General features: G+C 37.4%; 1 long non-coding RNA gene, 1 other non-coding gene and 3 pseudogenes across 4 annotated transcripts; 1 reads left to right on the top strand and 4 right to left on the bottom strand.

Moving 5' to 3' along the window:
* Positions 1-45,796: 45,796 nt before the first annotated feature.
* LOC146915824 (small nucleolar RNA R71) lies at positions 45,797-45,903 on the bottom strand. The gene has a single exon (XR_015017213.1). It is a non-coding gene; the product is annotated as a small nucleolar RNA R71 (small nucleolar RNA).
* Positions 45,904-64,013: 18,110 nt separating this feature from the next.
* LOC146915823 (uncharacterized) lies at positions 64,014-125,457 on the top strand (annotated as a pseudogene).
* An 825-nt stretch (positions 125,458-126,282) lies between these two features.
* Positions 126,283-132,408, bottom strand: LOC146915821 (uncharacterized; annotated as a pseudogene).
* LOC146915822 (uncharacterized) lies at positions 128,143-131,147 on the bottom strand. Of its 3 annotated transcripts, none has more exons than XR_015014767.1 (7): positions 130,892-131,147; positions 129,477-129,555; positions 129,335-129,394; positions 129,138-129,250; positions 128,975-129,059; positions 128,718-128,825; positions 128,143-128,645 (listed from the first exon to the last, which is right to left on the bottom strand). It is a non-coding gene; the product is annotated as an uncharacterized LOC146915822 (long non-coding RNA). The 3 variants fall into 3 exon arrangements; XR_015014768.1 differs by having other exon boundaries at positions 128,718-128,812; XR_015014766.1 differs by having other exon boundaries at positions 128,718-129,059.
* Positions 132,409-140,254: 7,846 nt separating the features above from the next.
* Positions 140,255-141,951, bottom strand: LOC146915820 (uncharacterized; annotated as a pseudogene).
* Positions 141,952-144,179: the final 2,228 nt, after the last annotated feature.

Raw genomic sequence — 144,179 nt, 5'->3', positions numbered from 1 at the left:
TGCTTGGTTTGAATGTAGACCTCTTTGACTTGTCCTTTGACTTTTCTCTTTGAAGATCAGGGCATTCAGCAATGAAATGTCCAGGCTTCTTACAGTTGAAGCATCCCTTCTGATCTTCTTTCCTTGAGCTTCTGGAGTTACTCCTCTTGGTTAAAAACTTTATGTTCTTCTTAGCCAGATATTGAAGTTTGTTTGAGAGCATGGCCATTTCAGCAGCATCTGGTTCAGAATCTGAACTTGATTGATCTTCCTCTTCAGATTCAACCACTTTGAGAGCTTTCGATGACTTGCCTTTGGATGGAAGAGCTATTGATTTACTCTTCTTAGTAGACTCATGTTCATTAAGACTTAACTCATGAACTTTGAGAGAACTAACAAGATCTTCGACACTTAAAGTGTTTAAATCTTTAGCTTCCTCAATGTCAGTCACCTTTGGTCTCCATCTTACAGGTAAGCTTCTGAGTATCTTGCTCACATGGTCAGAAGCAACATAGCTCTTCTTTTGAATTTGTAGCCCAGAGACTAAGGTTTGAAACCTTGAGTACATCTCCTCAATAGTTTCATCATCCTTCATCTTGATAACTCGTACTGATGTACAAGCATGAGAGCTTTAGCTTCTTTGACCTTCTTGCTGCCTTCGTAGTTTGAACAAAGTGAAGCAAACATTGCTTTAGCAGTGGATTTGTCACTCATCTTCATGTACTCTGCTTTGGGTATAGCAGTGACAAGAGCTCCTCTGATAATATGATGCTTCTTGTAGAGTTTCTTCAACTCAGGAGTATGTTTCTTTCTATCCACAACAGCTCCTTCTTCATCAAGGACTAAATTACCAACACCATCTTCCAGAATATCCCATAATTCTTCATCTAGGCTCATGATATAACTGTAAAAGTTGGTCTTCCACCAAGAAAATTCTTCAGCATCTCCATTGAATTTTGGAATCTTTCCAACACTGGATTTCTTACTATCACTATAATCATGTGAGATATGTTTATAGCTAGTATCATCAGAACCAGTAGGAGGAGGAGTAGACATGTTTTTCTCAGATCTTTGACTATTGCACGGTTAAGTGTTACACAACAGACCAAGGCTCTAGATACGAATTGAAGGTGAGAAAAACACAAGAAGGGGGGTTGAATTGTGTTTTTAAAAATTCTTCGTTTCTCCTAAAACTGAACACACTTGATCAGAAGCTAAGTGGGACAGCTTCTGAAGTGATTATCAGAATCTAAATGCAGCGGAATAAAACAGAGAGAGAAGAAGAACGACACAAAGCAATTATACTGGTTCCTTCCACAATCCAGAAGTAGTCCAGTCCCCCTTGCACTTCCAAGGATATTTCACTAAGAGTAATATCTGATTACAATTGCTCAAACACACATGCAAGAGACTTCCTTTGCTCAAGCACACAAGCAAGAGACTTCCTTTGCTCAAGAACACAATCAAGAGACTTCCTGCTCAAGCACAACTGCAAGAGACTTCTAACTAAACAATTACACAGAAAATTGTTTAAGGTTGAACACTTGATATACAATCAGAGGTGCTCACAATACAAATCAGATACAGACTCAATGACTTAAGAATTTCTAAGATAAGACTTTTAGACACATAAATTCTAACTGAATGCAGAACAATTTCAGCAGAGGTTTGGCACTTGTATGAGAGTCTTTCGTTTAGCGTTCTTGCATTACCAATCCTCTAAGTCTTCACTCCTTTAGCGTTGTGAAATATTTCTTGATCTTTCAAAGAGTCGTTGTTGAAGCTTGATCTTTCACCAACGATCTTTTGCCTGATTTGGTTGTTGTCCTATGAAGAACCAATTTGAAATCCATTCCTTATCCAAAGGAACATCTATGCAGGCGAAGCCATATTCTGGAGCTGTTTTCTTGTCTTGTAGTGTGGACACAAAACAGAGTAGTGGAGAAGGTGGTTGTACAGTTCGTACAATAGTACAATGTCAACGCTTTCGTCCAAATTGCAAGCACATGCCTTCAAACATCTTTGAAATGACATTTGCAAAATTCCACTAATCTTTTGTTGTGTTTTCGAATCCAATAGACAGCTTTTGCAGTGATGATTTTTCAATCCTTGAATCTTTTGCAAATCCAGTTGATCTTCAGCTTCTGGTGAAATGACTTCTGATGAGGCAGCTTCTGATAACATAGCTTCTGATGATGCAGCTTCTGAATGATACAGCTTCTGATAACGCAGCTTCTGATGATGTGGCTTCTGGACCTCTTGTCTTCAGGAGCACTATTCTTCAGGAGCGCTTTACTAACTTCAGGAGCACTTTTCTCTTCAGGAGCGAGTTGCCTTCAGAAGCATTAAGCTTCAATTATTGTTGATTCCTTTAGCTCTTCATTTGCTCATTCAGAACCAATAAATGATGTAACTTTTTAATTAAGGTCCTGTACACTTGAACAAATATTAGCTAGTCCAATTTACAATTTTTAATACCTTATTATCATCAAAACTCTTTAAGGTTTATTGTTAAACACATTTTGTTCCAACAGAGAGAATAGAATAAATTGCGAGAAAGAAATAAAGAAAGTGAAAGACTTTATTGAAATAATTCACTAAAATATTCTAAGCAAAGGTGAATGTTTATGGTGGAGAGCTACTCTATTTATAGCTTTACAATTGACTTAAAAACTAAGCAACTAGAAGGGTAAATCAGTAAAGCTGCAACAGGGTAACTTGGGCTTGAAGAAAAGCAGTAAAAGTGGCTCTGGAGGGTGGCACGGCCGTGCCACATGTTGGTACTGGCTGTGCCAAGCTTCTGACTTGGTAGAGACATATTTTTGTCTCGTATCTTCGTATTTTTGTACTGTATTTGCTCCAGTCCTCTTTCATTTGGTCCAAGACACCTTCCACCATATATTCGTTCCTAAAATAAAATAAAAAGCAATTTAAAGTAAAATATTCAAAAAGGAAATAAATATGCAATAAAATAAAATCAAATCTAATTAAAACTAATCTAAATAATGCAATAAAATAGACTAATTAATGACTCATCACTCTTCTAGAAGACAAGAATAACAGCTATGCCTGCAACGATGTTCCTTCAGACTTGGAATGGATTTGAAATTGATCCTTCATAGGACAATAACCATATCAGGAAAAAGATCATTGGTGATTGATCAAAGCTTCAAACGACTCTTGTTGATGCATTGGCAATTCACAACGTCTCTTTCACACCTCTATATAAAGGAGTGAAAACTTAGAAAATGGCAAGACTCATACATTAATTTACAAGTGCCAAAACTCTGCTAAAATTGTTCTGCATCAAAAAGTTCACTTAGAAGTTCTTATCAAAGTTCATATCTTAGAACTTCTAGAGTCTTAAGAGTCTGTATCTGATTTGTATTGTGAACACCACTGATTGTATATCAAGTGTTCAATCTCAAACATTTTTCTTTGTTATTCTGTTTGAATAGAAGTCTCTTGCAGTTGCGCTTGAGCATAGGAAGTCTCTTGATTGTGTTTAGGAGCATAGGAAATCTCTTGCAGTTGTGCTTGAGTAGTTTGAAGTCTCTTGCTAGTTCTAGCAGTGAGCAGTTGTAATTAGATATTACATTTTAGTGAACTCTTCTTGGAAGTGCAAGGGGGACATGACTACTTCTGGTTTGTGGAAGGAACCTGTATAATTGCGTTGTGTCTTTCTTCTCTCTCTCTCTCTCTCCCCGTTTTTATCTGCTGCATTTAGAATATGAACATCACTTCAGAAGCTGAACTCTATCTGCTTCTGGCCATTGATTTCAATAGGAGAAAACGAAGAAAAAGCTAACACAATTCAACCCCCCTTCTTGTGTTTTTCTCACCTTCACTGAAATTTCATCAGGCATAACTACATATGATAAATATTTGTTCCCTTGATGACAAGTGATTAACAAAAAAAATGCAAATGTAGCAGTTGACAAAGTTCATGTATTTGCTGTATCTCCTAGTTTGTGTCATTAATTACTCAGTCGGAACATTGTTTTTATTTGTGAATCTTCATTAAGAGCAAATAAAGGACGAATAATAAATAAATGCTAAATGCTAAATTGTGCCTTAAGGCACAAATTAACAAATCCAATATAGACATTAGTTGTTGGAATGTGTGCATTGAATTTAATTTTTGAATTTGTAATAAATAGAATGCATAAAACTTGAGGAAATATTTCTACTTTTGAGTTTCTTAACATGTGCCCTAAAGGCGAAAAATGTAAATCATCAATGTCATGTGGAATAATTAAATGAACCGATACCAACCTTTGACCAAATATTATTAAAATATAGAGATTTGGTGTCAAAATTATTTTGATGCTATCTATAAATGATATAATATCAAATGACACCAAGGTGTCAAATTAAACTTTGACATCAAATCTTATCCTTTTATTTAATTTGATTTAAAGGTTTATGACAAGTCTGAAGGTGAGAAAAACACAAGAAGGGGGGTTGAATTGTGTTTTTGAAAAATTCTTCGTTTCTCCTAAAAACTGAACACACTGATCAGAAGCTAAGTGAGACAGCTTCTGAAGTGATGGTTAGAATCTAAATGCAGCGGAATAAAACAGAGAGAGGGAAGAAGAACGACACAAAGCAATTATACTGGTTCCTTCCACAATCCGGAAGTAGTCCAGTCCCCCTTGCACTTCCAAGGAGATTTCACTAAGAGTAATATCTGATTACAATTGCTCAAGCACACAAGCAAGAGACTTCCTTTGCTCAAGCACACAAGCTAGAGACTTCTTTTGCTCAAGAACACAATCAAGAGACTTCCTGCTCAAGCACAACTGCAAGAGACTTCCTAACTAAACAAATTTACACAGAAAATTGTTTAAGGTTGAACACTTGATATACAATCAGAGGTGCTCACAATATAAATCAGATACAGACTCAATGGACTTAAGAATTTCTAAGATATGACTTTGAGACACAGAAATTCTAAGTGAATGCAGAACAATTTCAGCAGAGGTTTGGCACTTGTAAAAATGTTGTGAGTCTTTCGTTCAACGTTCTTGCATTACCAAATCTCTAGGTCTTTACTCCTTTATATAGAGATGTGAAAGAGACGTTGTGAAATTGCCAGCACACCAAAGAGTCGTTGTTGAAGCTTGATCTTTCACCAATGATCTTTTGCCTGATTTGGTTGTTGTCCTATGAAGAACCAATTTGAAATCCATTCCTTATCCAAAGGAACATATATGCAGGCGAGACCGTATTCTGGAGCTGTTTTCTTGTCTTGTAGCGTGGACACAAAACAGAGTAGTGGAGAACGTGGTTGTACAATGTCTTCAAACACCTTTCGTCTAAGCTATCGTCCAAATTGCAAGCACATGCCTTCAAACACCTTTGAAATGACCGTTGCAATGTTCCACTAATTTTCTGCTGTGTTTTCGAATCCAATAGACAACTTTTGCAATGTAGATTCTTCAATTCTTTGAATCTTCTGCAAATCCAGTTAATCTTCAGCTTCTGGTGAAATGACTTCTGATGAGGCAGCTTCTGATGATACAGCTTCTGATGAAGCAACTTCTGCAGCTTCTGATGGTGCAGCTTCTTCTGCTTCTAATGATGCAGCTTCTGATAATGTGGCTTCTGGACTTCTTGTCTTCAGGAGCACTATTCTTCAGGAGCGCGTTTTACTCTCTTCAGGAGCAGCTTGACTTCAGGAGCGCTTTCCACTTTCAGGAGCGTATTGCCTTCAGAATCGTCTAAGCTTCATTTCCATATGCTCTTTATTTTCTCATTCAGAACCAATTAATGATGTATCTTTAACTATGGTCCTGTACACTTGAACAAATATTAGCTAGTCCAATTTACAATTTTTAATACCTTGTTATCATCAAAACTCTTTGAGGTTCATTGTTAAACACATTTTGTTCCAACAATCTCCCCCTTTTTGATGATGACTAACAATAGTATTTAAAAATTGATCAATTGTTGTTAATCTAATTAACAAGTTGACCTTGGGGTTCTGAGGTTTGTAAGCTCAGAGTCTGAGGTTTGTAAGCTCTAACTCCCCCTGAGTCTGATAGTCTTTAAGGTGAGGTTTGTAAGCTCCCCTAAGTTCTATCCAGGTTAATTAAATTCATTTTTCGCACAATAATATCAGAGCTAAAGAAAATGAAAGAATTGACTTATAGATAAGAAGAATGGTTCAATTAATTGTTATTTGAAATTTGATACTCCCCCTTTTTGATACACCGATAAAAAGGATAGAAATTTTCAAAATTTTCAAACATTAATTAATGGGGCTCAGAGCCTTTAAATACTATCACATATACTCCCCCTTTTGTCATTAGCAAAAAGACATAAACAAAAAGAAGAGATGAGAAAAACATAAGATTAAAGGTTCAGAGCATAATTCAAATAATTTTAAAGCATATTAACCATCTTCAAGGATTAAATAAACAAGCATAGCAAGCATTATTATCAAAGCAAATAATAACATACAAGGTATAAACAGTTAAAGATTTTCAGAAGCAGGAAGAATTCAGAAGCTTATAATATCAGAAGCAAAAGGAACTAATTCAGAAGCAGAAATGAACAAAGAATATCAAAAGCCTAAAAAGACAGAAAAATAAGCTAAAAGTGTGCAACTATGGGTTTGGCTTATTTCTCTAGAATCTTCTTCAGAAGCTCTTGAACATCAGCATACTTCTTGTCCATAACTTTTCTGTAGTTGTCGCCTCTGATCTTGGCTTCTTGCATATCAGCTTCCAATTTTGATATCTTCAGCTTCTGCTCTAGTAGCTCTGTTTCAAGCCTGTCATTTTCTTCTTTGAGCACCTTGTTCTCCTGAGCTAGAGCCAGGTTAGGTGCATCAATTTTCTCCAGGATCTCAGAAGGAATAATCAGATGCAGCTCCTTAGGCAGGAATTCATCAGGTTCTTTGCCTCTGATACTGAGTGGATTCTTCACCCAAGTACCAAGAACTTCAACATCTCCAGTATTCTCTTCTATTCCATTCAGCCAATCTTCCAGCTTCTGCTTGGCTTGCTCTTGAGCCTCAATGCAGGAATCATGCAGTGCTGAAATAAGGTTGACGACCCTTTCTTTGATCCTTCTCCATTGCTTCTGATAGCTTATTGTATGACCCAGATCATTTCTACTTGCTATCAGTCTGAGAACTTCAGAAGCAATATCTTCCCACACATCTTTTAGTACTTGAGAATCCAGGTAAATAGTGGGAGGTGAAGGTTGTTTAGAGGGTTTTGGAGGGGCTAGGGGAACAATTGGTAGGTTTGGTGATGATTGGTCATTTGTAGTGAAGGATTGGCTAGTTGATGGTTGGTCAGGAGTGGGGTCAACTACCATATCAGAGGCATGATCATATTGATCATCCTCAGAGTCTGTGTCCATATCACATACACCAGTAAGGTGGATGATCTTGATGAGTTGAACTGGTGAAGAAGATATGGAAGCAGAGGTTAGCTCAGGAACAATGTGTTCAGGAGCGGCAGTTTCAGGTTCAGGTTCAGGAGTGGGTTTAGTAACTGGTTGTTCAGGAACAGAATGTTCAGGAACGGTCTTTTGAGGAGTGACTTGTTCAGGAACAGATAGTTCAGGAACAATTGGGGGCGATGAAGTTGTAGGGGGTGAAAAGGCTTTTTCTGGTGAGGGTTTTTGTTGAGGGGAGTCTTCTGAAACAACTTTATCAGAAGCAGCTGCTTCTGGAGTTGTCTCAGAGGCTTTCTCTGAGGTTGACTCAACATTTTCTGGTACAATCATGTTGAGGGGTTGAATGTTAAGAGGTTGAGGGTTAAGACGAAAGATATTATTAATGACTCTATCTCTCTGCACAGCCAATTCAGTCAACTTCTCATTGATTATATGACCAACTGGTTCATAAATGCTTGACTGAGATGGCTTTGTGTTGGTATAGGTTGATGTTGACTGGCGTTTTACTGGTTCTGAGTGTGTGAAGATATTACCTGTTGTAGAAGGTTCTGAACAATCAGCTGACTTCATTTGATCGTCTTCAGCAATGTCAGAAATTTTAAGAAGTTGTGATGCTTCTGTCATTACCCTCTCTTGAAGTTCAGAAGCGATCTCCATAGCTTTTCCAATAGCTTCTGACACATTAGTAGGAGCTTCACCCTTCTCAGACACATGAGGAAAGTCCTTGGTTCTCCTTACTGCTGGCTTCCTCTTCTTCTTTGGTACTACAGGTTGATTACCAGAAATGCCAACATCCATGATCAACCTCGAATCCATGCCTTCAATAGCTTCTTCAATTGATGGTACAGATGAACCACCAATCTTGAGCTTGTCAGCAGCAACTCTTGCCTTCTTAACGGTCTTTTCAACCTCTAGATAATCTTCTGCAGTCATTTTCCTTTTAGATCTTCTGCCTTTTGCTAGAGGCACTGCACCACCAAACATTTCTTCATGAACTTCATCCAATCTGATGATCTTGTTGGTTGTCTCATAGTGATCCTTGATGTACCTCATCTGCACTTCAATAGGATCCCGTTTGCAAATGGGTGGAAAATCTCTCATAAGATCAGACAACACATGGGATTCACTTAAATCAGTTTGAAGTTGGGTGACTTTACTGATTAGCTTCATATTTAAGAGAGTATGAGCATTAATGAACTTTCCAGTCTTAGTGTCAAGTAGCTGATCTGTGTAACCTTGAGATCTACTGAGACTGTCCAAGACACCTCCTTGATAGAATATCTCCGATAAGAGTCTTCCATAAGGAACCCAGGGTTTATCCAGTAGCTGACTCTGTTTCAGACACTCTATGAGGTACTTGAACATATATTTGGGCACGTTCACTTTTTCCTTTTTGATGAAGTGCTGGAGAAGGACCTTCTGAGCTAAATTTGGTTTCACACTGTCACCACATGGAAACAGGTTCTCATTCTGAATCTTCAGAAGCATCTTAGTTTCCATGCTTAGTTCAGCATATTTCTTCTCCTTCTCAGAATTGTATATTACCAAATTAGCTTGCTTTTTCCAAATGCGTTTTTCAGCAGCATCTGAAAGATCAATTCCAGAATAGTATCCAGACGCTTCAACCTTAAGAACAGCTTCTATCTGCCATTGAGTAATTCTTACTGGAATACCGCAGATACTTGATCTGATTTCGTCTTCAACAAACGGCGCAAGACCCATTTCTTCTCTTGTCTTCCCTTCTAATTCAGGATACATTAACACCATCTGACTTTCCTCAGCTAGGGATGCCGCTCTGTTGTAAAATTTTGCTCTTACCCAGAAGTGTCTAACCAGAGCTTCATATGTTGGTCGATTCAACATTTTGAAGTAATGCATGAGTCCTTGCTTTTCATAGTAGCTTCTGATCCAACACTTATGAAAGGCCAGAGAATCAAAATCCACTGGATTCTCTATCTGAACTTGTAAATCCCATTCTTCCAATTTCATGCTTCTTCCTCTGTAGTCATATTCAGGGACCATTCGTGAAGTAGATACTGAACCTTCTCGTTGCGAACTTGATGATGCCATTTTGATGATGATTGAAGAAGATTTAGAGAATATAGGGTTCTAAGGTTTTTGCGCTTACTTCGCAAGAGGTTTGAGAGCAAAATGTGTTTGTTGTGAGTGAGTAGTGTGTGAATTGAAAAAGTGTTTAAGAGTAAAAACGTTTGCAATTCAAAAGAGACAAACAAACATAACATTAATGACAAATTGGGGGCGCGTGAAAAGTACTTTCAAAGCTATTAAATCATCATTGCCCTTTTTGTTATACACCAACACATACAGGCCACGTAAGAAGTTCACAGAGTAACTACCAAGTTAGTGGGCCAGAAGTTACTTTTAAAAAGTAACTCCCAACGTTTCCACTAATTCAACTATTTGAAAGCAATAAATCCAGCTTCTGGACTTCAGATGCTGACGTCATCAGTATCAGAAGCGAGTTTTCCTTAGAACCTCAATAAAGAGCTTCTGATGGACTACTGCTTCTGAACTAACTTCAGAACCAAAAATCCTATTCAGGAGCAAGCAAACTTTAATCAGACACGTAGTGCATGTTCAAATTTTTCTTTATAAAATCAAATCTTTCAACAGTTAAAGGCTTAGTAAATATATCAGCCCATTGATTTTCAGTATCAATGAATTGTATATCTAAAATTCCTTTTTGAACATAATCTCTGATAAAATGGTGTTTGATTTCAATGTGCTTAGCTCTTGAATGCAAAATTGGATTTTTAGACAAACAAATAGCAGCAGTATTATCACAATAAATGGGAATACTGTTAGCAATTATCTGATAGTCTTCCAACTGATGTTTCATCCAAAGTAGTTGTGTACAACAACTTGCAGCTGAAATGTATTCTGCTTCTGCTGTAGACATAGCAATAGTTGTTTGTCTTTTGCTAGCCCAGGATATAAGATTATCACCCAGAAATTGACAATTGCCACTGGTTGACTTTCTTTCAATCCTATCACCAGCATAATCAGCATCACAGAATCCAATTAGCTTATAATCTAAGGATTTCCTATAAAGGAGTCCAAGATTAGTTGTTCCTTTCAAATACCTGAAGATTCTCTTGACAGCAGTCATATGAGATTCTCTAGGATCTGATTGGAATCTTGCACACAAGCATACACTGAATAAAATATCTGGCCTAGATGCAGTAAGGTATAACAAAGAACCAATCATACCTCTATACAGCTTCTGATCTACTTTAGCTCTTTCATCTTCTTTGCTTAAGGTGCACGTAGGGTGCATTGGAGTGTTCATCACTTTACAATCTTCAAGTTTGAACTTCTTCAGAAGCTCCTTTGTGTACTTTGATTGATGAACATAGACTCCATCTTTGCATTGATTGATTTGAATGCCAAGGAAGAACTTCAACTCTCCCATCATGCTCATTTCAAATTCATCTTGCATTAACTCAGAAAATTCCTTGCAAAGAGATGCATTAGTAGAACCAAATATTATATCATCAACATATATTTGCACAACAAGAATATCTTTCCCAAGGGTCCTTCTGAAGAGTGTAGTATCAACCTGTCCTCTTTTAAAATCATTCTTGATTAAGAAATTACTTAGTCTATCATACCAAGCTCTGGGAGCTTGTTTCAAGCCATATAGTGATTTCTTCAGTTTAAAAACATGGTCAGGATATTTAATATCTTCAAATCCAGGAGGTTGCTTGACATACACTTCTTCTTCTATGACACCATTTAGAAATGCACTCTTGACATCCATTTGATATAATATTATGCCATGATTAACTGCATAGGAAAGAAGTAACCTGATTGCTTCCAATCTTGCAACTGGAGCAAACGTTTCAGTGTAATCAATGCCTTCTTGTTGACTATACCCTTGTGCAACAAGCCTGGCTTTGTTTCTTGTTACTTCACCTTGCTCATTCAGCTTGTTTCTGAATACCCATTTTGTTCCAATAATGTTCTTGTGCTGAGGTTTGGGTATCAGATCCCACACATCATTTCTTTGAAATTGATTCAACTCTTCTTGCATAGCTTGGATCCATCCATCATCTGAAAGTGCTTCATCAACTGTTGTAGGTTCAATCATTGAGATTAGTCCAATCATTGACTCTACTTGTCTGAAATGTGATCTTGTTCTTCTTGGACTATCTTTGTTTCCAATGATGAGCTCCTCAGGATGTGAAGACTTGTGTTTGAATGTGTTTCTGGGAGGATCTTCTTGATGTGAGCCATCTTGTGCTTCATCAGAAGCAGCTTCATCCTGCGCTTCTGATGTGGGTTCAGCTTCTGGACTATCTTCAGATTCAGCTATCTGATCAGGTTCTGGAGTAACTTCAGGAACCTGTATCTCTGCAAAACTTTCATCTTGCTTTGAAGTTTTATCTTCAAGCTCCTTGTCAACAAATTTAACGTGCATAGATTCTTCAACACAGAGTGTTTCTGAATTATACACTCTGTATGCCTTTGACCTTTCAGAGTAACCTAAGAAGATTTCTCTTTGGGCCTTGGCATCAAATTTCTTTAGGTAGAGCTTGTTGTTCAGAATGTAACATGTACATCCAAATTGATGAAAGTAAGAGATATTGGGTTTTCTTCCTTTAAAGAGTTCATATGCTGTTTTCTCCAAAATAGGTCTGATATAGATCCTGTTTTGAACATAGCATGCCGTATTCACTGCTTCTGCCCAAAAATGTTTTGGTAAATTATTTTCATGAATCATGGTTCTGGCCATTTCTTGTAAAGTTCTATTCTTTCTCTCTACAACCCCATTTTGTTGTGGTGTTCTAGGAGAAGAGAATTCATGGAAAATTCCATGTTTTTCACAAAAAGCTTCAAATGGCTCATTTTCAAATTCTCCACCATGATCACTTCTGACTTTCAACAATTTTGATTCTTTTTCAGATTGAATTTGAGTGCAGAAGCTACTGAATACATCACACGCAACATCTTTACTCTTTATGAATTTTACCCAAGTCCATCTGCTGTAATCATCAACAATGACTAATCCATATTTACTTCCATATAAGGATGCAGTACTCACTGGTCCAAATAAATCAATATGGAGTAATTCTAAAGGTCTTGAGGTTGAAACAATGTCTTTGGTTTTAAAAGATGATTTCACAATTTTCCCTCTCTGACATGCACCACAGAGTGCATCTGAATGATAGTCAATGTATGGTAGCCCTTTCACAAGTTGTAACTTACTAAGCTTAGATATTAACCTCCAGTTAGCATGTCCCAACCTTCTGTGCCACATCCATTTCTTATCATTCACTGATAGTAGGCAAATCACCTTCTGATCAGCCAGTTCAGAAAAATTGATTTTATAGACATTGTCAACTCTCTTTCCTCTGAACACAATGGATTTGTCTTCCTTGTTGATTACTGTACAGTTGGGTTTTTCAAAAAGCACATCATAACCATTATCACAAAATTGACTAATGCTCAAAAGGTTATGTTCAAGACCATCTACCAACCATACATTATTAATTGAGGTAGAGGAATTACCAATAGTTCCTGTACCTATGATCTTGCCTGACTGGTTGCCTCCAAATTTCACATTTCCTCCCTCTTTCATTGTTAGGCTGAGGAACATGGACTTGTGTCCTGTCATGTGTCTTGAGGAACCGCTGTCTAGGTACCATGATCTTTGCTTTGACACTGCTCTTAGACATACCTGCATCATTGACATTTTTAGATTTAGGTACCCATTGTTCTATGGGTCCTGGAAGGTTAGTACTTATGGCTTTACTCTTCACTTCTTGTACCTTGTGCTGTAAGTTGGGTTGCTTCTGATTAACCATCACCTTAGGTTTTGGTACTTCAGAAGCAGTAACTGTCTTCTTCTGAAACTTAGACTTCAGAACCCCAGATTTTGGTTTCACCAGACTCTGAGGAATAGGTTCTGATCTTTTCAGGATCCTAACCTTTGAAGTCTTGGAATCAGATTTGATCATAGCCTTTGACTTAGAGTTCTTTGGCTTTGAAGTGATCTTAGCCTTAGAACTAGAAGCTTCAGGTTATGATTGAACAACAGTTTCCAACTCAGCCCCTTCTGGTACAAAAAAGGTTTTCAGACCTTCCTTGATGCATTCACAACAAGATTTTAGATTGGTTTTCTCAAGTCTCACTTCTGGAAAACCAATTCCTCTGCCATTGTTCTTGTAAATGCTATAAATCATAGAAGCTACTCTGCTTCTGTCAATGCCAGATATAATAAAATCTTCAAGAGCAATTTCATGGTTACTTAAAGGTTTTTCATTACACTTTTCTTGTAGCTTCTGACATAAGAACCTGAGCTGATCTTCATATGTTTTACACATGAAGTCAAAGCCCCTAAGTCCTTGTTCAGAAGCTTTCAGATCCAATAGAGTTGATTTTTGCTGTTGTACCAACTCAGCATATTTTTCTTTTAAATCCTTCAACTCATTGGTTCTTACTTCAAAATGTGTAAGAAGTTCTTTAAGTGACTCAACAAGTTCATCTCTGGGAATTTTGGAATATACCTCGTTTTCATCTTTTGAGTCTGAATCTGATTCAGCTTTTGAAGTTGCTGTTGCTACCAACCCAACAGCTACCTTTGCATCTTCATCAGCTTCCTCTTTATCAGATCCAGATTCACTACCCAAATCATCCCAGGTTGCCATTAAACTCTGCTTAATCTGCTTCTTGAATTTGCTTGGTTTGAATGTAGACCTCTTTGACTTGTCCTTTGACTTTTCTCTTTGAAGATCAGGGCATTCAACAATGAAGTGTCCCGGCTTCTTGCAGTTGAAGCATCCCCTCTGATCTTCTTTCTTTGAGCTTCTGGAGTTACCCCTTCTGGAAAGAAACTTTCTGTTCTTCTTGGCCAGATATTGAAGTCTGTTTGAGAGCATGGCCATTTCAGCAGCATCTGGTTCAGAATCTGAACTTGACTGTTCTTCCTCTTCAGATTCAACCACTTTGAGAGCTTTTGATGACTTGCCTTTGGATGGAAGAGCTATTGATTTACTCTTCTTAGTAGACTCATGTTCATTAAGACTTAACTCATGAACTTTGAGAGAACTAACAAGATCTTCGACACTTAAAGTGTTTAAATCTTTAGCTTCCTCAATGGCAGTCACCTTTGGTCTCCATCTGGCAGGTAAGCTTCTGAGTATCTTGCTTACATGATCAGAAGCAACATAGCTTTTCTTTAGAATCTGTAGCCCAGAAACTAAGGTTTGAAACCTTGAGTACATCTCCTCAATAGTTTCATCATCCTTCATCTTGAATAACTCGTACTGATGTACAAGCAGGAGAGCCTTTGCTTCTTTGACCTTCTTGCTCCCTTCATAATTTGAACAGAGAGAAGCAAACATAGCTTTAGCAGTGGATTTGTCACTCATCTTCATGTATTCTGCTTTGGGTATGGCAGTGACAAGGGCTCCTCTGATAATATGATGCTTCTTGTAGAGTTTCCTCAGTTCTGGAGTATGTTTCTTTCTATCCACAGCAGCTCCTTCTTCATCAAGGACTAAATCACCAACACCATCTTCCAGAATATCCCATAATTCTTCATCTAGGCTCATGATGTAACTGTAAAAGTTGGTCTTCCACCAAGAGAACTCTTCAGCATCTCCATTGAACTTTGGAACTTTTCCAACACTGGATTTCTTACTATCACTATAATCATGTGAGACATGTTTATAGCTAGTATCACCAGAACCAGCAGGAGGAGGAGTAGACATGTTTTTCTCAGATCTTTGACTGTTGCACGGTTAAGTGTTACACAACAGACCAAGACTCTAGATACCAATTGAAGGTGAGAAAAACACAAGAAGGGGGGTTGAATTGTGTTTTGAAAAATTCTTCGTTTCTCCTAAAAATTGAACACACTGATCAGAAGCTAAGTGAGACAGCTTCTGAAGTGATGGTCAGAATCTAAATGCAGCGGAATAAAGCAGAGAGAGGGAAGAAGAACGACACAAAGCAATTATACTGGTTCCTTCCACAATCCGGAAGTAGTCCAGTCCCCCTTGCACTTCCAAGGAGATTTCACTAAGAGTAATATCTGATTACAATTGCTCAAGCACACAAGCAAGAGACTTCCTTTGCTCAAGCACACAAGCTAGAGACTTCCTTTGCTCAAGAACACAATCAAGAGACTTCCTGCTCAAGCACAACTGCAAGAGACTTCCTAACTAAACAAATTTACACAGAAAATTGTTTAAGGTTGAACACTTGATATACAATCAGAGGTGCTCAAAATATAAATCAGATACAGACTCAATGGACTTAAGAATTTCTAAGATATGACTTTGAGACACAGAAATTCTAAGTGAATGCAGAACAATTTCAGCAGAGGTTTGGCACTTGTAAAAATGTTGCGAGTCTTTCGTTCAACGTTCTTGCATTACCAAATCACTAGGTCTTTACTCCTTTATATAGAGATGTGAAAGAGACGTTGTTAAATTACCAGCACACCAAAGAGTCGTTGTTGAAGCTTGATCTTTCACCAATGATCTTTTGCCTGATTTGGTTGTTGTCCTATGAAGAACCAATTTGAAATCCATTCCTTATCCAAAGGAACATATATGCAAGTGAGACCGTATTCTGGAGCTGTTTTCTTGTCTTGTAGCGTGGACACAAAACAGAGTAGTGGAGAACGTGGTTGTACAATTCGTACAAAGTACAATGTCAACGCTTTCGTCCAAATTGCAAGCACATGCCTTCAAACACCTTTGAAATGACCGTTGCAATGTTCCACTAATTTTCTGCTGTGTTTTCGAATCCAATAGACAGCTTTTGCAATGTAGATTCTTCAATTCTTTGAATCTTCTGCAAATCCAGTTGATCTTCAGCTTCTGGTGAAATGACTTCTGATGAGGTAGCTTCTGATGATGCAGCTTCTGATGAAGCAACTTCTGCAGCTTCTGATGGTGCAGCTTCTTCTGCTTCTAATGATGCAGCTTCTGATAATGTGGCTTCTGGACTTCTTGTCTTCAGGAGCACTATTCTTCAGGAGCGCGTTTTACTCTCTTCAGGAGCAGCTTGACTTCAGGAGCGCTTTCCACTTTCAGGAGCGTATTGCCTTCAGAATCGTCTAAGCTTCATTTCCATTTGCTCTTTATTTGCTCATTCAGAACCAATTAATGATGTATCTTTAACTATGGTCCTGTACACTTGAACAAATATTAGCTAGTCCAATTTACAATTTTTAATACCTTGTTATCATCAAAACTCTTTGAGGTTCATTGTTAAACACATTTTGTTCCAACAAAGTCTCTTAATCTTCATGTGACATGAAAATCTAAGCTTTGTATCCTATGAAGTAAAAAGCTCAACTTGTCAAATTTATCCTCCAATCTCTCTCAGTCTCATTGAAATATTTTATTATTTAATTATATTTCAATATCTGTATGTGGGGAAATTTTGTATAATAATTATATTAACCATTTATGAATTTGGAAACTTGATTGCTCGGTGATCAAAATTAGGTACTAAGGTTCATATGACTTCTATTTAGATAATAAATTAATTAATTGATATGTACTTAATACGAGTGGATATCTCAATTAACGGAATAATGGAAAACCTTCATATGACATGAAAATCTAAGCTTGCCTACTATAAAAAGAAAAAACTCAACTTGCTTAACTTGCCTAACTTGCCAAATGTATCCCTTAATATATCTATCTCTCCTAATCAAGAAAAGACAGTTGTTAAAAATACAGTAAACCACTGTCTCCTCATAAATTAGAGGATACATTGCAAGTTCATGATCCAATGAGAGATACAAGTTTTTAATGGCTAACAATAAAAAAAAAAATCTAAGTATTGTGGATTCAAACTCACGCACCAACACTCATGTTCCAAAAATGTTGTTAAATATTAAAAATTCAAATTATTTACAATGTCATTTGTTTCATCATTTTCAATTTGAAAAAAAGTAAATACTGATGGGGAACATCAATTGACATGACTTAGCATATAATTAACTTCGTATAGACACGGTGTTCATGTCAGGATATACCCATAATTCATAGGTTAGCAAAACTCTAGTTTTCATAGGACAGATGTTCTACACAATGTTAGAGACAATGTGTACGACAATTGCAACACCCCAAAATTTCTATATATTTTATATATGTAGTTATCTTAATAATTATTAATTAAGAGTGCTATTTTATTCATTACTACTAATATAAAAAGTAAATTTACGTTTTATTATATAAATTATTTATAATATACTCAAGTACAAGTTTTATTTGGTGTCAATATGAATAGTAGCTAACTAAAATGTTGATCGTATAAATTAAAAATAAAAAAATACGTGTCTACTCTTAATACTACTATTTGGGCTTTGAGTTTTTGTTCGCTAATCCATTTTTCCGTATACCCACGTAATTTTCATTCTTCTAGTATTTGTTTTAGGTCAAAGTCATTGTCTTCTCTCTGGGGTGCCGTTTTATTTAATATAGCAGAAACAAATTGCCCATATTTGCATCGATTGATCTTTCAAACACCCATCCATGCTCTCAATGTCCAATCATAGAACTACACCATTTCACTTGTCATTCTCTATTTGAATTTGTTGATTCCTGCATGAGAGACTATCTTAATATATACGGCAAGTTCATCACCTTGTATGTTGTCACACCTTACCATTAGACTCTGCCAAATTACCTTTCTGTTTCTTTTCCTACCGTAATGTAATTTTAGGAAAAGTTATGTTTCCAGGCCTATCTTGTCAGTTCGTTGACCTTGATGCTTGATGGATAGAAGATGCGGACCGAGTAAGCCGTTCGTGTTGGTTGCTGCCATCGAGTTTCTTATCTATTGTGAAAGCTTCGATCAGGTACGGGGTGAGAGAGAAGAGTTCGAGATCATGAGTGTAATTTAAATGGGATGAACGGGAAAATTGTATTTCCCACAAGTTCATTCAGGGCTCACTGCGACGGTTGTAGCCCTTGAGACAAGAATAAACTAATGTGCAAATATAGAAGTGTGAGATTAAAAGAGAAATTAGAAAGTTTATTAAGATGTTATTTGATTTAAATTATGTTGAATTTGTGGTAATTGATGTATTTGATAGTTTGTGTTCTGCTTACTTGCATATTTTCTGCAGATATTTGAATTGATTAATTATTCAATTATTAATATAATTGTGATGTTATATGATGTTGATCTTGTTGATATGAATCGTTTCTATGCAAAATATATATGGGACCCCGAAGGGGTGTCCTAGGCCAACGAGGGGAGAAACTAGTTGTTAAAGGTTTAAAAGTGAAAATCATTTTGGCATAAGTGTCTTGGATTGAGGAGACGGTCTATGAGGTCAAACTTCACTAGCCTTATCAATAATGATAAGACCACCACGATTTCCCCCGGCTTATCAAGATTGATAAGACCACCATGATATTCCCCCGACTTATCAGTAAGATAAGACCGCCATGATATTCCCCCTTCCCGGCTTATCGATGATAAGACCACCGTGATATTCCTCCTCCTCGGCTTATCAATAAAGATAAGACCACCATGATATCCCCCTCCCGGCTTATCAATAAAGATAAGACCAACATGATATGGTGAATTGTCCATCCATCCACGTGATGGCGTAGTACTACCAATCTCCTAACCAAGTACGTTAAAATATAATGGTACCAAAGAAAATGAAGAGTCTATAGTTTGAGAGCATGCATGTTAAAGTTTGAATTGTGGCTGAACTGATTGAGTTAGATTGTTGTTTTAAATATCTTTATGATTTGTGTTAAAGTTGATTGATGTAACATTGTTCGTATTAGGTGATTTGATATGGTGACGTTTATACTTGATGATTGGATTGTGTTGATATTTGATGATTTCTTCTAAATGTGCTCTGGTTTGATAAGGTATTTAAACTTGATTTCTTGCGCGTTCTTTTCATTTATTTTATGCTATTACATGTTCTCGAAAGTCACCCATCCATTGTTTGTGTTTGCTGGCTTGGCCCTGCGGTTGCGAAATCGTAGTGTAAATACAGGTTCATGAGTCTTAAAGTTCAAGTGTCGAGAAAGCTCAGCTCTGATAGTGACAGTAGGAAGGTGATTTGCTTACTTATTTAGTTTTGTACTAGAAAGTAATTTTCTATGATGTAAAAGAAAGTATTTTCAGAACCACAGGATTCGATGTTAATATTATTATAATTTTCAAGTAAGTGAAATGTGAATTATGTTTGTTATGAGTCAATGTGGTATCCTAAATCTTGTGGAAGAACTCTTATTTTAATATAAAAGTTTTATTTGACAATTTTCGATGCGAATCAAACTCGGATTTCTAATGAATAATAGTAATAATTATTTTGGGATTTAGGGTGTCACAACAATTACATCACAATACCAAACAAAAAATAATAATAAAGTAAAGTGTGATAAAGAACACGAGATTTGGTACACAGTTCCGTGCAACGTTACCTACATCTGGGGAGGCATCCATCCAAGAAAGAAAATCCATTCTTAATAGTATCAGTTCTAAGTCTTATGCGAACAAACCTTGTTCACTACCTCTTCACCTAATACTATCCCAGTATTTCTATCTAGGACTCTCTCTAAATATAAGAAACCCCTCCCACGTTCTCTCAATCACTATCTCCAGTGATTGACTCGATCACATTTACAATAAAATAGGAGAACACCTCCAAAAATAACGTTTTTACCTTACTGAAATTCTAGCGCACTTGTTTTAAATGTTCTGTCAGATGTTTTAACGTTTGAAATGTTCCGGTTAAAGTTTCAACATCAAGCGATAAAACAGAAATAAAAACAAGAAAGTAAAGGACATAAAAGTAAAGAACACAGTGAGTTTGTTGACCTAGTTCAGCACAACACGCTTACATCTGGGGGCTACCAATTGCCAGGAAGGAAATCCACTAGTGTAGTACTTATTCAATAGCTCTCAGCAAACTCCTCATTTACAATATATGACCTAGGACCTACCCATATAGACTTCAACCTAGGAACTCCTAGATCTGAGATCACATCTCACTATCCTAATGATCAGTCACTGCCCCAGTGACCTATCAGACCTCAAACACAACAAGATAGAAGTTACCTTCCAACGCAAACAACCAAACCTTGTTTCACAACTTCGGTTTGATGCACAAGAGTATCAATACTCACAAACTTAGTCCTAAACAAGTATCAAAACTGACATAAGAAAGGCACACAATAAATATTTTAGACTTGCATCACAAACGACACAAGAACAGAATACATGAAGACTCAAACCCTAAAAATCTAACTTTTAGAATGACGGCTTGAATGAGCAATTAGGTCTGGAAGTCTTCCTTTTATACTGAAGCAGCTTGGGCTAAATAATTCATTGGGCTTCAGTAAACTTGTAGATCGGTTCAGCAAACCTGCAAAACAGAATCAGAAACAATTCTGGAAAGTCCTAATATGTCGGAACCTATTTAGAGACATTCCAAATCATAACAAATATTTCCTAAAATAAAATATCTATTTTAGTAATATTCCACCTCTGTTTCTTATAAGATATGTGCGTTACTTGGTCAGTAAGTAAAGGAAATATGGTTTCCTTAAACGATAAACTACGCGCGTACAGATAAGGGAGAAACCCAGGCACACTGAACCGTGCCAGGAGGTTGGAAAATTGTATCCAACATCTTACAGAGTCGCCTAACCACATGCTGGAACATAAGTTCCAACTTACAGATCAAGGATATTTGTTTTAGCAACAATGCAGCCAACACAAATACCCATTCATGACTGTCACCTGCTTAGTAAAAATGTTATCAGTATTTCTGTCAAGTACACCTTCATCCAACCAAGTGCCATTAAAGCTTTTCTTTTGTTTCTTGAGAAAAGTAGCACATTCTGTCAAAGTGTGTCCATATCCTTTACATTCATGACACTGATCCCCTCTGGAGAGATTTATCTTGTCAGTCGTTCCTGCTTTGTTCATATCATCTTGTTGTTCTCTGATGTTGTATCTGATGTTCTGACCATTTACTCTAGGTCTCAAACTGGCTTGTTCCAGAACCTTGTTGAATTATTTTCCAAAAAGTACAATTGCTTCAATGAGTCCTTCATCTGATACATACTCTTCCTGGGAATCATTCATGTCACAGTTAGATGAAAAGGCTATGTTTTTCTCTTTCTTCCCTTCTTTGTGATTTATCATAATTTCAAAGTTCAGAAGGGATCCAATTAATTCATCAATCCTCATGCTAGAGACATCCTAAGCCTCTTCTATGGCAATGACTTTCATGTCAAATCTCCTGGGTAGAGATCTAAGAATCTCTCTCACAAGTTTTTCATCAGAGATTTTTTCTCCAAGAGACTCAAAGGAATTTGCAACATCTAGAATGTTCAGGTGGTAGTCCTGAATGCTCTCATCTTCTAACATTTTCAAATTCTTAAATTTAGTAGTGAGAGGTTGGATTTTAGCACTTTTTACTTTCGTTCTGCCTTCATGTGCAGTTTTGAGAATCTCCCAAGCATTTTTAGCCACAGTGCATTGCTTGATCAGCCTGAACATATTCTTGTCTACACCTTGAACAAAGCATTCAATGCCTTTGAGTTTCCAAGAGCCGAATCATCTTCATCAACACTCCATTCATCTTCTGGTTTGAACACTACACTCCTGTTGCCATCAGTATCTAGTTGTACAGGATGTTCCCAACCTCTCAGAACTGCCTTCCATGTTTTGCTGTCAATAGATTTGAGGAAGGCACTCATGCGTGATTTCCAGTAATCATAGTTGGACACATCGAACAGAGGGGGCAAGTTTACAAAACCACGTTCCTTATCCATAGTGCGAAAATAGAACTCCCTGGCGCTCACCCTAAAATAGGCAGGGTGCCTGCTCTGATGCCAATTGAAATTCTAGCGCATTTGTTTTAAATGTTCTGTCAGATGTTTTAACGTTTGCAATGTTCCGGTTAAAGTTTCAACATCAAGCGATAAAACAGAAATAAAAACAAGAAAGTAAAGGACAGAAAAGTAAAGAACACAGTGAGTTTGTTGACCCAGTTCAGCACAACACGCTTACATCTGGGGGGCTAGCAAGCTAGGAAGGAAATCGACTAGTGTAGTCCTTATTCAATAGCTCTCAGCAAACTCCTCGTTTACACTATATGACCTAGGACCTACCCGTATAGACGTCAACCTAGGAACTCCTAGATCTGAGATCCCATCTCACTATCCTAATGGTCAGTCACTGCCCAAGTGACCTATCAGACCTCAAACACAACAAGATAGAAGTTACCTTCCAACACAAACAACCAAACCTTGTTCCACAACTTTGGTTTGATGCACAATAGTATTAATACTCACAAACTCAGTCCTAAACAAGTATCTAAACTGACACAAGAAAGGCACACAATAAACATTCTAGACTTGCATCACAAACGACACAAGAACAGAATACATGAAGACTCAAACCCTAAAAATCTAACTTTTAGAATGACGGCTTAAATGAGCAATTAGGTCTTGAAGTCTTCCTTTTATACTGAAGCAGCTTGGGCTAAATAATTCATTGGGCTTCAGTAAACTTGCAGATCGGTTCAACAATCCTGCAAAACAGAATCAGAAACAATTCTGGAAAGTCCTAATATGTCGGGACCTATCTAGAAACATTCCAAATTGTAACAAATATTTCCTAAAATAAAATATCTATTTTAGTAATATTCCACATCTGATTCTTATAAGATATGCGCGTTACTTGGTCAGTAAGTAAAGGAAATATGGTTTCCTTAAACGATAAATTACGCGTGTACAGATAAGGCAGAAACCCAGGCACACTGAACCATGCCAGGATGTTGGAACATTGTATCCAACATCTTACAGAGTTGCCTAACCACATGCTGGAACATAAGTTCCAACTTACAGAACAAGGATATTTGTTTTTGCAACAATGCAGCCAACAAAAATACCCAACACTTACTTTTGGAAAAACTATTCAAGACTTTGTCTTTATACTATCTTATCACAATAGGAATACAAAACATAATTAAAATGTCATTACAAATAGAGAAGAAGCATTTGATTAAAATAAAAATAATTGTGATTCTTAATCAGAGCTTTTGGTTGCAACCCCAATTTCAAAACCTTGCAATCAAAGGCAATGTATATTCTAAAATAAATAGGAAGTGAAATTTCATCAAGCATAACTACATATGATATATATTTTGTTCCCTTGATGACAAGTGAATAACAAAAAAAATGCAAATGTAGCGGTTGACAAAGTTCATGTATTTTGCTGTATCTCCTAGTTTGTGTCATTAATTACTCAGTCGGAACATAGTTTTTATTTGTGAAGCTTCATTAAGAGCAAATAAACGATGAAAAATAAATAAATGGGAAATGCTAAATTTTGCCTCAAGGAACAAGTTAACAAATAGAATATAGAAATCTGTTGTTTGAATGTGTGCATTGAATTTAATTTCTGAATTTGTAATAAATAGAATGCATAAAACTTGAGGAAATATTTCTACTTTTGAGTTTATTAACATGTGCCCTAAAGGCACAAAATGTAAATCATCAATGTTGTAATATCCCGCTCATTCATGTTACGACATAATATCTGATAACGATAAAAATGAGCGCGGCTAAGGCTAAGGGTATATTTGGAATTGCACGCTGAGGGAGTATTTAAGGACTTTGAGTCCAAATTTCTTCATAAGTTTTTCTCCTTTCTCTCTCTAGGGTTTGGAACCAATTTTTGCTCTCCCTTCTCTCCAGAAATCGTTCCCTCTCTCCCTCGTTACACTTAATCCTCACTCAATCTTTCATCAAGACTAGAATCTAAGCATGGTTTGATACTAAGAGTGTTGGCTAGAAGTTCTTCAAGCAAGCTACAACAACTTGATCTCTTCTCTTTAGAAATTGTTTCACTAGGGTTTGGTGCTAAGCTTATATGTTTTTGAGCTCAACTGTAGATTCTATAAGTTGAGTTCTTAGTTAGATTCCACCCATGGGATTGTGTGTATACTCTTGTAGAAAATCATGAAATTTTAGGGTTTATTCATAGAGTTTTGTTACCCCCTTTTCATGCCATGCTTGCTTAACTTGTGAATACTTGCTAAGTTAATGTTTTATAGGTTTCCTATGATCCTTAGAGTCATATTACAATTTGGTATCAGAGCAGGTCGTTTCAGATCGTGCCTTGGGTCATTAAGAATACAATCCAAGTAGTTGTTCCTTTGAGTTTAGGATTTTATTCTCGTTATTATATTTGGTTGAAATTGATCACTTTGACTTGAATATGACGGTTAGAGTAAAATGTCTGGAGCACAAAGCGGACGAGGCCGGCCAAGAGGTAATCGGAATGTCAAGGACAATGTTAATCCTGATGCTAATATGAGGGCACAGATCATGCAGCAGAACCAACAAATGATGCAGTTGATGCAACAACAGATCCAGCAAAATGCTCCGTCTCAACAACAATGGGATGCAGCTATGCAACAAGGAGTTCATCAACATCATCCATCACCTCCAGTTGTTGGGAATCTGGCTTTCTGAGAGTACAATCAGTATCATCCCCCGGAATTCAATGGTCGTGGTGAACCACAATAGGCTAAGAGGTGGATTAAGGACATGGAGAAGATTTTTCGTATGGATGATTGTACTGAAGAAGAGAAAGTAATCTTTGCAACCAATCAATTCCATGGTGCAACGGAAGACTGGTGGGAGACTGCACAACGCCGTATGAGAACCAGTGGCATGGAGATGAACTGGAATAATTTCAAGCAAGTGATGTTAGAGAAGTATCTCTCTGGGACATACAAGGTTAGGAAGGAGCAAGAATTCCTTCAACTGAAATAGGGCAATATGTCAGTGACGGAGTTCACCAGGAAGTTCGAAGAGTTGTCTCATTACTCTACTCACAACGAGTATGCAGCTAATGAAATGTGGAAGGCTAATCAGTATAAGCATGCTTTGAGGGGTGAAATTTACGCAGTGGTTAGCCAGTAGAGGTTGACAAAATTTGATGAAATGGTGCACAACAGTCTAGAAGCTGAAAGAGGTTTTGACAAAGTAGTTAGAGAGGGTTACACAGCTTTTGATAGAAAGAGAGGCAACTTTGTCGATAGACATCATGAAAAGTTAAAGCCAAAGGATTCTCCTCAGAAAGGGAAGCAGACCGGTTCGTTCAAACCTTTTCCAACTTGCAAGAAATGTGGAAGAGCTCATTCTGGGGCATGCATGATGGGTAACGACTCTTGTTATATGGCAAATTTTCGTAACAGAGGGAACAGAGACAAAGGCGATGAGAAAGGGCAGAGTGTATTCACTGAATGGGAAGAAAGCTCAAGCTAATGAGGACTTGATTGGCGGTATGTGTTTTCTCGGTCAGAATCCTATTAGAGTTTTGTTTGATTGTGGTACAACAAGTTCTTTCAATTCTTTCCAATGTGTTGAAGCTCTTCAATTAACCGTTTCATTACTAAATCCCCCTATGTTGGTGACTACGGCCACCGATGGAGGAATTGTAGCGAACTATGTTTGTGAAAACTGTCCTATCACCGTATCAAGCCAGACGTATTATATAGTTTTAGTATGTCTACCTATGAAGCAACTTGATGTGATATTAGGCATGGACTGGCTTTCAACAAATCATGTGTATATAGGGTGTGCGGAGAAGAGTATTTACATGCCAACTAGTTACACGGTTGAAGGAGTGGCTTTGTCTGAATTGCTTAAGCATACCTATCAGATGGTTCAATTTATTTGTGCTCAGGATAAGGGTTTTTATGTCATGCTCACTGTGACTTAGAGTCAGATGTAATTCCCAATGATATTGCCATTGTTAGTGAATATCCGGATGTTTTTCTGGCTGATATCACGAGTTTACCTCCAGAAAGAGAAATTGAGTTTTCAATTGATTTGATTCCGGGAGCGGAACCAGTGTCTATAGCACCTTACAGAATGTCACCTTTGGAACTCAAAGAACTGAAATCCCGACTGGAAGAACTTATCCAGAAACATTTCATCAGGCCTAGTGTGTTTCCTTGGGGTGCACCAGTATTGTTGGTTAAGAATAAAGATGACAGTATGAGGTTGTGCATTGATTATCGCCAACTGAATAAAGTAACAATTAAGAATAAGTATCCTCTGTCGAGAATTGATGACCTATTGGACCAACTTAAAGGAGCTTCAGTGTTTTCAAAAATTGATCTCAGATAAGGTTATCATCAGATTCATATCAAATCTTCAGATGTGTCTAAGACGGCTTTCAGAACGCGATACGGACACTATGAATTCTTAGTTATGCCTTTCGGTGTGACTAATGCTCCAGTAGTTTTCATGGACTATATGAACCGGATCTTTCAGCCATATCTAGATCAATTTGTCATTATCTTTATTGACGATATTTTGGTTTATTCCAAGAGCCCGCTGGAACATGAAGAACATTTGAGGATAGTGTTGGATATTCTTCGGGAGAAACAGTTGTATGCAAAATTCAGCAAGTGTGAATTTTGGTTGACAGAAGTTAAGTTTCTGGGACATGTTATTTCACCGGGAGGTGTAGAAGTCGATCAATTGAAGGTAAAGGTTGTCTAGAATTGGACTAGACCAGAGAATGTCTCAGAAGTTCGAAGCTTTTTGGGATTAGCTGGTTATTACTGCCGATTTATTATGAAGTTTTCCCATATCGCTTTACCTTTAACCTGACTCACCAGAAAAGATGTACCTTTCGTGTGGGATGAAGAATGTGAGAAGAGTTTCAGGACTCTGAAGAAGAAGTTAACACAAGCACCAGTCTCAACTATTCTAGACCCGGAGAAGAAATATATCGTGTTTTGTGATGCATCGTCTAAAGGACTCGGTGGAGTACTTATGCAAGATAACAATGTGATAGCTTATGCATCTAGACAGCTCAAGATGCATGAACAAAACTATCCCACTCATGATCTAGAATTGGCGGCCATAGTTTTTGTTTTGAAGATATGGAGACATCACTTGTATGGAGCGCATTTGAATTATTCAGTCATCACAAAAGTTTGAAATACTTGTTCGATCATAGAGATCTGAATATGAGGCAAAGACGTTGGATGGAGTATTTAAAGGATTTTGATTTTAATTTGAAATATCATCCGGAAAGGCTAATGTTGTAGCAAATGCTTTGAGTCGTAAGAGTTTAGTTCAATCTGAAGTCATGATGCATACTTGTAAATTGTATGAGAAAGTCCGAGATCTTAACCTTGAAGCGTCGGAGGATGACGACGATATTTGGTTACACAAACTAGAAGTCTCCTGTGATTTGCGATCAAGAATTGTACAAGCACAGGAAGCGGATGATGAACTGCGGAAAAGAATTGGTCATCCAGAATTTTCCATGGCTTCGGATGGAGCGATTTTGTTTGAAGGAAGGATTTGTGTTCCGAATGATTCAGAACTTAAAAGGTTGATTTTAGAGGAAGCACACAAGAATAGTTTCTCAACCCATCTGGTGCTACCAAAATGTATCAGGACCTAAAGAAAGATTATTGGTGGCCTGGTATGAAAACGGATATTGTGGAGTTTGTAGTAAGATGCATTGTATGTCAACAAGTCAAGATTGAACATCAAAGACCAGCGGATTAGCTTCAACCGTTAGAGATTCCACAATGGAAGTGGGAACAGATATCTGTGGACTTTGTAGGAGGCTTACCCCATACTCGGAAAGGGCATGACTCAATTTGGGTTATTGTGGATAGATTAACCAAGTCAGCTCATTTCCTACCGGTTAAATCTACCTACAAGATATCACAATATGCAGATTTGTTCATTTCAGAAATTGTCAAGCTACACGGTGTTCCAGTGGGTATTGTGTCGGATAGAGATCCAATTTTCACTTCACACTTTTGGAAGGCTTTCCAAAGATCTTTAGGGACTCGTTTGAAGCTGATCACGTCTCATCATCCACAGATCGATGGTCAGTGAGAAAGGACCATTCAAACTTTAGAAGATATGTTGCGTGCTTGTATTCTAGAAAATGGTGGGAGTTGGAATAATCATTTGCCTTTGATAGAATTTTCCTACAACAATAGCTATCACTCGAGTATTGGAATGGCACCTTATGAAGCATTGTATGGTAGGAAGTGTAGAACTCCCTTATGTTGGGCCGAAGTTGGAGACAAGAGTATTATTGGACCAGAAATCATTCAAGAAACGTGTCATGTAAAAGTTAGTATTAGGCCTTGATGCACTAGCGTATCTCGGTTTAGCAATCTTAGTTCCCTTCGATCGCTTTGACACGTAAGATGTAAGCTAAACCTTTGCTTTATACGAAGTAACTATGATCGCTTTATTGTGCCCACAAATAAATAGATTTTATAGTGGGCTTGACCCCAAATAATTCTTTTCACTTGGGGTATAGAAAGCAATTATGTTGGGTGTAGAAAGCAATTATGCACGGTGCATAAGGATCTCCTTATGCACCATAACCACACCCGTTTCAGAAGCACTATTTCAGAAGCGCTACTGTTCATACAGCACGCCTCTTCTGTGTTCTTGCATCTTTTTCTCACATTTTTGTTTTGATTTGGCTTTCGATGTAAACATGAAAGTTGTAGAGAATTTTGTTAGCTTTCCAAAGGCTTTGGTTTGACTTGAAAATGATTTTTGGTTTGTGAGTTATGAGGAAAATACTTCAAGGAGGTCTTAGGGAAATTTTACGAAAATTCCACATAACTATTTCTAAGTCAACCCAAACTCCGTGGAATGTGTCTTAACTTCAAACTTATGTTCTATAAGTTCATTTAAGGTGTAACATCCCAGACTGCTTACAGGATTGCCAACTAACCCCACAAACCAACACGAGTCTTTTCAGCATGCTTTGTCCTCACTCACATGCTTACCGGGAAACTTCCCGGTAGGTCACCCATCCTAGTACTACTCCAAGCCAAGCACGGTTAACTGTGGAGTTCCTATGGATTGAGCTCCCGAAAAGAAGATGCATCTTGTTGATATGGGTAGTACCTAACAATTCTTATAAGCCTTCCTTCAACCATGTAGTCCCATACCTACACGGCCTCCGGATCCCTCTCATTCCGATGTGTTTCGGTTCCTACTATTGTCGTGGGGGTCCCTTGCGGCTTAAACCGTTCCCCTTAGGTCGGGAACCTTTCGTATCCACCTAGAGGGATATCGAAAGCCACGACGTGGGTGTTACATGCCCACCAGCTTCCGCCTGGTTCGTCCCCGAACCACACCGTACTGGGAGAGGTCTGCTCTGATACCAAGTGTAACATCCCAGACTGCTTACAGGATTGCCGACTAACCCCACAAACCAACACGAGTCTTTTCAGCATGCTTTGTCCTCACTCACATGCTTACCGGGAAACTTCCCGGTAGGTCACCCATCCTACTACTACTCCAAGCCAAGCACGCTTAACTGTGGAGTTCCTATGGATTGAGCTCCCAAAAAGAAGATGCATCTTGTTGATATGGGTAGTACCTAACAATTCTTATAATCCTTCCTTCAACCATGTAGTCCCATACCTACACAGCCTCCGGATCCCTCTCATTCCGATGTGTTTCGGTTCCTACTATTGTCGTGGGGGTCCCTTGCGGCTTAAACTGTTCCCCTTAGGTCGGGAACCTTTTGTATCCACCTAGCGGGATATCGAAAGCCACGACGTGGGTGTTACATAAGGTGTTTAATGGTATTTAAACTATGGTGTGATGGATTCAACTTGTTTTGATTTGAAAATGAAAATTTCTTGAAAAGTGATAAAGTGAGACGAACTTCGTGATTTTCATGATTTCGTCGCATTTGGCCGGTGAAACGAAATTGTATCCTCTATTGTACTTATAAGTGGCCTGGAGGTATACTTAGTTGAGGCATTGAATCTTGTTTACTTGGTTTTGGTTTAATTGCTTCAATTCTTTTAAAATGGTGAAACTAGAGACGAACTTGTCGAAAATAATCTTGAAGTCCAATTACTTGGCAAACCTTTTGTGGATAGTTCTATATGGTTAATTGAGGGTATGTGGAAGATGGTTGATGACTAGATATGATGTCTATCAAGAAATGATGTGTTGTGCCATTTTACTTGGTTCATGAAAAGTATATGGAATTGTTGTGATATTTGGTAAGTTGATGTGTGTGATGATGACTCTTATGTGAATTGTGATTGTTGAATGTGTGGACATGTATACTTGATAATGCAATTGTTGTTGAGATAATCAATGTAATTGGAGGTGTACTTTTACATTGGTGATTTGTAAGAGAGGAGGTGTACTCTTACATTTGTTATGTTGAATTTATGCATTGTCGGGTCCTTGTTGTATGTCAATGCATCATGATCATATTGAGTCATATGTGAAATGTAAGAGAGGAGGTGTTCTCTTACATAGGTGATTGGTAAGAGAGGAGGTGTTCTCTTACTTAGATGTTCAGTTGGCATTTATTGTTGTTGTTATGGTACCACATGCATATATGTATCGAGTATAGGCGCATTGCATATTGAATTGTTATCTTGTTGTGGCATTTGATTAGTTGATGAGTCGTGTCATATTTGAATATGTGACTTGGTGAAATTGTGCATTGGTGGAATTTGGTGAATGTTGTGATTGCGTGGATTAATGTATATGTACATTGATGAATTTTGTTGATAGTTGTGAATAAATGATCTATGCTCTAATTGCATGTCTTTCCTATTTGTGCTTATACACTTGGTGAATCAATTGAAGATAATTATTTTGATAATAATGATGATGTGAGATTTGTATATGTATTTACGCATATGATGTGGTGATTTTTTTGATGATGATGATTACTTGCTTATAACTTTGAAATGATGAACTGTACTTGTTGAGTTAAGTATGCTAAGTGAAGAATGAGGTGAGTAATCCTTTCATTGATTGTTATTGATGAATGATGAGCTTGTGTCGATGTCTTGATTAGAGATTGAATATGTTTGTTATGCTATGATAGCTTAAGGTGCAAGTAATGGGGGATATTAATCATGTGATGCTAGTATTCTAGGAGGGATTGTTAATGTATATGTGATATGTATGAATCCTTGAATGCTATGTTTTTATTTATTGATTATGATTAATGTAATGCTTACCCCCGGTGGTTTTTGCCGCCTACCTGTCTGTATGGATGGGTAGACGTTGTGCAGGAGTAGTTGCTTGAGGTGAGTGCTTGGATAGCGGGAGCTTTCTCCGTTATCGTCTGGTGTCGTAGCTTAGGGCTCTGATTAGGTTGTCGAGTCTTGCTATGTCTTGTTGGTTTTATTTTATCTTGTTGAGATTTATCCACGTGTCGGACTTGGAGTTTTTTTGTATGATGTTGTATTTGGACCATGGTGTATATATATTTGGGAGATGTATGAATTATATTCCGCTGTGACTGTTGAGATATTTTATATATATATATACATGTATGTTTGGATTTTGAATTTTGTGTTAGACGTCGTCTATTTCTTGAATATTCGTCATATTCGCGTGTTTTATCGCTTTAATAGAAATAGGGCGTTACAAGTTGGTATCAGAGTCGTGGTCGGTCTTGTCCAGACCAAAAATCGTTGAATTTCCTGTTTGTATGGGACATGTACGGAAGTACTGTCGGTACTTGTTGTGTTGTTCCGTTCTTTCAGGTGGGTTTGAGCGTAGTGGGGGAGTAGCAGGTTGCTTCAGGTTGTTGGGTCTGGCAAGGCAAGGTATTTTTGGCTGCAGAGGATCAGTTGGTTAGTGCGGAAGTGTTCACCAAGATTGATTTGAGATCAGGATATCATCAGATTTGAGTCAAGGCGGAAGATGTATCCAAAACTGCGTTCTGAACGAGGTATGGACACTATGAGTATTATGTGATGCCAATTGGAGTGTATAATGCGCCAGGTGTCTTCATGGAATATATGAACAAAATATTTCATCCTTTTCTGGACCGTTTTGTGGTGGTGTTTATCGATGATATTTTGGTGTATTCGAAGTCTGAAGAAGAGCATGTCGTGCATTTGAAGATTGTGTTAGGTGTCTTGAAGGAGAAGAAGTTGTTTGCTAAGTTGTCGAAGTGTGAGTTTTGGTTGCGGGAAGTGAGTTTCCTTGGTCATGTCATTTCTAAAGGTGGTAATGCGGTGGATCCGTCGAAAGTTGATGCAGTGTTGCAATGGGAATCACCTAAGTCTGTTTTTGAAGTGAGAAGTTTTCTTGGTTTGGCAGGTTACTATCGGAGGTTCGTTGAGGGATTCTCTAAGTTGGCGTTGCCATTGACGCAGTTAACTCGGAAAGGACAAGCTTATGTTTGGGATGCTAAGTGTGAGAAGAGTTTCCAAGAGTTGAAGAAGAGGTTGACTTCAGCTCCAGTGTTGATTTTGCCGAATCCGAAGGAATCGTTTGTTGTGTATTGTGATGCTTCTAAGATGGGTCTTGGTGGTGTGCTTATGCAGAATCATCAGGTTGTGGCTTATGCTTCAAGGCAGTTGAAAGTGCATGAGAAGAATTATCCGACTCACGATTTGGAATTAGCTGCCGTTGTGTATGTGTTGAAGATTTGGAGGCATTATCTGTATGGTTCTAAGTTTGAGGTGTTTAGTGACCATAAGAGTTTGAAGTACTTGTTTGACCAGAAGGAGTTGAATATGAGGCAGAGAAGATGGTTGGAGTACCTTAAGGATTTCGATTTCTAGTTGAGTTACCATCCTGGAAAGGCGAATGTTGTTGCTGATGATTTGAGTAGGAAGTCGTTGCATATGTCTGCTTTGATGGTTAAAGAGTTGGAATTGATTGAGCAGTTTCGAGATTTGAGTTTGGTTAGTGAGTTGACACCGGAGGGTGTGAGACTAGGGATGTTGAAGCTGATGATAGGGCCAAACCGCAAGTGCACGACCTATCGAAGTAATAGTAGTAAGAAAGAGTATCGTTCTACTAGGGAGTTGTTCAACTTAATTAACCTTTAAAGAATGATTAGAGGAGAAGAAAGTTTAGTAAAAAGGAGGTTTGATTGCTGAAGGTAAATAACAATAATAATAAAAAGCCTTGGGATCATTGGTTCATCATAATAACGAATCTTTTCACAAGCAAGCCTTAAACTTATAATTATGCGTTAATCTTAATTTCTAAGGACAAGTTTCTCTTTAGCATATCACAGCTTCTCTCGAAGTCAGTGAGTGTATCCCTCCAACAACCACACCTATTCTCATGGGTGATTGCCTTTGGGACCCTTGAAGATCAAAACTTTATGTGTCCCAAGGTTTGCTAGACTATTCTCATGTTTCGCAAACCTTGTCTAAATTCACTTGTTCGGATATCAAAGCTCCGCGTTCGCTTTATGAATTGATATATGTGATGATGAATTAACCATTATCAAACCCTCCGCGTTCGCTTCCACAGTTTGATAATAATTAATTCATGTTAAAACGGTGAATTTAGATTAGGAATTAAGGTAACATATAATTAGGGTTTAAGGCTTGGCTTGATCCGGATTACGCCATTAGACTTATCCAACAATCCCAAGACAAAGAAGTCTACTCACTAACGTTCATTGTAGACATGGGGGAAGAAGAGAGAAATCAATAAAGTAAAAGAACAATAATATAAAAGTGGACTTTTATTCCAAGAACAAAATATGAATGTTTATGATGGAGTGCTACTCTATTTACAGCTTTACAATTGACTTAAAATCTAAGCAACTATAAGGGCAAAGCAGTAAAACTACAATAGAGTAACTTGGGCTTGAAGAAAAGCAGCAAAAGAGTATCCTGGAGGGTGGCACGGCCATGCCACATGTTGGCACGGGCCTTGCCAAGCTTCTGACTTGGTAGAGACTTATTTTTGTCTCGTATCTTCGTATTCTTGTACTGTATTTGCTCCAGTCCTCTTTCTTTTGTTCCAAGACACCTTCCACCATATATTCGTTCCTAAAATAAAATAAAAAGCAATTTAAAGTAAAATATTCAAAAAGGAAATAAATATGCAATAAAATAAAATCAAATCTAAATAAAACTAAACTAAATAAAGCATTAAAATAGACTAATTTATGACTCATCAGCTGACAAGTAATATTTTGGAATAGATTAAGAATGGTCAGAAGGAAGATTTGGAACTTGTAGATCGAGTGGTGTTGGTTAACCAAGGTAAAGGTGGAGACTTCAGATTGGGTGAGAACAGTGTTTTGATGTTTCGTGATCATGTTTGTGTACCAGATGTTCTTGAGCTTAAGAGACAGATTTTGGAAGGTCACAGAAGTAGTTTGGGTATTCATCCAGGAGCGGCTAAGATGTATCAGGATTTGAAGAGGTTGTTTTGGTGGCCTGGAATGAAGAAGGAGATTGCGGAATTTGTGTATGCTTGTTTGGTCAGTCAAAAGTCTAAAATTAAACATCAGAAGCCGTCGGGTTTGATGCAACCGTTGTTTGTGCCAGAGTGGAAGTGGGATAGCATTTCTATGGATTTTGTTGGAGCTTTGCCGAAGACTGTTAAGGGTTTTGATTCGATTTGGGTGATTGTTGATCGGTTGACGAAGTCGGCACATTTTATTCCTATCAAGACCGGTATGTCTATGGCTAAGTTTGTACCTGAAGGTGCTAAGTTGGACACTGTAGTTCAGTCAGAACCTGAAGCTTCTAGTTCTAAGACTAAGACTAAATCGAAGCCAAAGAACTCTAAGCCAAAGGTAATGACCAACTCTGATTCAAAGACTTCAAAGATAAAGATTCTGAAGAGATCAGAACCTGTTCCACAGAGTCTGTTGAAAACCTGAATATGAGGTCATGCAATCTAAGTTTCAGAAGAACAAAGCAGTTACTGTTCCTTGAAAACCAAAACCAAAGGTTGATAAACCTGAAGTAATGGTTAACCAGAAGCTACCAAACTTACAAGAAGTGAAGAGTAAAACTTCTAGTACTAACCTCAAAGGACCCATAAAACAATAGGTACCTAAATCTGAAAATGTCAATACTGCAGATATGTCTAAGAGCAAAGGAAAATCAAAAATCATGGTACCTAGACAATGGTTGCTTAAGGCATATGACAGGAGAGAAGTCTATGTTCCTCACTCTCACAATGAAAGAAGGAGGAAATGTGAAGTTTTGAGGCAACCAGTCTGGCAAGATCATTGGTAAGGGAACTATTGGTAACTCCTCTATCTCAATTAATAATATGTGGTTGGTAGATGGTCTTGAACATAACCAGTCAGTTTTGTGACAGTGGTTATGATGTGATGTTTGAAAAGACCAACTGCACAGTAATCAACAAAGAAAACAAATCCATAGTATTCAAGGGAAAGAGAATGGAAAATGTCTATAAAATCAATTTTTCTGAACTGGTTGATCAAAAGGTAATTTGTCTTCTATCAGTGAATGATAAGAAATGGATGTGGCATAGAAGGTTGGGGCTTGCTAACTGGAGATTAATCTCTAAGCTTAGTAGGTTACAACTTGTCAAAGGCCTATTAGACATTGACTATCATTCAGATGCACTATGTGGTGCATCCAGAAGAGGAAGATTGTTAAATCATCTTTTAAAACAAAAGATATTGTCTCAACCTCAAAGACCCTTAAAATTACTTCATATTGATTTATTTGGACCAGTTAGCACTGCATCCTTATATGGAAGTAAATATGGATTAGTTATTGTTGATGTTTACAGCAGATGGACTTGGGTAAAATTCCTGAAAAGTAAGGATAATGCTTATGATGTATTCAGTAACTTTTGCACTCAAATACAGTCTGAAAAAGAAATGAAAATTTTGAAAGTTAGAAGTGATCATGGTGGAGAATTTTCAAAATGAGCCATTTGAAAATTTTTGTGAAAAACTTGGAATTGTCCATGAAGTCTCTTCTCCTATAACTCCACAGCAAAATGGGGTTGTAGAAAGGAAGAATATAACTTTACAAGAAATGCCTAGAACCATGATTCATGAAAATAATTTGGCTAAACATTTTTGGGCAGAAGTAGTGAATACAACATGTTATGTCCAAAATAGAATCTACATCAGACCTATCTTGGAGAAAACAGCATATGAACTCTTTAAGGGAAGAAGACACAATATCTCTTACTTTCATCAATTTGGATGTACATGTTACATTCTAAATATAAGCTCTACCTAAGGAAATTTGATGACAAGGCCCAAAGAGGAATCTTTTTAGGTTACTCTGAAAGGTCATCGGCATATAGAGTGTATAATTCAAAAACACTTTGTGTGAAGAATCAATGCACGTTAAATTTGTTGACAAAGAGCCTTGAAGTAAAACTCCAAAGCAAGATGAAAGTTTTGTAGAGATACATGTTCCTGAAGATACTCCAGAACCTGATCAGATAACTCAATCTGAAGACAGTCCAGAAGCTGCTCAGAAGCACAAGATGAAGCTGCTTCTGATGAAGCTCAAGATGGCTCTCAGCAAGCTAATCAATCCAAGAACACATTCAGGCACAAATTTTCACATCCAAAAGATCAGATCATTGGAAACAAAGAGAGTCCTAGAAGAACAAGAACATATTTCAGACAAGAAGAGTCAATGATAGGATTGTTATCTGTGATTGAACTTGCTACAATTGATGAAGCACTTTCAAATGATGGATGGATACTTGCTATGCAGGAAGAGCTTCATCAGTTTCAAAGAAATGATGTGTGGGATCTGGTACCCAAACCTCAGCATAAGAACATTATTGGAACAACATGGGTATTCAGAAACAAGTTGAATGAACAATGTGAAGTAACCAGAAACAAAGCAAGACTTGTTGCACAAGGTTACACTCAACAAGAAGGCATTAATTATACTGAAACTTTTGCTCCAGTTGCAAGATTGGAAGCAATCAGGTTACTTCTATCATATGCAATTAATCATGGCATAATATTATATCAAATGGATGTCAAGAGTGCATTTCTTAATGGAGTCATTGAAGAAGAAGTGTTTGTCAAGCAACCTCCTGGTTTTGAGGATCTTAAGCATCCTGACCATGTTTACAAACTTACGAAATCACTAAATGGCTTGAAACAAGATCCCAGAGCTTGGTATGATAGACTAAGTAATTTCTTGATCAAAAATGATTTTAAATGAGGCCAAGTTAACACAACACTCTTCAGAAGGACTCTTGAGAAAGACATTCTTGTTGTGCAGATATATGTTGATGATATAATATTTGGTTCTACTAATGCCTCTATTTGCAAGGAATTTTCTAATTTAATGCAGGATGAATTTGAAATGAGTATGATGGGAGAGCTGAAATTCTTCCTTAGAATTCAAGTTTATCAAAGCAAAGATGGAGTATATTTTCATCAAACAAAGTATACTAAGCAGCTTCTGAAGAAGTTCAAGCTAGAAGATTGTAAAGTGATGAACACTCCAATGCATCCAACTTGCACCTTAAGCAAAAAAGATATTGGAACAAAAGTAGACCAGAAGTTGTACAGAGGTATGATTGGTTCTCTGTTATACCTCACTGCATCTAGGCCAGATATTTTATTCAGTGTATGCTTGTGTGCAAGATTCCAATCAAATCCTAGAGAATCTAATTTAACTGTTGTTAAGAGAATCTTCAGGTATTTGAAAGGAACAACTAATCTTGGACTCCTCTATAGGAAATCCTTAGATTATCAGTTGATTGGATTTTGTGATGCTGATTATGCTGGTGATAGGATTGAAAGAAAGTCAACCAGTGGCAATTGTCAATTTCTTGGTGATAATCTGATATCCTGGGCTAGCAAAAGACAAGCAATTATTGCTATGTCTAAAGCAGAAGCAGAATACATCTCAGCTGCAAGTTGTTGTACACAACTACTTTGGTTGAAACATCAGTTGGAAGACTATCAGACTAATGCTAACAATATTCTCATCTATTGTGATAATACTGCTGCTATTTGTTTGTCGAAGAATCCAATTCTACATTCTAGAGCCAAGCATATTGAAATCAAACACCACTTTATCAGAGGCTATGTTCAAAAAGGAATTATAGATATACAATTCATTGATACTGAGAATCAGTGGGCTGATATATTTACTAAGCCTTTAACTGTGGAAATATTCGATTTTATAAAGAAAAATTTGAACATGCATTCTGTGTCTGATTAAAATTTGCTTGCTCCTGAATAGGAATTTAGGTTCTGAAGTCTGTTCAGAAGCTATGGTCCATCAGAAGCACTTAATTGAGGTTCTGAGGAAAATGTGCTTCTGATGATGACGTCAGTATCTGAAGTCCAGAAGATGGGTTTTGTGCTTTTGAATAGCAGAGTTAGTGGAAACGCCGGAAGTTACTTTTTTTGACACCTGGCCCACTAACTTGGCAGTTACTCTGAGAACTTCTGACGTGGAGTATGTGTACGGTTGTATAACGTAAGAGGGCAATGATGAATTTAGCTTTGAATGTACTATCACGCGCCCCCTTTATGATTAATGTTGTGTTTGTTTGTCCCCTCTACTGAATTGCAAACCTTTTACTAAAAACACTTAGACAAATTTACACACTACTCACTTCACAACAAACACTTTCTATTCTCAACTGCTCTTTACGAAGTAAGCGCAATCTCGCAACTCAAAACCAAGAACCCTAAAATCTTCATCATCATCAATGGCATCATCAAGCTTTGTTCCTGAATCAAGCATGCAACAACAAGAAGTAACAGAATCAACATCACAAGAAGCTTCTGCTTACGAGATTAAAGGAAGGACTATGTCCTTAGAAGAATGGGAGTTGAAGATTCAGACAGAGGATCCAGTTGTGTGATATCAGAGGCTACTATGAAGCACAAGAGCTAATGCCATACTTTAATATGTTGAATGGGCCAACATACAAAACATTGGTAAAGAACTTCTGGGGAAGAGCTTCGGTGTATGACAAAGCTGCTTCAAAGATTGAAGAACAAGAGAAGGTTCTGATAAATCCCAACTTGAAAGGGAAGACTAGAGAAGAAATGGGGCTGAAACCGTTCAGATGCACAGAGATCAGATCAAGCATCATGGGAATTCCATTATTTATCTTAGAATGGGCAATATCATTTGTTCTCAAAAGAGATGCTTCTGGTAAATACTCAGGATTAGAGATACCTAAACCCAAGACAAGTCCCTGGAATGAAGTTGTAGACTTGTCCTTATTCAACTCCGGTACGCCAGGAAAGTATGATGATCTGTGCATTGAAAATAAGCTGCTTCTAAAGATTCAGAATGAGAATCTGCTACCAAAAGGTGGTGGCAGTGATCAACCTTCCTTGGGACATAGATTTTTCCCTCACCACTTCATCAACAAGGAAAAAGTCAATGTGCCCAAGTACATATTCAAGCATATGATCAAGGAACTGAGGGAAAGTCAACTGAAAGACAGGTGCTGGGTTCCTTATGGGGGGCTGATATCAGAAATCCATCATCAAGCAGGGATTCTGGATGCACTCAGTAGTGTCAACATCTTTTTAGATGCGCAGCTTGGCACTAAAATTGGGAAATTTATCAATGCAAAGACACTCAAGCAGATGAAGCTGATTAAGAAAGTTTCAAAGCTTAATACTGACTTGACTGAATCAAGTGCAAAGTCTAATCTGATGGAGAACATTCCTCCTATCTGCAAGAAGGACCCCATTGAGGTTCAGATGCACTTCATCAAAGACCATTGTGAAACTTATGGCAAGGTCATCAGGCTGGATGATGTACCTGAAGAGATGTATGGTGGTGCTCTGCCAATAGCCAAGAGCAGAAAGTCTAAGAGGAAGACTACCTACAAAGAAGAGTACTTGGAAGAGGAGCAACCTTCCAAGAAGGCTAAAAAGGAGAAAGCTTCTGAAAAGCTGAAGATTGGTGGCTCTGGCTTACCATCAATCCAAGAGGAAGTTCAGGATCTAGATACAAGTGAGGTTCTGACCAAGAGGACCGGAAGTGGAAAATCTGCTGCTTCTTCACAAACTGCTCCTGAATAGCCCCCTGTTCCAAAGAAGAAGAGAAAGACTGCTATAAGGAAGTTGAAGGAATCAGCCTATGTGACTGAGGAAGTAGAAGGTGTAGAAGCTGCTACTGATTTGGTTACAAGAGAGGTAAAGAAAAAGAAAGCTGAAGATGTTGATGCTGCACTCCAGAAGGCTGTGGAGATTGCAAAAGAAACTGAGATCCCTGCATCCAGCCTTGCTAGAAAAGATACAGCTACAGATGCTCAAGAGATTGTTCAAGCTACTGAAGAACTACAAGAGCTGGCAGTTTCAAAAGCTGAAGGATTGATGATTTTGAAAGCTGGTGGAGATGCTCAGGAGGACATTGCTGCTGGATCAGAAGCTATTTCTCCAGAAGCTGATGAAAGAGGTAATCATGATTAATCACACACTCATAATGTAATAGATGTAGAATCTAATTCAACCCAATCATCATACTCCCAATCCATCACCTCATCATCATACACAGACACATATGATATACCTTTAGGTCAAATCTTCAAAATCAAACATATTAGGCCTAAAACCAATATTTTTCATGAACCTGTTAGAACTGATATAGATGAAAGAATCATTGGCTTGTCTCAAAGAAAAGTAGATCTCTACAGTAGATTTCCTGTTAGCAAAAATCCATTAAGACCACCAATGATTCAACCACTTAACATGGTTCCCTTTGATGAGAATATTGAACCCTCATCATCATCTCACTCACAAATAATCAAACCACTCACTATAGTTGATCCTACTGTAACTATTGAGTCATCATCTCAACCATCCTCACCTGAGCAAACCCAAGACACAACTGTCCTAGACAATCTGGTTAGTCACTACTCTGGTGAACTACCAGAGGTTAGACAAAACTCAAAGAAAGCCTCTGAGGTAGTTTCTATGGAAATTGCTTCAGAAAGCCCCCAACATCAAGCATCTAACCCACAGATGGCCTCAACAATTAGCTCTGATCATGTCACTAGCTCTAAACATGTTTCTACATCTGAGCATGTTTCAGTACCTGAGCCTGTTGTTCCTGAACAACTTGCTCCTAAGCAAATCTTAACACCCTCCATACCTGAAACCATCAGTGAACCTGACAGCATAATCACATTAGATGCTACTGATATGGAGATTGAGCAATTTGTCTCTGTGTGGTTATAGAATCTATTCCTGATCAACCCTCAACCAGTTATACTCAAACTTCAAACTCCACAAATAGCCAACCATCATCATCCTTAGCTATTGTACCTATTGCTCCTCCCAAACCTACAAAAATACCCTCACAACCAACCATCTTCCTAGATTTTGCTCTGTTACAGGATGTGTGTGAAGATATAGGTCAGAAGCTGGTAAAACTCATTCAAGCCAGTAATGACTTGGTTTACGAAGAGAGCTATGAGAAGCAATGGAACAGACTGAAGGACAGTGTTGATTATATCATGTCTGCACTCCAAACAACTTGCTCTGATGCTCAAGATTTAGCTTAGCAAAAGCTTCAAGAATGGATGAAGGGAGTAGATAATAGTTTGCAGGAAGTCAAGATCCTAAGAACCTGGGTGCAGAACTAGATTTGATCTTCCTCAGCAATATCAATCTCAAGACAACTTCTACTGATCTGAGTTTATTGCAAAAGAATGCTGTTTTGGAATCCGAGAACAGGAAGCAGAAGAAAGAGCTTATGGAGCAGAAGCTACTCTTGCTAGAGTATAAATCATCAACTGAAGTCAAGCATGAGGAAGCTAGAATCAGAGAAGAGCATCTGATTAAGAGTAATGAGGATTTCAAGCTTGAGATGAAGAATCAGCAAGAAGCTACGCAAAAGAAGCATGAAGATATGCAGAAGCAACAAGAAAAGACCAACTTGATGCTACAACAGATGATGGATATGCTAAACAAACAAGCCCAACCTTAGTTGCACACCATTTAGCTTGTTTTTTCTTAGCATGTTTTGGAATTCTTTAAGCTCCTGACTTGAGTTTTTACTTCTGAACAAGTTTTTGCTTCTGATCATATTTTGCTTCTGACTTAAACTGTATTGCTCTGATATATTTCTTATGATTATGCTCTGATATATATATTTGCATGTCTGCTCTACTACAATTTTATGTTTATAGAATATTTTTTCTCACTTTTTTACTTCTTTCGTTTTGTCTTTAGTTTTTTAAATCTTTTTGTTGATGACAAAAAGGGGAGTAGTATTTATAAGCTCTGAGCCCCATTAATTTAAATTTTTTAATTTTTAAATTAATACGACCAACTTCATATCTCTTAGTCTATTAATGTGAGAATATTCTGAGTGTTATTTCGTTCTTAAATGATGAATTTAATTAACTTGGATAGAACTCAGGGGGAGCTTACAAAACTAACCTTAAAGTACTATTAGACTTAGGGGGAGCTTGCAAACCTCAAACCCTTAGTCAAATATTTAATTAAATTAACAACAATTGCACATTTTAAATACTATTGTTTGTCATCATCAAAAAGGGGGAGATTGTTGGAACAAAATGTGTTTAACAATGAACCTTGAGAGTTTTGATGATAACAATTTATTAAAAATTGTCAATTGGACTAGCTAATATGTGTTCAAGTGTACAGGACCATAGACAAAATTTGACATCTTAAATAGGTTCTGGATGAACAAAAGAGAGCTAAGGAATCAACAAAAAGGAAGCTTAAAGCATCTGAAGAATAGTGCTCCTGAAGTCAAAAGTGCTCCTGAAGACAAAGTGCTCCTGAAGTGATGACGTCATCAGAAGCTGAAGTTCTTCAGAAGCAAGATTATCAGAAGCAAGTTCATCAGAAGCTAAAGATCACCAGAAGCTGAAGTTTATTAGAAGATGCAAGACTTAAAGCTTCAAGGGCTGTTCAATTGATTTAAACTCGTCGAAGCATTGTAGAAGACTGGAAATGTAAAGCAACGGTCATGCCTGCATTGACAAAAGTACAATTGTATGAAGTGTACAACCACTATCTCCACTACTCTCCTTTGTCCCTGCTACAAGACAAGAAAAACGGTTATGCCTGCAACGATGTTCCTTCACAAAGGAAATGCATTTCAAATTGATCCTTCATAGGACAACTACCTTATCAGGCAAAAGATCATTGGTGATTGATCAAGCTTCAAACGACTCATTTTGATGTGCTGGCAATTTCACAACGTCTCTTTCACACCTCTATATAAAGGAGTGAAGACTTAGAGATTGGTAGAGAGACTCAACAACAATTTACAAGTGTCAAAACTCTGCTGAAATTGTTCTGCATTCAAAGTTCACTTAGAATTTCGGTTTCAAAGTTCATATCTTAGAAATTCTAGAGTTAGGAGTCTGTATCTGATTTGTATTGTGAACACCACTGATTGTATATCAAGTGTTCAACCTCAAACATTTTTCTTTGTAATTCTGTTTGATTAGAAGTCTCTTGAGTTGTGCTAGAGCAATAGAAGTCTCTTGATTGTGTTCAGGAGCATAGGAAGTCTCTTGCTTGTGTGCTTGAGCAGTTTGAAGTCTCTTGCTAAGTTTAGCAGTGAGCAATTGTAATCAGATATTACATTATAGTGAACTCTCCTTGGAAGAGTAAGGGGGACAGGACTATCGGTTTGTGGAAGGAACCTGTATAATTGCTTTGTGTCTTTCTTCTCTCTCTCTCTCTCTCTCTGTTTTTATCCACTGCAAGTGATGACATGCTGTCATTACGTAATTTTTAGGACTTATTTTGACATTTTGATAGAGTTCTAAGCAACATTAAGTGTCCAGGAGCAGTTAAAAGCAACAAATTTGGAAGAACTGGATTGAAGCCAATCGTACTACGATTCTCTAATCGCAATGCGATTTCTTGAAGTCAGAGAGCATGTTTTCCAAGAAGCTGGATCGTAATACGATCCAGCCAATCGTGATACGATTTCAAGAAGGGCTTTTAAGGAAATTAGGGTTCAAAGAAGCCATCGTGGTACGATTTGCAAATCGCAATGCGATTATGGGCGATCCAGAAGTTGCCTATTTAAGCCCAACTTACTCTCAAACATAAGGATTACGATTTTGGAGAGCTAAAGTGCGATTTCAACACCCAGAAGGCTGCAGCGGAGAGGATTTCATCATCTCTAACCCAGTTTATGTATGTTTTAATTCTTCCATTGATTATGCTATTTGTAAACTCAATTATGAGTAGCTAAATCTCTTAGAGATTAGGTCGGAGATGAACCTATGTAACCCTAATTGATCATATGTTGCTGTGAAACTCTATTGTTTATTAATGAATTTCTAGTCTTTATTCAATTCAATTGTTCTTAATGCTTTTTATATCCTGATCAAATATAAACATGATTTTGTGAGATCGAATGACTACTGACCATAGCTTTCGACTTAGACCTAATTGAATTGTTCTGATAAATATGGTTAGTCTAGGAATAGATAATCGTTTGTTAGTGATATTAGGTTAACGTTCATAAAACCTTCAAGGATTATTAGACCACCTAAGGAATTAGGGGCTGTAGTTTAAGAAGAGGGTCCTAACTCAAGGGATTGATTAGGGCTAATTTGTTAACTATCGTGAAACTAGAAAATCATTAGTAATAATAGGTGCAGTAACCAATTAGGGGAAACATAGAGGATTCGAAGACCTGATCTCATCTCTCTCCATATTTTCTTAATCAAATCTTATTCTTTTAATTGATTTCTTAAAATCAAACCAAATCTACTGCCTAGTGGCAAAACAAAATAAACTTTTATATATCCTATTTTTATAACGCAATTGAATTATTGAAGTTAAAAACAGTCCTCGTGGGATCGATATTTTTACTACTTCGATAGTATTTGGTGCACTTGCCAGAGATCTATCAAGTTTTTGGCGCCGTTGCCGGGGACTGTTGAATTATTTCAACAAGGCAATTACGTTATAATTTAGGGTTTTTGCAATTTAAATTTCTGTTTTTTTTTATTTTTATTTTTCTGTTTTCATATTCACTTGATTACTTTGCGTTGTGCAGTGCTACTAAGGTATTTTGCTGTTTATGCGAGGTAAACAGAGCTCAGACGACTTAGAGTACGATCCGGAAATTGAAAGGACTGCTAGAGCACTTCGGAAAGCTGTCCGGTCGCAAAGGTTAGCTCAGTCTGTTCCACCGGGTGTTCGAGAACAAATACTGGAGCCACTCTCAACTGAATCTGAAACGATCTCTTCTCCTAAATCTGCAACTATGGAAGGAGAAGGAGTTGTACCACCGAGACCTAAGCTAGGAGACTACGGGTTAGCCACTCATCGCGGTCAACTGACCCATACTTTTCAACCAGCTAACCCTGTAGCTTTTGACATCAAGACAACTGTCCTCAACGGTTTGAGGGACAAGCAATTCGATGGGACTGAAGCTATGAGTCCTCATGAACACTTGAGCCGCTTTGCTGAAACCTGCGAGTTTTGTGTGCAACCAGCCACCGTGACTGAAGCACAAAAGAAACTAAGGCTATTTCCTTTCACCTTGACGGGAAGAGCAAAAGATTGGTTGCTAACAATACCAAACGGGACTGTCCAAACATGGGAAGAATTAGAGCTGAAGTTCTTGGAGAAATATTTCCCTATGTTTAAGTATTGGGACAAGAAGATGGAGATCTCTAACTTCAAGCAAGGAGAAGGTGAATCATTGTATGATGCTTGGGAGCGATTCAATTTGCTTCTTAAGAGGTGCCCTAATCATGAGTTCACCGAGAAACAATACCTCCAAATCTTCACTGAGGGGGTAACACCAAATACTAGAATGTTCTTAGATGCTTCCGCGGGAGGTAGTCTCAAGAGCAAAACTGATCATGAAGTCCAAGCTTTAATTGAGAACATGGCTGGAAATGAGTATCGGGCTGAAGCTAAGAAGAAAGAAAGAGGAGTGTTTGGGGTGAGTGAACAAACTGCTATCCTTGCTAACCAAGCAGCTATGAACAAACAAATCGAAGCTCTAACTAAGGAGTTTCAAGGCTTCACTTTGGCTCATAAGCAACAACAAGTAGCTGCAATCAAATGTGACCTATGTGGTGAAGAACATCCCAATGGTGAATGTGTTCTAGAAGGATCAAGTGAAGAAGCTAACTTCATGGGAGGTTATCAAAGGCAGAATCAATACTACAATTCAGGCATCAATAAGCATCCAAATCTAAGCTACTCAAATAACAATGCTTTGAACTCTCAGATGCTCACTCCTCCTCAACAACAACAAAGGAAGCCATCAGCTCTTGAGGAAACTATGATGAACTTCATGAAGATGACTCAAGGCAACTTTGAAGAGATGAAGAAGAGTCAAGAAGCTGAAAGAAAGAACAATGAAGCTTCTAGGAAGATGCTTGAAACTCAACTGGGGCAATTAGCTAAGCAATTGGCTGAACAAAACAAAGGCGGATTCTCAGGTAACACTAAAGACAACCCTAAGAATGAGTCTTGTAATGCTATTGAATTGAGGAGCAAAAAGGTTTTGACACCTTTAGTTCCAAAAGCTCCAAAGAAGGGTGATGATGTAGTTGAGGTGGAGGAGAATGATGTAGTTGAAAAAAATGATGAGGGTCTAGTTGAAAAAGAAAATGATCATGGAGTAGTTGAAAACGAAAGGAAGAAAAAAATAGAGGGAGAAAAAAGTGAGAAGTTAATTGATGAAGATTCAATCTTGAGGAAGACGAAGAGTCAAATATTGAAGGATGGAGACAAACCACAGGTTATTCCATCATATGTGAAGCTTCCATACCCTCACCTTTCGAAGAAGAAAGAAAAGGATGAAGGTCAATTCAAGAAGTTCATGCAACTTTTCTCACAACTTCAGGTGAATATTCCTTTCGGCGAAGCTCTTGATCAAATGCCGTTATATGCTAAGTTCATGAAAGACTTGTTGACTAAACGAAGGAAGCCTAAGGATGATGAGAACATTGCACTTTCTGAAAATTGTAGTGCTATTCTTCAAAAGAAGCTGCCACCTAAGCTGAAGGATCCTGGGGCTTTTACTATCCCTTGTTCAATTGGACCGGTAGACATTGGAAGAGCTTTATGTGACTTGGGAGCAAGTATAAACCTGATGCCTCTTTCAATGATGAAGAAGCTTAAGTGTGGGGAACCAAAACCAACAAGAATGACCATTACTTTAGCTGATCGGTCAATCTCTTATCCTTTCGGTATACTTGAAGATGTGCTAGTCAAGGTTAATGACTTGGTATTTCCGGCAGATTTTGTGATCTTAGACATGGCTGAAGATGAAGAAATGCCACTCATTCTAGGAAGACCTTTCCTTGCAACGGGTCGTGCTTTGATTGATGTTGAACGTGGAGAGTTAATGTTGAGATTCCATAAGGAGCAGGTAGTTTTCAATATCTTTGAGGCCATGAAGCACCAAGATGAAAATCCCAATTGTTACCGGATTGAGGTTATTGAAGAAACAGTCGAAGATCATTCTCTTGAATCTCAACCTATTCAACCTATGGAAGGAGAAATTATTAAGTCTGAAAAAATGGTTAAAGATGTTGGGATGAAAGAGTGTGTTAAGCAACTGGAAGCAAGCATAGAAATTAGGCAACAACAATCATCAGGAGACATCCTTGACAACAAGGATGGGGGATTGGAAACTTGGAACCATATGCCTAAGACTACTTTCACTAATCCTTGTGGTGTATTTGCTTATAAGAAGATCCCATTTGGAATGCGTAATGGGCCGGCTACTTTTCAATGGTGTGTGCTTTCAATTCTCTCTGATACTTTAGAAAGAGTTAGGAGGTACTGTGACCAAGGGTTGGCAAGGAACAAGCTTTCTGATGAAACTATGGGGCTGAGGAAGTCTGGTACACAAGAAACCTTAAAAGGTAAAGAACGATAGCTGAAACTGCACCATGAAGGTGGACTCCCAAGCAAGGAAAAGGGAGAAATGTCACAGTCCCCTTAGGGGTCGTCATCAGTCAAGCTAGTGACGATGAAGAAGCGCTGGGTGGGAGGAAACCCACTGATTTATTTTCAGGTATAATTTATTGCTTTCATCTTTTAAATTTTTCTTTGACAACAAAACACAAAACAGGCAGAGGATTTTCTTTAAAAATTTCAAAAATGTGTGCAATCCCTTCCAGGAAGATTGTAATGCAATACTGATGTTGCATCACAATCTCCTTTTCAAAGAATAATTATTTTTCAAAAGTAGAAGTCCAGAAAAAAATTTCAAATTTTAAAATATCATCATTCTGACTTCACAAAATCGCATTACGATTGTACAATCGTAATACGATGGTGAAGTCAAACGCCTGGACTTTGACTTTTGAAATCGTATTACGATTGGGGTATCGTAATACGATCAATGGAAAAATTTTGCACCCTTTCTGTTTCAGACAAATCGCACTACGATGGGACTAATCGCAATACAATGGGGACAAGAATTTGAAAAAAATAACCGTTACAAACTGCAATCGTATTACGATGGACCAATCGCAGTACGATTCTATCAGGTTCTATAAAAACCCAGCAGTTGCAAGCACAACCCACTCGACCATTTTCCTAGTGTTACTCTGCCCAAATTTCTCCAGAAAACCCTAACTACGAAATTCATCCATTTTCTACCAATTTTTCATCTTCCTAACACTTCCCAACATCAATTCATTCAACAACCTTCATTTTCATCCACATAATCCAACCAATTCATCCTACCCTTTTCACTAAATTCTCCAACTTTCATCAATGGCACCCAAACAACAACAACCCTCCAAACCATTGACTCGTCAACAATCCAAACCCAAGAAAACAACCACCCAACCTTCATCTAGCCAAAACAAACGCAAACGAACCCCCGTTCCACCATCCAATGTTAACCGTTTCATTTCCGATGATGCTCGTGCATGGTTTGATTACTGCAAGGGTTTCGAGGTTGTAGGGGAGAGGCAGTTTGATGTGGTGAATCTCACGAAATACCCCATTTTCGACACAATGCTTCGTGAGAGAGGATGGGAAGAATTGAATAACATGGTACCGGAAGAGAATAACAAGTCTAGGGAGTCTATGGATGCTTACTTTGATCGCCAGGAGCGATATGCTGCTTTCATGAAGAAGGAGATCACTGATGATTTCGAGGCAGGAGAGAAGGCAGATGCTGATGACTTCTTTGATGGGATACTCGGGACTGGTGGTGATGATGATGTGGATATGGGACTGGATCACTGAGGGTCCAGCTTTGCTTGTGTTATTGTTTTGTTGTAATTTCTATTTTCTGTTGAACATTTTTATTTAATTCCGTATTGTTTTTAATTTCTTGTATTGTCAAAGTCCATTGAACTTATTTCCCTATTGTAATTGCTCCTGCACTTGTTTATTATTGACGAATTTGTTTGCTATGTGACCTATTCCAGTTTAGTAACAGTTCTTTGATGAAACGGTATTCCAAAAGTTCTAAAGGAGGGGTGACTTGATTCAAAGGCGAAGTGTACGGCGTTGCTAGGTAGTCACATACTCCCAGAAATCTCAGCCATAAGGTTCATTGCCAAATTTGTTTTTCAATTTACTTATATTTAGATTAGTTTTCCATGCAACTACATTTCTAGAACTTGAATTGTTTCTCTATTATTGATTGGTCTTTGTCATATACACACTGAGGCAAAAGTGCTTGGTCCTGTGAGCCTTTTTGAAGCCTACCCTGTTTTAATTTGTTGAATTTATCCTTTCTTAACCAATTGTGAGCCGGTAGGATTAGAACTTTTTGTTCGGTGACAAACTACATTACAAGCCTAGAGACCTTTAGGACTTGTCCCTTAATGTATTTTCTGAGTTAAGGCATTATAGGATGTTGCTAAAGATTAAGTTTGGGGTTGCTATTGGAATTTGCAACCAATTAAGTTTGGGGTGGGGGTACTAGAGAATAAGAGAACAAAAATGAAAGAAAAAGAAATTGTCATGCAAAATACACACAAAAATGGTGTATGAAAAAAAAATATATGATGAAAATGAAATGATGAAAAGAAAGGGACAAAACACATTGAAAATCCGAGTAACTTCAAACTCGATTGTCCCTACTGTTGAAAATATTCTCTAGTACCTTTACATTGATTGTTGTTTCATAAGGTGAATGAATGATGGATTGAATTTTGTGCTTAACTTTCGTAGGAATGCCTAACTCAAATTTTGTGTAGCCTACTTATCCAAATATATCCCACCTTTCACCTAAGCCCCGTTATAACCCTGAAGACCTCAAAAGTGTGTAATGATATTGACTTTGATTGATATTTAGAAACTTTTCAAGCGTATGGTACTATGTAGACCTGCATGTCGACTGGTAGAACCCTATTTCAAATTGATGCGAGGAGTTGTGAATTGGTGGATGCGAACAAGTCAGACTAGCTCATCTTTAGCTAGAAGGAGAATGAACTTTTGGGTACTTTCGTTTTGTCAGGTAACTGTTATTTTACTGTCGTTTGTCACTGTTGCAAGCAAATTCCTTGAGGACAAGGAATGGTTTAAGTTTGGGGTTGTGATGACATGCTGTCATTACGTAATTTTTAGGACTTATTTTGACATTTTGATAGAGTTCTAAGCAACATTAAGTGTCCAGGAGCAGTTAAAAGCAACAAATTTGGAAGAACTGGATTGAAGCCAATCGTACTGCGATTCTCTAATCGCAATGCGATTTCTTGAAGTCAGAGAGCATGTTTTTCAAGAAGCTGGATCGTAATACGATCCAGCCAATCGTGATACGATTTCAAGAAGGGCTTTTAAGGAAATTAGGGTTCAAAGAAGCCGTCGTGGTACGATTTGCAAATCGCAATGCTATTATGGGCGATCCAGAAGTTGCCTATTTAAGCCCAACTTACTCTCAAACATAAGGATTACGATTTTGGAGAGCTAAAGTGCGATTTCAACACCCAGAAGGCTGCAGCGGAGAGGATTTCATCATCTCTAACCCAGTTTATGTATGTTTTAATTCTTCCATTGATTATGCTATTTGTAAACTCAATTATGAGTAGCTAAATCTCTTAGAGATTAGGTCGGAGATGAACCTATGTAACCCTAATTGATCATATGTTGCTGTGAAACTCTATTGTTTATTAATGAATTTCTAGTCTTTATTCAATTCAATTGTTCTTAATGCTTTTTATATCCTGATCAAATATAAACATGATTTTGTGAGATTGAATGACTACTGACCATAGCTTTCGACTTAGACCTAATTGAATTGTTCTGATAAACATGGTTAATCTAGGAATAGATAATCGTTTGTTAGTGATATTAGGTTAACGTTCATAAAACCTTCAAGGATTATTAGACCACCTAAGGAATTAGGGGCTGTAGTTTAAGAAGAGGGTCCTAACTCAAGGGATTGATTAGGGCTAATTTGTTAACTATCGTTAAACTAGAAAATCATTAGTAATAATAGGTGCAGTAACCAATTAGGGGAAACATAGAGGATTCGAAGACCTGATCTCATCTCTCTCCATATTTTCTTAATCAAATCTTATTCTTTTAATTGATTTCTTAAAATCAAACCAAATCTACTGCCTAGTGGCAAAACAAAATAAACTTTTATATATCCTATTTTTATAACGCAATTGAATTATTGAAGTTAAAAACAGTCCTCGTGGGATCGATATTTTTACTACTTTGATAGTATTTGGTGCACTTGCCAGAGATCTATCAGCAAGTTAGTTTTGAACATCACTTCAGAAGTCGTCTCTATTTGCTTCTGACCAATGAGTTTCAGCTTAGGAGAAAACGAAGAATAAGCTAACACAATTCAACCCCCCCTTTCTTGTGTTTTTCTCACCTTCAAATTATCACCATTTCAATTTGACTCTCTTGCCCCCCAAGTTTTGGCTTTGGTAATTTATCTGGAGCAGAGTCTTTTGAGGCAAGTTTTTCTCTTATTTTAATGAGCTCCTCAAATTTTATTTCAGAGATTCTATAGCCTGAAGCAATTTGTGCTAAATCATTTGCTTCTTGGTTCTCAATTCGTGGCACGTGTTAAATGTTTGCCAAATCAAAATGTTTTAACAACCCCTTAGCAGTAACAAAATAAAAGATTAAATTTTCTTTAACACATTTGTATTCTTTTGTCAACTTCTTGACAACCAATTCGTAATCTCATTTGATTTCGACATATTTTCCCCGCAGTTCAAGTTGGATCTCAAGGCCGGCAATTAAAGCTTCGTATTCAGCCTCATTGTTAGAACAAAACTTATCATGTCGAAACTTATTTTCAGGTTAAATAATTAAAATTCCTACTCCAGTGCCATTTTTATGACTGGAATAGTCGAAATAAAGCCTCCATGGTTGAACATCCACAAAGTTCAATGATTCTTCAACAATTGAATGAGCAGTGATAAAATCGGCAACAATTTGACCCTTCACAGACTTCAATGACTGGTAAGTCAAAGAATACTTTGTAAATGCCAAGGCCCATTTATCAACTCTACTATGTAATATTGGTTTCGACAGCATATGCTTGATTATGTCAAAATGAGAATAAACGTAAACATCAATAGGCTTTATATATTGTTTAAGTTTGATACAAGAGAAATACAAACAAAGACACAATTTCTCACTTGGATGGTACTTTGTTTCAACATCACTTAAAATCCTACTAAGATAATAGATGGCTCTTTCAATGCCATTTTCATCTTCCTGAGCTAGCGTACTTCCTATGATATTATCTGAAGCAGTTATGTACAATTTCATTACTTTATCCCTAAGAGATGGTAACAAAATAAGTGGATTCATTAAATAAGCCTTAGTCTCTTCAAAAGCTTTTTGATGTTGTGGTTCCCATTTGAACACATCTTCATTCTTCAATCGACGTAATGGCGAAAATGCTTTAGTTCTGCCACTTAGATTTGAAATAAATCTTCTAAGAAAGTTGATTTTCCCCAACAAAGATTGGAGTTCTTTTTTTGTCGAAGGTGGCTTTGTCTCCAAAATCGCTTTCGTTTTGTTTTGATTTATTTCAATGCCTTTTTAGTGCACAACGAAACCTAAGAAATCACCTGCACGAACACCAAAGGCACATTTCAATGAATTCATTTTTAATCCATACTTTCTCATCCTTTTGAATGATCGCTGGAGGTGATCCAAATGATCCTTTTCTACAGAGGATTTGACAACAATGTCATCTATGTAAACCTGCATAAACTTTCCTATGAAGTTGTGAAACATAGAATTCATTGCTCTTTGATAACAAGCACCAGCATTTTTTATTCCAAAATGCATCATTATCCATTCATAACATCCTAAAGCCCCTAGACATCTAAAAGCAGTTTTTGATACGTCTTCTTCAGCAATATAGATTTGATTATAGCCAGAATAACCATCTAGCATACTTAGATATTCAAAACCTGCTGCCGAATCATTTCTACCACTGGCATAGGATACTCATGTAACGCCCTACTTCTATTAAAGCGATAAAACACGTGAATAATACAGATATTCAAGAAATAGACGTCACGTCGTCAATAGTTCTCAAAACATGCATACTAAAAATTCACAAAACGTCGCAGCGGATAAATAACATACATCCCAAATAACCATGTTATAAACCTTAAGATACATCATCAAATAATTCTCCAATCTCAAACATATGAGTACAATATCTCAACGACATAAACAACACCGAAATAAAAGAAAGACCGACATCCTAAATTAGAGCCCTAAAATAAGACTCCAAAAGCAGAAAACAGAAGAAGCTCCCACTATCCTCAAGCACTCACCAAGCAAGCGACAAAACTACTCATGCACGACGTCTACCCATTCATACAAATAGGCAGGTGGTAAACCAAAAGACCACTGGGGGTTAGCTTCACATCATCATCATTAAGCAAAATCAAATGAAAAGGGTGCCATCAAATTAAACTTCAAATGATGAAGTAAAAGAGAATTCAACTTCAACATCATCCATCAACATGCATAAAGTCACATCATTCAAATATGCAATTTATTATTCACATCAGTCACCAAGCACATATGCGATTAGGACTCATGCTAAATGTAACACCCCGTTTTCCCAACATAAAAATTTCACATATAAATCAGAGTCATTCAACATAAACGGAATGTCACACTTCTTGAAAATCATAAATGGGATAAATAACAATTTATCTTTCATAAATTGGTCAACATAAATATTCAAAACTTCGCAGCAGATTTTAATTCAACAACATAATTAGTCTTGGCACGAAAGCCTCATCAAACATCTCGTAATAATCCAAAAACTAAATCATAGTCATGTAAAATCATAGGCAATACGTAAGGAATAGAAAATAGCCACAAAAGTTCCCATCCCGTTACATATCAGAGAACCTAAAGACACAGTGAGAGATAGCCACTCACGACAGCAAAAACAACTACTTATTCTCGATCACTTGCAAGTTACTCATACGAAGAGCAACATTTCCAAGCAGAAGGGGTGAGATTCACAAACAATAATGTTAAGCATATAATTCAACAATTATATTTAACAACATAAACATCATCAACATATCATAACAACGGTCATGTAATATCATTATCATCATCATAATCAACTTCATAATCAACATCAATATCAACTTCATAAATCAACTTAACAACTTGACTCGACAATGCAACTTAACTCGACTATGCAACTCCATCATTTTACTCATGCATGTGGTACCCTTCTAGGGCATAAGCCCTCTTCGCTTTTGAGCATAAATATACTCCTAGGGCATGAGCCCTCGTCGCTATTGAGCAATAACTCCTAGGGCATGAGCCCTCCTCTTTATTGAGCAAAAGCTCCTAGGGCATGAACCCTCATCTTTAAATGTGTATGCATGGACTCAACAACAATACTTTGACGACAAACAACTTCAATGACATCGACTGACAACTTACAACTTAAATGACATTGACAAACTACTTACAACTTTGAAGACATTGACGACAACTTTGGTAACGACAACGACAGCGACATCACATCATAATTTCATATTCATCAATCATAAATAACGTCATGTAACATCGTATTTAAACATCAACAATTCATCATATAACATTGTAATGAAACAACAACAATTCATCATATAACATCGTATTCAAACATCAACAATTCATCATATAACATCTTTGTAAAAACATAATCAATTAATACACAACAAATTTTCATGTCAAACCAAGGCTACTGAAAAGATATCAATATTATCAAGCAACTTTCATGTTTATACCAAAGACCAATTCAAACAGAAAACGTGTGAAACAGACGCAAAAGCATGAAACAAAGAATGTTGTCACCGTACAATTTCGCTAAGACCTCCTTGGAGTAGGAGTATTTTCATCATAACTCAAAAACTAGAAATCATATTCACGTCAAACCGAAGCCACTAGAAAGCTAACAAAATTATCTAAAACTTTCATGTTTACACCCAAGGCCAATTCTGTACCGATCAATACCAGTTTTCATTTCAATTTCGAAAAAGTTGTGCAGAAAGTCCATAAAAACTCACTGTGACCTACGTGCAGTAATTTGACCATAACTCAAGTTCTATAAATCGTTTTGACGTCAGACCAACGACATTAGAAAGCTAGCATCCATACCTACAATTTTCATGTTTACACCTAAGACCAATTTTGTACCGATCAATACCAGTTTCTACTTCAAAATTCAGGACACAGATAAGAAAAAATCAGGAAAAGCAACTTATATTATTCAAACTTCACATTCATTCAAAATCATCACAATCAACAACAACAACTCAACATAATTCATACCCAATTCATAATATGGCATTAACAACAACAATCATCAACAACTACAAATCAACAACAACATAACATAAATCATCAATTATCACTCTTAACCCTAATTCTCCAATTCTCAAAAACTAAACCTACAACATGTTAAATGAAATTTCAGAATCATAGACTCAAGATTATTGAATGATAGTCCCACCCTTACCTTAGATTGATTGATTGCAAGGATTCTACAGACTTCTCTTCTCTGGTTCTTCTCTTCTCTAGGTTTCTCCTCTTTCTCTAGGTTTCTCCTCTTTCTCCCAAAAACAGTTTGCATGTAATCCTTCTTTTCTAACTCTGACTCTCCTCTTTATACAAACCTTAACCTATTTATTTTCTCTTAATTCCAATTCTGCCCCAAAGCCTCATTATTCTAAATAATTATATTTCTCCACTAAATATATACTTCCACTAAATATATTTCTCCACTAAATATATACATCCACTAAATATATTCTTCCACTAAATATATTTCTCCATCAAATAGTAAAATAGGGCCTACTAATAAATATTAACACACAACAAAAATATCACTTATCAAATACATTAATCAAATTATAAAAGAAACGACTCTAAACTCAAACAAATAAATAAATAAATAATAAAAATAGGGCGTTACACTAAATCATGCAATGTGCCTAGACAAGACTCCTATATGAATGTTGTACCAATCACCAACAAGGTCGTCACCTCAACATGCCAACAGAACATCATAATTGTAACGCCCTATTTCTAATAAAGTGATAAAACACGCGAAAATAGCAAATATTCAAGAAAAAGACGCTACGTCTAAACAAAATCCAAATCATCACATATATATGTATATAATATCTCAACAGTCACAGCGGATACAAATCATTTATCTCCAACATAAACATGTCGTGGTCATCAATACATCATCATATAAAATCCTCCAAGTCCCGACAAGTGGGAAATGTCAACAACATAAAAACAGAATCTAACAATAACATAAAGACACTACAGCCTAATCAGAGCCTAAACCTTCGACTCCATCCGATAACGGAGAAAGCTCCCGCTATCCAGGCACTCACCAAAATCAACTACTCCTGCACAACGTCTGCTCATCCATACAGACAGGTAGGCGGTCAAACCAATTAATAAATACATCAATCATAATCAATAATAAACAACTTGGCATAAATACATCAAATCAATTCAGTTCAATTCCATTCTTCACCAATCATTATGAACAATTAACCTCCAACTACACATTCACACAACAATATCAATCATCACAAGTATGTATACATCAATCACACTTTCATCATATTCATCATCTAATACAACAATCACGACTCATGCTATAATGATATGCGCCTAGACTTGACACATATATGCATGTGGTACCAAATCACCTCAAGGTCGTCACCCATGATGCAACAAAAACATCATTATCAACGGCTATAGTCAACGGCAATTTGGATATAACATCCGACACGACATATGATGCATGAACATATGACTCAATCCACTATGCATATGTTCATAACAATTCAACGGCTATATTCAACGGCTATAATAAACGGCTATAACCAACGGCTATCATCAACATATAACTTTATCATAAAGTTCAACAACTCCATTCAATATCACCAAACAATCATGCATACATCTTCTTACAATCATATCAAACTATCCATAGAGGATTTATAAAGCATTCGGCTTTTAAAACCATTTTCATCAAAATTCGTCTCTAATTTCACCATTTCAAAATAATTGAAGCAATTAAACCAAAACCAAGTAAACAAGATCCAATGCCTCAACTAAGCATACCTCTAGCCCACATATAAGTGTAGTAGAGCATACGGTTATGTTTCATCGGCTAAATAAGACGAAATCATGAAAATCACGAAGTTCGTCTCTCTTTATCATTTTCCAAGAAATTCCCATTTTCAATTTAAAACAAGTTAGATCCATCACATCATAGTTTAAATATCATTAAACACCTTAATTGAACTCATAGAACATAAGTTTGAAGTTAAGAAACAATCCATGAGGTTTGGGTCGACTTACAAATAGTTATGCGGATTTTTCGTAAAATTTCACTAAGACCTCTTAGGAGTATTTTCCTCATAACTCAAAAACCAAAAATCATTTTCATGTCAAGCCAACGGCATTAGAAAGGTAACATCCTTACCTACAATTTTTGTGTTTACACCTATGGCCAATTCTGCACTGATCAACACCAGTTTTCATTTCAAATTCGGGTTATGCTGAATTTTCATAAAGTTTTACTAAGACCCACTTCGAGTATTTTCATCATAACTCAAAATCTAAAAATCATTTTTGAGTCAAACCAAGACCATTGGAAAGCTAAAACAATTATCTAAAACTTTCATTTTTACACCAAAGCCAGTTCAAAACAAAAACAAGGGAAAAAGACACAAGAACGCGAAATAGAGAATGCTTTCACTGGGCAATTTCGCTATTAGCGAGTTTCTTAGCGAATTTGCCCTGTAGTTACGGGCTTGACATCATTTTTCACCCAAAAACCCAAATTTTGATCCCCCAACATCCAGATTTGTTCCCAAAGGTTGTTTACAGGTATATGTACTCAAAAGGGCTTTCAAAAACACAACCAAACATGAAATCAAACATCATTCCAACACAATTTAGCAAATCAACCCATTTTTACAAAACATTCAACAACCATTCAATTCTCATCATAATCCACCAATACATGATACCCAAAGTATCAATTCATCAACAACACATCTAACTTCATCCTTCATCATAATCATTCAAAAACATGGCATATACATATAAACCCATTTTAACATACAAATTCAACAACAACAACACAATTATCATTTAATTCATGTATATAATCATCATGTAACCAAAATTAAGAACGAATTTCTACAACCAATTTCAAATTAACCACTTAAACAAAGAATTAGGGAAGAACAACAACTATTAATTATGCTTGAATTCTAACCCCCTTACCTTAATTCTTCACAATCACCAACTAAGGCTTCACTTTAGCTCCCAAAGCTTGAATCTCTAGCTCCCTCTAGCTCTCTCTAGATCTTCCTCTTCAAACCCTTATCTTCTCTTGCCCTTTGTCTCTCTACCTCTTCTCTTAAAATGAAAAATGATTGTCTAAACCATATTTCTCTCTAACACTAGAGTTTATATAGGCTCTACATAATTGGGCTCAACTCACAATGCCTTAATGGGCCTAACCCATTACTAATCTAATTCAAAACGTTACTACCCACTTAACGGTAAAATGAAATAATAACGGTCACTTACCGGTTATAAATAAATTACTACACTCTCTAGCAACTTAGTAAAATAATACTAGCTCCCACTAAGCACTAAAAATAATTCTCATCAAAATTACTAAACTACCCCTACCCATAAAATGACCAAAATACCCCTGAGTCCAAAATGACTAAAATACCCTATTAACACCGAATTCTACAAATCCCAACCAAAATACACACAGAGGCAAATAATCACATACGAGCATATATAAACACACATAAAAATAATTAAATATAAATCTAGCGAAAAATCGGGCTGTTACAATAATCACATTCATTTTGAATACAAAGTATTCGATCACCTCACTGGATATAAATATCCTACGACTTATGATGCATGAACATATGACACACTATACATGTAACACCCTATTTCTATTAAAGCGATAAAACACGCGAATATAGCAAATATTCAAGAAATAGACGCTACGTCTCAACAAAATCCAAATCATCACCCAAATAAAATATCTCAACAGTCGCAACGGATACAAATCATATATCTCCAACATAAACATGCCATGGTCAACAATACATCACCATATAAACAATTCACTACAACTCCCTGGCACTTAGTAAAATAATACTAGCTCTCACTAAGCACTAAAAATAATCCTCATCAAAATTACTAAATTACCCCTACTCACAAAATGACCAAAATACCCCTAAGTCGAAAATGACTAAAATACCCTTCTAACACCGAATTCTACAATTCCCAACCAAAATACACACAAAGGCAATTAATCACAAAAGAGCACAAATAAATACACATAAATAAATAATAAAATAAATCTAGCGAAAAATCAAGCTGTTACAACTCTCCCCCACTAAAAGAATTTTCACCCTCGAAAATTACCTAAAGGAAACAACTCCGGATACGAAACCTTCATCCTACTCTCCGATTCCCAAGTGGCACTCTCACCAGTCGGTCCAACCCAAATCACTTTAACCAAAACAATCTCCTCTCCACGCAAACGCTTCACCTCACGATCCTCAATCCTAACTGGTAAGGCTACACATATTTCTGCAGCTGAAACACATGAAACACATCATGAAGATTTAACAAAGACGGCGGTAACGCAATCCGATACGCTACAACCCCAACCTTCTCAATAATCTCAAGCGGTCCAACAAAACGAGGAGTCAACTTCCGACACTTCAAAGCACGACCAACACCGGTTACATGATTCACTCTCAAAAACATATGATCACCAACCTGAAACTCAATGTCCTTCCTCCTCTTATCATGATAACTCTTCTGCCTACTCTGAGACGCTCTCATCTTCTCTTGAATCATCTTAACCTTTTCCGTAGTCTCTTCCATAACCTCCGTTCCGAACAAAGCACTTTCACTTGACTCATACCAACACAACGGCGTCCTACACCTCCGACCATACAAAGCCTCAAATGGTGCCATTCCGATACTAGAATGAAAACTGTTGTTGTAAGAAAACTCAATCAACAGTAAACATTCGACCCAACTGACACCTTGCTCCAACACACAAGCTCTCAACAAATCTTCCAAACTCTGAATAGTCCTCTCCGTCTGGCCATCAGTCTAGGGATGATAAGCAGAACTCAACCTCAACTTAGTTCCCAAAGCAACTTGCAAACTCTCCCAAAATTTAGAAGTAAACCTCGGATCCCGATCCGACACAATACTGGAAGGAATACAATGCAATCTAACAATCTTATTAATGTAGATCTCAGCCAACTTCGCCACAGACATACCGGTCTTAATAGGAACAAAATGTGCCGACTTCGTCAACCGATCAACAATCACCCAAATCGAATCAAAACCCTTCACAGTCTTTGGCAACGCTCCAACAAAATCCATAGAGATACTATCCCACTTCCACTCTGGAACAAATAATGGTTGCATCAAACCCGACGGTTTCTGATGTTTAATCTTAGACTTCTGGCAAATCAAACAAGTATACACAAACTCTGCGATCTCCTTCTTCATTCCAGGCCACCAAAACAACCTTTTCAAATCCTGATACATCTTAGTCGCTCCTGGATGAATACTCAGACTACTTCTGTGACCTTCTTCCTAAATCCGTCTCTTAAGCTCAAGAACATCTGGTACACAAACACGATCACGAAACATCAAAATACTGTTCACATTCAGTCTAAAGTCTTCACCCTTACCTTGGTTAACCAACACTACACGATCCACAAGTTCCAAATCTTCCTTCTGTCCATTCTTTATCTCTTCCAAAATATTACTCGTCAGCTTCAACATTCCCAACCTCACACCCTCCGGTGTCAACTCACTAATCAAACTCAAATCTCAAAACTGCCCAATCAACTCCAACTCTTTAACCATCAAAGCAGACATATGCAACGACTTCCTACTCAAAGCATCAGCAACAATATCACATTTCCAGGATGATAACTCAACTGAAAATCAAAATCCTTAAGATACTCCAACCATCTTCTTTGCCTCATATTCAACTCCTTCTGATCAAACAAGTAGTTAAAACTCTTGTGGTCACTTAACACTTCAAACTTAGAACCATACAGATAATGCCTCCAAATCTTTAACACATACACAACGACCGCCAATTCCAGATCATGAGTCGGATAATTTTTCTCATGCACTTTCAACTGCCTCGACGCATAAGCCACAACCTAACTATTCTGCGTAAGAACACCACCAAGACCCATCTTAGAAGCATCACAATACACGACAAATGATTCCTTCGGATTTGGCAAAATCAACACTGGAGCTGAAGTCAACCTCTTCTTCAACTCTTGGAAACTCATCTCACACTCAGAATCCCAAACATAAGCTTGTCCTTTTTGAGTCAACTGCGTCAATGGCAACGCCAACTTAGAGAATCCCTCAATGAACCTCCGATAAAAACCTGCTAATCCAAGAAAGCTTCTAACTTCAAAAACAGACTTAGGTGATCCCCACTGCAACAAAAAAATAAAGTTGTAGCAATTGTAATCAGATATTACATTATAGTGAACTCTCCTTGGAAGTGCAAGAGGGACAAGACTACTTCCGGTTTGTGGAAGGAACCTGTATAATTGCTTTGTGTCTTTCTTCTCTCTCTCACTCTGTTTTTATCCGCTGCAAGTTAGTTCTGAACATCACTTCAGAAGCAGTCTCTATTTTCTTCTGACCAGTGAGTTTCAGCTTAGGAGAAAACGAAGAAAAAGCTAACATAATTCAACCCCCCTTCTTGTGTTTTTCTCACCTTCAATTGGTATCAAGAGCCTTGGTCAGTTGTCTTAACACTTAACAATGTAACAGAAAAAGATCTGATAATAACATGTCGGGTGAATCCTCCAATGTTGGACCTGCACACAATAATGCTGTTCGATTTGACTATGGTGACAACAAGAAGTCTAACTTTGGAAAGATTCCTAAGTTCAATGGAGATCCTGAAGAATTTTCTTGGTGGAAAACCAACTTCTACAGCTATATCATGGGTTTAGATGAAGAACTACGGTGTTCGTGAATTGATTCTTGATGAAGAATGAGCTGCTGTTGACAGAAAGTAACACACTCCTGCTCTGAAGAATCTATACAAGAAGCATCATATTATCAGAGGAGCACTGGTCACTGCTATACCTAAAGCAGAGTTTATGAAGATGAGTGACAAATCCACAGCTAAAGCAATGTTTGCTTCTCTCTGTTCTAATTACGAAGGCAGCAAGAAAGTCAAAGAAGCAAAAGCTCTTATGCTTGTACATCGGTATGAGTTATTCAAGATGAAGGATGCTGAAACTATTGAAAAGATGTACTCAAGGTTTCAAACCTTAGTCTCTGGAATACAAATACTGAAGAAGAGTTATGTTGCTTCTGATCATGTCAGCAAGATACTAAAAAGCGTGCCTGCTAGATAGAGGCCTAAGGTTACTGCTATTGAGGAAGCTAAAGATTTAAACACTTTAAGTGTTGAAGAAATTGTCAGCTCTCTCAAAGTTCATGAGATTAGTCTTAATGAACATGAGTCTGCTAAGAAGAGTAAATCTATTGCTCTACCATCTAAAGGGAAGTCATGAAAAGCTCTTAAAGTTATTGAATCTAATGATGAGTCACCTGATGGAGACTCTGATGAAGATCCTACTGAGAAGATGGCTATGCTTTCCAACAAGCTTAAGTAGCTGGCAAGGAAGAACATGAAGTTTCTGAGTAAGAGAGGTGGCTACAAGAGCTCCAAGAAAGAAGATCAGAAGGGATGCTTCAATTGTAAGAAGCCTGGACACTTCATTGTTGATTGCCCTGATCTTTAGAAGGATAAATCAAAGGAGAAGTCAAAGAAATCAAGTTTCAACACAAGGAAATTCAGAAAGCAAATTAAGAAGAGTTTAATGGCAACCTGGGAAGATTTGGATAGTGAATCTGGATCTTAAAGGGAAAAAGCTTAAGAAGATGCTAAGGTAGCTATGGGGTTAGTGGCTATTGAGACTTCAGAAGCAGATCCTGACTCAGACTCTGATGATGAAAATGAGGTATATTCTAAAATTCCTAGAAAAGAACTCATTGAGTCTCTTAAAGAACTCCTTACACATTTTGAGCTTAGAACCAACGAGTTGAAAGATTTAAAAGAAAAATTTGTTGTTTTGATGAAACAACAAGAATCAACTCTATTGGATCTGAAAGCTTCTAAAGAAGGACTTAGAGGCTTTGACTTCATTTGTAAAACTTATGAAGAGAAGCTCAAGTATCTTTGTCAGAAGCTACTAGAAAAGTGTAATGGAAAGACTTTAAGCAAGCATGAGATAACTCTTGAAGATTTCATTATATCTGGTATTGACAGAAGCAAAGTTGCTTCAATGATTTACAGAATTTACAGAAACAATGGTAAAGAGATTGGATTTTCAGGAGGGAAACCTAATGAAATCAGTCTCAAAGCTTGTTGTGAATGCATCAAGGAAGGATTGAAAACCTTCTTTGTACTTGAAGGTGCTAAGTTGGACATTGTAGTTCAGTTAGAACCTGAAGCTTCTAGTTCTAAGACTAAGACTACATCAAAGCCAAAGAACTCTAAGCCAAAGGTAATGACAAACTCGGATTCAGAGACTTCAAAGATAAAGATTCTGAAGAGATCAGAACCTGTTTCACAGAGTCTGTTGAAACCTGAATATGAGGTCATGAAGTCTAAGTTTCAGAAGAACAAAGCAGTTACTGCTCCTGGGAAACCAAAACCAAAGGTTAATAAACCTGAAGTAATGGTTAACCAGAAGCTACCAAACTTACAAGAAGTGAAGAGTAAAACTTCCAGTACTAACCTCAAAGGACCCATAAAACAATGGGTACCTAAATCTGAAAATGTCAATACTGCAGATATGTCTAAGAGCAAAGGAAAAGCAAAAATCATGGTACCTAGACAGTGGTTGCTCAAGGCATATGACAGGAGAGAAGTCTATGTTCCTCACTCTCACAATGAAAGAAGGAGGAAATGTGAAGTTTGGAGGCAACCAGTCTGGCAAGATCATTGGTACGGGAACTATTGGTAACTCCTCTATCTCAATTAATAATGTGTGGTTGGTAGATGGTCTTGAACATAACTTATTGAGTATCAGTCAGTTTTGTGACAATGGTTATGATGTGATGTTTGAAAAGACCAACTACACAGTAATCAAAAAAGAAAACAAATCCATAGTATTCAAGGGAAAGAGAATGGAAAATGTCTATAAAATCAATTTTTCTGAACTGGATGATCAGAAGGTAATTTGTCTTGTATCAGTGAATGATAAGAAATGGATGTGGCATAGAAGGTTGGGGCTTGCTAACTGGAGATTAATCTCTAAGCTTAGTAAGTTACAATTTGTCAAAGGCCTACCAGACATTGACTATCATTCAAATGCACTATGTGGTGCATGCCAGAAGAGGAAGATTGTTAAACCATCTTTTAAAACAAAAGACATTGTCTCAACCTCCAGACCCTTAGAATTACTTCATATTGATTTATTTGGACCAGTTAGCACTGCATCCTTATATGGAAGTAAATATGGATTAGTTATTGTTGATGTTTACAACAAATGGACTTGGGTAAAATTCCTGAAAAGTAAGGATAATGCTTATGATGTATTAACTCCTGCACTCAAATACAGTCTGAAAAAGAAATGAAAATTTTGAAAGTTAGAAGTGATCATGGCGGAGAATTTTGAAAATGAGCCATTTGAAAATTTTTGTGAAAAACTTGGAATTGTCCATGAATTCTCTTCTCCTAGAACTCCACAACAAAATGGTGTTGTAGAAAGGAAGAATATAACTTTACAAGAAATGCCTAGAACCATGATTCATGAAAATAATTTGGCTAAACATTTTTGGGCAGAAGCAGTGAATACAACATGTTATGTCCAAAATAGAATCTATATCAGACCTATCTTGGAGAAAACAACATATGAACTCTTTAAGGGAAGAAGACACAATATCTCTTACTTTCATCAATTTGGATGTACATGTTACATTCTAAATAACAAGCTCTACCTAAAGAAATTTGATGACAAGGCCCAAAGAGGAATCTTTTTAGGTTACTCTGAAAGGTCATAGGCATACAGAGTGTATAATTCAGAAACACTTTGTGTGAAGAATCAATGCACGTTAAATTTGTTGACAAAGAGCCTGGATGTAAAACTCCAAAGCAAGATGAAAGTTTTACAGAGATACAAGTTCCTGAAGATACTCCAGAACCTGATCAGATAACTGAATCTGAAGACACTCCAGAAGCTGAACCCACCTCAGAAGCACAAGATGAAGCTGCTTCTGATGAAGCTCAAGATGGCTCTCAGCAAGCTGATCAATCCAAGAACACATTTAAGTACAAGTTTTCACATCCTGAGGATCAAATCATTGGAAACAAAGAGAGTCCTAGAAGAACAAGATCATATTTCAGACAAGAAGAGTCACTGATAGGATTGTTATCTGTGATTGAACTTGCTACAATTGATGAAGCACTTTCAAATGATGGATCGATACTTTCTTTGCAGGAAGAGCTTAATCAGTTTCAAAGAAATGATGTGTGGGATCTGGTACCCAAACCTCAGCATAAGAACAATATTGGAACAAAATAGGTATTCAGAAACAAGTTGAATGAACAAGGTGAAGTAACCAGAAACAAAGCAAGACTTGTTGCACAAGGTTACAGTCAACAAGAAGGCATTGATTATACTGAAACTTTTGCTCCAGTTGCAAGATTGGAAGCAATCAGGTTACTTCTATCATATGCAGTTAATCATGGCATAATATTATATCAAATGGATGTCAAGAGTGCATTTCTTAATTGAGTCATTGTAGAAGAAGTGTTTGTCAAGCAACCTCCTGGTTTTGAGGATCTTCAGCATCCTGACCATGTTTACAAACTTAAGAAATCATTATATGGCTTGAAACAAGCTCCCAGAGCTTGGTATGATAGACTAAGTAATTTCTTGATCAAAAATGATTTTAAAAGAGGCCAAGTTGACACAACACTCTTCAGAAGGACTCTTGAGAAAGACATTCTTGTTGTGCAGATATATGTTGATGATATAATATTTGGTTCTACTAATACCTCTATTTGCAAGGAATTTTCTAAGTTAATGCAGGATTAATTTGAATTGAGTGTGATGGGAAAGCTGAAATTCTTCCTTGGAATTCAAATTTATCAAAGCAAAGATGGAGTATATTTTCATCAAACAAAGTATACCAAGGAGCTTCTGAAGAAGTTCAAGCTGAAAGATTGTAAAGTGATGAACACTCCAATGCATCCAACTTGCACCTTAAGCAAAGAAGATACTGGAACAAAAGTAGACCAGAAGTTGTACAGAGGTATGATTGGTTCTCTGTTATACCTCACTACATCTAGGCTAGATATTTTATTCAGTGTATGCTTGTGTGCAAAATTCCAATCAAATCCTAGAGAATCTCATTTAACTGCTGTTAAGAGAATCTTCAGGTATTTGAAAGGAACAACTAATCTTTGACTCCTCTATAGGAAATCCTTAGATTTTCAGTTGATTGGATTTTGTGATGCTGATTATGCTGGTGATAGGATTGAAAGAAAGTCAACCAGTGGCAATTGTCAATTTCTTGGTGATAATCTGATAACCTGGGCTAGCAAAAGACAAGCAACTATTGCTATGTCTAAAGCAGAATACATCTCAGCTGCAAGTTGTTGTACACAACTACTTTGGATGAAACATCAGTTGGAAGACTATCAGAATAATGCTAACAATATACCCATCTATTGTGATAATACTGCTGCTATTTGTTTGTCTAAGAATCCAATTCTACATTCTAAAGCCAAGCATATTGAAATCAAACACCACTTTATCAGAGACTATGTTTAAAAAGGAATTATAGATATACAATTCATTGATACTGGGAATCAGTGGGCTGATATATTTACTAGAATTGTGGAAAGATTTGATTTTATAAAGAAAAATTTGAACATGCATTTTGTGTCTGATTAAAATTTGCTTGCTCCTAAATAGGAATTTAGGTTCTGAAGTCTGTTCAGAAGCTATGGTTCATCAGAAGCTCTTAATTGAGGTTCTGAGGAAAATGTGCTTATGATGATGACGTCAGCATCTGAAGTCCAGGAGCTGGGTTTTGTGCTTTTGAATAGCAGAGTTAGTGGAAATGCTGGAAGTTACTTTTTTTGACACCTGGCCCACTAACTTGGCAGTTACTCTGAGAACTTCTGACGTGGCTTATGTGTACGGTTGTATAACGTAAGAGGGCAATGATGATTTTAGCTTTGAATGTACTATCACGCGCCCCCTTTGTGATTAATGTTGTGTTTGTTTGTCCCCTCTACTGAATTGCAAACCTTTTACTAAAAACACTTAGACAAATTCACACACTACTCACTTCACAACAAACACTTTCTATTCTCAACTGTTCTTTGCGAAGTAAGCGCAATCTCCCAACTCAAGACCTAAAACCCTAAAATCTTCATCATCAAGCTCTGTTCCTGAATCAAGCATGCAACAACAAGAAGGACCAGAATCAACTTCACAAGAAGCTCCTGCTTACGAGATTAAAGGAAGGACTATGTCCTTAGAAGAATGGGAGTTGAAGATTCAGACAAAGAATCCAGTTGATTTCAATTCGCTCGCTCTTCATGGGTGTGATATCAGAGGCTACTATGAAGCACAAGAGCTAATGCCATACTTTAATATGTTGAATGGTCCAACATACAAAACATTGGTAAAACACTTCTGGGTAAGAGCTTCGGTGTATGACAAAGCTGCTTCAGAGATTGAAGAACATGTGAAGGTTCTGATAAATCCCAACTTGAAAGGGAAGATTAGAGAAGAAATGGGGCTAGAACCGTTCAAATGCATAGAGATCAGATCAAGCATCATGGGAATTCCAATATTTATCTCAGAATGGGCAATATCATTTGTTCTCATAAGAGATGCTTCTGGTAAATACTCAGGATTAGAGATACCTAATCCCAAGACAAGTCCCTGGAATGAAGTTGTAAACTTGTCATTATTCAACTCCAGTACGCCAGGAAAGTATGCTGATCTGGGCATTGAAAATAAGCTGCTTCTAAAGATTCAGAATGAGAATCTGCTACCAAAAGGTGGTGGCAGTGATCAACCTTCCTTGGGACATAGAGTTTTCCTTCACCACTTCATCAACAAGGAAAAAGTCAATGTGCCCAAGTACACATTCAAGCATATGATCAAGGAACCGAGGGAAAGTCAACTGAAAGACAGGTGTTGGGTTCCTTATGGGAGGCTGATATCAGAAATCCATTATCAAGCAGGGATTCTGGATGCACTCAGTAGTGTCAACATCTTTTCAGATGCACAGCTTGGCACTGAAATTGGGAAATTTATCAATGCAAAGACACTCAAGCAGATGAAGCTGATTAAAAAGTCTCAAAGCTTAATACTGACTTGAGTGAATCAAGTGCAAAGTCTAATCTGATGGAGAACTTTCCTCCTATCTGCAAGAAGGACCCCATGAGGTTCAGATGCACTTCATCAAAGACCATTATGAAACCTATGGCAAAAGATGTGTGGTGGTGCTCTGCCTATAGCCAAGAGCAGAAAGTGTAAGAGGAAGACTACCTCCAAAGAAAAGTACTTGGAAGAGGAGCAACCTTCCAAGAAGGCTAAAAAGGAGAAAGCTTCTGAAAAGCTGAAGATTGGTGGCTCTGGCTTACCATCAATCCAAGAGGAAGTTTAGGATCTAGATACAAGTGAGGTTCTGACCAAGAGGACCAGAAGTGGAAAATCTGCTGCTTCTTCACAAACTGCTCCTGAACAGCCCCCTGTTCTAAAGAATAAGAGAAAGACTGTTATATGGAAGTTGAAGGAATCAGCCTATGTGACTGAGGAAGTAGAAGGTGTAGAAGCTGCTATTGACTTGGTTACAAGAAAGGTAAATAAAAAGAAAGCTGAAGATGCTGCTGCTGCACTCCAGAAGGCTGTGGAGATTGCAAAAGAAACTGAGATCCCTGCATCCAGCCTTGCTAGAGAAGATATAGCTACCGCTATCCAAACATCCACAAGTAACTCACCGAGCGACTAATCCTGCACAACGTCTACCCATTCTTACAGACAGGTAGGCTGTCGAAACCACTGGGGGTAAGCATTAGATTAATCATAATCAACAAATAAAAACATAAGCATTCAAGGATTCATACATGTCGTATATACATAACCATCCCTCCTAGAATTCTAGCATCATATGATTATTATCCCCCATTACTTGCACCTCAAGTTATCACATTGTTATCATAACATAACAAACCTATTTAATCTTTAATCAAGTCATCAACAAAGCTCATCATTTATCAACATCAATCAATGAAAACTTTACTCACCTCATCACTCATCTAGCATGCTTAATTCAACAAGTACAATCCATCATTTCAAAGTTATAAGCAAGCAATCATCATCAACAAAGAAATCACCACATCATATACGTATATACATATACAAATCTCACCAATGCACAAATTCACCAAGTCACATATTCATTTATGACACAATTCATCAATTAATCAAATGCATACAATGTTCTAGACTCTTCTAGATGCATGCGGTACCAAATCACCTCAAGGTCGTCACCTTCGATGCAACAAAAACATCGTAATCACCTCAATTGGATATAAAATCCACCACCACCAGTCATGAATGCATGAACATATGACTCGACACAATGCATATGTTCACACAATCAATAATCACCTCAACATCAGCAACATTTTGCATACATGCATTCACAAACAGTATCACCATCAAATTAGCATGTATGAATTCACCACCAACAATCAACATTTAACATGTTCAACAAACAACATAACATAAACATGTTCACCACCATTCATGCATCAAACGATCATCACCAACATTTAGTATATATGCAATCGACAACAATTCACCACCACTTGACATATATACAATCACCGACAACATTCACAATTCAATCAACATATAGTTGTCACATATATACATCATCAATCATCTCTACATAATTATATCAACGATCCCTAAAGGATTCACAAGCAATTGACTCTCAAAAATCATTTTCAACAAAGTTCGTCTCTCAAAATCAAAACATTAGAAATAATTGAGCACTTAGGCCAAAACCAAGTAAACAAGTTCCACTGCCTCAACTAAGCATACCTCTAGGCCACATATAAGTGCATTAGAGAATACTTTGGCGTTTCACCGGCTAATTATAACAGAATCATGAGATTCACCAAGTTCGTCTCTTGGTAGCATTTTATAAAACCATACATTTATAAAATAAAACCAAGTTAGAACCCTCACACCATAAGTTGAATACTTTAAAATACCTTAATTGAACTCATAGAACATAAGTTTGAAGTTAGGAATCAATCCATAAGGTTTGGGTCGACTTAGAAATAGTTATGCGGAGTTTTCGTAAAATTTCTCTAAGACATCCTTAGAGTGTTTTCCTCATAACTCAAAATACAAAAAACCTTTTCAAGTCAAACCAAATCCATTGGAAAGCTAACAAAATTATCTAAAACTTTCATGTATACACCAAAGGCCAATTCAAAGCAGAAATGGGTTAAAAAGCATAAAAAATGCAGAAACCGATGTTCTGTTAGCACGGCACGGCCTGTGCCATGCACGGCACGGCCGTGCCAAGGAAACAGAAAGTTAGCATGGCCCGTGCCATGCACGGTACGGCCGTGCTCGATTGACAGCACAGTTTTTTCTTCGTTTTTCCTTTTTCACCATTTCGCGCATAAAATTCAAACCGTTAATCGGATTTCAATGCCGTTTTCGCCTACACGCTCCTGACACTTAGCTCTATCATAATCTACAGAAAAATTCAAGTTTCAACCATCCCAAAATCATTTCTCCCAAACCTCACATAATCACTTATTTGCAAAAACGCTTAAACACCGACATTTCACACGAAAAACCCGTTTTCTCCCAAACGACTCGACTAACACAACCACAACATGAAAACAAAAATTCTACCAATTCCAATTCATCCAACAACATCAAAAACTCAGTCAACAACCTCATATTTCAAAATTTCATTTGGGTTCTTCATATGAACAACTTAACACAAACTTCACCAATTCAAACAACCACTTCACAAGATGGAATACCCATGGTATAAATCAACAACAACATATCTCATTCAACAACAACTTCATGTAAACATGAATTCATCACAAATCAACCAGAACAACACTAATTTATACCAATTTGAACAAGATCAACAAAGTATACATGTAAACATATATTGAGCATGTAATTTCATCAACAACAACAAACTCATCAATAATTCCCCAATTCAATGATGCTCATTGCATCAATTCAACAACAATATATGTCAAGATAACAACAACAACATTTGAACATGAATTCATTCACAATTCTACAACCACAACTTCATTCATCATCAATTTCATGCAAAAACATATCATATTCATATCTACCCATTTTGACATACAAATTCAACAACAACACCACAATTATCATTCAATTCATGTACATAATCATGTCAACAACATTAAGCACGAAATTCTTCAACCAAAATCAAATTAAGCACTTAACCACAATTATGTAAAGAATTAGGGTAGAAATTAAACTAAGGATTATGATTAAAGCCTAACTCCCTTACCTTAATTCTTCACAATTATCAACTAGGGCTTCACTTTAGCTCCCAAAGCTTGAATCTATAGCTCCCTCTAGCCTCCTCTAGATCTTCTCTCTTCAAACCCCTTCTTTCCACTTGTTCTTTCTCTTTCTACCTCTATCTCTTCTCAATTGAAAATGTTGGTAAAAACTCTATTTCTCTACTAACAAGAGTTTATATAGGTTCAACTAATTAGGCTTAACTCACCATACCTTAATGGGTCTAACCCATTTCTATTCTTAACCCAAAATGTTACTACTCACTTAACGGTAAAATGTAACACTAACGGTCACATACCGGTAATAAAATAATTACTACACTCTCTCTAGTAACTTAGTTAAATAACTACTCTCACTAAGCACTAAAAATAATTCTCCTCAAAATTACTAAATTACCCTTTCTCATAAATTGACCAAAATACCCATGAGTCCAAAATGACTAACATACCCTTCTAACACAAAATTCTACAAATCCCAACCAAAAATACACACAGAGGCAATTAATCACATAAGAGCACATATAAAACACATAAATAAATAATAAAATAAATCTAGCTAAAAATCGGGCTGTTACAACAAACATCATATTCATCACCTAACAATCATGCATACATCTTCTTACAATCATATCAAACTATCTATAGAGGATTTATAAAGCATTCGGCTCTTAAAGCCATTTTCATCAAAATTCGTCTCTAATTTCACCATTTCAAAATAATTGAAGCAATTAAACCAAAACCAAGTAAACAAGATCCAATGCCTCAACTAAGTATACCTCTAGGCCACATATAAGTGCAGTAGAGCATACGGTTACGTTTCACCGGCTAAATATGACGAAATCATGAAAATCACGAAGTTCGTCTCTCTTTATCATTTTCCAAGAAATTCCCATTTTCAATTCAAAACAAGTTAGATCCATCACATCATAGTTTAAATATCTTTAAACACCTTAATTGAACTCATAGAACATAAGTTTGAAGTTAAGAAACAATCCATGAGGTTTGGGTCGACTTACAAATAGTTATGCGGATTTTTCGTAAAATTTCACTAAGACCTCTTAGGAGTATTTTCCTCATAACTCAAAAACCAAAACTCATTTTCATGTCAAACCAACAGAATTAGAAAGGTAACATCCTTACCTACAATTGTTGTGTTTACACCTAAGGCCAATTCTGCACTGATCAACACCTGTATTCATTTTAAATTCGGGGTTATGCTGAATTTTCATAAAGTTTTACTAAGACCCACTTTGAGTATTTTCATCATAACTCAAAATCTAAAAATCATTTTTGAGTCAAACCAAGACCATTGGAAAGTCAAAACAATTATCTAAAACTTTTATATTTACACCAAAAACCAGTTCAAAACAGAAACGAGGGAACAAGAACGCGAATTAGAGAATGCTGTCACTGGGCAATTTCGCTATTAGCGAGTTTCTTAGCGAATTTCCCCTGTAGTTACGGGTTTGACACCATTTTTCACCCAAAAACCCAAATTTTGATCCCCCAACATCCAAATTTGTTCCCAAAGGTTGTTTACATGTATATATACTCAAAAGGGCTTTCAAAAACACAACCAAACATGAAATCAAACACGACTCCAACACAATTTAGCAAATCAACCCATTTTTACAAAACGTTCAACAACCATTCAATTCTCATCATAATCCACCAATACATGATACCCAAAGCATCAATTCATCAACAACACATCTAACTTCATCCTTCATCATAATCATTCAAAAACATGGCATATACATATAAACCCATTTTGACATACAAATTCAACAACAACAACACAATTATCATTTAATTCATGTATATAATCATCATGTAACCAAAATTAAGAACAAATTTCTACAACCAATTTCAAATTAACCACTTAAACAAAGAATTAGGGAAGAACAACAACTATTAATTATGCTTGAATTCTAACCCCCTTACCTTAATTCTTCACAATCACCAACTAAGGCTTCACTTTAGCTCCCAAAGCTTGAATCTCTAGCTCCCTCTAGCTCTCTCTAGATCTTCCTCTTCAAACCCTTATCTTCTCTGTAACCAAAAAAAAAAGACCCTTATCTTCTCTTGCCCTTTCTCTCTCTACCTGTTCTCTTAAAATGAAAAATGATGATCAAAACTCTATTTCTCTCTAACACAAGAGTTTATATAGGCTCTACATAATTGGGCTCAACTCACAATGCCTTAATGGGCCTAACCCATCACTAATCTAATTCAAAATGTTACTACCCATTTAACGGTAAAATGAAATAATAACGGTCACTTACCGGTTATAAATAAATTACTACACTCTCTAGCAACTTAGTAAAATAATACTAGCTCCCACTAAGCACTAAAAATAATTCTCATCAAAATTACTAAACTATCCCTACTCACAAAATGACCAAAATACCTCTGAGTCCAAAATGACTAAAATACCCTATTAACACCGAATTCTACAAATCCCAACCAAAATACACACAGAGGCAAATAATCACATACGAGCACATATAAACACACATAAAATTAATTAAATATAAATCTAGCGAAAAATCGGGTTGTTACAGTAATCACCTTCATTTTGAATACAAAGTATTCGATCACCTCACTGGATATAAATATCCAACGACTTATGATGCATGAACATATGACACACTATGCATGTAACGCCCTATTTCAATTAAAGCGATAAAACACGCGAATATAGCAAATATTCAAGAAATAGACGCTACGTCTCAACAAAATCCAAATCATCACACATATAAAATATCTCAACAGTCGCAGCGGATACAAATCATATATCTCCAACATAAACATGCCATGGTCAACAATACATCATCATATAAAATCCTCCAAGTCCCGACAAGTGGACAAATCTCAACAAAATAAACAGAGTCTAACAATAACATAAAGACACCGACAACCTAATCAGAGCCTAAAACTACAACTCCAAATGATAACGGAGATAGCTCCCGCTATCCAGGCACTCACCAAAAGCGAACTACTCCTGCACAGCGTCTACCCATCCATACAGACAGGTAGGCGGTCAAAACCACTGGAGGTTAGCTTCACATCAATCATAATTAATATAAACAACTGGACATAAAAAAATCAATTCAATTCTTCCCTAATCATCAATGAACATTCAACTTCCATATACACATTCACATAACAACTCCAGTTATGACAAGTATATATATATTCATCACATATACTTATCATCAAAATTCATCATTCAATGCAACAATCAAGACTCATGTTAATACGATATGCACCTATACTCGACACATATATGCATGTGGTACCAAGTCTCCTCAAGGTCGTCACCCATGATGCAACAAAAACAACATAATCACCTCAATTGGATATAAAATCCACCACCATCAGTCATGAATGCATGAACATATGACTCGACTTCAAATGCATATGTTCACACAAATGATTCACCACACCATCACCAACATTTAGTATATATGCATTCAACAACAATTCACCACCACTTGACATATATACAATCACCAACAACATTCACAAATCAATCAACATATAGTTGTCACATATGTACATCATTCAACTTCACATGAATATATCAAACTATCCATAAAGGATTCATAAGGCAATCAGCTTTATTTTCAAACAAGTTTGTCTACCATTCCGCAATTTCAAAATAATTGAAGTAATTGAACCAAACCAAGTAAGCAAGATCCAATGCCTCAACTAAGTATATCTCTAGGCCACATATAAGTGCAGTAGAGCATACAATTATGTTTCATCGGCTAAATGCGATGAAATCATGAAAATCGCTAAGTTCGTCTCTCTTTATCATTCTTCCAAAAGAATGCCATTTTCAAAGCAAAATAAGTTATGACTTGATGAAACTAATCACAACCCTTTTCAGAAGTCATATAATCATTACACAGCCTTAACCCTACTCCAATTCTTTGAGAAAACGAGTTTTGGAAAAATCGACGTTCTTGGACCATTTTTTAAAAGTTAATTTCAATTCACAAAATCAAGTCCAATTCAGTTCAAACGATGCTCCAGTAGGTTTAAGTGTGTAAAAAGAGATTAAACAAGTTAAAAGAAACATTTTAGAAAGCCCGGATTAGCCCCAAGTGCACGAAACGAAAATAAAAGGTTGCTGAAACTGGGCAGGTTCGCTTAAGCGAAGGCCTGGTTCGCTTAAGCGAACAAGTTCCAGAACCTACATGATGGCTCGCTTACGCGTTCGCTTAGCGTTCACTTAAGCAAACAGTCTTAGTTCTGCAGGAAAAATGTTACAGGTTTCAACCATTTTTCAACCCAAAACTCAATCCAAAAGATGTTTACAGGTCATATACATTATAAGACACTCAAACATGCATCAAATTTGAGATTAAAACATAAACTCAACAAAATTCACCAATTCATCAAAATCTTTTCAACCTTCAACAACCATAACAAATCTCATCATAATCCACCAATTCATGATACCCAATGCATCAATTTATCAACAACACATCTAACAACAACAACAACAACATCTAATCATGAAATCATCCACAATTTAAGAACCAGAACTTCATTCTTCATCAATATCACACAAGAACATGTCATATTCATATAAACCCATTTTTACATACAAATTCAACAACAACAACACAATTATCATTCAATTCATGTACATAATCATGTCATCAAAATTAAGCACGAATTTCTACAACCAAATTCAAATTAACCACTTAATCAAGAATTAGGGAAGAACTACAACTATTAATTATGATTGAATTCTAACCCCCTTAGCTTAATTCTTCTCAACCGCAAGCTAGGGCCTCACTTTAGCTCCAATTCTTGAATCTCTAGCTTCCTCTAGCTCTCTCCAATTTTCCTCTTCAATCCCTTACCTTCTCTTTCTCTTTCTCTCTCTACCTCTTCTCAAAATGTGAAAAATGATATGAAAAACCCTATTTCTCTTAAAGGTTAGAGCTTGTATAGGCTCTACATAATTGGGCTCAACTCACAAAGCTCTAATGGGCCTGACCCATTACTAATCTAATTCAAAATGTTTCTACCCACTTAATGGTAAAATGTAATAATAACGGTCATCTACCGATAAATAAACAATTCACTACAACTCCCTAGCACTTAGTAAAATAATACTAGCTCTCACTAAGCACTAAAAATAATCCTCATCAAAATTACTAAATTACCCCTACTCACAAAATGACCAAAATACCCCTAATGCCAAAATGACTAAAATACCCTTCTAACACCGAATTCTACAATTCCTAACCAAAATACACACAGAGGCAATTAATCACATAAGAGCACATACAAATACACATAAATAAATAATAAAATAAATCTAGCAAAAAATCGGGTTGTTACAACTCCCCCCCACTAAAAGAATTTTCGCACTCGAAAATTACCTGAAGGAAACAACTCCGGATACGAAACCTTCATCCTACTCTCCGATTCCCAAGTGGCACTCTCACCAGAACAATCTCCTCTCCACGCAAACGCTTCACCTCACGATCCTTAATCCTAACTGGTAACGCTACACATACTTCCGCAGCTGAAACACATGAAACACATCATGAAGATTTGACAAAGACGGTGGTAACGCAATCCGATACGCTACAACCCCAACCTTCTCAATAATCTTAAACGGTCCAACAAAACGAGGAGTCAACTTCCGACACTTCAAAGCATGACCAACACCGGTTACAGGATTCACTCTCAAAAACACATGATCACCAACCTGAAACTCAACGTCCTTCCTCCTCTTATCATGATAACTCTTCTGCCTACTCTGAGACGCTCTCATCTTCTCTTGAATCATCTTAACCTTTTTCGTAGTCTTTTGCATAACCTCCGGTCCTAACAAAGCACTTACACCTGACTCATACCAACACAACGACGTCCTACACCTCCGACCATACAAAGTTCTCAACGAAATCTTTCAAACTCTGAATAGTCCTCTCCGTCTGGCCATCAGTCTGGGGATGATAAACAGAACTCAACCTCAACTTAGTTCCCAAAGCAACTTGCAAACTCTCCCAAAACTTAGAAGTAAACCTCGGATCCCGATCTGACACAATACTGGAAGGAATACCATGCAAACAATCTTCTCAATGTAGATCTCAGCCAACTTTGCCACACACATGCCGATCTTAATAGGAACAAAATGTGCCGACTTCGTCAACCGATCAACCATCACCCAAATTAAATCAAAACCCTTCACAGTCTTTGGCAACGCTCCAACAAAATCCATAGAGATACTATCCCACTTCCACTCTGGAACAAACAAGGGTTGCATCAAACCTGGCGGTTTCTGATGTTCAATCTTAGACTTCTGGCAAACCAAACAAGTATACACAAACTCTGCGATCTCCTTCTTCATTCCAGGCCACCAAAACAACCTCTTTAAATCCTGATACATCCTAGTCGCTCCTGGACGAATACTCAGACTACTTCTGTGACCTTCTTCCAAAACCTGTCTTTTAAGCTCAAGAACATCTGGTACACAAACACGATCACGAAACATCAAAACACCGTTCTCATCCAGTCTAAAGTCTTCACCCTTACATTGGTTAATAAACACTACACGATCCACAAGTTCCAAAACTTCCTTTTATCCATTCTTGATCTCTTCCAAAAAATTACTTGTCAGCTTCAACATTCCCAACCTCACACCCTCCGGTGTCAACTCACTAATCAAACTCAAATCTCGAAAGTACCCAATCAACTCCAACTCTTTAACCATCAAAGCAGACATATGCAACGACTTCCTACTCAAAGCATCAGCAACGACTTCCTTCTTGGTCCTCAAATTCTCAGGAAAGTATTTCCTCAAAAACTCAGTCTTGAACCTAGCCCAAGTCACAACTTCACCATCGGCCTCAAGCCTCCCCTTAGCATTCGTCCACCAATACTCAGCCTCCTCAACAAGCATATGAGTAGCCAATCTGACCTTCTGATCCTCACTGGTCACCATAGCACGAATGATCCTCTTCATGCCTTGCACCGATGTCTGAGCTGCATCCGGGTCATACCTACCTTTGAACGTCGGCGAACTGTTTTGTAAGAAATGATCAAGCAACCGCCGCCTGCTCGTTAGCCTGAGCCAACACCTGGGCCATTGAAGCAAAAGCTGCGCAATCGCCGCATCATCTCTACCACCAGCCATCTTACTTCTACCCCAAAACGAAACCAACAAATAAGAACAACAGCATTACAAGACAAGTACCGAAGGTAACTCATTACCATTCGCGTACAAACAGGAAAATTCAACGGATGCTAGTCCGGACAAGACTGACCACTGCTCTGATACCAACTTGTAACGCCCTATTTCTATTAAAGCGATAAAACACGTGAATATAGCAAATATTCAAGAAATAGACGCTTCATCTCAACAAAATTCAATTCATCACACATATAAAAATATCTCAACAGTCGCAACAGATACAAATCATATATCTCCAACATAAACATGCATTGGTCAACATTACATCATCATATAAAATCGTCCAAGTCCCGACAAGTGGACAAATCTCAACAAAATAAACAGAATCTAACAATAACATAAAGACACTAACAACCTAATCAGAGACTAAACCTACGACTCCAAACGATAACGGAGATAGCTCCCGCTATCCAAGCACTCACCAAAAGCGAACTACTCCTGCACATCTTCTATCCATCCATACAGACAGGTAGGCGGTCAAAACCACTGGAGGTTAGCTTCACATCAATCATAATCAATATAAACAATTGGACATCAATAAATCAATTCAATTCTTCACTAATCATCAACGAACATTCAACTTCCATATACACATTCACATAACAACTCCAGTTATCACAAGTATATATATATTCATCACATATACTTATCATCAACATTCATCATTCAATGCAACAATCAAGATTCATGTTAATATGATATGCACCAATACTCAACACATATATGCATGTGGTACCAAATCTCCTCAAGGCTGTCACCCATGATGCAACAAAAATATCATAATCACCTCAATTGGATATAAAATCGACCATCATCAGTCATGAATGCATGAACATATGACTCGACTACAAATACATATGTTCACACAAACGATTCACCACACCATCACCAACATTTAGTATATATGCATTCGACAACAATTCACCACCACTTGACATATATACAATCACCAACAACATTCAGAAATCAACCAACAAATAGTTGTCACATATATACATCATTCAACATCACATAATTATATCAAACTATCCATAAAGGATTCATAAGGCAATCGGCTCTTAAAACCATTTTCAACCAAGTTCGTCTACCATTCCGCAATTTCAAAATAATCGAAGTAGTTGAACCAAACCAAGTAAACAAGATCCAATGCCTCAACTAAGTATATCTCTAGGCCACATATAAGTGCAGTAGAGCATACAATTACGTTTCACCGACTAAATGTGACGAAATTAAGAAAATCACAAAGTTCGTCTCTCTTTATCACTCTTCCAAAAGAATGCCATTTTCAAAGCAAAATAAGTTAAGACTTGATGAATCTAATCACAACCGTTTTCAGAAGTCATATAATCAGTACACAACCTTAACCTTACTCCAATTCTTTGAGAATACGAATTTTGGAAAAATCGACGTTCTTGGACCATTTTTCAAAAGTTGATTTCAATTCACCAAACCAAGTCCAATTCGGTTCAAACGATGTTCTAGTAGGTTTAAGTGTGTAAACATAGATTAAACAAGTCAAAAGAAACATTTTAGAAAGCCCGGATTAGTCCCAAGTGCACCAAACGAAAATCAAAGGTTGCTGAAACTGGGCAGGTTCGCTTAAGCGAACGCCTGGTTCGCTTAAGCGAACAAGTTCCAGAACCTACATGATGGTTCGCTTACGCGTTCGCTTAAGCGAAAAGTCTTAGTTCTGCAGAAAAAAATGTTACGGGTTTCAACCCCTTTTCAACCCAAAATTCCAATTTTGATCATCCCAAACCCCAAAACTCAATCCAAAAGATGTTTACAGGTCATATACATTATAAGACAATGAAACATGCATTAAATTTGAGATTAAAACATCAACTCAACAAAATTCACCAATTCATCAAAATATTTTCAACCTTCAACAACCATAACAAATCTCATCATAATCCACCAATTCATGATACCCTTACCTTGGTTAACCAACACTACACGATCCACAAGTTCCAAATCTTCCTTCTGTCCATTCATGATCTCTTCCAAAATATTACTCGTCAGCTTCAACATTCCCAACCTCACACCCTCCGGTGTCAACTCACTGATCAAACTCAAATCTCAAAACTGCCCAATCAACTCCAACTCTTTAACCATCAAAGCAGACATATGCACCGACTTCCTACTCAAAGCATCAGCAACAACATTCACATTTCCAGGATGATAACTCAACTGAAAATTGAAATCCTTAAGAAACTCCAACCATTTTCTTTGCCTCGTATTCAACTCCTTCTGATCAAACAAGTACTTCAAACTCTTGTGGTCACTGAACACTTCAAACTTAGAACCATACAAATAATGCCTCCAAATCCTTAACATATACACAACGGCCTCCAATTCCAGATGATGAGTCGGATAATTCTTCTCATGCACTTTCAACTGCCTCGACGCATAAGCCACAACCTAACTATTCTGCATAAGCACACCAACAAAACCCATCTTAGAAGCATCACAATACACGACAAACGATTCCTTCGGATTCGGAAAAATCAACACTGGAGCTGAAGTCAACCTCTTCTTCAACTCTTGGATACTCTTCTCACACTCAGCATCCCAAACACAAGCTTGTCCTTTCCGAGTCAACTGCGTCAATGGCAATGCCAACTTAGAGAATTCCTCAACGAACCTCCTATAATAACCTGCTAATCCAAGAAAGCTTCTAACTTCAAAAACAGACTTAGGTGATCCCCACTGCAACACTACATCAACCTTCGACGGATCCACGGCGATACCCTATTCATATACACCACCATAAAACGGCGATACCCTATTTTAAACTCAACTTCCCTCTCTAGTGGTAACTCGATAATGTCGTCTGGAAAAACTACTGGAAACTCTTGCACTACTGGTAAATCACCAACTCCTTTCTCACTACTCTCATTCAAGGATGAAAACATCATGAATACACTAGCTTCACCAAAGACTTCTTCACTTGCTCTTGGTCAAACAATTAATGTTAACACCAAAAGTCAACATCTAATCCATACCAAAAATCACGTCTGTATGCTTCAACGAAAGACACGCAAGATTCAACTCAAAATCAACATTACCAAAACTAACAGGACACTTAGCATGAAGGTGAGAAAAACACAAGAAGGGGGGTTTAATTGTGTTTTGGAAAATTCTTCGTTTCTCCTAAAACTGAACACATTGATCAGAAGCTAAGTGAAACAGCTTCTGAAGTGATAATCAGAATCTACACGCAGCGGAATAAAACAGAGAGAGATGAAGAACGACACAAAGAAATTATACTGGTTCCTTCCACAATCCGGAAGTAGTCCAGTCCCCCTTGCACTTCCAAGGAGATTTCACTAAGAGTAATATCTGATTACAATTGCTCAAGCACACCTGCAAGAGACTTCCTTTGCTCAAGCACACTTTGCAAGAGTCTTCTTATGCTCAAGAACACAATCAAGAGACTTCCCTGCTCAAGCACAACTGCAAGAGACTTCTAACTAAACAAAATTACACAGAAAATTGTTTAAGGTTAAACACTTGATATACAATTAGAGGTGCTCACAATACAAATCAGATACAGACTCAATAACTTAAGAATTTCTAAAATGCAACTTTGAAACACAGAAATTCTAAGTGAATGCAGAGCAATTTCAGCAGAGGTTTGGCACTTGTAATAATGTTGTGAGTCTTTCGTTCAACATTACCAAAACTCTAAGTCTCCACTCCTTTATATAGAGGTGTGAAAGAGACGTTATGAAATTGCCAGCACATCAAAGAGTCGTTGTTGAAGCTTGATCTTTCACCAATGATCTTTTGCCTGATTTGGTTTTTGTCCTATGAAGAACCAATTTGAAATCCATTCCTTATCCAAAGGAACATCTATGCAGGCGAAGCCGTATTCTGGAGCTGTTTTCTTGTCTTGAAGCAAGGACACAAAACAGAGTAGTGGAGAAGGTGGTTGTACAGTTCGTACAATAGTACAATGTCAACGCTTTCGTCCAAATTGCAAGCACATGCCTTCAAACACCTTTGAAATGACCGTTGCAAAATTCCACTAATCTTTTGTTGTGTTTTCGAATCCAATAGACAGCTTTTTACAGTGATGATTCTTCAATCCTTGAATCTTTGCAAATTCATTTGATCTTCAGCTTCTGGTGAAATGACTTCTGATGAGGCAGCTTCTGATAATGCAGCTTCTGATGATACAGCTTCTGATAACGCAGCTTCTGATGATGTGGCTTCTGGACCTCTTGTCTTCAGGAGCACTATTCATCAGGAGCACTATTCTTCAGAAGCACTTTACTAACTTCAGGAGCGGCTTTGCTTCAGGAGCGCTTTTTCTCTTCAGGAGCGAGTTGCCTTCAGGAGCACTAAGCTTCAATTTTGTTGATTCCTTTTGCTCTTTATTTGCTCATTCAGAACCAATAAATGATGTAACTTTTTAATTATGGTCCTGTACACTTGAACAAACATTAGCTAGTCCAATTTACAATTTTTAATACCTTGTTATCATCAAAACTCTTTAAGGTTCATTGTTAAACACATTTTGTTCCAACAATCTCCCCCTTTTTGATGATGATAAACAATAGTATTTAAAATTGATCAATTGTTGTTAATCTAATTAACAAGTTGACTTTGGGGTTCTGAGTTTTGTGAGCTCAGAATCTGAGGTTTGTAAGCTCAAACACCCCCTGAGTCTGATAGTCTTTAAGGTGAGGTTTGTAAGCTCCCCCTAAGTTCTATCCAAGTTAATTAAATTCATTTTGCGCACAATAATATCAGAGCTTAAAAAAATTGAAGGAATTGACTTATAGATAAGAAGAATGGTTCAATTAATTTTATTTGAAATTTGATACTCCCCTTTTTGATACACCGTTTTAAGGTAAAACAAAAGGATAGAAATTTTCAAAATTTTCAAATATTATTAATGGGGCTCAGAGCCTTTAAATACTATCACATATACTCCCCCTTTTGTCATTAGCAAAAAGAAATTAACAAAAAGAAGAGATGACAAAAACATAAGATAAAAGGTTCAAAGCATAATAAATATCTATATAACTTAAAGCATATTGACCATCTTCAAAAATAGCATAAACAGAGCATAGAAAACAGTATTATCAGAGCAAATACTTATAAACAATCATAATATTCAGAAGTGAGAAAAGTTCAGAAGCATAGAATATCAGAAGCAAAGACTACATCAGAAGCAGAAATAAATCAGAATATATCAGAAGCCTAGTAAGTTAAAACAAAAGCTACAGGTGTGCAACTAAGGGTTTGGCTTAGATTGGCTTTCTAAGATCTGCTTCAGAGTCTCTTGAATATCAGCATATCTCTGGTTCATCTCTGATCTGTTCTTTTCTTCCCTGATTCTGGCTTGTTCCATTTCAGCTTCAATTCTCAGCAGCTTCTGATCTTGCTCTTGTAGCTTCTACTCTAATTCTCTGTTCCCTTCCTTTAGTACCGTGTTCTCCTGAACTAGAGCCAGGTTAGGTGCAGTATTCTTCAGGTTGATCTTGGAGAGGAAAGTTAAATCCAGATCCTTGGGATGAATATAGTTAGGAAGGAAATCTTCAGGATCCCTTCCTCTTATGCTCAGAGGATTCTTCACCCAAGTACCAAGGATTTCTATGTCATCCACATCCTCATGAATCCCATTGATCCAATCTTCCAACTTCTGCTTGGCCTCCTCCTGAGCTTGTAGACAAGAATCATGCAGAGTTGAGATCAAATTGATGACTCTCCCTTAATCCTCCTCCATTGCTTCTGATAGCTGATCTTGTGACCCAAGTCACTTCTTCCTTTAATCAGCATGTGTACTTCAGAAGTAATATCTTCCCACACATCTTGCAGTACATGAGAATCTAGAAAAATGGTGGGTGGTGAAGGTTGTTTTGAGGGTTTTGGAGGAGCTATGGGTACAATGGCTTGACTTGATGTTGATTGGTCGTTTGTGGTTAATGGTTGGCGAGTTGAAGATGGTTAGCACAGTTGTCAATAATCATATAAGAGGAATGATCATCTTGATCATCCTCAGAATCAGTGTCCATATCACACACATCAGTGTAGTGGGTGATTTTGACAACTTGTACAGGTAAAGAATTTGTGGAAGAAGAGGTTGGCTTAGGAACATGATATTCAGGAGCAGCAGGTTCAGGTTCAGGTTCAAGAATTGATTCAGTAACTGGTTGTTTAGGAACAATGTGTTCAGGAACGGTTGATTGCTGTTGTGGGGGTGATGAAGTTTTAGGTTCAGGTTGAGGGGGTGAATAGGCTTTTTCTGGTTGTTGTTGTTGTTGTTGTTGACTATCTGAAAAGTCCTTATCAGAAGCAGTTGCTTCAGAAGTTGTTTTAGAGGCTTTTTGTGAGGTAGACTCAACATTTTCTGGTACAATCATGTTGAGTGGTTGAATGTTAAGAGGTTGAGGGTGATGGCGGAGAATGGTATCGATGACTCTATCTCTCTGCTCGGCCATTTCTCCTAATTTCTGATTGATTATGACCAACTGGCTTATAAGTGCTTGACAGAGAGGGCTTTTTGTTTGTCTTGGTTGATGTTGAATGGCTTTTTACTGGCTTACGAAACAGAAGACTTATGGGTTTATCATCATCAGAATTAGGAGATGATGATGAGGATTTTGAAGAGGATGAGGGAGAGTCACTGGATATCTCATGTACTACAGGTTATGAGTGTGTGGAGACATTACCTATTGTAGAAGGTTCTAAACAATCAGCTGACTTCTTTTGATCATCTTTAGCAGTGCCACGAATTTTAAGAAGTTGTGATGCTTCTGTCATTACCCTCTCTTGAAGTTCAGAAGCAATCTCCACAGTTTTTCAATAGCTTCTGACACAGTAGTAGCAGCTTGAGATTTCTTGGTAATAAGAGGAAAATCCTTGGTCCTCCTTACTGCTTGCTTCCTTTTCTTCTTTGGTATTGCAGGTTGATTAAGAGCAATACCAATATCTAGCATCAAACTTGAGTTCGTGTCTTCAATAGCCTTTTCAATTGATGGCATTCCATAACCACCAATTTTAAGCTTATCAGAAGTGACTTTAGCCTTCTTCGCAGATTTTTCAACTTCTAGGTACTCTTCTGCAATCATCTTCCTTTTTGACTTTCTGCCTCTGGCTCGTGGCAGAGCACCACCATACATTTCCTCCTGTACATCTTCCAATCTGATTCTTTCGTTGGTTGCCTCAAAGTGCTCCTTGATGTAGTACATCTGCACATCAAGAGGATCCTTCTTGCAGATAGGTGGAAAATCCCTCATAAGATCAGACCTGACATGGGATTCACTCAAATCAGTTTGAAGTTTGGTGACCTCACTGATTAGCTTCATATACAAGAGTGTATGAGCATTGATGAACTTCCCAGTCTTAGTGACAATCATCTTATCAGTGAAGGCTTGAGCACTGCTTAGACTGTCCAAGACACCTCCTTGATAGAATATTTCTAATAAGAGCCTTCCATAAGGAACCCAGGGTTTACCCAGCAGTTGACTCTGTTTCAGACATTCTATCAAGTACTTGAACATGTATTTTGGCACATTCACCTTTTCCTTCTTGATGAAGTGCTGGAGAAAGACTTTCTGTGCCAAATTGGGTTTTTCACACCCACCACATGGTAGTAAGTTCTCATTCTGAATCTTCAGAAGCATCTTAGTTTCCATGCCCAATTCAACATATTTCCTTTCCCTCTTGGAATTGTATATAACCAAGTTAGCTTTTTCTTTCCAAATGCGTTCTTCAGCAGCACTTGAAAGATCAATTCCAGAGTAATATCCAGAAGCTTTTAGACCAAGTATAGCTTCTATCTGCCATTGTGTAATTCTCATTGGAATACCACACATGCTTGACCTTAATTTCATCTTCTGTAAATGGCTCAAGTCCCATTTCTTCTCTTGTCTTCCCTTCCAATTCTGGATAAATCAAAACCATTTGACTTTCTTCGGCTAAAGATGCTGCTTTGTTATAAACTTTGGCTCTTACCCAGAAGTGCCTAACCAATGCTTCATATGTTGGTCCATTCAACATCTTGAAGTATTTCAGAAGTCCTTGCTCTTCATAGTAGCTTCTGATCCAACACTTATGAAAAGCGAGTGATTCAAAATCCACTGGATTCTTTATCTGAACCTTTAAATCCCATTCTTCCAAATTCATGCTTCTTCCTCTATAGTCATATTCAGGGATCATACGTGCAGAATATTCTGAAACTTCTTGTTGTGAGCTTGAAGATGCCATTTGACGAAGATTGAAGAAGATTTTAGGGTTCTAGGGTTTTTGCGCTTACTTCGCAAGAGGTTTGAAAGCAAATGTGTTTGTTGTGAGTGAGTAGTGTGTGAATATACAAAGTGTTAAAAGTAAAACGATTGCAATTCAAAAGAGACAAACAAACATAACATTAATGACAAAATTGGGGGCGCGTGAAAAGTACTTTCAAAGCTATTAAATCATCATTGCCCTTTTAAGTTATACACCAATACATACAGACCACGTCAGAAGTTCTCAGAGTAACTACCAAGTTAGTGGGCCAGAAGTTACCACAAAAAGTAACTACCAACGTTTCCACTAACTCTACTATTCAGAAGCACAAAATCCAGCTTCTGGACTTCAGATGCTGACGTCATCATCAGAAGCGAGTTTTCCTCAGAACCTCAATAAAGAGCTTCTGATGGACTACTACTTCTGAACTAACTTCAGAACCTAAAATCCTATTCAGGAGCAAGCAAACATTTAATCAGACACAAAGTGCATGTTCAAATTTTTCTTTATAAAATCAAACCTTTCAACAGTTAAAGGCATAGTAAATATATCAGCCCATTGATTTTCAGTATCAATGAATTGTATATCTAAAATTCCTTTTTGAACATAGTCTCTAATAAAATGGTGTTTAGCTCTTGAATGCAAAATTGGATTTTTAGACAAACAAATAGCAGCAGTATTATCAAAATAAATGGGAATACTGTTAGCAATTATCTGATAGTCTTCGTACTGATGTTTCATCCAAAGTAGTTGTGTACAACAACTTTCAGCTAAAATGTATTCTGCTTCTGCTGTAGACATAGCAATAGTTGTTTGTCTTTTGCTAGCCCAGGATATAAGATTATCACCCAGAAATTGACAATTGCCACTGGTTGACTTTCTTTCAATCCTATCACCAGCATAATCAGCATCACAGAATCCAATTAGCTTATAATCTAAGGATTTCCTATAAAGTAGTCCAAGATTAGTTGTTCCTTTCAAATACCTGAAGATTCTCTTGACAGCAGTCATATGAGATTCTCTAGGATCTGATTGGAATCTTGCACACAAGCATACGCTGAACAAAATATATGGCCATGGATGCAGTGAGGTATAACAAAGAACCAATCATACCTCTATACAGCTTCTGATCTACTTCAGCTCCTTCATCTTCTTTGCTTAAGGTGCACATAGGGTGCATTGGAGTATTCATCACTTTACAATCTTCAAGCTTGAACTTCTTCAGAAGCTCCTTTGTATACTTTGATTGATGAACATAGACTCCATCTTTGCATTGGTTAATTTGATTGCCCAGGAAGAACTTCAGCTCTCCCATCATGCTCATTTCAAATTCATCCTACATTAACTTAGAAAATTCCTTGCAAAGAGATGCATTAGTATAACCAAATATTATATCATCAACATATATTTGCACAACAAGAATATCTTTCCCAAGGGTACTTCTGAAGAGTGTTGTATCAACCTGTCCTCTTTTAAAATCATTTTTGATTAAGAAATTACTTAGCCTATCATACCAAGCTCTAGGAGCTTGTTTCAAGCCATATAGTGATTTCTTCAGTTTAAAAACATGGTCAGGATATTTGATATCCTCAAATCCAGGAGGCTGCTTAACATACACTTCTTCTTCAATGACACCATTAAGAAACGCACTCTTGACATCCATCTGATATAATATTATGCCATGATTAACAGCATAAGACAGAAGTAACCTGATTGCTTCCAATATTGCAACTAGAGCAAATGTTTCAGTGTAATCAATGCCTTCTTATTGACTATACCCTTGTGCAACAAGTCTGGCTTTGTTTCTTGTTACTTCTCCTTGCTCATTCAGCTTGTTTCTGAATACCCATTTTGTTCCAATAATGTTCTTGTGCTGAGGTTTGGGTACCAGATCCCACACATCATTTCTCTGAAATTGATTCAGCTCTTCTTGCATAGATAAGACCCATCCATCATCTGAAAGTGCTTCATCAACTGTTGTAGGTTCAATCATTGAGATCAGTCCAATCATTGATTCTTCTTGTCTGAAGTATGATCTTATTCTTCTTGGACTATCTTTGTTTCCAATGATTAATTCCTCAGGGTGTGAAGACCTGTGCTTGAAGGTGTTTCTAGGAGGATCTGCTTGATGTGAGCCATCTTGTGCTTCATCAGAAACAGCTTCATCTTGCGCTTCTGATGTGGGTTCAGCTTCTATATTATCTTCAGATTCAGCTATCTGATCAGGTTCTGGAGTAACTTCAGGAACCTGTATCTCTGCAGAACTTTCACCTTGCTTTGAAGTTTTATCTTCAAGCTCTTTGTCATCAAATTTAACATGCATAGATATGCTGTTTTCTCCAAAATAGGTCTAATATAGATCATGTTCTGGACATAACATGCTGTATTCACTGCTTCTGCCCAAAATTGTTTTGGTAAATTGTTTTCATGGATCATGGTTCTGGCCATTTCTTGTAAAGTTCTATTCTTTCTCTCTACAACCCCATTTTGTTGTGGAGTTCTGGGAGAAGAGAATTCATGGACAATTCCATGTTTTTCACAAAAAAGCTTCAAATGGCTCATTTTCAAATTCTCCACCATGAACACTTCTGACTTTCAAAATCTTTGATTCTTTTTCAGATTGAATTTGAGTGCAGAAACTACTGAATACATCACAAGCAACATCTTTACTCTTTATGAATTTCACCCAAGTCCATCTGCTATAATCATCAACAATGACTAATCCATATCTACTTCCATATAATGATGCAGTACTAACTGGTCCAAATAGATCAATATGAAGTAGTTCCAAGGGTCTGGAGGTTGAAACAATGTCTTTGGTTTTAAAAGATGATTTCACAATTTTCCCTCTCTGACATGCACCACAGAGTGCATCTAAATGATAGTCAATGTCTGGTAGCCCTTTGACAAGTTGTAACTTACTAAGTTTAGAGATTAATCTCCAGTTAGCATGTCCCAACATTCTGTGCCACATCCTTTTCTTATCATTCACTGATAGAAGGCAAATCACCTTCTGATCAGCCAGTTCAGAAAAATTGATTTTGTAGACATTATCAACTCTCTTTCCTTTGAACACAATGGATTTGTCTTTCTTGTTGATTACAGTACAGTTGGTTTTCTCAAAAAGCACATCATAACCATTATCACAAAATTTTGACTAATGCTCAAAAGGTTATGTTCAAGACCATCTACCAACCATACATTATTAATTGAGGTAGAGGAATTACCAATAGTTCCTGTACCTATGATCTTGCCAGTTTGGTTGCCTCCAAATTTCACACTTCCTCCTTCCTTCATTGTTAGGCTGAGGAAGCTGGACTTTTCTCCTGTCATATGTTTTGAGCAACCGCTGTCTAGGTACCACGATTTTTGCTTTGGTGCTGCTCTTAGACATACCTCATTTTCATCTTCAGAATCTGATTCGGATCCAGCTTCTGAAGTTGTTGTGGCAACTAACCCAACTGCTACCTTTGCATCTTCATCAGCTTTCTCTATATCAGATCCTGATTCACTTCCCAAATCATCCCAGGTTGCCATTAAACTCTGCTTGATCTGCTTCTTGAATTTGCTTGGTTTGAACGTTGACTTCTTTGACTTGTCCTTTGACTTCTCCTTCTGAAGATCAGGACATTCATCAATAAAGTGTCCAGGCTTCTTACAGTTGAAGCATCCCTTCTGATCTTCTTTCCTTGAGCTTCAGGAGTTACTCCTTCTTGCTAGAAACTTTCTGTTCTTCTTGGCCAGATACTGAAGTCTGTTTGAGAGCATGGCCATTTCAGCAGCATCTGGTTCAGAATCTGAACTTGATTGTTCTTCCTCTTCAGATTCAACCACTTTGAGAGCTTTTGATGACTTGCCTTTGGATGGAAGAGATATTGATTTACTCTTCTTAGTAGACTCATGTTCATTAAGACTTAACTCATGAACTTTGAGAGAACTAACAAGATCTTCGACACTTAAAGTGTTTAAATCTTTAGCTTCCTCAGTGGCAGTCACCTTTGGTCTCCATCTGGCAGGCAAGCTTCTGAGTATCTTGCCCATATGGTCAGAAGCAACATAACTTTTCTTCAGGATTTGTAGCCCAGAGACTAAGGTTTGAAATCTTGAGTACATCTCCTCAATAGTTTCATCATCCTTCATCTTGAATAACTCATACTGATGTACAAGCATGAAAGCTTTAGCTTCTTTGACCTTCTTGCTGCCTTCATAGTTTGAACAGAGAGAAACAAACATAGCTTTAGCAGTGGATTTGTCACTCGTCTTCATGTACTCTGCTTTAGGAATAGCAGTGACAAGAGCTCCTCTGATAATATGATGCTTCTTGTAGAGTTTCTTAAACTCAGGAGTATGTTTCTTTCTATCCACAACAGCTCCTTCTTCATCAAGGACTAAGTCACCAACACCATCTTCTAGAATATCCCATAGTTCTTCATCTAGGCTCATGATATAACTATAGAAGTTGGTTTTCCACCAAGAAAATTCTTCAGCATCTCCATTGAATTTTGGAATCTTTCCAACACTGGATTTCTTACCATCACTATAATCATGTGAGACATTCTTATAGCTAGTTCCATCAGGAATAGGAGTTGGAATAGGACCAGACATGTTTTTCTCAGATCTTTGACTGTTGCACGGTTAAGTGTTACACAACAGACCAAAGCTCTAGATACCAATTGAAGGTGAGAAAAACACAAGAAGGGGGGTTGAATTATGTTTTGGAAAATTCTTCGTTTCTCCTAAAACTGAACACACTGATCAGAAGCTAAGTGAAACAGCTTCTGAAGTGATAATCAGAATCTACACGCAGCGGAATAAAACAGAGAGAGAAGAAGAACGACACAAAGCAATTATACTGGTTCCTTCCACAATCCAGAAGTAATCTAGTCCTCCTTGCACTTCCAAGGAGATTTCACTAAGAGTAATATCTGATTACAATTGCTCAAGCACACCTGCAAGAGACTTCCTTTGCTCAAGCACACTTTGCAAGAGTCTTCCTATGCTCAAGAACACAATCAAGAGACTTCCCTGCTCAAGCACAACTGCAAGAGACTTCTAACTAAACAAAATTACACAAAAAATTGTTTAAGGTTGAACACTTGATATACAATCAGAGGTGCTCACAATACAAATCAGATACAGACTCAATAACTTAAGAATTTCTAAAATGCAACTTTGAAACACAGAAATTCTAAGTGAATGCAGAACAATTTCAGCAGAGGTTTGGCACTTGTAATAATGTTGTGAGTCTTTCGTTCAGCATTACCAAAACTCTAAGTCTCCCCTCCTTTATATAGAGGTGTGAAAGAGACGTTATGAAATTGCCAGCACATCAAAGAGTCGTTGTTGAAGCTTGATCTTTCACCAATGATCTTTTGCCTGATTTGGTTTTTGTCCTATGAAGAACCAATTTGAAATCCATTCCTTATCCAAAGGAACATCTATGCAGGCGAAGCCGTATTCTGGAGCTGTTTTCTTGTCTTGTAGCGTGGACACAAAACAGAGTAGTGGAGAAGGTGGTTGTACAGTTCGTACAATAGTAAAATTTAAACGCTTTCGTCCAAATTGCAAGCACATGCCTTCAAACACCTTTGAAATGACCGTTGCAAAATTCCACTAATCTTTTGTTGTGTTTTCGAATCCAATAGACAGCTTTTTGCAGTGATGATTCTTCAATCCTTGAATCTTTGCAAATTCATTTGATCTTCAGCTTCTGGTGAAATGACTTCTGATGAGGCAGCTTCTGATAATGCAGCTTCTGATGATGCAGCTTCTGATGATACAGCTTCTGATAACGCAGCTTCTGATGATGTGGCTTCTGGACCTCTTGTCTTCAGGAGCACTGTTCTTCAGGAGCACTATTCTTCAGAAGCACTTTACTAACTTCAGGAGCGGCTTTGCTTCAGGAGCGCTTTTTCTCTTCAGGAGCGAGTTGCCTTCAGGAGCACTAGGCTTCAATTTTGTTGATTCCTTTTGCTCTTTATTTGCACATTCAGAACCAATAAATGATGTAACTTTTTAAGGTTCATTGTTAAACACATTTTGTTCCAACATAGCACACACCAAGGAAGTAGTTACCGAACCACTAGCTGGGGTGTCGATAACCATCCCTTGAGACAACGGAGTCACAACCAAACCCAAACGCTCAACGCAACTAGCCGCGATAAAAGAATGAGTAGCACCAGTATCAATAATTGCAATCAAAGGAGTACTATTGATAAAACACATACCTCGGATGAGATTATCTGGATGCTCCACCTCTTCCGCATTCAGTGCAAACACCTTTTCCGCTGCCTTCTTCGGCTTGGTACACTTAGTACTGATATGACCCTTCTTACCACAATTGTAGCAAGTAATCTCCCTCTTGCACTCAAACTCCATGTGACCTGCTTCCCCACACTTGTAACAACTATCTCCCTTCTTGCAATCACTAGAGTAAAGACCCAAAATTCCACACTCGTAACACCTCACCTCAGCAACATTCGGCTTAGAGCCTCCACCAGATTCTTTCTTCTTTCCTTTGTCCTTGTTGTACGGTTTCCCACATCCATGGCCTTTTCCCTTCTTCTCATTATGAGCCTTGTAATGATTGGCTTTAGCCCTTCGGGCGTCATCAAACATACGACACTTATGCACCAAAGTATCAACGTCTCAGATCTCCTGAATACACATATACTAGTAGACATCAGGCCTCAAACTGCTCTCAAACTTCACACACTTAGAAACCATCGCATCCTCAGCATTGATGTGCGGAAAAAACCTCGAAAGCTCTTCAAACTTTGCAGCATACTCAGCCACTGAACGGTTCTCTTGCTTCAAGTTCAAGAATTCCACTTCCATCTTGGTCCTCAAATCCTCAGGAAAGTACTTCCTCAAAAACTCAGTCTTGAACCTAGCCCAAGTCACAGCTTCACCACCGGCCTTAAGCCTCCCCTTAGCATTAGTCCAACAATACTCAGCCTCCTCAACAAGCATATGAGTAGCCAATCTAACCTTCAGATCCTCATTTGTCACCATAGCACGAATGATCCTCTCCATGCCTTGCACCCATGTTTGAGCTCCATCCGGGTCATACTTACCCTTGAACGTCGGCGGACTGTTTTGTAAGAAACGATCAAGCCTCCGCTCCTCAGCTTCTCCAGGATCACGATGACCAACCGCCGCCTGCTCCTTAGCCTGAGCCAACACCTGGGCCATCGAAGCCAAAGCCTGTGCAATCGCCGTATCATCTCGACCACCAGCCATCTTACTTCTACACCAAAACCAAACCAACAAATAAGAACAACAACATAACAAGACAAGTATCGAAGGTAACTCATTACCATTCCCGTACAAACAGGAAAATTCAACGGATGCTAGTCCGGACAAGATTGACCACGGCTCTGATATCAACTTGTAACGCCTTATTTCTATTAAAGCCATAAAGCAAGCGAATATAGCAAATATTCAAGAAATAGACGCTACGTCTCAACAAAATCCAAATCATCACACATATAAAAATATCTCAACAGTCGCAGCGGATACAAATCATATATCTCCAACATAAACATGCATTGGTCAACAATACATCATCATATAAAATCCTCCAAGTCCCAACAAGTGGACGAATCTCAACAAAATAAACATAATCTAACAATAACATAAAGACACCGACAACCTAATCAGAGCCTAAACCTATGACTCCAAACGATAACGGAGATAGCTCCCGCTATCCAAGCACTCACCAAAAGCGAACTACTCCTGCACAACGTCTATCCATCCATACAGACAGGTAGGCGGTCAAAACCACTGGAGGTTAGCTTCACATCAATCATAATCAATATAAACAACTGGACATAAATAAATCAATTCAATTCTTCACTAATCATCAACGAACATTCAACTTCCATATACACATTCACATAACAACTCCAGTTATCACAAGCATATATATATATATATATATATATATATATATATATATATATTCATCACATATACTTATCATCAACATTCATCATTCAATGCAACAATCAAGACATATGTTAATATGACATGATGCAACAAAAACATCATAATCACCTCAATTGGATATAAAATCCACCACCATCAGTCATGAATGCATGAACATATGACTCAACTACAAATGCATATGTTCACACAAACGATTCACCACACCATCACCAACATTTAGTATATATGCATTCAACAACAATTCACCACCACTTGACATATATACAATCACCAACAACATTCACAAATCAATCAACATATAGTTATCACATATATACATCATTCAACTTCACATAAATATATCAAACTATCCATAAAAGATTCATAAGGCAATCGGCTTTTAAAACCATTTTCAAACAAGTTCGTCTACCATTCCGCAATTTCAAAATAATTGAAGTAATTGAACCAAACCAAGTAAACAAGATCCAATGCCTCAACTAAGTATATCTCTAGGCCACATATAAGTGCAGTAGAGCATACAATTACGTTTCACCGGCTAAATGGGATGAAATCATGAAAATCGCTAAGTTCGTCTCTCTTTATCATTCTTCCAAAAGAATGCCATTTTCAGAAGTCATATAATCATTACACAACCTTAACCCTACTCCAATTCTTTGAGAAAACGAGTTTTGGAAAAATCGACGTTCTTGGACCATTTTTCAAAAGTTAATTTCAATTCACAAAATCAAGTCCAATTCGGTTTAAACGATGTTCCAGTAGGTTTAAGTGTGTAAAAAGAGATTAAACAAGTTAAAAGAATCATTTTAGAAAGCCTGGATTAGCCCCAAGTGCACGAAATGAAAATAAAAGGTTGCTGAAACTGGACAGGTTCGCTTAAGAGAAGGCCTGGTTCGCTTAAGCGAACAAGTTCCAGAACCTACATGATGGCTCGCTTACGCGTTCGCTTAGCATTCGGTTAAGCGAACAGTCTTAGTTCTGCAGAAAAAATGTTACGGGTTTCAACCCCTTTTCAACCCAAAACTTAATCCAAAAGATGTTTACAGGTCATATACATTATAAGACACTCAAACATGCATGAAATTTGAGATTAAAACATCAACTCAACAAAATTCACCAATTCATCAAAATATTTTCAACCTTCAACAACCATAACAAATCTCATCATAATCCACCAATTCATGATACCCAATGCATCAATTTATCAACAACACATCTAACAACAACAACAACAACATCTAATCATGAAATCATCCACAATTTAAGAACCGCAACTTCGTTCTTCATCAATATCACACAAGAACAAGTCATATTCATATAAACCCATTTTGACATACAAATTTAACAACAACACAATTATCATTCAATTCATGTACATAATCATGTCATCAAAATTAAGCACGAATTTCTACAATCAAATTCAAATTAGCCACTTAATCAAGAATTAGGGAAGAACTACAACTATTAATTATGATTGAATTCTAACCTCCTTAGCTTAATTCTTCTCAACCGCAAGCTAGGGCCTCACTTTAGCTCCAATTCTTGAATCTCTAGCTTCCTCTAGCTCTCTCTAGCTTTCCTCTTCGAACCCTTACCTTCTCTTTCTCTTTCTCACTCTACCTCTTCTGAAAATGTGAAAAATGATATGAAAAACCCTATTTCTCTTAAAGGTTAGAGCTTATATAGGCTCTACATAATTGGGCTCAACTCACAAAGCTCTAATGGGCCTAACCCATTACTAATCTAATTCAAAATGTTTCTACCCACTTAACGGTAAAATGTAATAATAACGGTCGTCTACCGATAAATAAACAATTCACTACAACTCCCTAGCACTTAGTAGAATAATACTAGTTCTCACTAAGCACTAAAAATAATCCTCATCAAAATTACTAAATTACCCCTACTCACAAAATGACCAAAATACCCCTATGTCCAAAATGACTAAAATACCCTTCTAACACCGAATTCTACAATTCCAAACCAAAATACACTCAGAGGCAATTAATCACATGAGAGTACATACAAAAAGACATAAATAAATAATAAAATAAATCTAGCGAAAAATCTGGCTGTTACAATGCACATGTTCAACAAAAATTCACCATCATTTCACCTTCGTGCATTCACCAACAATATCACCATCATTTGCATGTAATAATTTTCAGCAACAAAACTTAATACATGCAATAACCACATCCAAACATTAATATAATACAACAATTTCATCTAATTTCTCATACTTTGAGTAAGAGAGAAATGTATATCATACTATGATAAATATCGTGTTCACACCCATTAATCATACACTCATCCTCATTTAATCATATTAACACAATCACAAAAAGGTTTGCAAGATATCTGGTCTTAAAAATCAATATCGATAAAGTTCGTCTATTTTGCTAAAAATCCACATTTTCCAGGTAACTCAAGAAAACAAGTAAACAAACTCACTTTCCTCAACTATGCATATACAATAATCGCATTTATGTGAAGTTGCATATACATGTTCGTCTCATTGGCCAATTATGATTTACACGCCAATTCGACAAGGTAGAACCAAGCTATAACACTTTTAGATGCTTAATTATACATTGATTGGATAGGGGTAGGTGTTAGGAACTCATAGGCATACTTGAAAAGTCGCGAAATTGCGAAAAATCGAGTTTCCAGACACCTGTACAGCATGCACGGTCGTGCCTACAGTGCGCACGGTCGTGCAGCTCAATGTCGAGCCACATGCACGGTCCGTGCCCCTAGCACACACGGTCGTGCTCGTTATGTAGACATAAACTTTCAATTTTTCGTCATTCACCATTTCACGCGTAAAATTCAAACCGTTAATCTGTTTTCGATGCCATTTTCGTCTATGCACTCCTGACACTTAACTCTATCATAATCTACAGAAAAATTCAAGTTTCAACCATCCCAAAATAATTTTCCAGAATCTCACATAATCATTTATTTGTAAAAATGCTTAAACATCGACTTTTCACACGAAAATCCCGTTTTCTCCCAAATGACTCAACTAACACAACCACGACATGAAAACATAAATTTTACTAGGTCTAACTCACCCAACAACATCAAAAACTCAGTCAACAACCTCATATCTTAAAAGTTCATTTTGATCCTCTACATGAAACAACTCAACATAAACTTCACAAATGCAAACAACAACTCCACAAACTGGAACACCCATGGTACAAATCAGCAACAACAATATATACAATTCAACAAAATCTTCATTTAAACATGATTTCATCACAATCAACAACAACAACACTAATTTATACCAATTTGAGCAAAAATCAACAAAGTTTCATATAAACACAATTCAAGCATGTAAAATCAACAACAACAACATGTTTAGCATCAATTTCACATACCCAAAATTAGCATGAAAATAGGAGCACGGATTTCAACATATAAATTCACAACAATTACTTTTCACAATTAAGCACTTGTGAATTTGAGTAGAAAAAGATGATTATAACTTAAATTATGAATGAAAATTATCCCCCTTACCTCACAACAAGCAAATCCTAGGTTTCTTGTCTCTATCCCTTGTTCTTGCTCCACCCTCTTGAATCTCTACCCTTTTCTTCTTCTCCTAAGTTTCTTCTCTCTAACCCTTGTTCTTGCTCTTTCTCTCTCGACCTCTCTCAGAAGTTTGTGAAATGAGTGTAAATCCCTAATTCCTCTAAAGACTAGAGTTTATATAGGCTATACATAAATGGGCTCAACCCTCAATTGTCTTAATGGGCCTAAAGCTCTCCATAACTAATTCACAAAGTTTCTATTCACTTGACGGATAAAATAACGAATAGTTACCGACTCTTAATTAATTAATTACCCTGCTACAGTAGTAACTTAATGAAAATAATCTCTGCTACTAAAACACTACAAATAATCCTCTTAATGAAGTTACTAATTTACCCTGGCTCCCAAATGACCAAAATGCCCCTAAATCCAAAATGACTAAAATACCCTTCTGACACCAAAATCCACCAACTCCAACCAAAATACACACAAAGTCAAATAATAACATATAAGCACAAATAAACACACAAATTAATTAAAATAAATCTAGCAAAAATCGGGCTGTTACAACTCATCCTTAGGTGTAGCTTGGTTTAAATCCCTAAAATCAATACAGACTCTAAGAGTCCCATTTTTCTTAACAATGGGAACTATATTAGCTAACCAATCTATGTACCTTGCAGTTATAACGAAGCCTCATTTCAATAGCCTTTCGATTTCTTCTTTGATCTTCGACTGGATTTGTGGTGTAAAACTTATTGGAGTTTGTTTCACTGGTTTTTTGTTAGTTTTGATAGGTAACTTGAGTTCTACAACATCTCGACTCAGACATGGCATCTCATGATAATCCCAAGTGAAACAATATTTGTACTTCTTCAAGAGCTCAACAATTTGAGCCTTGAATCTTTGTCAATTTTGGTGCTAAAGTATGTGGGTCTTTTGACTATACTATCTCCTAGATTAACTTCTTCCAAAGGATCTCGTGCCTGCATTTTCTTGGCCGGCCCCATTGGATCTTTCTCGGAACCTAAAGGTTCATCATCATAGATGCAATCTAACCTTTGGTTTTCCATCGAACTATATTGAAAATCATCATTAACTTTTCTGATAATTTCCTCTTGTTCGATCTCGGCTTCCAAAGCCGCTTTTTTGTTGATATTGGCAACAGAAGCCGTAATATTTTCCTAAACATTGGGCTCAAACATGATTAACCATCATTGTCCTCCCACCCAGTTGGTGGAACTCCAAGGCGTCCCCAAATTGAGGCTTTTGAGTAAGCAGAGGCCCTGGTTCTGAGTACGTTTCCTTCATCATTGACTTCTTTTTTCCAAGTGAAACCATCTTAAGGGTGAAGTTTCATGGACCAAAGAAAATTTTCTTGGTATTCATAACCAAGTTCATAAGCAGCACATGTCGCGATCTTCGCCAAAAGTTTGTCAAAGGTCGTTTTGGAAATAGTGTTGACCGCAGTAAGAAAGTAACTCTGGCCAGCTTCTATGTTCTCCAGCACACCATCTTCTTTCCAAAGAGTGAGCCTTTGATGCATAGTTGAAGGGACAACCCCGATGCCTTGTATCCATTCCCTTCCCAGCGGTAAATTGTAGTTGGCTTTAGAAGCAACCAGCAGGAAAAGTGTTGATCTTTTCACAGTCCCTACCACCAAGTCGACTTCAACAGCTCCAAAGGAAACTCCAAAATTTCCTTCATAGTTAGAAAGTATGACTTTGTGTGGTTTCAAATCAGACTCTGACAAACCAATATTTTTTAAGAGAAATTGTTGCAACAGATTTACAGCAGCACCACCATCGTTAAACACTTTGTTAATCCCAACATTATTGATTTTAGCTTGGATAAACACGTGCTTTAGATGACTTTTCATGTGATGATCAGGTTTCTCTAACATTGCCGGTTCACCTTCGACACAACCATTATCCATAACAAAATAGCATAGCGGTTTGTGAACAACCATCTCTTTAGTGAAATCTCCCTCGTCATCAGTAATTTCTGATGTTACATCATATTCAATTGGGATAATTGACACAACGCAAATAACATTGAAATCAGCTTCATAACTATTAAAGTTCGATGTCATTTTGTCACCCTCTCTTGTAAAATTTTCTTTTACTACAGAAAGAGGGAGAAAAATCCTTTCAATGCCAGGTTTTCTGATCACTTCGAAAGCAGCCAATTGCTTTTCCTTTCCTTTCTCAGTATTAGTAATGTCCTTCAAAACATCGGTCTTTTCTGGCATTGGAATCAACACCATTGAGTCTTAGTCATGGGTTTTTCCCTTTGTAATTATTGCTATAGGAAAATTTCTTTGAATCAGACGTTTCCTTCTGAGCATTAGTACTAGTAACTCTCTTCACCCATTTGGTTGGTGGAGCATTGTAATTAGACTTTCTCCCTCCAGAGAAGACCCATTTTTCGGTGGGGGGACTTTAAAGGCAGAGTAAAAGTCTTCATTTGACTTTTCTTTGAAAATGTCCTCTGAGTTGAAGCCTTGTAAGTTAGATCACTTCTATTAAAATCAAACTTAGGCTTTCTATCAACCCACTTTCCTTTCCTCTTTGATTGAGGTTTGAAGCCTTCAATGTGTTATCCTGGAAATTCAACTGGCTCATTTAATATGGTCAACATCTGTTGACCTTTTACTTTGCAGGAATCAAAGGCTTTCTAATTTAGAGGTTGAGGATTTTGACAATATAACAAGCTAACGCGCATAACTTGGTGTTCAATAGAATAAAGATCGCGTCGAAGTCATGCAATGAAGGCGGGAAAGCACGATTTCAAGCCTGGAGACGATTTCCTAAGTGGGAATGTGGGGCCAACAGTTGCCCAAGATGGAGGAAGTGCTGATCATAGGAGTGGACGTTCACCAGTTAGTTATTTTAGTATAAATAAGTGTTTCCAAGCCGGAAAATAGGTCGCAAATCATTTATAGAATTCTACAACACTCAAACTACCAGCGTATAGGGAAACGAGTTATACAGAATGTATGTAAACTGATTTGCAGACCACCTTTATTTTAATTCAATGCATTTTACCTTTCCTTTAAGTTTACGTGCTTAAAGCCTTTATCTTTTCTTTTTTACTTTATATTGCTTTTGTTCACAATCTCAAACCTATCGAGAGACAGTGCCTTTTGTTTACAAACTCGTACTACTCTCCAAGTAACCTGAGCGCATCTTGTGGCTCTTTTTTAAAACCTTTTTCGATCAAAAACTTTGCACAACATGCTTCTGAGATCTCTAGTTCGGTCTCGCTTGTAATAATTAGAACTATCCCATAGTTTGCTGAAAACACAGGCAAACACAATGTTTTTTTGCAGCTTCTATGTTGAAGACAACACTGCTCCTAGGGCATAACATAGTTGTTGAATTTGAGATTTTACATCTCTTCAGGAAATCAACGAAATCTTCCTTTGATGTTGGATATGTAACTTTCATCTTTTCAGCATATTGGTCTTTAGTAACCATTGCGTTGTTGCAAATATGGTCCTCAGTAACCATCTCCACATCCTTCTTTTGAACGTTGTTGGCATTTTTGGGTTTACCAAAACTTTCAGCAACACTGTCAGTAGTTTCGATGATGTTGACATCAGCTATCTCAACATACATGGAATCTTCTTGCTTGAGAGGATCTGCATATATTTGCATAGGCTTATTTGATTTGTCTCCAAACTTTAGCCTTCCCTCATCAAGTGCTTTTTGCACTGAATCCCTGAAAGAAACACAACTAGAAGTATTATGGCCTAAATAACCATGAAATGTACAAAAACCCCTCTTTCTTCGTTGTTCAGTTGGAGGAATTTTGAGACATTTTGTAACACCCACGGCTGACGAGGGCAGGTGGAGTGATCATTGGTGCACAAGGCACGACAATGAGCGGCTCCCGATAGCTTATAGAGGAACCGAATCACACCGGGATGAGAGGGATCCTGAGGTCGTGTAAGTATGGGACTACATGGTTGAAGGAAGGCTTATAAGAATTGTTTGGTACTACCTATATCAACAAGATGTATCTTCTTTTTGGTAGCCCATTCCATAAGAACTCCATAGTTAAGCGTGCTTGACTTGGAGTAGTCTTTGGATGGGAGACCTACCGGGAAGTTTCCTGGTATGCGTGCGAGTGAGGACAAAACACACTAAAAAGACTCGTGTTGGTTTGTAGGGTCAGTCGGTGATGCTTAAAGTCGTCTGGGATGTTACAAATGGTATCAGAGCAGACCTCTCCCAGTACGGTGTGGTTCGAGGATTAACTAAGCGGAAGCTGGTGGGCATGTAACACCAACGGTTGATGAGGGCAGGGGGAGTGATCGCTGGTGCACAAGGCATGACAATGAGCGGCTCCCGACAGCTTATATAGGAACTGAATCACACCGGAATGAGAAGGATCTTGCGGCCGTGTAAGTATGGACTACATGGTTGAAGGAAGGCTTATAAGAATTGTTTGGTACTACCTATATCAACAAGATGCATCTTCTTTTTGGTAGCCCATTCCATAAGAACTCCACAGTTAAGCTTGCTTGACTTGGAGTAGTCTTTGGATGGGTGACCTACCGGGAAGTTTACTGGTAAGCGTGCGAGTGAGGACAAAACACTCTGAAAAGACTTGTGTTGGTTTGTAGGGTCAGTCGGCAATGCTTAAAGTCGTCTGGGATGTTACACATTTTGGCACTACGATAATGCCTTCATTAAATAAAAGGTCAAATATCTCATCACTCTTAATAACGTCAAACGATTACGTTTTCGACATATATTTTTCATTTATTGGTTCCTCTGGATTTTTACCATTGGATAGCCTCAACACTCTACAAGTAAAAGGAGGGCCAGGTTTTAATTCTGCGAGATTAACCTCACTATTTTTGACATCGTCAAAATTTATATCAAATCCCAAATCAAAGTCATTAGTGTCGACATACTTGTTTTTCTTACTCAATTTACTAGTCCTTGTTTTTGAGCTTTATGTCTTTCGACTTGTTGAACCGTATCAGCTAACTGTGCCATATCCCTTAAGTATTGGGTATCTAGTTTCTTTCGAATAGAATAGTCTAGACCACCAGTAGCCATTTCGAGTAACTCATGTTCAGGCACTTGGGTAAAGCATATAGCTTTCAGGAGTTGAAATGTATTTAAATAATCATCAATAGACTATGACGTTTTACGTCGAACACTAGCCAATTCTTCGAGACTAATTTAGATTGGCCCATGTAAAACTATTCATGGAATGCCTTTTCCAACTAGCTCCATGTAAATATGGAATGTGGAGGCAGAGTGGTAAACCACGTGAAGGCATTTTTGGTTAGAGAACTTGTAAAATATTACAAATAAATTCTAGTTGTTTGATATATCCCTAGCCTTCGTTAAATATCGGGCAATATGTTCAACTGTAGACTCATTATTCTCTTCACCAAACTTGGTGAATTTAGGGATTGTCCATCCCTTAAGCAATTCTTCTGCTAAGACATAATCTGACAAAGCAGATACAAAATTAGGCCTATGTAAGCCCATATTGAAACCGTTTTGAACTAACAAAGTTTCAACTATGTTGGATATGTTATTTCTACCATCGAAATTGTTTTCCTGAACTTGTCGAACTACTTGATCAGTATCTTGGTTTCTTTGAATCAAGATTGGGACCTTTTCAGGCTCCTTTTGTGGTTGGACAATAGGTTGTTCTACTTGGGCCACAAGGACTCCATTGTTCAGTCTTTCGACATGTAATTGGACTGGCCTTAGATTTCAATTTTGAGGCATTGGCCTATTTTGTACAGGAGGCGCGCCAGAGAAATCAGAAATTCATCCCATTTGTTCAGTTAACGTTTGGTAACTGTTATGGGTTTGTTGGATTAAGGGGTTAAATATTGTACCTATTTGTTGGGTTAACATATTGACCATTTCACGGTTTGTATCTTCCATTTGTTGCCTTAAAGCCATTAAGGAGGCATTGGTCAATGATTGTTGAGTGTTTGAACCGGGAAAGCCTACTCCAGGATGAAATAATGGAGAATGCATCGCGTTCAAACTCTCTGAAAAAGATGATGGATTAATAATGGAGGCATCATAGTCAAGACCTCTGCGATCGCAGCATCATTCCTACCAGCTCCACCGACCATCTAACTTCTACACCAAAACCAAAAACCAACAGGTAAGAACAACAAGAACAAAACAAGTATCTAAGGTAACTCAATACCATTCACATACAAATAGGAAATTCACCCGGTTCTGGTTTGAACAAGACCGACATGGCTCTGATACCACATTATAACACCCTAAACTCTCAAAGCAATAAATTACGCTAATGATACAGACATATCAAGAATCTAGATGTTACTTCTTCAATAATTCACCATGCATGCATAAATAACAATTTTCTCAAAACATCGCATTTGAATAAAAACAACATCACATCCGTGTTTAATAATACATCTCCAAAGTAGCCATGTCTTAAAATCATAATACATTACCAATATAAATTCTCATCTCAACAATTTAGTCATAAAAATGACAAATAGTCATAAGACTCCAAACATAAAGACGTCCTAATCAGAGCCAACACACTAGACTCCGAGAAAGCAATAAACGAAGCAACTCACCAAAGCAAGCAATCTATTCCTGCACACCGTCTACCCATCCACACGGATAAGGAAGGCGGTTAACCAAACGACCACTGGGGGTTAGTTCATAATTCATAATTAAACGTAATCAACTGAAAGTAAATAAGACAATAAGTTTCAATTAATTAAGCAACTCAATAACATCAATATTCGACAAGTATACGAATATAGATATTCACTACACATTTCTACATACTCATAGGTTCACCAAATTTCACCAAGTGTACAATTCAACAAGTATACAAATCACCAAACAAATGTTCACCGAACACATAACAATTATGGCCCATGTCAAGTTATGCAATGCGCCTAAGCACAACTTCTATATGCAGTGGTACTAGTCACCTCAAGGTCGTCACCTTAGATACAAATGTATCATAAACACCGTTGTTGAATACAAAGTATTCTTACCACTTTCATTGGATATAAACATCATAAATCACCTTCATTGGATATAAAATCCTAAGACTTATGATGCATGAACATATGACAAACTATGCACATGTTCAACAACAAACTCACCATCATTTTCATCTTCATTAAGTATACATGCATTCACCAACAATATCACCATCATTAGCATGCAATATTTCAACAACACCATTCATCATTATCATAAACAACATTCAACTCAAGATTCATTAAGAACAAAAGTTATAACAGCCTGATTTTCGCTAGATTTATTTTATTATTTATTTATGTGTGTTTATGTATGCTCATATATGATTATTTTCCTCTGTGTGTATTTTGGTCGAGAATTGTAAAATTCGGTGTTAGAAGGGTATTTTAGTCATTTTGGACTCAGGGGTATTTTTGGTCATTTTGAGAGCAGAGGTAATTTTGTAATTTTTGCTGAAGGTTATTTATAGTGCTTAGTGAGAGTTGATATTTTACTAAGTGCTAGAGAGTGTAGCAATTATTTAATTACCAGTAGGTGACCGTTAGTGTTATACTTTACCGTTAAGTGAGTAGTAACGTTTTGGTTTAGAATAGAAATGAGTTAGGCCCATTAAGGAGTTGTGAGTTGAGCCCAATTAGGTTGGACCTATTTAAACACTAGTGTTAGTAGAGAAATAGGGTTTTACCAAAATTTGCCATTTGGGAAGAGAAAGAGCAAGAGAAGAGAAAGGGTTTGTAGAAGGAAAGCTAGAGAGAGCTAGAGGTAGGTAGAGATTCAAGCTTTTGGGAGCTAAAGTGAAGCCTTAGTTGGTGTTTGTGAAGAATTAAGGTAAGGGGGTTAGTCTTTAATCATAATCACTTAGTTGTAGCTTCTACCCTAATTTCTTTACTTAAGTACTTATTTGAATAATTGATTATTGTGGAATTAATTGGTAAATTCGTGCTTATGTTGTGATGCAATGTTTGGGTATGTAAATTGAATGTTAATTGAGTTGTTGATGATGAAATTGCAAACTTAAATCATGTACATATGTATGTTTTGTGTTTTGCCCAAAAATTGATGACATGAGATGTTGTTGTTGATGAATTGTGATGAACCCATGATTGATTGTTGTTGTTGTTGAGAGATGTTGTTGTTGATGAATTATTGATGAACCCATGATTGATTGTTGTTGTTGTTGTTGAGAGATGTTGTTGTTGATGAATTATTGATGAATTTATGATTGGTTGTTGTTGTTGAATGATGGTGAGATCGTGATTATATGATGTAGTTGTTGTTGTGCTATGATGTTCTCATCAATTTATGCCTTGGGTGTTGATGAAAGTATTGTTGTGATTGAATTGTGGTGATGTTACAACTTTTGTGAAAATGGGTTGAAAATGAAGAAGTTTGATTTTGATGATGTTGAATGAGCTAGGAAGATTGTTAGAATGGTTAGGATGGTATGATTTTCTGTTTTAATCACTTGGTTTTGGAGAGAAATCATTTTGGGAAGAAAATGGGTTTTTGAGTAAAAGTCACTTTAAGAGCTTTTGCAAAATAAGTCATTTTGGGATGAGTTTGATTAAGTTGTTTTAATGTTGAAATGTCAAGTTTTGAAGTGTGGTTTGTATGGTCTAAGTGTTAGGAATGCATTGGCGAAAACGGAACTGAAATCGGATTCGAAAACAAGATTTTATGCACGAAAACGTAAAAATGCATTTTGCTGTACTGGTGAGGTGACACGACCGTGTGTCCAGATGACACGACCGTGTCAAAGTCTCCTGTAAGGGGGTGACACGACCGTGTGTCTAGATGACACGACCGTGTCAGATTCTCCTGTAAGGGATGACACGACCGTGTGTCCTGAAGACGCGACCGTGTCAGTTCTGCAAAATCCCAAAACCTTGTTCTTTCGTGTTTTTGTGTACTTTTAAGCATGCCAATGGATTCCAAACACCTAACCTTATTCAATCAGTTTATAATTAAGCTTCTTATAGTATCATAGCTTGGGTCTAACTTGGTTTTGTTTTGGAAATGAATTGGTTTTGCAAAATGATACCAAGAGACGAACTTTGTGATTTTCATGATTTCATCATGTTTAGCCGGTGAAACGTAATTGTATGCTCTATTGCACTCATATGTAGCCTAGAGGTATGCTTAGTTGAGGCATTGGAACTTTTTTACTTGGTTTTGGTTTAAATGCTCAATTATTTCTAATGTTGTGATTTTGAGAGACGAACTTTGTTGAAAATGATTTTGAGAGCTAGTTGCCTATGAATCCTTTATGGATAGTTGATATACCTTATGTGAAGATGATTGATGATGTTTATATGTGACAACTATATGTTGATTGAATGGTGAATGTTGTTGATGATTGTATATATGTTAAGTGGTGGTGAATTGTTGTCGATTGCATATATACTAAATGTTAGTGATAATCATTTGATGAATGAATGGTGGTGAACATGTATATGTTATGTTGTTTGTTAAACATGTTAAATGTTGATTGTTGGTGGTGAATTCATACATGCTAATTTGGTGGTGATATTGTTGGTGAATGCATGTATGCAAAATGATGGTGATGGTGAGGTGATTATTGTTTGTGTGAACATATGCATTGAGTCGAGTCATATGTTCATGCATTCATGACTGATGGTGGCGGATTTTATATCCAATTGAGGTGAATTGTAAGAGGAGGTGTAGTCTTACATAAGATGTTTTTGTTGCATCGAAGGTGACGACCTTGAGGTGATTTGGTACCGCATGCATCTAGAAAAGTCTAGAACATCGCATGCCTTTGAATAATTGATGAGTTGTGTCATAATTGAATATGTGACTTGGTGAATTTGTGCATTGGTGGATTTTGATGAATGTTGTGATTGTGTGGATTAGTGTATATGTACATTTGTGAATTTTGTTGATGATTGTGAATAATCGAACTATGCTCTAATTGCATGTTTTACTTGCTTGTTGAGAATTGTATATGTATATATATGATGTGGTGATTCCTTTGATAATGATGATTGCTCGCTTATAACTTGAAATGATGGATTGTACTTGTTGAATTAAGCACACTAGATGAGTAATGAGGTGAGTAATGTTTTCATTGATTAATCTTGATAAATGATGAGCTTTTGTTGATGACTTGATTAAATATGTCTATTATGCTATGATAATAATGTGATAGCTTGAAGAGCAAGTGATGGGGGATAATCATGTGATGCTAGTATTCTAGGAGGGATGGTTATGTATATGTGATATGTATGAATCTTTGAATGCTATGTTTATTATTTGTTGATTATGATTAACGTAATGCTTACCCCCAGTGGTTTCGACCGCCTACCTGTCTGTATGGATGGGTAGACGTTGTGCAGGATTAGTCGCTTGGTGAGTTCTTGGTGGATGTTTGGATGACGGGAGCTTTCTCCGTCGTCGTGTCGGAGTCGTAGGTCTAGGCTCTGATTAGGCTTTAGTGTCTGTTTATTGTTTTCGGATTCTGTTGCTATGTTGTTGATATTATCCACTTGTCGGACTTGGAGGATTTTTATATGATGATGTATTTTGACCATGGCATGTATATGTTGGAGATTTATGAATTATATTACGCTGTGACTGTTGAGATATGATATATATATATATATATATATGCATGTACGATTGGATTTTTGGATTTTGTGCTAGACGTAGCGTCTATTTCTTGAATATTTGTTATATTCGCGTGTTTTATCGCTTTAATAGAAATAGGGCGTTACAAGTTGGTATCAGAGCCGTGGTCAGTCTTGTTCGGACTAGTATTCGTTGAATTTCCTGTTTGTATGCGACATGTACGGAAGTACTGTCGGTACTTGTTGTGTTGTTCCGTTCTTTTAGGTGGGTTTGAACGTAGTGGGGGAGTAGCAGTTTGCTTCAGGTTTGTTTGGTCTGGCAAGGGAAGGTATCTTGGCTGCAGAGGCTCAGTTGGTTGTGGTTTGTGTTAAGGTTCCTGTTGATTTTGAGTTGGATCTTGTGTGTCTTCCGTTGAAGCATATGGACGTGATTTTTAGTATGGATTGGATGTTGAATTTTGGTGTTAACATTAATTGTTTGACCAAGAGTATAACGTTTTCTAAGCCTGTAGCTGAAGAAGGTGGGAAGTTCTTGACCGCAGAGCAAGTGAAGAAGTCTTTGGACGGTGAAGCTAGTGTGTTCATGATGTTTGTTTCTTTGAAGGAGAGTAGTGAAAAAGGAGTTGGCGATTTGCCGGTAGTGCAAGAGTTTCCAGAAGTTTTCCCGAAGGACATTACCGAATTGCCGCCAGAGAAGGAAGTTGAGTTTGCAATTGATTTGGTACCTGGAACGAGTCCTATTTCGATTGCGCCGTATCGGATGTTTGCATTAGAGTTTGGTGAATTGAAGAACCAGTTAGAAGAGTTACTCAAGAAGCAGTTTATCAGGCCGAGTGTTTCTCTGTGGGGTGCTCCAGTGTTGTTGGTTAAGAAGAAAGATGGAAGCATGAGGTTGTGTGTGGATTATCGGCAGTTGAACAAGGCGACAATCAAGAATCGGTATCCACTTCCGAGGATTGATGATTTGATGGATCAGCAAGATTGATTTGAGATCAGGATATCATCAGATTAGAGTTAAGGCAGAAGATATATCCAAAACTGGGTTCCGAACAAGGTATGGACACTATGAGTATTATGTGATGCCATTTGGAGTATCTAATGCGCCAGGCGTCTTCATGGAGTATATGAATAGGATAGTTCATCCTTTTCTGGACCGTTTTATGGTGGTATTTGTAGATGATATTTTGGTGTATTCGAAGTTTGAAGAAGAGCATGCCGAGCATTTGAAGATTGTGTTGGGAGTCCTGAAAGAGAAGAAGTTGCTCGCTAAGTTGTCGAAGTGTGAGTTTTGGTTGCGGGAAGTGAGTTTCCTTGGTCATGTGATTTCTAAAGGTGGTATTGCCGTGGATCCGTCGAAGGTTGATGCAGTGTTGCAGTGGGAATCGCCTAAGTCTGTTTTCAAAGTTAGAAGCTTTCTTGGTTTGGCAGGTTATTATCGGAGGTTCATTGAGGGATTCTCTAAGTTGGCATTGTCATTGACGCAGTTGACTCGGAAAGGGCAAGCTTATGTTTGGGATGCTAAGTGTAAGAATAGTTTCCAAGAGTTGAAGAAGAGGTTGACTTCAGCTCCAGTGTTGACTTTGCCGAATCCGAAGGAATCGTTTGTTGTGGATTGTGATGCTTCTATGATGGGTCTTGGTGGTGTGCTTATGCAGAATCGTCAGGTTGTGGCTTATGCTTCGAGGCAGTTGAATGTGCATGAGAAGAACTATCCGACTTATGATTTGAAATTGGCAGCTGTTGTGTATGTGTTGAAGATTTGGAGGCATTATCTATATGGTTCTAAGTTTGAAGTGTTCAGTGACCACAAGAGTTTGAAGTACTTGTTTGATCAGAAGGAGTTGAATATGAGGCAAAGAAGATGGTTGAAGTATCTTAAGGATTTCGATTTTCAGTTGAGCTATCATCCTAGGAATGCGAATGTTGTTGTTGATGCTTTGAGTAGAAAGTCGTTGCATATGTCTGCTTTGATGGTTAAGGAGTTTGATTTGATTGAACAGTTTCGAGATTTGAGTTTGGTTAGTGAGTTGACGCCAGATGGTGTGAGGTTGGGAATGTTGAAGCTGACAAGTAATATCTTGGAAGAGATCAAGAATGGTCAGAAGGAAGATTTGGAACTTGTAGATCGAGTGGTTTTGGTTAATCAAGGTAAGGGTGGAGATTTTAGGTTGGGTGAGAACGGTGTTTTGATGTTTCGTGATCGTGTTTGCGTACCAGATGTTCTTGAGCTTAAGAGACGGATTTTGGAAGAAGGTCACAGAAGTAGTTTGAGTATTCATCCAGGAGCAACTAAGATGTATCAGGATTTGAAGAGATAGTTTTGGTGGCCTGGAATGAAGAAAGAGATTGCAGAGTTTGTGTATGCTTGTTTGGTTTGTCAGAAGTCTAAGATTGAACATCAGAGACCGTCGAGTTTGATGCAACCGTTGTTTATGCCCGAGAGGAAGTGGGATAGTATCTCTATGGATTTTGTTGGAGCTTTGCCGAAGACTGTGAAGGGTTTTGATTCGATCTGGGTGATTATTGATCGGTTGACGAAGTTAGCACATTTTGTTCCTATCAAGACCAGTATGTCTGTGGCGAAGTTGACTGAGATCTACATTGAGCAGATTGTTAGATTGCATGGTATTCCTTCTAGCATTGTGTCGGATCGAGATCCGAGGTTTACTTCAAAGTTTTGGGAGAGTTTGCAAGTTGCTTTGGGAACTAAGTTAAGGTTGAGTTCTGCTTATCATCCCCAGACTGATGGTCAGACGGAGAGGACTATTCAGAGCTTAGAAGATTTGTTGAGAGCTTGTGTGTTGGAGCAAGGTGTCAGTTGGGTCGAATGTTTACCGTTGATTAAGTTTACTTACAACAACAATTTTCATTCTAGCATTGGTATGGCACCGTTTGAGGCTTTGTATGGTCGGAGGTGTAGAACTCCGTTGTGTTGGTATGAGTCAGGTGAAAGTGCTTTGTTAGGACCAGAAGTTGTGCAAGAGACAACGGAAAAGGTTAAGATGATTCAAGAGAAGATGAGTGCGTCTCAGAGTAAGCAGAAGATTTATCATGATAAGAGGAGGAAGGACATTGAGTTTCATGTTGGTGATCATGTGTTTTTGAGAGTGAATCCTGTAACCGGTGTTAGTCGTGCTTTGAAGTGTCGGAAGTTGACTCCTTGTTTTGTTGGACCGTTTGAGATTATTGAGAAGGTTGGGGTTGTAGCATATCGGATTGCGTTACCACCATCTTTGTCGAATCTTCATGATGTGTTTCATGTGTCTCAGTTGCAGAAGTATGTGTATGATGCGTCTCATGTGATTCAAGTGGATGATTTGGAAGTAAGAGATAATTTGACCGTTGATACTTGGCCAGCTAGGATTGAAGATCGAGAGGTGAAGCGTTTGCGTGGAAAGGAGATCGTTTTGGTTAAAGTGATTTGGGTTGGACCGATTGGTGAGAGTGCCACTTGGGAATCGGAGAGTAGGATGAAGGTTTCGTATCCGGAGTTGTTTCCTTCTTGTAATTTTCGAGGGCGAAAATTCTTTTTAGTGGGGGAGAGTTGTAACAGCCCGATTTTTGCTAGATTTATTTTATTATATATTTATGTGTGTTTATGTATGCTCATATATGATTATTTGCCTCTGTGTGTATTTTGGTCGAGAATTGTAGAATTCGGTGTTAGAAGGGTATTTTAGTCATTTTGGACTCAAGGGTATTTTGGTCATTTAGAGAGCATGGGTAATTTTGTAATTTTTGCTGAAGGTTATTTATAGTGCTTAGTGAGAGTTGATATTTTACTAACTGCTAGAGAGTGTAGTAATTATTTAATTACTTGTAGGTGACCGCTAGAGTTATATTTTACCGTTAAGTGAGTAGTAACGTTTTGGGTTAGAATAGAAATGAGTTAGGCCCATTAAGGAGTTGTGAGTTGAGCCCAATTAGGTTGGACCTATTTAAACACTAGTGTTAGTAGAGAAATAGGGTTTTCCCAACATTTGCCATTTGGGAAGAGAAAGAGCAAGAGAAGAGAAAGGGTTTGAAGAAGGAAAGCTAGAGAGAGCTAGAGGGAGGTAGAGATTCAAGCTTTTGGGAGCTAAAGTGAAGCCTTAGTTGGTGGTTGTGAAGAATTAAGGTAAGGGGGTTAGTCTTTAGTCATAATCACTTAGTTGTAGCTTCTACCCTAATTTCTTTACTTAAGTACTTATTTGAATAATTGATTATTGTGGAATTAATTGGTAAATTCGTGCTTATGTTGTGATGCAATGTTTGGGTATGTAAATTGAATGTTAATTGAGTTGTTGATGATGAAATTGCAAGCTTAAATCATGTACATATGTATGCTTTGTGTTTTGCCCAAAAATTGATGACATGAGATGTTGTTGTTGATGAATTGTGATGAACCCATGATTGATTGTTGTTGTTGTTGAGAGATGTTGTTGTTGATGAATTATTGATGAACCCATGATTGATTGTTGTTGTTGTTGAGAGATGTTGTTGATGAATTATTGATGAATTTATGGTTGGTTGTTGTTGTTGAATGATGGTGAGATCATGATTATATGATGTAGTTGTTGTTGTGCTATGATGTTCTCATCAATTTATGCCTTGGGTGTTGATGAAAGTATTGTTGTGATTGAATTGTGATGATATTACAACTTTTGTAAAAATGGGTTGAAAATGAAGAAGTTTGATTTTTATGATGTTGAATGAGTTAGGAAGATTGTTAGAATGGTTAGGATGGTATGATTTTCTATTTTAATCACCTGGTTTTGGAGAGAAATCATTTTGGGAAGAAAATGGGTTTTTGAATAAAAGTCATTTTAAGAGCTTTTGCAAAATAAGTCATTTTGGGATGAGTTTGATTAAGTTGTTTTAATGTTGAAATGTCAAGTTTTCAAGTGTGGTTTGTATGGTCTAAGTGTTAGGAATGCATTGGCGAAAACGGAACTGAAATCGGATTCGAAAACAAGATTTTATGCACGAAAACTTAAAAATGCATTTTGCTGTACTGGTGAGGTGACACGACCTTGTGTCCAGATGACACGACCGTGTCAAAGTCTCCTGTAAGGGGGTGACACGACCGTGTGTCTAGATGACACGACCGTGTCAGACTCTCCTGTAAGGGATGACACGACTGTGTGTCCTGAAGACGCGACCGTGTCAGTTCTGCAGAATCCCAAAACCTTGTTCTTTCGTGTTTTTGTGTACTTTTAAGCATGCCAATGGATTCCAAACACCTAACCTTATTCAATCAATTTATAATTAAGCTTCTTAGGGTATCATAGCTTGGGTCTAACTTGGTTTTGTTTTGGAAATGAATTGGTTTTGCAAAATGATACCGAGAGACGAACTTTGTGATTTTCATGATTTCGTCATGTTTAGTCGGTGAAACTTAATTGTATGCTCTACTGTACTCATATGTAGCCTAGAGGTATGCTTAGTTGAGGCATTGGAACTTTTTTACTTGGTTTTGGCTTAAATGCTCAATTATTTCTAATGTTGTGATTTTGAGAGACGAAATTTGTTGAAAATTATTTTGAGAGCTAGTTGCCTATGAATTCTTTATGGATAGTTGATATACCTTATGTGAAGATGATTGATGATGTTTATATGTGACAACTATATGTTAATTGAATGGTGAATGTTGTTGATGATTGTATATATGTTAAGTGGTGGTGAATTGTTGTCGATTGCATATATACTAAATGTTGGTGATAATCATTTGATGAATGAATGGTGGTGAACATGTTTATGTTATGTTATTTGTTGAACATGTTAAATGTTGATTGTTGGTGGTGAGTTCATACATGCTAATTTGGTGGTGATATTGTTGGTGAATGCATGTATGGAAAATGATGGTGATGGTGAGGTGATTATTGTTTGTGTGAACATATGCATTGAGTTGAGTCATATGTTCATGCATTCATGACTGATGGTGGCCGATTTTATATCCAATTGAGGTGAATTGTAAAAGGAGGTGTGCTCTTACATAAGATGTTTTTGTTGCATCGAAGGTGACGACCTTGAGGTGATTTGGTACCACATGCATCTAGAAGAGTCTAGAACATCGCATGCATTTGAATAATTGATGAGTTGTGTCATAATTGAATATGTGACTTGGTGAATTTGTGCATTGGTGGATTTTGATGAATGTTCTGATTGTGTGGATTAGTGTATATGTACATTTATGAATTTTGTTGATGATTGTGAATAATCGAACTATGCTCTAATTGCATGTTTTACTTGCTTGTTGAGAATTGTATATGTATATATATATTTGATGTGGTGATTCCTTTGATAATGATGATTGCTCGCTTATAACTTGAAATGATGGATTGTACTTGTTGAATTAAGCATGCTAGATGAGTAATGAGGTGAGTAATGTTTTCATTGATTGATCTTGATAAATGATGAGCTTTTGTTGATGACTTGATTAAATATGTCTATTATGCTATGATAATAATGTGATAGCTTGAAGTGCAAGTGATGGGGGATAATCATGTGATGCTAGTATTCTACGAGGGATGGTTACGTATATGTGATATGTATGAATCCTTGAATGCTATGTTTATTATTTGTTGATTATGATTAATGTAATGCTTACCCCTAGTGGTTTCGACCGCCTACCTGTCTATATGGATGGGTAGACGTTGTGCAGGATTAGTTGCTTGGTGAGTTCTTGGTGGATGTTTGGATGACGGGAGCTTTCTCCGTCGTCGTGTCGGAGTCGTAGGTCTAGGCTATGATTAGGCTTTAGTGTCTGTTTGTTGTTTTCGGATTCTGTTGCTATGTTGTTGATATTGTCCACTTGTCGGACTTGGAGGATTTTTATATGATGATGTATTTTGACCATGACATGTATATGTTGGAGATTTATGAATTATATTCCGCTGTGAGTGTTGAGATATGATATATATATATATATATATATATATATATATATATATGCATGTATGATTGGATTTTTGGATTTTGTGCTAGACGTAGCGTCTATTTCTTGAATATTTGTTATATTCACGTGTTTTATCGCTTTAATAGAAATAGGGCGTTACAAAAGTCACATTTAACACCAAAGACGAACTATTATTCAAGTCTTAACATTCCACATATTAGACACTCAGTCATCATCAATTCATTCTCATTCTATGTTGGATGAGTCTAAGGACTTCAATGTGCTTACTCACAGATCGCACAAAGATGGGAAATCAAAACAAACTGAGTCCTTCATAGAAGACGAAATCACTAAAACAAACGAAAGAAAACATAATATATGTGAAATCACTTATTCAATTAGGATAGAAGGAAGTACAACTCAGATGGGTGATTTTTGGGTCTAAACTGACCCTAAATCACCCCTCTGACAAGAAGAAGAAGAAGAAGAAGAAGAAAGGGGTGACGGCTAGGGTTTGAGAGGGGGAGAGAGAGAGAGAGAGAGAGAGAGAGAGAGAGAGAGAGAGAGAGAGAGAGAGAGAGAGGAAAGGGGAGTATTGATTTTTTTCTTCTAGTAATTGTTATATAGGAAAATGTTATTTCTTTAGAAAAATAGCATCAAGAGTTTTTCAAGACACAGCTGGCAAGTTTTAATTGCATGATTTATTTGTTCACTTCCTATTTTCCAGCCACACCTCCTTGTTTAAATAGTACATTGTGATTGGCTGCTCTTTATTCTTGAAGAATTCTTGATATTATTTTTCTAGATATATAGCATTGCTCTTGTAATATAACCAAAATCTAAACGTTACAAAAACATTTCGGACTTTACCAAAACCATCTTCATACCAAGACAATTAATTAATTAAAGGTGCGTTTAAATGACAATGAAACCTTGAGTTAACCTGTCTTCAATGCAATAAAAATGTGTGCAAATAAAAACGTTTCAAATAAAACGTAAAAACTTTATTTTATTCTAATTTTTTTGAAGGATTTATTTTATTCTAATGTTTTAGTACAATCATCAACACGTTATTAAAATAAAATAAAATAAAATAAAAAATACAATTATCAACATGAGTTTTCCACTAAGTTGGCAAAACGTACTCAACATGTCTCTATTCCTGTGCATAGAAACGGGAGGCTGAAGAAAAACAAAGTTATTTTTTTTTTATAAAGAGGGCTAAAGCTTAAGGGATGAACAACAATATTTACATAAAGAAGAACTATGACAAACAGTGAGATGAAAAATATTATTATCACTGTGGTCATGACAATGGCAATTATTGTGTTTGATTTTGCACAAGGTGAAGGTTGTTTTACAAAATGTAGTGGAGCCAACTGTAATCCTGACACAATGAAGTTTTCATCACTGTTTGAAGTTTGTGTTGTTGCTTACTGTGGATTGGGTTGCTTGCCTCAGAGCTTATTCCAAATTCAATAATGTTAATATCAGTACGCTCTTACTCTTCCTCATTTATTATATGCAAAAGAACTATGCCAGTCTTTATTTTTGTTACAAAGTATGCCCGTCCATTGCACCGGTTTAAATATAATTTAAGTATTTAAGTTGGATGAATTCTAAATAAATTAAATTAAAAAAAAAGAATGTTTTAAAAGTAAAAAAAAAATATGTAGCAGTGGACACATTAATACATATGTCAAATGATAAGTTTAGAAAAATAGAATTTTAAGATTTGTAATTATTTTTTCTATAGGACAACACAGGGTTTCGGATTTCAAACGGCAGCGAGGCGGCATATTTGATAGGTATTCAATGGCCAGGCAGCGGGTTGGGTGTTCTGCATAGGGTCGGTTTTCTCGCCGAAGGTATTATTCAGGCAGGGCATCGCGTGACCATCGTAGGCTTAATTACGACATATACGTTGATGAAGGGGGGCGTGAGTACATGTATAGGAGGAGAGGCAGGTCGTTGACATGTAGGCATGGCAAACAGGGAAAAGATATTCATGAGCATGCTTCTCGTGATAGTATGAAGGAACAGCAGCTGCGTGGCAATTTACATGGCAAACAGGGAGAAGCTAATTATGTATATGCTTCTAGTGATAGTAGGAAGGAGCAGTAGATGCGTGTCAATGGGGCCGCTCCCTGTGTGCATGGTACTTTCAAGCCTGCCACATGTTTAGCTTCATATTATTTTACAAATTTTCCACCTTTTATTCCATATGTGGAATTACGGAAGGGTCTTGAGGTATATTGTATTTTATCTGATGTGTTTGTATCACGGAATCGTAATGCAAAGTTTGTATCACCGAATCATAATGCGAAGGGTGAACGGTGTAGTTTTGTTAGGTATGCAAATGTACATGATCTGGCTAAATTAAATAAGGTTTTGAACAATGTTTCTGATCTGTCCGGTGAGAACGATTGAGTAGCAATGGTGACAGAGAATGCTCCGAAGTAACAGTAACGACTTCCGGCATCGCGGCGATGAGTCTTTGCGATGGAACGAAGGGAGCATGCAGGCACGTTAGCACTCAAACGCTCAAGTCAGTAATGGAGCTGAAAAAGAGTGAGTAAGAACTGTTGTCGAAACTGATGTGTACCTTGAGGGTGAAGCAAGTTCACCCTTATATAGGCGCGCATTGAGCATAAGCATTTCCGTGCGACGCGGCGTATGATTCGGGCAGTTATGGGAGACGTGTAACGTGAACCCTGCGTGGAGGCGTGGTCCTGTGTGGCGCGGTGCACGCGAGCCGGCGTGCTCCCTCAAGGACGGAGCCTTATGGCGGTGTATCTTAAGACACGTAGCCGTGTGAGTTGTGTTGTAACTGGTCTAGAACAGTTCCCCCCCCCCAAGCCGTTGATGCTTTTATGGCTCAATGGCTTTAGTAGCAAAAGAGGCGTTTGGTAATGGTGCTCGTCGCCGGCTTAGCCCGTCGGCCCACAATGCGTTTTGTTAGGGAGCTTAAGTCCGCCCGCAAGGAGGTGGCGTCCGTTGATGGTGTAGGTTGGACGACCTTTGATGTGTTTCACCAGGTGGCGTCTGATTCTGAATTAGTGGGAGTAATTATAATTTAATGCTTTAGACGGAACGTTGGTGACATGATATCTATTCAATTTTGCTTTCCACGTGTCTGGTTCGTGTGGTGCACGCATTCCGGGTTTCGGGCCGCACGCACACATTACTTAAGTGTTTTTCCGGTTTGAAAACGCATCCCAACCGTTGAATCGTAAACCTATTGGTTCCTTTGTCTATGACTGTTGTTCCTCGGTCGGGCCATCTTTTCGCTTTCTATTCTCTCTGTCTTAGACGGTTTTGCAACAGTCTTTTGGTGAACTCTGGTTTTCAGAAATATTTTCACGTTTTTCTTCGTCCCTTTCCGGCTTTCCACAGCGAGGTTCATTTCCTTTCTAGTTGGGATTTTCGGGAAAGGTTAACTTCAACATTTCCTCTTTTCCTTTACGGGGCGTGCAACTTTTCATTAGGTATTCTTCTTTTTATGCCTTTTGCTTATTTTGTCTTTCCTTCTGGTTTATGTAACACCCTACTTCTAATAAGCAGTAAAACGCGCGAATATACGAATATATTCTAGTAATAGATGCTACGTCATCAAACGAAAACAAAACATACATGTATAAATTATCAAGTTTCATACATAGCAGCGGAACATATATATAAACCATATGAATAACATCTTCAAATCTCAAGATAATAAATACATCTCTCGATCTCAGATACAATCAATATATCAACTCCAAAACTACATAATCAAAACAGAATCTAGCATGCAAGTACTACCCTAGATCAGAGCCCTAATCTAGACACTTGCACATAAAAAGAGGAACTCCGCTCCTCGGCAACATCAAGCATACAGTCTAAGCATCCTGCACTCCATCTACCCGTCCATACGGAAAGGTAGGTGGTAAACCATTGAGGGTTAGCATTACATCATCATAATCCATAGTAGAATTAACAAGACATTGGGAATGAAAGATATATTCAAGAACAATGAATAACAAATCATACATGTACTCACAAGTATTCACAACATTCATATCATTCAAGATCACTCAATATCATCATTCCAAGTTCCTATTAACAAGTGTATCATACACATATCACAATTTCAACCATGTCAATTAACAATTAACAAATCCAATCATCATGCACAACTCAAATGCATTTCAATTCACCAACAATGTATGCAATGTCTCTAGACTCATCTAGATGCATGTGGTACCAAGTCTCCTCCAAGGTCGTCACTTCCGATGCAACAAAAACATTGTAATCACCTCAATTGAATATAAAGTCAACCACCATCAGTCATGAATGCATGAACATATGACTCGACTACAAATGCATATGTTCACACAAACAAATCGCCACACCATCACCAACATTTAGTATATATGCAATCGACAATAATTCACCATCATATATACAATCACCAACAACATCCATAATTCAATCAACATGTAGTTGTCATATATATACATCATCAAACATCTCCACGTAAATTATATCAACTATCCACAAGGATTCATAAGGCAATCAACTCTTAAAAACATTTTCAACAAAGTTCGTCCCTCAAAATCACGACATTAGAAATAATTGAGCATTTAAGTCAAAACCAAGTAAACAAGTTCCAATGCCTCAACTAAGTATACCTCTAGGCCACATGTGGGTGCAGTAGAGGATACTTTGGCGTTTCACCGGCCAAGTGTGACGAAATCATGAAAAACTCAAAGTTCGTCTCACTTTATTAAAAGAATGCAACTTTCAAAGCAAAACAAGTTAAAACTTGATGAAACCAATCATAACCATTTTAAGAAATCATATATACATTATACAACCCTAATCCCACTTCGATTTCCGGAGAAAAACAAGTTTTCAGAAAAATTAACGTTTGGACCGTTTTTCCAAATTTAAGTGAAAATTCACAAAATCAAGTACAATTCGATTCAAACCATGTTCCAGCAGGATTAAGTGCATAAACAGAGTTTTAACAAGTTAAAAGAAACATTTTAGGAAGCCTGGATTGGTCCCCAAGTGCACGAAGCGAAGGAATAAAAGTGGCTGAACTGGGAGCTGCACGCTTAAGCGTCCTCTGCACGCTTAAGCGTCCAAGTTCCAGTAGCTTCTGGACTTAGCACGCTGGGAGCACGCTTGGAGCACGCTTAAGCGTCCTAACTCCAGAAGCTGCTCGCTTAGAGCACGCTTAAGCATGCTGTCTCAGTTTCTGTCAAAATTGTTAGGGTTCCAACCCCTTTCACCCCAAAATCCCCATTTTGATCCTTCCAGGCCCCAAAACTTAATCCCAAAGATGTTTACAGGTGATGCATGTTACAAAGCACTCAAACATACATCAAACTTGGAATTATAACATCAATTGCACATAATTCATCAAATCATCCTCACTTTCTCAACTTTCAACAACACAAAATCTCTTCATTAATTCATCAATCTTGATACCCAAAGCATCAATTCAACAACCACATGTTCCAAATCAATAACACCAATTAATGAACATGAATTCTTACATAATTCCACAACAACAACTTCATTATTTACCATATTTGCTCAATAACACAATATACCAACAATTATGCATTTCAACATGTTAATTCACATACAATCACACAATTATCATGTAGTTCGTGTTCTCAAACATAACAACAACATTCATGCACGAATTCACACCAGCTAGATTCAATTTAACAATTTCACAAAAATGGGTAAAGAGTAAAAATTATGAAATTATGAGTGAAGCCTAACCCTCTTACCTCTAACACCAAGAATCTCTAACCAAGGCATCAATTTAGCTCCTAAAGATGAAATCCTCTTCTAGCTCTAGCCTCCAACCCCTTTCTCTTGTTCTTCTCTTTAACCTCAAGTTCTCTCCTCTTGTGGTTGTGTGAAAAATGATCAAAGTTCTAACCCTAGCCAATGACTTAGCTTATATACTCCCTCTCCCTTAATGGGCCTTAACCCACTAAAAATAAATGGGCTCTCACTAAATACACTAATCCACTAATTAACACACTAAAGGTAATTAATTAGCAACCTCGGCTCTAATTAATTCTCACATACCGACAACTCACTAAAAATAAACGGTTCTAACTTAAAAATGATATAACGCTATTCTCTCAAAATTACTACTTTACCCCTCAAATTCCCATAAACATGAAAATGCACACGAACATAATTAAACACACATAAAACAATCAAAATAAAATAATTGCGAAAATCGGGCTGTTACAGTTTTCGCTGATCGGTGACCGTCACCTCTTGGCTGGTGGTCAGGACGACGTTATAGGGGTATGTACTTGTTCTACTTTCCCTCCCATTACTTTGGAGAATCCCGTCATGGTTACTGGCTTTGAAGGGGATGATTTGTTTTGTGAGATGCAGGCATTCCTTGCTTGCCATCTAAGGCATCCTCCTTCTCATAAAGAAATTGTGTGGTGACTGGAGGATTGCTCTAGGCTCATGCTCATGGTTTCCCTTATCATTTCAGGAAGGGTGACCCTTTGCCAATGGACAATCGTGATGGGCGTCCTAGTTCTGAAACTGATTTCAGTTGGGCGGATGGCGTCGTCACGGAGGTTGTCTCTCAGTACTAGTCGGTTGACCAATTAAAAAACTTCCATGGAGTCTCCTCGGGTACTGGGCTTTGGAAGGTCTGAAGGGGCCGAAAAGTGCGCGTAGCCACTTCCGCGGTTTTGGTTTCGTCACTTACAACATTTTGATGGGGAACTGGATGCTTAAGTCCCCTTTAATAGTTTCGAACTGGGGGTGCTTCATCATTTAAAGGTGGCGCCTTCTTAACTTCACCCTCTTTCTTGGGCTTTCGTGAAGGTTTAGCAACTTGCGCCTCTTTTTTACCCTCTTTGGGGTTCGCCGAGAGGATGAGGCAGTGGCTCATGGTTGGGTAGAACTTTATCAGATTGTCATGTTATTTGAGGACTACGCAGATTCTCTTGAGAATTAGAAGCACAAGTACCTATTAGCCTGTCCCGTGAGATGGCGGGCATACGAGAGCATCAGTTGCGTTCCTTCGAACTATCTAGACTAGGTTGTTTCTGACGGTCCGAGACTGGGGGCCGTTCATTCGGAGGGCGTGGTGCATAGCCCCCTTTTCTGCCATTTTTAGACCACAAATCATTTTGATAAGTCGGCCGCCGATTATTCCTTCGCGGAGGGAGATCTCATTCCTTCCGATAGATGGTTGAAGTCTTCTCTCAGCCATTTTTATAATCAATAACAAGTATTAATCGAATGATTGAAAGATGAAGTTTAATAGTTGTTATTGCTTAATCACAAATATCAAGCGAAGGATCGAAAGATGAAGTTTTGATATTGGAACAAGTGAAATTAGACAAGGATTGCAAAACATGAGAATAGTCTAGAAAACCTTGAGACAATAAAGTTTCGTGCTTCAAGGATTTCAATAGCAATCAACCATGAGAATATGCGTGGTTGCTAAAGAAACACACTCACTGAGACCGAAAGGAGATGTGATAGGATAAAGAGAAACTTGTCTTAAGAAAATAGGTCCAACATAAATTCTAGGTTTAGGGTTTGGTTTGCGAAGGATTTGTCACCATGACGAACCAATAATCCCAAGGCGCTTTTTATTATTATCTTCAACCGTTAAAAATCCCAACTTTTCAACTCAAACTCTCTTCTAATAAATGTTAAAATTCAATTGAATTGATAACTCCTGTCGGAACGATACTCTTTTATTACTACATCGGTAAACTGTACACTTTCGGATTTACACCATCAAGTTTTTGGCGCCGTTGCCGGGGAGTTAAGTAATTTGATTAACTTTTTAATACCGGTTAGATTGAAAAAAAAAACTTTTTCTTTGTTTTTTACTTTCACATGCTTTGATTAAGGACATGGCTCAAAACCACTATCAATGGATTTTGCCCCTGTTTTACCACCTTATAAAGTTTATAGAATATTTGGTCATACTGGTGTTGAATGCCAACTAGGTAGTGTTGTTGGAAGTGCTGAGCAAGTAAACTATGCTCAATATCAAGGGTTTAGGAACAGTCAAATTTTTTTCAAACCCCTCAAAATCTTTTTGGACAACAAACAGCACCACCCGTTTATGCAAACAACCAAAGAGTCCCTCAAAAATCCAGCTTGGAACTTTTGCTAGAAAATCTTGTATTGGATCAAATAAGCACAACCATGAATTTAAAATCCAAGCTGGAATTTTGAATGACTCTTTCGCTAGGTTTTCATCAAAAGTGGATTCTCTTTGTACTCACAACCAAAATTCTAGAGACTCAAATCCCTCAAGTAGCCCAACAAATAGCCTATTCCTCACAAACCTCTGGAATCCTTCCGAGCCAACATGAAGCTAACCCAAAAGACCAAACACTTAGAATTGGTAGGCAATTAGAGGACCCCGTTGTGAAAACCAAGACAAATGAGGGTGAGGTAGAAGGTGAAAAGTCACAAAGTGAGAATTTGTAGTAAAGAGTGAAAAGCCTAACGCATCACCAACTTGTAATCCAAAAATTCATTTACCACAAAGGTTTGATAAGTCCAAGTTAGATGAGCAGTTTAGGAAATTTATTGAAATCATTCAAGATAAATTGCCATCTAAACTTAAGGATGTAGGGAGTTTTTCCATATTAAAGATAGTCTTAATGGGTTCAATGTTCTTATTAGCTAGACCCATTAAGACTACTTAAGGATCTAGGGAGTCTAATGATTTTGAAAATGATTTTGTTAAACCTGGTATGGATGAGTCTAATAAGTCCAATGTCTGTAGAGAGGATTTTGTTGGATGTGTCTATATCAGAGAAAAAACAAAGGAATTCAAAAGCAAAAACATTAATCAGTAGCGCAAAAACTTGTTCATAAGCAGAATATGGTCAGATGCAAAAATTTGAAGACAGAAGCATAAGAAGTTTGAACAAAGAAACTTAAGACTAAAACTAAACAAGCAAAAATGTGTGCAACTAAGGGTTGGCTGGGTTGGCTTGTTTGTTAAACATTTCCATTATCTGCTTAAGCATCTTGTTTGTCTCTTCTTGTTGCTGCTTCATTCCTTCTTGTTGTAGCTTCATTTCTTTCTTGAAGTCCTCATTACTTCTGGTCAGATTCTCTTCTCTTACTCTTGCTTCTTCCAGCTTGGCTTCAGTAGCAGACTTTTATTCCTGTAGAAGTAGCTTCTGTTCCATTATCTCTTTCTTCAGCTTTTTATTCTCTGTTTCCTAGTTAGCATTCCTTTGTAACAAGTCCAGGTTAGTAGATGCTAATTTGAAGTTAATCTTGTTCAAGAAGATTAAGTCCAAGTCTTTGGGATGCACACCAGTAGGAATGAAGTCAGTAGGATTCCTTCCTCTTAAGCATGGAGGACTTTGAGCCCAAGTTCTCAGAATCTTAACTTGTTGCAGATTGCTATCAACTCCCTTTAGCCAATCATGCAACTTTTGCTGAGCTGAGTTTTGATCATCCATACAAGTCCTTTGGAGCTCACTCATGACAAAATCAACTCTTTCCTTCAGCATCTTTTAAAGCTTGTCATAGTTGTCCTTATGAATCAAGTCATTCCTTGCTTGAATAAGACTGGTTAGCTCCTGAGCAATATTCTCACACACATCTGCTAATATAGTAGAATCAAGAATCAATGTGGGTGGAGATGGGATATTTGGTTTGGCAGGAGTTATAGGTTGGATAGTTAGGCTAGATGATGAAGGTTGGCTATTTGTGGAGGTTTGAGTTTGATTGTTGGTTGAGTGTTGATCAGAAACAGTTTCAGGAGTAGACTCAGTTTGAGAAACAAGTTGTTCAAGAACAGACAGTTCAGGAACAACATGTTCAGGGGCAGAGATATTTGTTTGGGCCATTTGTGAATTTGGTGCTTGTTGTTGGGGGCTTTCTAAAGCAACTTCATTAGAAGCTACTTCAAAGGCTTTCTGTAGGTTGGTCTCAACACCTGGCAGTTCACTTAAGTAGTGTCTGACTAGATTCTCTAGAACAGATGTTTCAGAGTGTTGGTTGGTTGAAGACGGATGTGATGATGATTCAGCATTAAGGTTGGACGACTCATAACCTATATGTTCACCTATTACATCTGCATCAACAGGAATAAAAATTAAAGGTTGAATCATAGGTGGTTGGAAAGGATGATTAAGGGGTAGTCTTTCACAAACCTTATTTCTCATTTCTGACATGTTGCCTGTTCTTTCATCAATAGTAGGGATCATAGGCCCATATGGAATGTGTTTAGCAGGCTTTTTATGGAGTTTGGTTGATGGTGAAAGGCCTTTGTGAATGGTTGAGTAAACTTGGCATATGGGTATATCATTTAAGTCTGAGGAAGATATAAATGAGGTGGATTGAGAGGATGTGGAGGGGGTTGAATCTAATTCTACTACTATAACATTAGAAGTGTGTGGAGAATCAGCTTTACCTCTCGAAGCTTCTGGAACAGCAGCTTCTGATGCATCAGCATTGTCCTCCTGGACTCCCTCTGTAGCTACCATCAGCAAACCTCCAGCTTCTAAAGTTACCAGCTCTTGTACTTCTTCAGTAGCCTTTGTAATCTCGTGAGCATCTGTAACTGCATCTTCTCTAGCAAAGCTGGATGCAGGGACCTCAATCTCTTTTGCTAAATCCAACACCTTCTGAAGTGTAGCATCATCTGCAGCCTTCTTTTTCTTTACTTCCCTTGTAACCAACTCAGTAGCAGCTGCAATCTGCTCTACTTCTTCTTCCACAAGTGGTGCCAATTTCAACTTCCTGATGGCTTGCTTTCTTTTCTTCTTGGGCATTGGGAGTTGATCAGGAGCAGTTTGAGAAGAAGCAGCAGCTTTGCCACTTCTGGTTCTCTTGTTCAGGACTATATTAGCATCTAGTTCCTTAACCTCTTCCTAAATGGTTGGTACACCAGCACCACCAACATTCACCTTATCAAAAGTCTTCTCCTTCTGAGCTTTCTTGGCCTTCTTCTGCTTAGGCTCTTCAGAAGTATCTTCCAGATATTCTTCTTTAGTGATTGTTTTCCTCTTTGACTTCCTGCTCTTTGCTACTGGCAGAGCACCACCATACATATTTTCAGGCACATCTTCAAGCCTGATCCTCTTGCCAGTTGTTGCAAAATGATCATTGATCACTAGTGGAAATCAGGGATTTAAAACCTGTTTTTTAAGGATTCAAGACCTGTTTTTGAACAGGGGTTATATCCACGGGTGTTGTATGTATCACATACAACACCTGTTTTAAGCTGGTCTAAAACAGGTGTGATATGTTTATTTTTAACACCTATTTTAATAAAAAAACCGGTGTGAAAAAAGTAGTAGCATATTAAAAAAAAAAACCTGCAGGCGCTGTCTCCTACAAGTTATTCAATTCCACAATGCATATTTTAATTTTTGCAGTGAAAAGCATCTAATATTTATTCAATAAAACAACATAAATGTATAATGAATTATTCTACAATGGTGCGCCTTGGGATAACTGAATACATGCATTTTATTATTTTACAAAAGCAAAAGATAATGCATTAATAACACTCCCCTTCAAGGACAAGATTTACAAGAGAGGGAAAGGAAAATACAACTCAAGTTCAATCCACGTATACAAATTTCATACAACAAAAAACACAGCAAATGACTTTATTCAACACCCTTATTCAGCACAGTGTCTATAGCAAGTAACAACAGAGATGTGTGGACAACTAGAAAAACTAAAACCACCATATCTCAACTAACAAATCTCTCAACAACGCCGTTACAACAAGGGTGGAATGGGTCTAAAATTCATTGATTGTCTTAGGACGACATGCCTGCCTTTCCAACGTCTATTGCATTGCTAATCCGAACAAACATTGTTAGATTAAAAAGTTCTCATTCACAGTCAATAACATCCTCACCTGTCACAATAGAGTTTAATTAAGAGTAGCTTCAAATGGGGGATGAGAGAGGAATTTAAGACTCAAACAAACCTGCATAGCCAACACCAGGAAGTATAGAACATAGTGATTTTTTCCCAACACGATAGCTTTGATATTGAAGCATGCATGCAACATAGTAATTAGTCCTACAAGCGATGTCTTGTAAAAATTGATAGGAGTGTAACGTCGATTAGAAATTATTACAACAAATCAGTATGTCATATGAAGTGACCAACTCAATTAACTTGTTGTCCGATAAAGTTTTAATTAAGAGACATAAGAAGATGGGAAAATAAGGGTTAACTTACAATGACAGTAAGACGCGATCAGAATGATAAGGAATAAGTGTTAATGATCCCTTTCCCAAATGTACAAGACCTTGGAAATCCACACCTGTAGTGCAGAAAAGAAAATTAGAGAGCATTGTGACAAGATGAATTAAAAGATAAGGACGACTTAGTTGGAACATACATAAAGTAGAAGGATGGTATCCTGGTAGTAATAGCTTGAAAGATTGCGAAGCATGCCGGCAATTCAGGCATTGTTTGTTCTAGCGCCAATTAGACCTAAGGAGATATTGCTTCCTGTAGCATACAAAATGTGTTTTTACTTATACACAAGAATAAAAAAAATAGAACAAAATGATTCAAAAGGATCTACAATCTTACCATTGCTACATTTGAATCAGTATCATGGCTGAGTCTGCTCAAGGTATCCATAACATTGAACTGATCAATTAAACAAACATAACAAGGTCATGATGTGTTCCACACTGTTAAATAATAAATGATAAAATGCAGGACTGCAAACCTTTCGGTTTGATATACAAAGTAAATCAAGTGCCAGAGGAAATGCTTGGCGAATATGCTGCTCTCAACAAGGCGTGTCACTGAAAGAAAAAAAATCAATTGCTCATTTTGGGAACCAGCATATGCAATTCCTAATCCTATAATTGCACCAATTCTAGTCAAACTATTTTCTTTTTCTAAAAAATTACTAAGGAGTACCATTGCCTACAATAGAATCAAATAAGGTAAAATACAGAAAATTAAAATATATGTGTCATACTAAGGAAAGGAAAAAAAAGGAACTCATACGAGTAAAGTCATTCTTGATACTACAATGAGACATAATATGTTTAAAATTCAAATTTCAAAGCAGCATAACATGGAAGACATGCTTCTCCAGAAATAGTTGTTGTTACAGTTAGGTATTTGTTTAGTTGCATTGTATGGAAAAAGGGCAATAAAGACAAATCATATAAATCCTTTTAATCATAGCATTTTTCAACAACTAATCTAACCTCGGATCATAGTTAGCTATCAATATTTAGTCTTACTAGTGTTAAGTCATAGGCTTTTGAAAATCTAAGATTATTTTTTGGGTTGGGTTTTTGAAACTCCGAACAGAAGATTACCACTTCGTTTAATCTGTTTTTGTAAAAAACCACTAAACACGTTTGAATAACCATAGAAACAACTACAATATTGAAATGCTTTTTCAGATGCTGAATCATTCTTATGGATGTCGCAAGGCAATAGATAAAATTTTGTCATGTTACTAAACCAATGGAAGTGCGTTCTAACATAAATGTATTGTAAGCTACAAAAACTCTAACATGGTTGAAAAACAAGAAATTCAATGGATTGCACATTGGTTTTAAGAGGGATAGTAACACCATTATATTCAAATTAAACAAATACACAAGCCCTTACGCTCACGTGCCCTTGCACTCACGTATGTACAAGTAAAATTTGGTATTAGATAATAGGATATTATCAACCATTAAAATTTACTCAAAACCAAATAACAAAACAATTAATTTTCTCAAAACCAGGTAGCTTTATTGTAATTAAGAAACTCAAATTTCCTAAAAAAAAATTAAATAAATCTATCGTTAACCTTTACCACATAAAGAATATTACCCAAAAGCAAAAATAAAATTCCCAAATCCATACACTGATTTAAAGCAATCAACACAAAGAACGAGGTTTCAATTAAATGAAACAACAGGAAAAATAGAGGATTATTATTACTAATTTTTTGTATCGAACTTCTTCAAAAAAAAAAAATTGTATCAAAGAAGAAATCGAAAATCCCAAAATTTTATTTTAAGAGAATATTTTGGGAGAAATCAGGTTTCAGAAGACTTTGAAAGCAAAAATAGAGTGCAGAAACTTAAGAATTCAAAATCAATTACTGAAACATAATAAGGGAGAACTTACTGAAACATAGGGTTTCAAGGTGAACCGTGGCTGAGTAACGATGACTCAATTGTTGAGGCGGAGGAAAAACAAAAGACCGAGAGAGGAGAGCGAGCTTCATTGCTTTGCTTCTGGAAAGAGAGGAGAGTGAGAAGGATTGAGTTTAATGGGTTTTCTTAGCGTGAGATTAAACTTAAAGGATATGTTTGTTTCTCGCGAAGAAGAGGGGGTCATGCGTGATATTGGGAAAAAAAAACTAATAACTTTTTTGGAAAAAAAAAAAAAAAACTAATATGTCACACCCTTTTTCTAAAAATTAGGGGTGGAATAATATTTATGAGATTGCCACCGCATATATTTGACACCCTCTTTTCTTAAAATCAGGTGCTGATCGATAGACATTAACCAAAAAAGTTCAATATATTCACAAAATTGCCACCGCATGTATATTTGACACCTTTTTTTAATTTAAAAGGTATAATATCAATAGTTCTTTTGTCAATTCTGCACTAGTGGATGTAGTTCATCTGAACTTCAAGTGGATCCTTCTTGCAGATAGGAGGAAAATCTTCCATCAGGTTTGACACAACATTTGATTCACTCAAGTCTGTGCTGAGCTTTGTAAAGGCCTCAATCAGTTTCATGTTCTTGAGTGTTCTTCCATTGATAACCTTGCCAGTTTCAGTATCCAGTTGCTCATCAGTGAAGAAGTTGACATTGCTGAGAGCCTTCAGGTTCCCTCCTTGATGAAGGATCTTTGAGATGAGTCTTCCATAGGGAACCAACCATCTTCGGTTTTCCTGGCTTTCCCAAAGCTCCTTAATCATGTGATTGAATATATACTTGGGCACATTGGCGTTTTCTTTTTTTATGAGGTAGTGAAGAAATATCCTGTGCTCCAGGGAAGGTTGGTCACTACCACCACCTTTTGGTAGCAGGTTTTCATTCTGAATTTTCAGAAGCATTTTCTTCTCCATGCTCAAATCACTGTAAGCACCTTTCTTTACGCTGTTGAACATTGATTTGTTAACTACTTCATTCCATGGCCTGGTCTTGGGATTGGTTATCCCACCTTTGAAACTTCCTGTTGAATCTCTTCGGAGAACAAAGGTGATGATCTCTTCTGAGATGAATACAGAGATGCCCATGATGCTTGACCTGATCTCAGTGCATCTGAACGGTTCTAAACCCATTTCCTCCCTTGATTTTCCTTCTGGATTAAGGTCAATCAATATCTTCTCAGTTTCTTCCAACTTGGCTGCATTCCTGTCATAGACATGCGCCCTAACCCAGAAGTGGCTGATCAATGACTTGTATGTTGGGCCATTCAACATATTGAAGTATTCCATTAGACCTTGTGATTCGAAATAGCTTCTGATGTCACACCCACGATGTGCTAGAGAGATGAAGTCCACATGATTCTCAGTTTGTATTCTAAGATCCCATTCTTCCAAAGACATGGTTCTTCCTTTAATCTCATATGCCGGTGCTTCTTGCATGCTTTAAGATGTTTCTTGAACTGAACTTGAACTTGCCATTGATGAGGATGAAGATTGTTTTTAGGGTTCTAGGGTTTTTGATTGAGGAAAGTGCGTTTTACTTCGCAGAGAAACAGTTGAGAAAGGAAAGTGTAGGTAGTGAAGTGAGTAATGTGTGTTTCTGTCTAAGTGTTTTGAGTAAAAACGATTGCAATTCAGTAGGGGACAAACAAACACAACATTAATGACATAGGGGGCGCGTGAAAGTATATTCAAAGCTAAAAATCATCATTGCCCTCTTACGTTATACACCAATACAAGTATACCACGTCAGAAGTTTCTCAGAGTAACTGCCAAGTTAGTGGGACAGGTGTTACTAAAAAGTAACTTTCAGCGTTTCCACTAACTCTCCTATTCAGGAGCACAAAACCCAGCTTCTGGAGTTCAGATGCTGATGTCATCTTCAGAAGCACATTTTTCTCAGAACCTCAGTTAAGAGCTTCTAATGGACCACAACTTCTGAACGACTTCAGGACCTAAATTCCTTGTTCAGGAGAAAGAAATTCTAATCAGACACCAAGTGCATGTTCAAATTTTTCTTTATAAAATCAAATATTTCCATAGTTAAAGGCTTAGTAAATATATCAGCCCATTGATGTTCAGTATCAATGAATTGTATATCTAAAATTCCTTTTTGAACATAGTCTCTAATAAAGTGGTGTTTGATTTCAATATGCTTGGCTCTTGAATGTAGAATTGGATTCTTTGACAAACAAATAGCAGTAACATTATCACAATAAATGGGAATACTGTTAGCATTAATCTGATAGTCTTCCAACTGATGTTTCATCCAAAGTAGTTGTGTACAACAACTTGCAGCTGAGATGTACTCTGCTTATGCTGTAGAAATAGCAATAGTTGCTTGTCTTTTGCTAGCCCAGGATATCAGATTATCACCCAGAAATTGGCAGTTGCCAATGGTTGATTTTCTTTCAATCCTATCACCAGCATATTCAGCAACACAAAATCCCACCAACTGATAATCTAAGGATTTCCTATAAAGGAGTCCAGGATTAGTTGTTCCTTTCAAATACCTGAAGATTCTCTTAACAATAGTTAAATGAGATTCTCTAGGATCAGATTTGAATCTTGCACATAAGCATACACTGAATAAATTATATGGCCTAGATGCAGTGAAGTATAATAAAAAACCAACCATACCTCTTCACAGCTTCTGGTCTACCTTTGTTCCAGTATCTTCTTTGCTTAAGGTGCAGGTTGGATGCATTGGAGTGTTCATCACTTTACAATCTTCTAGCTTGAACTTCTTCAGAAGCACCTTAGTATACTTTGTTTGATGAACATATACTCCATCTTTGTTTTTATTGATTTGTATTCCAAGGAAGAATTTCAACTCTCCCATCATGCTCATTTCAAATTCATCATGCATTAACTTTGAAAATTCCTTGCAAAGAGATGCATTAGTAGAACCAAATATTATATCATCAACATATATCTGCACAACAAGAATGTCTTTCTCAAGAGTCCTCCTGAAGAGTGTTGTGTCAACCTGAGCTCTTTTAAAATCATTTTTGATCAAGAAATTACTTAGTCTATCATAACAAGCTCTGGGAGCATGTTTCAAGCCATATAGTGATTTCTTAAGTTTGTAAACAGGGTCAGGATGGTTAAGATCCTCAAAACCAGGAGGTTGCTTCACAAACACTTCTTCTTCAATGACCCCATTAAGAAATGCACTCTTGACATCCATTTGATATAATATTATGCCATGATTTACTGCATAGGATAGAAGTAACCTGATTGCTTCCAATCTTGCAACTGGAGCAAATGTTTCAGTATAATCAATGCCTTCTTGTTGACTGTAACCTTGTGAAACAAGTCTTGCTTTGTTTCTGACTACTTCACCTTGTTCACTCAACTTGTTTCTGAATACCCATTTTGTTCAAATAATGTTCTTGTGCTGAGGCTTGGGTACCATATCCCACACATCATTTCTTTGAAACTGATTAAGCTCTTCCTGCATAGCTAGTATCCATCCATCGTCTGAAAGTGCTTCATCAAATGTAGCAGGTTCAATCACTGATAACAGTCCTATCATTGACTCTTCTTGTCTGAAGTATAATCTTGTTCTTCTAGGACTCTTTTTGTTTCCAATGATTTCATCCTTAGGATGTGAAGACTTATACTTGAATGTGTTCTTGGATTTATTAGCTTGCTGAGAGCCATCTTGAGCTTCTTCAGAAGCAACTTCATCTTGTGCTTCTGGAGTTGGTTCAGCTTCTGGACTGTCTTCAGATTCAGCTATCTGATCAGGTTTTGGAGTATCTTCAGGAACCTGTATATCGGCAAAACTTTCATCTTGCTCTGGAGTTTTATTTCTAGGCTCTTTGTTATCAAATTTAACGTGCATTGATTGTTCAACATGAAGTGTTTCTGAATTATACACTTTGTATGCCTTTGACCTTTCTGAGTAACCTAAAAATATTCCTCTTTGGGCCTTGGCATCATATTTCTTTAGGTAGAGCTTGTTATTTAGAATGTAACAGGTACATCCAAATTGATGAAAGTAAGAGATATTGGGTCTTCTTCCTTTAAAGACCTATCAGACCTATCTTGGGTCATCTCCAAGATAGGTCTGATATAGATTTTATTTTGTACATAACATGCTGTATTCACTGCTTCTCCCCATAAATGTTTAGCCAAATTGTTTTCATGAATAATGGTTCTAGCCATTTCTTGTAAAGTTCTATTCTTCCTCTCTACAACCCTATTTTGCTGTGGAGTTCTAGGAGAAGAGAATTCATGGACAATTCCAAGTTTTTCACAACAATTTTCAAATGGCTCATTTTCAAATTCTCCACCATGATCACTTCTTACTTTTAAAATCTTCATTTCTTTTCAAATAGAATTTGAGTGCAGAAGTTGCTGAATACATCATAAGCATTATCCTTACTTTTCAGGAACTTTACCCAAGTCCATCTCTTGTAATCATCAACAATAACTAATCCATATTTACTTCCATATAAGGATGTAGTGCTAACTGTAACACCCTACTTCTATTAAGCTGTAAAACGCGCGAATATACGATTATATTCTAGAAATAGATGTTACGTCTACCAAATTAAAACATACATGCAAAAAGATCTTGTTACATCACTTAGTAGCGGAACATATATAAAATCCATAAACCACCTCAACGTATCAATATAATAAGAACATATCCTCCTATCTCAAATACAAATAACATCTCAACTCCAAAATACATAATCAACTAAATCCAATATGCAAATCCTAGATCAGAGCCCTAATCTAGACACTTGCATATAAAAGAGGAACTCCACTCCTCGGCAACATCGAGCAAACACACTAAGTATCCTGCACTCCATCTACCCGTTCATACGGAAAGGTAGGTGGTAAACCACTGAGGGTTAGCATTACATCATCATAATCCAATTAAAATTAACAAGAAACTTTGAGAATGAAAGATACATTTAAGAAAGATGAATAACAAACTATACATATACTCACAAGTATTCTTAACATTCACATCATTCAATATCATCATCTCAAGTTCATATCCACAAGCGTGTCATACCCACATCACAACATCAACCATGTTAATCAATAGTTAACAAATTCAATCATCATTCACAACTCAAATGCATTTCAATTCACCAACAAAGTATGCAATGACTCTAGACTCATCTAGATGCATGTGGTACCAAGTCACCTCAAGGTTGTCACCTCCGATGCAACAAAAACATCATATCAGCTCAATTGGATATAAAACCCACCACTATCAGTCATGAATGCATGAACATTTGACTCGACAACAATGCATATGTTCACACAAACAAATCACCTCAACACCACCAATACTTGTATATATGCAAACAACAACAATTCATCACCACTTAACATATATACAATCATCAACAACATCCATAATTCAAGCAACATATAGTTGTCACATAAGTATATACACCACCAATCATCTTCACATAAGATATAACAACTATCCATAAAGGATTCACAAGACAATTAGCTCATAAAGTCATATTCAACAAAGTTCGTCTCTCAAAGTCACAACATAAAATAATTAGAGGTTATGAACCAAAACCAATTCTACAAGCTCAATTGTCTATGTCATGTACCCTCACAAGTCACTTACACATGCAATAGAGGTTACATAAACATTTCATCGGCCACATATGGAGAATTACCAAAAGTTCCGAAGTTCGTCTCACTTGACCACTTTTCACAAAAATTTCCATTTTCAAAGGAAAACAAGTAGGTTCACTACATCACAGTTTAACTACCTTAGTTGAACTTATAAAAATCAAGTTTCGAAGATTAAAAACATTCCACAAGGATTAGGTCGACTTAGAACTAGTTATGAGGGATTTTTCGACAAAACTTTTCAAGAGTATTTTCCCCATAACTTGGAAATCAAGAATCATATTCTAGTCAAACCAACGCCCTTAGAAAGCTAAAAATATTATCTACAATTTTCATGTTTGTACCAAAAACCAAATCACGACTGAAACGAGGGAAAAAGATGAAAGAATGCGAAATAGGGGGTTCTGCCCTGTGCAACTCGCAACTGCGAATAAATTCACTCGCCATTGCGAGTTGGCTCCAGGGAGCCCCTGTTGCTCGCATTCAACTCGCAGCTGCGAGTACGGTTGCGAGTTATGACAGTAGTCTCAGGAAAAAGAGCCATTTTCACCCCAAAACCCCAATTTTGACTCCCCAATGCCCAAATTTGATTCCAAAGTTTGTTTAAACATTTCTAAACATGAAAAGACACTCAAACCCATATAAAATTTTCCCCAAAACATTCTCTTAACAAAAATCATCATTTGACCCATTTTTCATCAAAACTTCAAAAACAACACAAGTTCATCGCAAACTCCACAATTGTGATTACCCAAGATTTTAATCATCAACAACAACATCTCTCAACAACATCAGCAACTAACTATCATGAATTCATCAACAATTCATCACAACAACACCTCATATCACCATTTTTGGACAAAAATGCAAAGCATACATATAACCACAATTTAAGCATGTAATTTCATCATCAACCACTCAATTAACATTCAATTTACATACCCAAACATTGCATCAAAACATGAACACGAATTTACAATCAATTAGGTTCAATTCATCAATTTCACAAATGGGTAAAAATGAAAAGTTATGAATTATGGTTGAATTCTAACCCTCTTACCTCTAGCACCAAGAATCTCTAACCCAAGCTTCAATTTAGCTCCTAGATGATGAATCCCTCTTGCCTCTAACCCTTGTTCTTGTTCTTCCCTCTAGCCTCTATCTCTTCTCTTCTCAAATGAAAAATGTTGTGAAGAAAACCCTATTTCTCTACCAACACTAGTTTATATATAGGCTCACTTAATTGGGCTTATCTCACAAACCTTAATGGGCCTAACCCATTTCTATTTTAACCTCAAAAATGTTACTACTCACTTAACGGTAAAATATAACACTAACGGTCACTTAATGGTAAATAAATAATTACTACACCCTCTAGTAACTTGGTAAAATAATAACTCTCACTAAGCACTAAAAATAACTTCCAGCAAAAATTACAAAATTACCCCTGCTCTCAAAATGACCAAAATGTCTCTAAGTCCAAAATAACTAAAATACCCCTCTAACACCGAATTTTTCGATTCCCAACTAAAAATACACACAGAGGCAATAATCACATAAGAGCACATATAACACAATTAAAAATAATAAAAACAAATCTAGTCGAAAAATCGGGTTGTTACAACTCTCCCCCACTAAAAAGAATTTTCGCCCTCGAAAATTACCTGAAGGAGACAACTTTGGATACGCAACCCTCAACCTACTCTCCGATTCCCAAGTGGCACTCTCACCAGTCGGTCCAACCCAAATCACTTTAACCAAAACGATCTCCTTGCCACGCAAACGCTTCACTTCACGGTCCTCAATCCTAACTGGCCAAGTCTCAACGGTCAAATTATCCCTTACTTCCAGCTCATCCACTTGGATCACATGAGACGCATCATACACATACTTCCGCAACTGAGACACATGAAACACATCATGAAGATTCGACAAAGATGGCGGTAACACAATCCGATACGCTACAACTCCAACCTTCTCAACAATCTCAAACGATCCACCAAAACAAGGAGTTAACTTCGGACACTTCAAAGCACGACCAACACCGGTTACAGGATTCACTCTTAAAAACACATGATCACCCACCTGAAACTCAATATCCTTCCTCCTCTTATCATGATAACTCTTCTGCTTACTCTGAGATGCTCTCATCTTCTCTTGAATCATCTTAACCTTTTCCGTAGTTTCTTGCACAACATCCGGTCCTAATAAAGCACTTTCACTTGACTCACACCAACACAAAGGAGTTCTACAACTCCGACCATACAAAGCTTCAAACGGTGCCATTCCGATACTAGAATGAAAACTGTTATTGTAAGTAAACTCAATCAATGGTAAACATTCAATTCAACTGACACCTTGCCCCAACACACAAGCCCTCAACAAATATTCCAAACTCTGAATAGTCCTCTCCGTCTGACCATCAGTCTGGGGATGATAAGCAGAACTCAACCTCAACTTAGTCTCCAAAGCAGCTTGCAAACTTTCCCAAAACTTAGAAGTAAACCTCAGATCCCGATCCGACACAATACTAGAAGGAACACCATACAATCTAACAATCTGCTCAATGTAGATTTCAGCCAACTTCGCCACAAACATACCGGTCTTAATAGGAACAAAATGTGCCTACTTCGTCAACCGATCAACAATTACCAAATCGAATGAAAACCCTTAACAGTCTTCGGCAACGCTCCAACAAAATCCATAGAGATACTATCTCACTTCCACTTGTGGCACAAACAACGGTTGCATCAAACCTGACGGTTTCTGATGTTCAATCTTAGACTTCTAACAAACCAAACAAGCATACACAAATTCCGCAATCTCTTTTTTTATTCCAGGCCACCAGAACAATCTCTTCAGATCCTGATACATCTTAGTTGGTCCTAGATGGATACTCAAACTACTCATATGACCTTCTTCCAAAATCCTTCTCTTAAGCTCAAGAACATCTGGTACACAAACACGATCGCGAAACATCAAAACGCCGTTCTCACCCAACCTGAAGTCTCCACCCTTACCTTGATTAACCAACACCACACGATCTACAAGTTCCAAATCTTCCTTCTGACCATTCTTGATCTCCTCCATAATATTACTCGTCAGCTTCAACATTCCTAATCTCACACCCTCCGGTGTTAACTCACTAACCAAACTCAAATCTCGGAACTAATCAATCAACTCTAACTCTTTAATCATCAAAGCAGTCATATGCAACGACTTCCTACTCAAAGCATCAGCAACAACATTCGCCTTCCCAGGGTGATAACTCAACTGAAAGTCGAAATCCTTAAGATACTCCAACCATCTTCTTTGCCTCATATTCAACTCCTTCTGGTCAAACAAGTACTTCAAACTCTTATGATCACTGAACACCTCCAACTTAGAACCATACAGATAATGCCTCCAAATCTTCAACACATACACAACAACCGCCAATTCCAAATCATGAGTTGGATAGTTCTTCTCATGCACTTTCAACTGCCTCGAAGCATAAGCCACAACCTGACGATTCTGCATAAGCACACCACCAAGACCCATCTTAGAAGCATCACAATACACAACTAACAATTCCTTCGAATTCGGCAAAATCAACACTAGAGCTGAAGTCAACCTCTTCTTCAACTCTTGGAAACTCTTCTCACACTAAGCATCCCAAACATAAGCTTGCCCTTTCTGAGTCAACTGCGTCAATGGCAACGCCAACTTAGAGAATCCCACAATGAACATCCGATAATAACCTGTCAAACCAAGAAAGCTCCTCACTTCAAAAACAGTCTTAGGTGATTCCCACTGCAACACTGCATCAACTTTCGATGGATCCACGACAATACCACCTTTAGAAATCACATGACCAAGGAAACTCACTTCCCACAACCAAAACTCACACTTCAACAACTTAGCGAACAACTTCTTCTCTTTCAAGACTCCCAACACAATCCTCAAATGCTCGACATGCTCTTCTTCAGACTTCGAATACACCAAAATATCATCTATAAACACCACCACAAAACGGTCCAGAAAAGGATGAAATATCCTATTCATATACTCCATGAAGACACCTGGCGCATTAGATACTCTAAATGGCATCACAACATACTCATAGTGTCGATACCTCGTTCGGAACGCAGTTTTGGATATATCTTCCGCCTTTACTCTAATCTGATGATATCCTAACCTCAAGTAAATCTTGCTGAACACTTCCGCACCAACCAACTGATCCATCAAATCATCAATCCTTGGAAGCGGATACCGATTCTTAATCGTCACTTCATTCAACTGTCGATAATCCACCCACAACCTCATGCTTCCATCCTTCTTCTTAACCAACAACACAGGAGCACCCCACGGAGAAACACTCGGCCTGATAAACTGCTTCTCGAGCAACTCTTCCAACTGACTCTTCAATTCACCCAACTCTGATGCAGACATCCGATACGGCGCAATCGAAATAGGACTCGTTCCTGGTACCAAATCAATTGCAAACTCAACTTCCCTCTCCGGCGGTAACTTGGTAATGTCGTCCGAAAAAACTTCTGGAAAGTCTTGCACTACCGGCAAATCACCAACTCCTTTCTCACTACTTTCCTTCAAAGAAACAAACATCATGAACACACTAGCTTCACCATCCAAGGACTTCTTTACTTGCTCCGCGGTCAAGAACTTTCCACCTTCCTCAGCTACCGGCTTAGAAAACGTTACACTCTTGGTCAAACAATTAATGTTAACACCAAAAGTCAACATCCAATCCATACCAAAAATCACGTCCATATGCTTCAACGGAAGACACACAAGATCCAACTCAAAATCAACATTGCCAAAACTAACGGGACACTTAGCACACACTAAAGAAGTATTCACCGAACCACTAGCTGGGGTATCGATAACCATCCCTCGAGACAACGGAGTCACAACCAAACCCAAACGCTCAACACAACTAACCGCGATAAAAGAATGAGTAGCACCAATATCAATAATTGCAATCAAAGGAGTATTATTGATAAAACACATACCTCAGATGAGATTATCCGGATGCTCCACCTCTTCCGCATTCAATGCAAACACCTTTCCCGCCGCCTTCTTCGGCTTGGTACACCTAGTACTGATATGCCCCTTCTCACCACAATTGTAGCAAGTGATCTCCTTCTTGCACTCAAACGCCTTATGACCTGCTTCCCCACACTTGTAGCATTTCTCACTACTCTTGCAATCATTAGCAAAATGACCCATCATGCCACACTTGTAGCACCTCACCTCAGCAACATTCAACTTGGAGCCTCCACCAGATTCCTTCCTCTTTCCTTTGTCCTTGTTGTACGGCTTCCCAAATCCATGACTCTTTCCCTTCTTCTCATTCATCGCCTTGTAATGGTTCACCTTGACCTTTCCAGCTTCATCAAACATACGACAGTTATGCACCAAAGTATCAAAATCACGGATCTCCTGAATACACATATACTGTAGATGTCGGGCCTCAAACCGCTTTCAAACTTCACACACTTGGAAACCATAGCATCCTCAGCATTGATGTACGAACAAAACCTCGAAAGCTCCTCAAACTTTGCCGCATACTCAGCCACCGAACGGTTCTCTTGCTTCAAGTTCAAGAGCTCCACTTCCTTCTTAGTCCTCAAATCCTCAGGAATGTACTTCCTCGAAAACTCAATCTTGAACCTAGCCCAAGTCACAGCTCCACCAGCCTCAAGCCTCCCCTTAGCATTGGTCCACTAATACTCAGCCTCCTCAGCAAGCATGTGAGTAGCCAATCTGACCTTCTGATCCTCACTAGTTACCATAGCACGAAAGATCCTCTCCATGGCTTGCACCCATGCCTGAGCTCCATCCGGATCATATCTACCCTTGAACGTTGGCGGATTGTTCCTCATGAAACGATCAAGTCTCCGCTCTTCAGCCTCACCAGGATCACGATGACCAACCGCCGCCTGCTCGTTAGCCTGAGCCAACACCTGAGTCATTGAAGCCAAAGCCTGAGCAATCGCCGCATCATCTCTACCACCAGCCATCTCAAGACTACACAAAACCAACCAACGGATAAGAACAACAACACAACAACCAAGTATCGAAGGTAACTCATTACCATTCGCATACTAACAGGACGAATACTAGTCTACTCGTCCAATAGTTCGGACAAGACTGACCACGGCTCTGATACCAACTTGTAACACCCTACTTCTATTAAGCGGTAAAACGCACAAATATACGATTATATTCTAGAAATAGATGCTACGTCTACCAAATTAAAGCATACATGCAAAAAGATCATGTTACATCACTTAGCAGCTGAACATATATAAAATCCATAAACCACCTCAACGTCTCAATATAATAAGAACATATCTTCCAATCTCAAATACAAATAACTGCTCAACTCCAAAATACATAATCAACTAAATCCAACATGCAAATCCTAGATCAGAGCCCTAATCTAGACACTTGCATATAAAAGAGGAACTCCACTCCTCGGCAACATCGAGCAAACACACTAAGTATCCTGCACTCCATCTACCCGTCCATACGAAAAGGTAGGTGGTAAACCACTGAGGGTTAGCATTACATCATCATAATCCAATTAAAATTAACAAGAAACTTTGAGAATGAAATATAAATTTAAGAACGATGAATAACAAACTATACACATACTCACAAGTATTCTTAACATTAATATCATTCAATATCATCATCTTAAGTTCATATCCGCAAGCGTTTTATACACACATCACAACATCAACCATGTTAATCTATAGTTAACAAATTCAATCATCATTCACAACTCAAATGCATTTCAATTCACCAACAAAGTATGCAATGGCTCTAGACTCATCTAGATGCATGTGGTACCAAGTCACCTCAAGGTCGTCACCTCCGATGCAACAAAAACATCGTATCACCTCAATTGGATATAAAACCCACCACCATCAGTCATGAATGCATGAACATATGACTCAACAACAATGCATATGTTCACACAAACAAATCAGCACAACACCATCAATACTTGTATATACGCAAACAACAACAATTCACCACCACTTAACATATATACAATCATCAACAACATCCATAATTCAAGCAACATATAGTTGTCACATAAGTATATACACCACCAATCATCTTAACATAAGATATAACAACTATCCATAAAGGATTCACAAGACAATTAGCTCATAAAGTCATATTCAACAAAGTTCGTCTCTCAAAGTCACAACATAAAATAATTAGAGGTTATGAACCAAAAACAACTCTACAAGCTCAATTGCCTATGCCATGTACCCTCAGAAGTCACTTACACATGCAGTAGAGGTTACATAAACATTTCATCGGCCACATATGGAGAATTACCAAAAGTTCCGAAGTTCGTCTCACTTGACCACTTTTCACAAAAATTCCCATTTTCAAAGGAAAACAAGTAGGTTCACTACATCACAGTTTAATTACCTTAGTTGAACTTATAAAAATCAAGTTTCAAAGATTAAAAACATTCCACAAGGATTAGGTCGACTTAGAACTAGTTATGAGGGATTTTTCGACAAAACTTTTCAAGAGTATTTTCCCCATAACTTGGAAACCAAGAATCATATTCTAGTGAAACCAACGCCCTTAGAAAGCTAAAA

Source organism: Medicago sativa, chromosome 6 (assembly GCF_051527215.1).
Source record: "Medicago sativa cultivar Bolivia chromosome 6, Bolivia_mono, whole genome shotgun sequence".
Classification (NCBI taxonomy): Eukaryota; Viridiplantae; Streptophyta; class Magnoliopsida; order Fabales; family Fabaceae; genus Medicago; species Medicago sativa.
Note: the sequence above shows the minus strand (reverse complement) of the source record. Positions and strands in the feature narration are given on the sequence as shown.